The 144,179-nt window shown below is 33.2% G+C and overlaps 1 protein-coding gene, 2 long non-coding RNA genes and 2 pseudogenes across 5 annotated transcripts; 4 read left to right on the plus strand and 1 right to left on the minus strand.

The window, feature by feature from the left end:
• The first annotated feature begins 15,580 nt into the window (after positions 1-15,580).
• LOC144546190 (protein ACCELERATED CELL DEATH 6-like) lies at positions 15,581-16,353 on the plus strand. Its single transcript, XM_078294713.1, has 2 exons — positions 15,581-16,232; positions 16,310-16,353. Exons 1-2 carry the CDS (start codon positions 15,581-15,583, stop codon positions 16,351-16,353), a joined length of 696 nt encoding a protein of 231 aa, XP_078150839.1.
• A 98-nt stretch (positions 16,354-16,451) lies between these two features.
• LOC144546062 (uncharacterized) lies at positions 16,452-120,873 on the minus strand. Its single transcript, XR_013508694.1, has 3 exons — positions 120,828-120,873; positions 84,300-84,359; positions 16,452-16,521 (listed from the first exon to the last, which is right to left on the minus strand). It is a non-coding gene; the product is annotated as an uncharacterized LOC144546062 (long non-coding RNA).
• Positions 50,101-53,214, plus strand: LOC144546088 (filament-like plant protein 7; annotated as a pseudogene). The gene is made up of 6 exons (XR_013508708.1): positions 50,101-50,132; positions 50,393-50,701; positions 50,882-51,813; positions 51,846-52,256; positions 52,383-52,449; positions 52,707-53,214. The product of XR_013508708.1 is annotated as a filament-like plant protein 7 (transcript).
• LOC144546089 (uncharacterized) lies at positions 115,849-117,445 on the plus strand (annotated as a pseudogene).
• A 20,506-nt stretch (positions 120,874-141,379) lies between the features above and the next one.
• LOC144546397 (uncharacterized) lies at positions 141,380-144,158 on the plus strand. Of its 2 annotated transcripts, XR_013508763.1 has the most exons (3): positions 141,380-141,627; positions 141,994-142,260; positions 143,144-144,158. It is a non-coding gene; the product is annotated as an uncharacterized LOC144546397 (long non-coding RNA). The 2 variants fall into 2 exon arrangements; XR_013508762.1 differs by lacking the exon at positions 141,380-141,627 and having other exon boundaries at positions 141,663-142,260.
• Positions 144,159-144,179: the final 21 nt, after the last annotated feature.

Genomic DNA, 144,179 nt, shown 5'->3' on the forward strand with positions numbered 1-144,179 from the left:
TGTAGAAGTTGTTTTATCATGTATTGCTTGCTAAATATTAGTAGCTGGATTATTATTTCGGTGTTTATGTAAGGTTGTAAGTTCAAAATTCAAATTCAACACTTTTAGAAATTAAAATTTGAAAAAGTAAAACTATTATTCTCTTAGAAAGAATTAGGTGCTAGTGAGATATATAGATATAGAAACAATACTCTCAAATAGGGGTGGAAAAATATCTCGTAGTTTGTGGTTGATTGTGACTCGTATCTAACTCGTTCACTAACACCTTGTTTGTTACTACATCGAGCTGTCAATGAGCCAGTTCGTCACTAGCTCAGTCCAGAATTAACGAGTTCAAGTTGAAGCTTAGCTCATGAGCTAGCTCGGTTAGGGATCAATTTGTGTGCATTTTATACTATCTAGGTCGGTCCAACTCGGTCCAAAAAGTTTATAGAATTTATTTTCTTCTTAAAACATAGTACAGTGAGACCCAACGATCTAGCTCGGTCCAGCTCGTGACGATTTCAAATTGAGATTTTAGTTGGGACCTCTAAAGTCAGCGCTCATGACTTGAACGAGCCAACTCGTGACGAGTTCAAGCTGAGCCCAGCTTGTAACAAGCCAGCTCGTTACCACCCTAACTCTTAAAGGATAAATTTCTATGGAGTGGAAAGTTCATTTCATGTTGGGCAGCACAAACGATGAGCATCACCAAAATAAAGCAACATGCATTTGTCAATTTAGGTATATAAAAGGGTAGTAAGGGATATCATGTCCATTTGTCCCTTACAACAAGGGTTGCATCAACCTCAATGAAAGAGAGAGAATATGATATGAATCTAGATTGACTTGCATCAACCTCAATGAATGCTATCAAGTCAAATTGATGTGTATATTGTTGCTAAAAAAACTTGTCCCATATATGACCTTGCATCAACCTCAATCAAACACAAATATCATATCACCTTGCTCATATCAACCTCAATTAATCACAATATATATATATCATTGCTAAAAACGTGTCTCCCGCCTATTTTTTTTTTCTTTTTTAAAGAAAATATGGAGGTTTAGCTTTTAAAATTGGAATATTTATAAGAAAAATTGAACTCTACTCTCCGAGTTCTAACAATATCAAGTTCTCAGCTCTGGTCGGTTCCACTCGACTCAGATCCCTCCCCTCTCCCTCATTCTCTTCTCCGTTCAAGGAGGTAGAGACAAGAGGGGTGGATATCATTGTGTTGGGGGTAAAAATTCAAAGAGCAGAGGTGTGGAGCTAGTGAGAGGTGGTGGCTAGGTAGATCTAGGGTTTGAGATGTTTTATTTTTGTTTCTTCTGCACTATTTTTGAAAATCCCTTTTAGATGTCCACCCACCCAAAGATTAGAACTCCGTCTTTGTGGAAGAAACCAAGCATTCACATGGAGGGAATAATTCTAGTATATTATAAAGTCAACTCAAAGCAGGTCTGAGGTGTATTCATTTTATTTTGTTTAATCAATTCAGCTGCTCTCTTGATATAGTCTACTAATTAATTTAAACTTCAAAGGTGCACTGCCCAAAGCTGTTCATTTGTATCTCATTCATTAGTCAAATTGAATGGCAGATCTCAAGATCTACTCACTTTATTTGTTTAATTCAGTTGATTTAATCGAGTTCAGATCTCAAATCTGCACCAAGCTAGCTGTTAATGTGTACTAAACAATAATAGGAAATGACTAACTGAGTTCTTCTATTTATAAATAATCTTATGAATTAACCTACTTTATAATTTTCTTAACTCTTCAAACAGTTTAATTTTTCCTTTATATGTTTAATTCTCTACAAAACTACAATTGCTTGTTGTTCCCTCAAGCAATTCAATGAGTTTATCTTTTGTTGGATAGTATAATTTTAGTGTTAGATTTGTTTTTATTTATATTTTTACTCTTTTATCCTATATTAAATTTTATTGTTTTATCCTATATTAAATTGCCTACTGTACATAGTATAATTAATCATCAGATTTAATAAAATTTATACCAAATTTTGTTGTCCCAATTAGGATGAATAAATCCGAAATTTACAACAATTAATTTGATCTCAATTCATCCTTACTTTATACCAACTTGTTCTCAATAATTCAAATTAATTTTTGGTGATATATACGTATTCCAAAAACTTTTTTTTTTGTTAACAAATTTCACAACCATTTCTCAATCCCCTAAATTTTATTTTATATATATCTTCAAAATCAAACAACATTTATGAACTTTCACATTATATGCATAGTTTGGGCCGAGCTTTTCATAACTTGCTGAACTAAACATATCAAATAAAACCAGAGCTAAAGATCTTATTTTTGAACCCAAATTATAAATAGTACATCTTCATATGGTGCACTGCCTAAAGCTATTTGTATTTAATTCATTAGTCAAGCTCAATGGCAGATCTCGAGATCTACTCCCTTCATTTGTTTAATTCAGTTAATTTAATCGAGTTCAAATCACAACTCTGCACCAAGCTAGCTGTTAATGTATAAATATTAATCTTATGAATTAACCAACTTTATAATTCTCTTAACTCTTGAAACAGATTAATTTTCATAATGCCGAAGAACTATTGACTTTGCCACATCTAGATCCCATAATTGCGCTGCCCGTATTAATTTGAATTTTTTTTTAAATATTAAAGTACACTTGGGTTTCATGCATGACGTTTTCAATTGGTGATCGCATTCCCACGTCTTATTTAAGTTTTGATATCATGCACTAAGTTTAAACTAGATGCACATTTACTAAAAAGAACTTCTAAAAAAAATTCTATGGTGTCTCTTATAATAAATATAAAACCTAATGAATACTGCATGTCGAAATATAAATCTTTGCATCCACAACACTTTGGTAATAAGGTTAATTGTAACAACTCAAAGAGAATTTGTTCTGCATTACCAATCAATAGTTTGATTTTATATATATATAAATTAAATTTTTTTTTTTTTTTAAATTTTCGCAGAGGCTGCAAAGTTGTGAGGCGGAATCAAAATCTCGACTTTTGAATAACCAATATTCTTCAGATTTTTTTTTTTAACCAACCGTGTTATACCTCCCCTTTTAAAATTAAATGTAATAAAAAATTTAAAAAGCGAAATGCCACAACAAGACTCTAAATATAAAAGTCAGACAAAAGTATGTCCTTATCTTTGGGCAAATGATATGTCTTTTATATGAACCATTAGTGTATTTGAAAATTAATTAAAAGACCAAAATATGATTTGCTCAGTTTTGAGTGGTATTTTTCCTCAGTCTAAGTGGTATTTTTGCTCAGTTTTCGAGCTAAATTTGAAACTTTTTTGAAAACTTGTCAAAATCACTAAAAAGGCGGAACTGCAGAAATATGATTTCATTCAAATAGTCCCGTAATGTGAAACATAATCCAAAATTAGACAACCTGAAATCTGTTCCGATAGAATCCGATTGGTTTGAGTGGCACCTTCACTGAATTAGAATAAATAGCATAGTAGGAATTATCGGCCGATACCGATCCGGATCGGCCGATACGAATCGGTATCGGCCTACCCCGATTCGATCCTGAGCCGATCCTCACATAGCAAATCATAAAGAAAAAAAAAATACCCCGATCCTTAGCAAATATCAATCCGATATCCCGATCCCGTATCGGTATCGGCCGGGACCGATCCCGATCCCGATACCAATAATTCCTATTATGATAAATAGTTAATATATAGCGAGTCTTGTGATATAGATCAGATCCGTGGAGTGGCAATTGCGTTCCAAAAGTTAGCAGCACAGATGTAGGTTTGATGATGTAAAACCATATTATTTATTAGATATCTCCTACACATAGTTCAAAAAATCGGCCGATTCCGAGTCAAATCGGCCGATTCAACTCGGAATCGGATGGGACCAGGCCGATTTTTGCCCGATTCTCGGATTTGTGTGATTTTTTCAAAAAAATCGTATGAACAATGACGGAATCGGCCGATTTTTCGATTTTCCTACCGAGTTACACCGATTCAAGCCGATTTAAAGAACAATCTCACTCACCTGTGCTGGGCGGAGGAGAAAGAGAAAATCGGGTCTTCGCCCCTGTGTTTGCGCGGACGGGAGAGAAGGGCGATAGAAGAGAGAAAGGGGCTTCACCCCTGTGTTTGCACGAACGGGAGAGAAGGGAAGAGAGAAAGATAGGATCTGGGGAGGGAGGGGGGGGGGGGGGGGGGGGGGGGCTCCATTGTCAGTGGTCAGTGAGGGGGATAAAAGAGAGGAATGGAGGAAATTTGAAATGGATCCGAAATTTTTATTCATTTGAGTTAAATCCCTTTTGATATGAACTCACTTAATTTGTTTTATAATTCATTACGGTTATAAAAATTTCGATCCAAACTCATATAAAAATTTACAATTAATTTGCACGAATAATTCACATTTTTATCTTTCAAATTTTAAAATTCAATTTAATATATTCATATATGATAATTAGAATAATTATATTCCCAATAATCTAACAAAACTTGTAAATAAATTTTCAGATTTCGAATTTTCTCATAATCCAGATAATACAATATCAATTAGTATATATGTATATATACATATAATCATCAACTCACATTTTTATAATTCCTAAATAAATAAAATTTGCAATTTATATATAAAATTATTCATACAAAACTTGTATATTTATTCTACTAATTACAAACTTATTTATTTATTTCTTTACACGAATCATTTTATTTTAATTTCAAATTCTCATTTTATTTATATAATTTCATAAATTATTTATATCTCAAAATTTTCAATTTATATTTTAAATTAATAATATAAGTTCTAAACAATCATTGGATTAATTAGTAAAAGCTTTATTTGAGTGAAAAATTTTAAATTTATCATGATTAATATTTATTTAAAATTTTGGGATATAACAATTTGAGTGTAATATTGTCTTAATTAACATAGTTTTTTTAAGAAATTATTTTTATCAATTTTTTCTTACTTTTTGGCTACAAAACAAGGCTTCTGCCAAAAATACCCGAGTTACTGATCCGATTCTTCCGATTCCGATTTTTTGAACCATCCTCCTACATATATAATTTGTACCATATGTTCGGAAATAATGTATTCAAGGACCAGAATTGATTTCTACCTGATATATATAATTACGGATTTTTACTGAACGTAAGCGTAATTTTATAACATGTCTCTATGCAGTGATATTTTCTTCAACCAATTTTAACAAATAAATGAAGATTTTTACTGTAAAGTGTCTAAAAGACAAAAATGTCATTTAATAAATTGCAGAATTATGGGCCTAGCTACGATTCCTAAAAATCTAGATTCGCCACACCTGATTGCTTTGGAACAAGTATTTATTTATTATTATTATTATTTTTTACTTTCTTCTTGCTTAGAAAGGTCTCTTTTAATAACGAAAATGAGTATTCTCCCGGTAACCTATTTCTCCTCCCGCTCAGATTATCCAACTTCTTCAATGAAAAGAGGACAACGAATCATATATGACATGAATAATATTTTTTGCCTGAATAAATGATTATCTTTTGTTTGTAAGTTGTGTACAGCTAGATAACGTGTGAGAACGTGCGAGAAAGTTTGTTAACTTGCGAGATATATAAATCCATTTTATCTTCTCAAGATCAATACACAAATTAAGGCTGCCAACCAAGCAAGAAAGAAATCATGAGCAATTCAGCTCGCTCTACTTCCTCTTCACCTAGCTCAGCTTCCCCTTCCAGCCCACCTGTTATCCCAGTGGACACTCAACTACCACAAAGCATGAGCAATTCATCTCTATCAGCTTTCTGTTCAGCTAGCTTAGCTTCCTCTTCCAGCCCACCTATTATCCCAATGGACCCACGACTACGACAGTTCCTCAACGCATGCAACAAAGGTGATTTCGGCCTCTGCAACCACTTGGTTATTGCTGACCCTGATATCCTGCTCTCTACCACTCCTCACAATAACAACTGCCTTCACATTACCGCAATGCTTGGACATGACGAGTTTGCAAGGGAGGCCTGGTCCCGAGCCCCTTCCCTCTTCTCCGGCACCAACATTGATGGAGAGACCCCACTGATAGCTGCTCTGATGGCAGCTAACCTTTCGTTGGCTTCTGATATCATCACTGCTGCATCACAGTATATGCAGCATGACGATTTGGAGGAAGGAAGCCCATTCAACCACATGCTCTTGAAGGCCGATAGGCGCAAAGAAAACGCATTGCATCATGCCATGCACAATGGCTTCCAAGATTTCGCACTACAGCTCCTGGACGTAGAGCCAGAACTGTCAGAGCAAGTTACCAATACCGGGGAATCGCCCATGTATATGGCGGCCCGCAGAGGATATTCTAGAGTTATAGAGCGATTGCTACAGATCCCATCTTCGGCAGTTTTTGGCCCGCATAATGAATCGGCTATGCATGCTGCTGTGAGATTCGATCACCCAGGTTCATTACTTATATACCCAATTCTGTGAATTTTATTTTTCATAGTAATTAGATACTTCATATGCAACCTTACATTCTGTTGTGGTTAGTCTTATGTATGTATTTCAGTTGAGGAAACATATTTTTTTTGGCTTTTGACTGGCAAATTTGACTCGGAATATTTGTTCTAATTATCTCAAGTCTATAGTCACAAGTCAAAACTAAAAAGTACTCATTTCGTTTTGTGAAATTAACATAGAAGGCAAATTCGGCTGAGTCAGACCGGAATCGGACCATTCGGAGAGGAATTGGACCAGACCGAGCCGAATTTTGTATGAATTTATGGTGAGAGTGAATTTTAGAGGAATACCGAGTAGGAAGACAGGTATCAGAGAGACTTCGATTGGGGAAAGAAGAAAGACAAAAAATAAATAAGAAACTGGGTTGGGGAAATGGGGAGAAGAAAGAAAGAAGAAGGGAACTTTTTAACTAAAACGTTTGAGTGAACTTGGTGCATAAGCCTATCCATTTTCTTTTGTTTAGATATACTATCGGTTATTGGCTCACCGTGAACTCTGATATAATATTTGTTTAGATATTTTACAAATTTACTTTTTCTTTCAAATAGTAAATTTTATTTTTTTGCCGAATTATTTAAATGTCAGTATTTCTTAAATATTTTGTGTTTTCTATGTTACATTTAATTTAAAATTAACTCTACGATGTATTTGCATTTTTGTATTATATTATATTAGTGGATTATTTGAATGTAGTTTTTTTCTCAATATAAATTATTGACAAATTTTTTTTTTTTATCATTTTTTTTCTATTTTTCTTTAAGACAAACAATTTTTTGGCAAAATAAATCTGATTTAGTCGATTCTGATTGTAAGGTCGAATAATCCATTCTGATTTTTACTTCTATGTCGCTCTTGCCATCCTAGAAAGTTTTGCATCCGTTATTGTTGCTCCATGCATTTGAACCACTTACATCTCATAGATTTTAGGCAGTCTTAGTAAATGTTCTAATTTTATCGTGACATGTATTGTCAGGTATAGTTCAGCAACTGTTGGTAGGACAGTCCCAACTAGCATACCATAAAGACAAAAATGGAGCCAATCCGATGGGCAGAGCTGTACTTGAAAACAAACTCATGTTGGTCAAGATATTCTTGGAATATGATCCTAATTTGGCATATATTAAGCATGAACCAACCGGAAATACTCCATTTCTTAAGGCAGTGGTAAACGGCTATCTGCCAATTGCGAAAGAGATCATGAGCACTTGCCCTGATTCTGTGTATACTCCCGACAAAAATGGATTCAATGCACTCCATGACGCTATTTATTTTGAGAATCCACATTTAGTTGACTACATACTCACAACACCCCAGCTTCATAGGTTTATTAACCAAGCCAACATTGATGGCGAGCTTCCCCTGCATGAAGCTGCTCGCAAGTGCGACCCGAAGATCCTTCGTTCTTTACTAACCCATGCAGGACAGGATTATACTGCTGTTAATGTTTACAACAATCATGCTGTCAATGAAGTCTATGCGAAGACCTCCTTATGGAAGACTTTGAAGTGGGTAAGTTATTTAATTTTCATTGCTCTTACACACAACACTTATTTAATTTTATACAATTCATTAATTCCATACAGTTTTAGTAGAACTTGGGTGTTCCTAAGTTCACCAAGTCCTTTTGTGGACTCAATTCTAAAATCTATTGTATTGGTTTCAAATGACGAATTCAAATCATTGAAATCTTTCTATCTTATGAGTTATGCATCTACATGTAAAAGGTTTTAAATTTTAAAATAATTTTGTATAGAATAAAGTGGTCAAAAGATGTTCAAAAAAAGAATGCATTAAAATTAATTTATAAACCTTCTAATCTTAACCACTTGACTTTATATTAAAATAATTTGAAACTTTAAAATTTTCACATATAGACGAATCACTTGTACGGTAGAAGGATTTTAATGATTTGGATTTGTCGTTTGAAGTCAATGCCCTTGGTTTTAGAGTTGAGTTCACAAAGGGCTTTGTGAACTTAGAAACACCCTAGTTCTACTCAATTTTTTTTTATATAAGGTCAAGAGAGATCATGTATATATTTTACCTATTTTTATTTGCTGTCACAGAATGAGTCGTTCACATTGTTATCAAATGTAATTCCCTCCGCATGGAATTACGAAATAAGAGATAATGCAAAAAAGACGATCCAGAAGCAAGCAAGAGAGAAGGTCCAGAAACTTACAACAAAGTACACTTCCAACACATCTTTGGTCGCTGCACTCCTTGCTACTATCACTTTTTCTGCTGCTTTTACATTACCAGGAGGATTCAGTTCTGATTCCTCTGATGCCGGACAACCCCTTTTTGCAAGGAAAGCAGCTTTTCAGGTGTTCCTCATCTCTGACACCGTAGCCATGTGTTCTTCTCTTGCCGTCGCATTTCTCTGCATTTTAGCGACATGGGAGGACTTGGATTTCCTACTCAATTACAGGAAAACAACAAGGGCACTAATGTGGTGTGCCTATGGGGCTACTGCAATTGCTTTTGGTACCGGTTTGTTCACAGTGATAGCCCCCAAAAACTTGTGGCTTGCAATTCTTATATTAGTACTCTGCACGATCCTTCCACTCATCTCCAAGATCATCGGTGAATGGCCTCTATTAATGCTCCGCTACAGGCTTCGTGGTAATTTTCGAAAAGAACTCGTTCCAAATATTTAGAAAGGTGCAAAATACTAGGAACTTTGTTTTTTTTTGTACCGCATCTTTGAACTTTGAATTCCAATGCTATGGTTTCAATTTGAATTTAGTAATTATTTTTCCTGACAAAGGTTGTTTCTCCTTCTCTTCTCCTACTCCCTCTCATCTCATAATTTATCTCTTCCCTGTAATCTCCACTTCTGTGCTCCATTTGTAATCTCTCTTTTTTATTACAAATACTAATTTTCATTTTTCTCTTCTATCTCCTTCTTAATACTGATTTCATTTTTAATACTCATAATTTTGTACTTAATTTTTAGAATCGAGTAGAAAATAAGTAAATTGATTATTGAAAGGTTAATTACTTATCATCTGTACATGTACAATAACGACTACAGTTCATATAAAACAGAGCACAGTTAAGTAAGCGATATAGTTTTTCAAAAGCATCACCTTTGACTAATGCCTTGCACAGTTAAGTACTAAAAGTCTCCAAAAGCGTGGAAAATATAATCAAGGCCCAATCAAGTTATTACTAATTCAAGAAAGCGACTCCATTAGGGGTGTTCAAATGGTTTGGTTTATTTGGTTTTGAACCGAAGCGGAGAATTTTGGTTTAAATGGTTCAGTTGTTCAGTTTAAATGGTTCGGTTCGATTGATTTTATGAAGTAATTCGGTTTAAATGGTTCGGTTCGGTTTTAATTTCGCAAAACCGAAAAAACCGAACCGACCGGTTATATAATAATTCAAATATTATTTTGGTTCTTTTATTTATTTTGGGGTTAAAAATCAAGAATAAATATTGATCTAGAACTTTGGATATTTTAGAACATCAATATATTTGTATAAAATTGAACCATGTGTGTAATGGTATCTTAATTTTCATTTCTATGAAATTATGAATGTATTGGCTGCTGTAATGAGTTTTGATTTTCTGAGATTGAATTCCTCTACTCGGTTCAACCGAACAAACCGAAGTTTAGTTTGGTTTTATCGGTTTGGTTTGGCATTTTAATTCTGTTGGTTCGGTTAGGTTTTAATCAGTTCGGTTTTAATTCGGTTTGACAAATTTAGTTTGGTTTAAATCGAACCGACCGTTTGAACACCCCTAGACTCCATATATCATATGTTTGGATTACCAAGCCTACATTTAATTTCTCAGAGCCCATGAACTCAAGTTACCTGGGCTATTCATTGGATATGGCTTACTCGTGAAAAGTTTATTCCAAGGTTTATTTTATGGTGTTTCTTTTTTGAAAAAAAATATATAAAACTAATCAATATTAAATGTACAATCAATTATTGTCATTTTTCTTTTATTATTGTAAATGCACTATCAAAGGATATATATATATATATATATATGATGGTGGGGATTTTCAAAAAATAAAAAAAAATACAAAGGGAGCAACATAAAAGGCAATAATTTAGATTAATACTTAATTTTGTTGTGTATCACACTATAATGTTCATTGGGTCACTAGTTTAATCAGGGGACGGTTTAATTAGTCAGATTATATCGCTGATTGTTTTATCATTTAAAAAAAATGATCCAAGTTATTTGGATAAGTACGATACAATCAATTTATAAAAAAAATGCAATATCGTTGTTATTTCTGGAAAGACTAGCAATGTGTACCATTGTAACAAATTCGAATTTGTTATTAATTTTATAAGATTTAAAAGGTCAGGTTTAGGATATAATTTATGACTAGCTGCGTGATTCAAACCGAGGACCCCTTGAATAAGGACTAAGACAACTACCACCACACCATGTTACATTTAATTTGTTGCTATAGTACATAACTAAATATAAATATAAGTGTTTAAACAATTATATATTGAAGAGGAATAATGCTTGTATTACATTGTATTACATTGTATTAATGGATTATTTGATTGTAATCATTTGTTTAAATAGAAATTGTTGATAAATTATATTTTTTTAGTATAAAACAAGTTTCTAACAGAAAAAGTCCGAGTTTCTGATTCGATTTGGCCAATTTCGATCGATTTACTCAATTCTGATTCCAATTTTTCCTTTATGGGTGATATAATTTCAATATTAAAAAGAGGAAAGTTGGTCTTAGAGCTCGGTTGAGGAAACAAAAACATAAAAGGTTCAAAGATAAAATAATATTTTATTGTGCCTATTAAAATCACCTTTTTCATATTGTTTTCAAATTAGAAAGGTAGGTATTCCACCCTTTATTTTTATTTTTTTTCTCTCTTATCACTTGTGGTAGTTCGTGTGGCTGGTGTAGTAGTTGTCAAAAATGGTGCAACTGCATCAATGTTGCGGTCCGACTAAGCTATCCTTATTGGACTGCACAAATGATGCGGTTTCATCTGTTTGTCGAACAACCACAGGTACCCTTCCGTTTCAAGCAATAGATGATTTTTTTTAATTTAAAAAAAATCCTGGATTAAATTGATTTGAATTTTAATCGGACAGTAGAACAAGTTAATATGTTTGGAAAAACCCAATCATTCATATCTTTCTCTAATTGATTTTCTTAAGCACACCTTATAATTCAGATTGATAGATACAATTCATACTTAATCATATTATAATTTATAATCCATACATAACTTTGATATACTCCATAATGCTACTAGACAATTATTTTGTACCCATTAAATCTATTTTTTTTTAAATTTAAATCAAATTTACATAAAAGTATGATTTTACGAACTTTTATGATTAACCTCAACATATTCTAACCGTCCAATTAATTTAGTTCTATTTATGATGATGTCAATCCTAACACATTCAGGGGCGAATGCAATATTTCTGCTAGAGGGAGGGGAGGGAGGTAAGAATCGAGTTCAAACTCATTAACTAATTGAGTATATATATAAAAAAAAATTAACGTAACAAAAAAAAAAACAAAAATAATATACTCTTACATAATAAAAAAAATTCAAAATTCAAGAGGGAGCAAAGTGGTATCAGACCCGTATTTTTCTACTGAATTTCAAAATTCAAGAGGAAAGAGAGGAGCAAGTGAGCAACTATTTCCGTGGTCCTCTTTGGATCCGCCCCTGAACACAAATACGTTGTCCTTGGTCATAATACTTAGAGGAATGTAACTACCATTTTGAAAATTTCGTCCATTAAAGCCCAATATGGCCTTAATTCTAGGTGCCACCAATGAAAAAAAAAATATCAAACGGGGTGTGGAGGCCAATGCCAACCATGTTATACTATTTCAACATGTCTAGTATCTGTATCATGCTGAAATTGTTATTATCTTTTGTTTGAAAATAATGATTTTTCATTCTCCAGATTCCATTTGCATAATAACCCAAACAAAATGCACAATCATAGGTTGCAATTACATATCATAGGGTAGACTCCATGAAATCCGTACCAGTCCCTGAACACTTATGGACCGGCACATATTAAAAAAAAAAAAAAAAAAAAAACGACAGAGAAAATTATTTTTTACATAAATTAATAAAATGGAAGAGAGAAAATGAAAAAAATAAATCAAATTTTTAATTAGTAGAAAAGTCCGTAGGAATTCTACCAATCCTAATAATTCAAAAATTTGAATCAGTATAATTCCTACCTGATGAGCTCTTTTTATTTTTGTCTCTTCCATTTTATTAATTTCAATAGAAAATAATTCTCAAAAGAAAAAAGCATTCAAAATCCCTAAATACTCCTGGGTCCACACATATTAAAACAAAAAGGAAAAAGTACTCAAAGGCCTCAGCTTAATTAACCTATTCAATTAAAAAAAAAAAAGCATTCAAAGACCTCAGCTTAACCTAAACAAAAGGGAAATAATGATCGAGCCCACTGTCAATCTCATTCAAGTTCAATATTCTTAACTTGTCGAGTTTTATAAATCTTTTTTTTATATCTTTCAAGAGTTATAAAAGTGTAAAAAGCACAAAAGCAAAAAGAACAAAAGAAGCAACAAAGCAACAAGATCCAAGTTGAATGGAACCGCTAACGTGATGACCTTCCATCTTTTACCGAGTTATTGATAAATAGTATCTAGTTTTGCACTACTGATGCATAAAAAAACTGAAATGTAGCTAGATTTTGATAAAGAAAACAACCAACTTTGTACAAAGGATAATTACACCCTCAGATCTTTGCTCATAGGTTTGTACAAACCGTTGGATCAGACATGAAGTAAGTTGGTACAATCGGATTATCTAGGGGAAGCCGACAACACAGCACTTGCGATAATGTTGATCCCCCATTGGATCAGACTTTAAAGATATGATATCTATATGCTCATATCAACTGCCTATATATATTCCTTGTTGCACTAAATTAACTCTATTTTTCATTTTAGCCCGCAATATATTTATTACATTTTGGTTTAATCCAAATTCAACAGTCACTATTTTGAGTAATATATACGAGGGACAAAGTATCCACTCTACAATTGAGCAAATTCACTTTTAAGAAGTATTCAAGAAATAAAAATTTCAAAAGATAGTGATTTTAAGTCTTAATATGAGTTAGCTAGTCTCGTTATTTCATATATTATATAACACCATAAAAAGCACAATTCCAATCAAAATCAGCAAAATTTAATTAGAATATGTAAAACTTATTGAGAAATTCGTAAAGATTGTTGACATATTCATGACAATTAGAATCAAAATAGCATTCTCAGCTATTTATAGAGCTATTAGATCTAAACACACTAGTCTATCTATCTCGCTCTTAGAACAAACCTTTGAGTTTTTAATTGCTATATTTTATGTTTGTTCGGTTGAACTCATATAGAATATTAATTAATCACAAAAATAACCATGTTTTGTTAAAAATTTTAGTTTTTTTAAAAGATGAATTTAAAAATTTTGTTTGGTCAGGTTTAAACGGTTTTGAACTGAACAAAGCTATATACATTATGAAGTAATTTTTAATTTTTTTTTAAATTTTTTGATTTGGACTGGTGATGGGGTTTAAAAAATTTAGTCAATTCTAATCGGGTTTAAAATATCTAAACTGAATCCAACTGTACTATTAAACTGGTTTTAAAAAATAAACCGAACCGATCCATTTTACTAGAAAAACAGTACCTTTTTAAACCAAACTCTTTCAGTGTGATTTAAAACCGATTAAACCGGACTAGATGAAATGAACACCCCTACATCAACTTCTTTTTATCTGTAGCATTTTAAAAAATATTGTCATCTATGATATCATTTCTGAAACGCTGACAATGACATCAATAATTTATTATACAATTTACATCACGGAAAAACTGTGACTTCAATTTATTATATCACTCTTTGGTTAATGTTATTAAATATGGATGCTTCAAAAAATGTAGCATTTTTTTTATAATTTAAAATCGTGCTGACAAAATAACTACAACAATGTAAACAATATAGATATCAATTATTTAAATTATTTTTATAATAGTAATATGGTTTCTTACCTTATGATTTATGTAGACTACAATTCTACAAATACCCATATATTGGATAGCATGATCTTATCTTTGTAGTATTAATGTTCCCTACAAATTAATTCTCCATTACAAAGTAAAAAATATTAAAGAATAAGCATGAGTAGGCACGCACTTCACTCTAAAATTAAAGTTACAATCAAACCTCAATAAATGATATATTGTCAATTCAGAAATATTTTGTATATCATGCTAAAAATGGAAACCAATCCTTAGAATTAATGACAAATAATCAAATATTATCTATTGTCTATTTCACTAGATATGATTGATATCCTTCAATTTATTCTTTCCTTCTTTTGAGTAGATATAGATCTTTTAAAGGATTCGGCTCGATCCCCAAGTTATGCTGGAACCGAGTGTAATCTTAACAAAATTTAATCATTTCGAAATTATTTTCGTGATTCAATTAATTACTCCTGCTGCACAATCTTGAATGGGTTGCGATTACATATCAAAGGGTACCAGTGTCTAATTAAACACTCCTAGACCCACACATATATTTTGGGGCTAAAAGCCCATAGGCCGACACATATTAAAACAAAAAAAGATAAAGCATTCAAAGGCCTCAGCTTAATCTAAACAACTTCAAAAAGGAAAAGCATTCAATGGCCTCAGCTTAACCTAAGCAATTTAAAAAAGAAAAAGTATTCAAAGACCTGGGCTTAACCTAAACAAATTAATAAAGAAAAGCATTCAATTTAAAAAAGCAAAAGTATTCAAAGACCTCAGCTTAAACTAAACAAAACCGAAGTAATGATTGAGCTCACTGGCAATCTCATGCGAGTTCAATATTCTTAACTTGTCGAGTTGTATAAATCTTTATTTCATATCTTTCACTGGGAAGTACTCTATTTAAGGCAACTAAGCAAACAAGCAACCCAACCATCAGCTATTAAGTCCAAAGTAGTTTCTTAACTTGTCGAGATAATTATATAAATCCATCATATTTTCTCAAAATCAATACCCAAATTAAGGCGACTAACTAAGCAAGAAAGAAAGCATGAGCAATTCAGGTACCTTAGCTTCCTCTTCCAGCCCACCTGTTATCCCAATGGCCCCACGACTACGACAGTTCTTTAAGGCATGCAACAAAGGTGATTTTGGCCTCTGCAGCCACTTGATTATTGCCGACCCAGATATCCTGCTTTCTACCACTCCTCACAAAAACAACTGCCTTCACATTGCCGCAATGCTCGGCCATGACGAGTTTGCAAAGGAGGTCTGGTCCAGAGCCCCTTCCCTCTTCTCCGGCACCAACGATGATGGCGAGACCCCACTGATAGCTGCTCTGATGGCAGGTAACCTTTCGTTGGCTTCTGACATCATCACTGCTGCATCACGGTATATGCAGCATAATGATTTGGAGGAAGGAAGGCCATTCAACCGCATGCTCTTGAAGGTCGATAGGCGCAACAAAAATGTGTTGCATCATGCCTTGAGGAATGGCTTTGAAAGTTTGGCACTGCAGCTATTGGAGATAGAGCCACGATTGTCAGAGCAAGTTACCAATACTGGCGAATCACCCATGTATATGGCAGCCCGCAGAGGATATTCTACAGTTATAGAGCGATTGCTACAAATCCCATCTTCGGCAGTTTTTGGCCCAAATGATGACTCAGCTATGCATGCTGCAGTGAGATTCGAGCACCCAGGTTCATTACTTATAAGCCCAATCTGTGCATGTTGTTTTTCACATTCTGTTGTAGTTGGTTTTATGTATGTATTTCAGTTGAGAAAACTATTATTTTGGCTTTTGAACTAACCCAATTTTAATAGAAATATTTGTTCAAATTATCTCAAGTCTACAGTCATAAGTCAAAACTAAATAGTACTCATTTCGTTTTGTGAAATTAACATAGAAGGGAAATTCAACCGAGCTGATTTTGTACCAATTTATGTTGAGAGTGAATTTTAGGGGAAAACCGAGTTGAACAGTAGTGACTCAGCCGAATCAGAGGAGTCTTAACCTATATAAGTACGAATTTTCTACTTTTAGATTGATTCTCTTATAGCTAGGACTGGAGAGTAGGAAGACAGGTATCAGAAAGACAAAAAATAAATTAGAAACTGGGTCGGCGAATTGGGGAGAAGAAAGAAAGCAGAAGGGAAAATTTTAACTAAAACATTTGGGTGGACTTGGTGCATAAGCCTATACATTTTCTTTTGTTTAGATATACTATCGGTTATTGGCTCACCGTGAACTCTGATATAATATTTGTTTAGATATTTTTTAAATTACTTTTTCTTTGATATAGTGAAATTTATGTTTGTGCCGAATTTTTTAAATGTCACTATTTCTTAAATATTTTGTGTTATCTATGGTTCTTTTAATTTAAAATTAACCCTATGATGTATTTGCATTTTTGTATTATATTATATTAGTGGATTATTTGAATGTAGTTATTTGTCTCAATATAAATTATTGACAAATTATTTTTTTATTATTTTTTTTATTTTTCTTTAAGACAAACAAGTTTTTGGCAAAATAAATCTGATTTAGTCGATTCCGATTGTAAGGTCAAATAATCGATTCTGATTTTTACTTCTACGGAAATTAAGAACTTTGTGGACCAACTCTTTAGAGTCCTAAATCCACTTCACCCGTTGTCTCACCTCATCTCCCATCAACTCCTGAAGCCTTGGAGCGAGCCAATATTGCCATCGCCCCCAGAAAGTTTTGCATCCGTTATCATTGCTCCATGCATTTGAACCACTTACATCTCATTATTTTAGGCGGTCTTAGTAAATGTTCTAATTTTATCATGGCATGTATTGTCAGGTATAGTTAAGCAACTGTTGGAAGGACAATTCCAACTAGCATACCATAAAGACGAAGTTGGAAACAATCCGCTGCACATAGCTGTACGTGATAACAAACTCATGTTGGTGAGAATATTCTTAGAATATGACCCTAATTTGGCATATACTAAGATCCGTATAAACGGATTTACTCCATTTCTTGCGGCAATGGCATATGGCTTTCTGTCGATTGCAAAAGAGATAATGAACACTTGCCCTGACTCTATTTATACTCCTGACAAGCTTGGGCATAGTGCACTCCATTTGGCTATTTTTCTAGAAAACCCAAATTCAGTCGACTACATACTAAGCACACCCCAGCTTCATAGGTTAATTAACCAAGCCGAAAATAGTGGTGTGCATCCCCTACATTCTGCTGCTTTCAAGTGCGACCCGAAGCTCCTTCGTTCTTTACTAACCCAAGCAGGACAGGATTATACTGCTGTTAATAATCAGGCCAATACTGCACTTAACAAGGTTATTCAACAGACCGACTTATGGAAGACTTTGAAGTGGGTAAGTTATTTAATTTTCATTGCTCTTACACACAACACTTACTTAAATTTAGTATTAATTTTATGCAATTCGTTAATTCCAATCATGATGTAGCTAGTTATTTTTTATATAAGGTCAAGAAAGATCATGCATACATTTTACCTATTTTTTATTTGCTACCACAGAATGAGTCGTTCACATTGTTGTCAAGTGTAATTCCCTCCGCATGGAATTACGTAATAAAAGATAGAGTAGAATTAAAGATCAAGCAGCAAGCAATTATGGAGGTCAAAAACCTTACCCAAAAGTACACTTCTAACACATCTTTGGTTGCTGCCCTTCTCGCTACTATCACTTTTGCTGCTGCTTTTACATTGCCAGGAGGGTTCAGTTCTGATTCCTCTGATGCCGGACAACCTCTTTTTGCAAGGAAAGCAGCTTTCCAGGTGTTCCTCATCTCTGACACCATAGCAATGTGTTCCTCCCTTGCAGTCGCATTTCTCTGCATTTTTGCGACATGGGAGGACTTGGATTTCCTGCTCAATTATCGGAAAACAACGAGGGCACTAATGTGGTGTGCCTATGGGGCTACTGCAATTGCTTTTGGTACCGGTTTGTTCACAGTAATAGCCCCCAAAAACTTATGGCTTGCAATTCTTATATTAGTACTCTGTATGATCCTTCCACTCATCTCCAAGATCATCGGTGAATGGCCTCTATTAATGCTTCGCTACAGGCTTCGTGGTAATTTTCGAAAAGAACTTGTTCCAAATATTTAAAAAGGTGCAAAATACTAGGAACTTTGTTTTTTTTTTTCTACCGCATCTTTGAACTTTGAATTCCAATGCTATGGTTTCAATTTGAATTTAGTAATTATTTTTCCTGACAAAGGTTGTTTCTCCTTCTCTTCTCCTACTTTGTCTAATAATTTCTCAGTCGTTTGTAATCCCCAGTTGTACGCTGCACTTGTAATCTCTCCTATTTTGAATAGTACTTATTTTATTTTTTAATAAACATAATTTTCTACTTAATGCTTAGATTCGGCATAAAATAAATAAATTGATGAGTCAAATGTTACGTACTAATAATCTTTTGTACAATAACAACTACAGTTCATATAAAATAGAACATAATTAAGTGAGCGATAGTTTTGTAGTGCAATTTTTTGTTTAGCTATTTCTACCTTATAGTATATTTGCATAAAAAAAAAAAGCATCACCTTGCCTAATGCCTTAACTTGAACAAGAAGTCTCCAAAAGCGTACAAAATATAAATCAAGGCCCAATATGACCACAATTGAGGCCTTCACCAATTGTGGAGGCCCAACTAGTTATTACTATATCAAGAAAGCAGCTCGATCACTTGTAAATACGCAGAGTATTCGGTACAAAGATGCCCATTATATTTGTTGCTTACAACAATGGTTGCATCAACTTCAATGAAAGAGAGAGAGAGAGAGTGAATATGATATGAACCTAGATTGACATGCATCGACCTCAATGAATGCTACCAAGTCAAATTGATGTGTATATCGTTGCTAAAAAACGTGTCCCATATCACCTTGCATCAACCTTGCATCATATCACCTTGCTTATATCAACCTCAATTAATCAGAATATATATATATATATATATATATATATATATATCATTGCTAAAAACGTGTCTCCCGCCTATTTTTTTTTTCTTTTTTAAAGAAAATATGGAGGTTTAGCATTTAAAATTTTAATATTTTTAAAAAATATATATATTTAGGTTCCGAACATGTGGTCTTCACACGGAGAATATTTATGAAATACCAGCTCTTGGAGATGTAAATTTTTATGATATTTATTATTTTTTTTTTTTTGTAATTAATCCTAATTACTTCTTCTTATGTCTAATAACTTGTCATTCTCTAAATAAGTAAACTAGCCTTGATTTATATAGAAGGGAAAATTAGGAGAGTGCTCATGAGAGAACCCATGTATGAGAGCTTCGAGCTATGCTCTCTTTTTTTTTCCTTTATATGTTTAGTTATCTACAAAACTACAATTGCCTATTGTTCCCTCAAGCAATTCAATGAGTCTATCTTTTGTTGGATAGTATAATTTTAGTGTTAGATTTGTTTTTGTTTAATTTTATTCTTTTAATCTATATATTGTACTTTGTACAAAGTTTAACCATCAGATTTTATTGTTAAATTTATATAAAATTATGTTGTCCCAATTAAATTGAGTTCGCATGAATAAGTCCTGAATTTATAAAAAAATGATACCAATTCATGCTTAATTAATTTATGCAAAAAAAATCTGATGCTGTATCGGATTAGCTATTGGTGGATCTAATAAATTTAACAACCATTTCTCAATCCCATAAATTTCATTTTATATATATCTTGATTTGATTGGATTCAAAGTTTCTCTTTTCAAAATTAAACAGCATTTATGAACTTTCACATTACATGTGACCCTACTTATTTATAGAAATTAATCCGACTTTTAGCATCATGTCTAGTAGGTCGTATAGTTTGGGCCGGGCTTTTCATACCTTGTTGAACTAAACATATATATCAAATACAACCAGAGATAAAGACCTTATCTTTGAACCCAAATTATAAATCGTATATTTCATGAAGTATAATGAGCAAGGTTAAATTTTTTTTTTTTTTTTTTACTTCAGTCATACTTCATATTTTTAATTTTATTTTCAAAATTTCAACGGTCAATCAGAACTACTCAACATAATTTTTATATTAAAACGTACATAGAAACCAAAGTTTATATTTTTTTTTAGGATTTCTTTACTGATTTTTGTAATATATACAAAATCATTATTTTTGAATAGTCCAGAATCTTCTTATTTTGTACTTATCTGAATAACATAAGGCTCCAAGCATAGTTTTCAAAATAGACAAATATACAATAATCAAGTGTGTTTTGTAATTCAAGTCTTGACACTAACCAGACCAATATCTCCATGAATGGTACCTACAAAACTTCATCCGACATGAATGAAGTGCTGCGCTTACCCCAAATATATGAGCGCATACATGACCATCATTTTTTCAGTTCCAAGTGCTATACATGCAAAGCTTACAAGATTACATAGCTCAAATACAACAATTTCATGATTCAAGTCATGATATGTACCATACATGCAATTTGTGCAATAGGAGGACTTTGTATAAGCTCATAATTTAAGTTGTTTATGCATGACATGCAACTCAAATATATCAGTCTCTCTCATGCAATATAACACGCCACGTATCATGCAATATCAGAACTAAAGAAAGGATTCATTTAGACAATTTCAAAAGCTCCAATTAATAAATAGCAAGCACACAAAATCAGCAAAAAGCACAAACAAATTGAGTAAACATGACACCCGCACATTACATCATGTGCTACAAATATAGTGTGTTACATGTGTAAAGCTTCCCTAATGTACATATCCCCTGTGATCGGCTACTATGGGGGTGTTACTTCTATGTTATTTAAATTTCACCACAATTAATTTTTAACAACCTTATATTTTCAGTCACACACACAATTCATCTATATTATAATTAACAATGTTCAATCAAACCTTGATGAACCATACCGAGATCGGGTTTTGGATTGACACTTCAAAATTCATTATTTCTATCACATAATATAATTTCATGTTATCACTGAACACGTCAAATCATGCTATTTCTTAGTATATAAGCAATTATGTTCATGCACTCTTTTAATTCACTAGAGGAATATAAATGAATTATAATCCAATTATAACTAATGTTTCAAGACATATGCTTAACATCAAGTCATACTTATTTTCAGAATATATGATCATGCTTCACATGCAACGTTATGCCTTCCTGGTATGCTATAGCTCTAGAAAATGCGACAAGTGAATATATGCAATTGATGCCATGTATCTCAAAACCACATCAAGAATTTAACTACATGTAACTAGTAATTGAGCAAACCAACAAGCAAATGACAAGTAGACAACAAAATCAGCGGATACAACAAACAATAATATATATGTTGGAAGAATCTAAGAATAACTCGAAACCCACACCTATTAACGATGGCACAACGTGGTTCAAAGTCGAGTCCGCTGCTCATAATCAAGCCTATAGAGTTATTTAAGAGCAGCCATGCATAGAACTGCAAGAAAACAATCGAGAAACTTTCTTCACCTCCATGCCTTTCTCGTCACCCTCGCATAGGACTGCTGATCGACACGTACCCCTCCTTTCTTCTATCTTTTCCTCATTCCTTTGTTCACCATTTTTCTCATTTTGAGCAGAAAATAAGTAAATTGATTGGTGAAAGGTTTAAGAACTTATCGTCAGTGTACATGCAATATTAAGCATCTTTGAGGTTTCTTTTAGTATTTATAATTATTATATTTTATTTCATGTTAAAAATATATATCAAGATATTTATAGCTCTTTTTAATAAACTGTGAACAGACATAATTTAGAAGTGGGATTAAATATTGTACCCGACTTAAAATTGAAATATCAATCGATGAACTATTACCAGGGTTTACCATCTTTGCAAGGGAATATGAGAACACATGAAGAAAGAATCACATCACCTAATGCCTTGAACTACAAGTCTCCAAAAGAGTGAAAAAACAAAAATTAAAGCCCAATATTCCCTCAATTGTGGCCTCCACCAATGAACAAAAAAAAATTCTTAGACAGGGTGTGAAGGCCCAGATATCTTTTGTTTGAAAATAATGATATTTCCTTCCTCCATATTCGATTTGCATGATAACCCAAACAAAATGCACAATCTTGCATGGGTTGCAATTACATATCAAAGGGTAGATTGCATGGATTCCGTACCAGATTCACTGGTACCAGTCCCCAAACACTCCTGGACCCACACATATTAAAAAAGAAAAGAAAAAGCATTAAAAGGCCTCAGCTTAACCCAAACAATTTAAAAAGGAAAAAGCATTTGAAGGCCTCAGCTTAACCTATACAATTTAAAAAAGAAAAATTATTCAAAGACCTCAGCTTAACCTATATATACAAAAAGGAAGTAATGATTGAGCCCACTGTCAATCTCATGCGAGTTCAATATTCTTAACTTGTCGAGTTGTATAAATCTTTATTTTCGTTATTCAATCTCATGCGAGTTCAAAAAGGAAGTAATGGGGTCAACTTTCGAATTCAATTAATTAAGAAAATTAATCTTTGGGAAGTTAAAAAACTTCAAATTATTTTTGTGATCCAATTAATTGCTCCTGCTGAAAAAAATTGCAGTTTTAATTTCAATGTTGTGGTTTGAATTTAAAGGTTGGAAAATTTCTTATAATTTTCAAGTAATGAACAAATTCGCATGGCTCTTAAAATTCTATCAATCAACTTTAGTTGTGATACTGACTTTACGCAGTTACAAATTAACAGAAATGTGTAGGTTGAATAAATTACAAACAAACAAATAGTTACATTTTTTATTATTATTTTTCTATGTGGTTCCCAAACAGCTCCATTCTATACTTATCTTTTGTTATTATCTTCTGTTTGAAAATAATGATTTTTCATTCCTCCAGATTCGATTTGCGTGATAACCCAAACAAAAGAGTAGACTGCAATTCCATTTCAAGGGATACCAGTCTCTAAACACTCCTTGACCCACACATATCTTTAATTTTTGGACCAACACATATTAAAACAAAAAAGATAAAGCATTATTCAAAGGCCTCAGCTTAACCTAAACAATTTAAAATAGAAAGCATTCAATTTAAAAAGGAAAAAAAATTAAATTTAAAAAAGAAAAAGTATTCAAAGACCTCAATTTATAAAAGAAAGAAACATTCAATTTAAAAAAGAAAAAGTATTCAAAGACCTCGGCTTAACCTAAACAAATTAAAAAAAGAAAAGCATTCAATTTAAAAAGCAAAAGCATTCAAAGACCTCAGCTTAACCTAAACAAAATGGAAGTAATGATTGAGCCCACTGTCAATCTCATGCGAGTTCAATATTCTTAACTTTGTCGAGTTGTATAAATCTTTATTTTACATCTTTCACTGGGAAGTATCCTATTTAAGGCAACTAAGCAAACAAGCAAGCAACCATCAGCTATTCAGCCAAAGTTGTTTCTTAACTTGTCCAGTTAATTATATAAATCCATCTTATTTTCTCAAAAGCAATACCCAATTTAAGGCGACTAACTAAGCAAGAAAGAAAACATGAGAAATTCAGTTACCTTAGCTTCCTCTTCCAGCCCACCTGTTATCCCAATGGTCCCACAACTACGGCAGCTCTTCAAGGCATGCAACAATGGTGATTTTGGCCTCTGCAACCACTTGATTATCGCCGACCCAGATATCCTGCTTTCTATAACTCCTCTCAAAAACAACTGCCTTCACATTGCTGCCATGCTCGGCCATCACGAGTTTGCAAAGGAGGTCTGGTCCAGAGCCCCTTCCCTATTCTCTGGCACCAATGTTGATGGCGAGACCCCATTGATAGCTGCTCTCATGGCGGCTAACCTTTCGTTGGCTTCTGACATCATCACAGCTGCATCACAGTATATGAAGCATGACGATTTGGAGAAAGGGAGACTGTTGAACTGCATGCTCTTGAAGGCCGATAGGTGCAAAGAAAATGTACTGCATCATGCCATGCGAAATGGCTTCGAAAATTTTCCTCTGCAGCTATTGGAGATATAGCCATAATTGTCAGAGCAAGTTACCAACGTTGGAGAGTCGCCCATGTATATGGCTGCCTGCAGAGGATATTCAGCAATTGATGAATCAGCTATGCATGCTGCTGTGAAATACGACTACCCAGGTTCATTACTTATAAACCCATGCAATTTTGTGAATGTTATTTTTCACACTAATTAGAGACTTTATATGCAACTGTACATTCTGTTGTAGTCTTATGTATGTATTTCAGTGGAGAAAACATTTTTTTTGGCTTTTGACTGTCAAATTGACTCGAAATATTTGTTCTAATTATCTCAAGTCTATAGTCATAAGTCAAACTCAAAACTTCTCATTTCGTTTTGTGAAATTAAGAACGTTGTGAACCACACCTGCGAGCCCACCACTAACTTTTCCTTCCAACTCCCACTCCAACTCTATATGTCGCTCTTGCCTGTACTTTAGAGTCCTAAATCCACTTCACCCGTTGTCTTACCTCATCTCCCATCCACTACTCAAGCCTTGGAGCGAGCCAATATTGCCATGGCTCCAGAAAGTCTTGGAGCCATTATGGTTGCTCCCTCCATGCATTTGAACCACATCTCCTAGATTTTAGTTTGTCATAGTAAATATTGTAATTTAATCGTGACATATACTGTCAGGTATAGTTAAGCAGCTAGCTGTTGGAAGGACGGCCCCAACTAGCATACCATATGGACAAACGTGGAAACAGCCCACTGTAAGTCCTTTTATAGACTCGATTCTAAAATCTATCGGATTGACTTCAAACGACGAATTTAAATCATTAAAATCCTTCTATTTTATGAGTGATGCATCTACATGTAAAAGATTTTAAATTTTAAATTAATTACGTATAGAGTCAAGTGGTTAAAAGATGTCTAAAAAATGAATGCATTAAAATTAATTTATAAACCTTATAATTTTGACCAGTTGACTTTATACTAAAATAATTCAAAACTTTAAAATTTTCACATGTAGATAAATTACTTGTATGATAAAAGAATTTCAACAGTTTGGATTCATCGTTTGAAGCCAATTCCATTGGTTTTAGAGTTGAGTTCACAAAGGGCTTGGTGAACTTAGGAACACCCTAGTTCTACTTAATTTTTTTATATAAGGTCAACAAAGATTATGTATATATTTTACCTATTTTTATTTGCTGTCACAGAATGAGTCGTTCACATTGTTATCAAATGTAATTCCCTCGGCAAGGAATTACGAAATAAGAGACAAGGCAAAAAGGACGATCCAGAAGGAAGCAATAGAGAAGGTGCAGTCACTTACAACAAAGTACATTTCCAACACATCTTTGGTCACTGCCCTCCTTGCTACTGTCACTTTTGCTGCTGCTTTTACATTGCCAGGAGGATTCAGTTCTGATTCATCTGATGCCAGACAACCCCTTTTTGCAAGGAAAGTAGCTTTTCAGGTGTTCCTCATTTCTGACACCATAGCCATGTGTTCTTCCCTTGCAGTCGCATTTCTCTGCATTTTGACGACATGGGAGGACTTGGATTTCCTACTCAATTACAGGAAAACAACGAGGGCACTAATGTGGTGTGCCTATGGGGCTACTGCAATTGCTTTTGGTACCGGTTTGTTCACAGTGATAGCCCCCAAAAACTTGTGGCTTGCAATTCTTATACTAGTACTCTGCACCATTCTTCCACTCCTCTCCAAGATCATCGGTGATTGGCCCCTATTAATGCTTCGCTACAGGGTTGGTAGTCTTTTTCGAAAAGACCTAGTTCCAAATATTTAAAAAAGGGCAAAATATTGGGAACTTTGTTTTTTCTAACGCATCTTTGAACTTTGAATTACAATGCTATGGTTTCAATTGAATGTACTAATTACTTTCCTGATAAGGCAACTCACCTTCTCTTCTATCTCCTCCTCCCTCTCATGTCATAATTTATCTCTTCCTTGTAATCTTCACTTCTGTGCTCCACTATTATGCTCCACTTGTAATCTCTCTTTTTTATTACAAACACTAATTTTAAGTTTTCTCTTCTATCTCCTTCTTAATACTAATTTTAATTTATCTCCTTCTTAATACTGATTTCATTTTATAAAACGGAGCACAGTTAAGTAAGTAATACAGTTTTTCAGTGTAATTTTTAGTTTAGCTAGCTATGTATTAAGAATTTAAGGCTTATTTTAGTATTTGTGATATGATTATATTTTTATATCATATTAGGTGAAATGGTTATTGCTATAACACTACTGAAATTTACTTAGCTCTTATATATTTAGAAACTCGCTGCAATATATTGGGAACCGCCATATTAAAAGTGGTATTAGATATTGTACCTAGTTACACTTGAAAAATCAATTGACAACTATTACCATTTACCAGGGTTTCAATATGAGAAATTTATTGCACCGACACCTCTTCCTATTTCTACCAGATAACATCTTTGAATAAAGAATATAAGAGCACAAGGATAAAAGCCGATATTTATTTTCATATCCAACATTAACTAAAAAATATGAAATATATTCAGCAAAACTGGGTATTTTTATAAATGACCAGACCGGCCAATTTTTGGCCGATTGGAATAAAAATACATACCGGACAAGTTTTTGGCCGGTCAGGTACTTTTTTTTAAAATATGAACCATATATTATTATTTTATAAACCTTCAAATTGAGCAAGTAATTTTTGATGGTGTGGGTGGTTCGAGCTGATGCTTTAATAGAAGAGTTCCTTGGTTCGAATCGGGTGTAGGCAATTTTTTTTTTTTCAAATGAGGACTCCAGTACAAATGTCCCAAATTAATTATTGCTAGAAGCGGAACTTGAACCTTTTGTCAACAAGTGTTGGATATATGGTTCTCAATTTTGTCAACAACTATCCTTTTGTGTTGGACAATATATCTATTGCTATAATACAAGTGTTGGATTAGATAAACTAAAATAACAACACGATTAGTATAATTATTATATAATTAGTTATTAATTAGTATATTTTCTTATAAATAGTTTTTAGTTAATATAATTAGTTATTAATTGGTATATTTTTATAAATAGTTATTAATTAATATAATTAATCAATTATTTGGTATAGTTAGTTATAAATTAGTATACCAATTTATAACTAATTATACTTTTTTAGATAACTAAAATAATACTAATTAGTATACTAGTTAGTATACTAATTTTTTTATATAAATATACTAATTAGTATACTAATATTTTAGTTTATCTTAGACAATTAGTATAATTAGTTATATTACTAATTACACTAAATAATTGACTAATTATACTAATTTTGGTAAAATTATACTAATTAATAACTAATTATAAGAATTAATAACTATTCTAAAAAAAAATATACTAATTAATAACTAATTATAAAATAATAATACTAATAACTATTCTAAAAAAAAATATACTAATTAATAACTAATTATAAAATAATAATACTAATCGTGTTGTTATTTTAGTTTATCTAATCCAATAGTTGTATTATAGCAATAGATATATATTCTAACACAAAAGGATAGCTAGTGTCGGGATCGTTGAAACATTGTTGAGAATTATATATTCCGCGTTGGAGTCTCGCTTCTAGCAATAATTAATTTTGGACATTTGTATTGGAGTCATCATTTGAAAAAATAAATTTGCCTGCACTAGAAGTCGAATCAGGGACCTCTTTTAGTGAGGCATAAGCTCCAACCATACTCACACCATCAATAATTACTTGTTCTATTTGAAGGTTTATAAAATAAAAATATATAGTTGAATATTTAAAAAAAAAAATACTTGACCGGTCATTTTTTTTAATGTTGGATATTAAAACAAAATATATCGGGGATAAAAGCATCATCTTTGAATAATGAGTCTGGCTAGTATAATATCAGTGTCATTTCAGTCCATATAACACCAACTCCAAAACCTATCGAATCGGTTTGAAACGGTGAATCTGAACCGTTCAAACCGATGTACTTCATTAGTTGTGCGTTACATGCAAAAATTTTAATTTTACGAATTTATTTAGTATCAAACGGTCAAATGTGTGAGTTTTTAAGTTAATTTTAATACATTCATTTTTCAACATTTTACCATTTGATTTGATACTAAAATAACCCTAAAATATAAAAAAAAATTGCATATAAATGCATCACTCATAAAATAAATCGGTTTTAACAGTTTGAATTAGTTATTTGAAGTATATTCAATTAATTTTAAAATTAACGTCATATGACATTAATGACATACTAGCCGGACTCTTGAACAATGCCTTATTTGTACTAGAAGTCTCCAAAAGCGTGGAAAATATAATCAAGGCCCAATATGACCACGATTGTTGGCTCTACCAATGAAAATAACCTTAGATGGGCTTGAAGGCCCAACCAAGTTATTAATAATTCAAGCAAGCGACTCCATATATCATATGTTTACTATTATTTGTGGAGCCTTATCGTATGTTTCCAAAAGCATTCCCTGTTTCTTGCCCATCCTTGTATTGGGCTTCATTGTCTTAGTCTGGATTTCAAGGATTGTGCATATGTGTTTGGCAAGACTACTGCTGCTTGACCTAGCTCACTGGCAGCTAAGAAATATATATGTGTTAAAAAAAAGGCCTCGTTGAATCAAGCCCAATACACAAACAAGGCTTATAATTACCAGGCCTACATTTAATTTCTCAGAGCCCAGGAACTCAAGTTACCTGGGCTCTTCATTGGATAATGTTTACTCGTGAAAAGTTTATTGCAAGGTCTATTTTATGGTGTTTCTTTTTTGAAATGTACTATCAATTATTGTGATTTTTATTTTATTATTGGAAATGCACTATCAACGGCTATATATATATGATGGTGGGGATTTTTAAAAAATAAAAGAATTACAAAGGGAGCAACATAAAAGGCAATAAATTAGATTAATATTTAATTTTGTTGTGTATCACACTATAATGTTCATTGGGCCACTAGTTTAATCAGGGGACGGTTTAATTAGTCAGATTATATGGCTGATTCTTTTATCATTTTAAAAAATGATCCAAGTTATTTGGATAAGTATGTTACAATCAATTTATAAAATAAAAATGCAATATCGTTGTTATTTCTGGATAGACTAGCAATGTGTACCATATAGTAACAAATTCGAACTTGTTATTAATTTTATAAGATTTAAAAGGTCGTGTTTAGGATATAATTTATAAATAGTTAGTTTGTAAAATATAAACAATATTATAAAATACTAATCCTTTTCCAAAGTAAAACAAAAATGTTCATAAATTGTGTGAATAATACGAGTCTAATTTATGTATTATGCGCATAAAATTCTTAAAATTAACGATTAATATAGATGTTATACACAAGCCTGTATAATTAGGAATGGAGGAGGGTTCAAATGTCTCCATCATGCCTCCATTTCTTTAAAATTTAATAATTCAAAATTTAAAACTTAAAAGTCAAAATAAAACCGTTAGATATGATCTACATCATTTTATCTATGCACATGTAAAAAATTATGACATTTCAATTTTATTTGGATTGTCATCAAGTGCTTGTAAAAAATATACTAATGTGGATAATTTCTAGACGTTGATTTTTGAACTTATTGATTCACATAAAATCAAAATTGAAATGTGATAATTTTTATAAGCACATAGAGAAAATAACATAGATCACATCTAACGGTTTTATTTTAACTTTTAAGTTTTAAATTTTGAGTTATTAAAGTTTTAAAACATAGAGGTATGGTGGAGGCACAAAAAATAGAGGCATTTGAACCCTCTTTTTTCTTACCTACGTACATACAATATATATTGAATATTAAACTCATATATTGTTATGAGTAAATGAATATATTCAAAGTAAGTTTAAACCAATACAACATTTACATTAATTATACCATCTATGTATTCTAAAATTAATTCATGGCATCTATATATAGAAGCATTTTAGCGCAAAATTAAAAATACACTTTGCGTACTATTGAAATAGTATGTAAGGAAAACATTGCTTGTTACCAAGGTTTTAAATAGCGTGTTATAGAGCCGCTATAGCATTTTCGAACTATTAAAGCTATGGCGTTATTGGCAACTTGACGCTATAGTGCGCTATAGCGCTATGGCAGTGCTATATGACAATAGCGTCATTTTTTTTAACGATCCTGCTATTTAAACATTTATAATTTGTAGAAGTTTTACCATGTATTGCTTGCTTAATATTAGTAGGTGGATTATTATTTCGGTGATTATGTACTGATTATGTAGTGACGCGATAAATTCAACTCTTTTAGAAATTGAAATTTGAAAAAGTAAAACTATTATTCTCTTAGAAAGAAATAGTTTCAAGTGGAAAAATATCTCGTTGTCCGTGGCTCAATCTTGACTCGTATTTGACTCATTCGCTAACAGCTTGTTTGTTACTGCATCGAGCTGTTAACGAGCCAGTTCGTCACTAGCTCAGTCCAGAATTAATGAGTTCAAACTGAAGCCTAGCTCGTGAGCTAGCTCTGTTAGGGATCAATTTGTGTGCATTTTATATTGTCTACTTCGATCCAACTTGGTCTAAAAAGTTTGTAGAATTTATTTTCTTCTTAAAATTAACAAGGTCCAGTCAGACCCAGCGAGCTAGCTCAGTCCAGCTCGTGATGATTTCAAACTGAGATTTCAGTTTGGATCCCTAAAGTCAGCTTGCTCATGACTTAGACGAGCTAGCTCGTGATGAGTTCAAGCTGAGCCTCTAGCTTGTGACAAGCCAACTCGTTGCGACCCCCTACTCTTATAGGATAAATTTCTATCGAGTGGAAAGTTCATTTCATGTTGGGCAGCACAAACGATGCCAGAGAGCATCACCAAAATAAAGCAACATGCATTTGTCTATTAAGGTATGTGAAAGGGTGAGAATGAGGGATATCATGTGCATTTGACATTTGTCCCTTACAACAAGTGTTGCATCAACCTCAATGAAAGAGAGAGAGAGAGATCGAATATGATATGAAGCTAGATTGACTTGCATCAACCTCAATGAATGCTACCAAGTCAAATTGATGTGTATATCGTTGCTAAAAAAACATGTCCCATGCATATCACCGTGCATCAACCTAAATCAAACACAAATATCTTATCACGTTGCTTATATCAACCTCAATTAATCAGAATATATATCATTGCTACAAACGTGTTTTCCGTCTATTTCGTTTTCTTTTTTAAAATAAATATGGAGGTTTAGCTTTTAAAATTTTAATATTTATATAAAAATTATATATTCAGGTTTCCAACATGTAATCTTCATACGGAGAATATTTATCAAATATTGTTTCTTGGAGATGAAAATTTTGATGTATGTTTATTATTTATTTTTTGCAATTAATCCTAATTACTTCTTCTTATGTCTAATAACTTGTCATTCTCTAAATAAGTAGAATAGCCTTGATTAATATAGAAGGGAAAATTAGGAGAGAGCTCATGAAAAACCCATGTATGAGAGCTTCTAGCTATGCTTTTTCTTCCTTTTTAATTATGTTTAATTTTGTACAAAACTACATTTGCTTATTGTTCCCTGAATCAATTTCAATGAGTCTATCTTTTGATGCATAGTATAATTTTAATTAGTGTTAGATTTGTTTTTATTTATTTTTATTCTTTTACTCGATATTAAAATTTGTACAAAGTCTAACCATCAGATTTTGTTGTCCCAATTAAATTGAGTTGGGGTGAGTAAATTCAGAATTTACAAAAATTAATTTGATACCAATTCATCCTTAATTTAATTATGCCAACTTGTTCTCAATAATTCAAATTAATTTTTGGTGATATACGTATTCCATAAACATGTTTTCATTAACAAATTTAACAACTATAAGCTGGCCAATACAAATTTAAAATCAATTTCTCAATCCCCTAGATTTCATTTTATATATATCTTGATTTGATTGGATCCAAAGTTTCTCTCTTCAAAATCAAACAGCATTTATGAACTTTCACATTACATGTGACCCTACATATTTATATATAGAATTAGGTCGTATAGTTTGGGCCGGGCTTTTCATACCTTGTTCAACTAAACATATCAAATTATAAACCCAAATTATAAATATTATATTTCATGGATTATACTAAGTAAGGTTAAAATGTTTTATTTCTTTTTGTTTCAATCATACTTTACATTTCTAATTATATTTATGAAATTTCAAAAGTCAATTCGAACTAGTGATCAATACAAATTTTATATTAAAATATACATAGGAATCAAATTTTATGTTTTTATTACAATATCTTTACGGAATTTGGGAATATATACAAAATTTCTTATTTCGTACTTATCTAAAAAAAATATTAAAAGAATTATAACAAACATTTATAACATAAGGAGATCTCCCGTAATTTAAAATGGAGAAATAATATTCGAGGTAATTGTGCAGCAAGAGGAATATAAAGCCACTTAAATTACAATTAAACAACGAACCACTGATAGGAAGAACAAAAGTATTGAGGGTAAAATAGTAAATTAAAAAAAACAAAGTGAGAGTAAATGGGCGGCCAGAGCGAAATGAGAAAACGAGCAGAACATGCGAGAGAACTTTCTTATTTGGGCTCGTTGGGCCTTTGTGGGCTTACTGAATTTACTTTGATTTATCAATTTTCAAGCCGTGAGTGAGTTTAAAGAATAATTGACGGATATGGGCTTAATAAATGAACTTTGATTCATCAAATTTTCTGTTTTGAAGACTATAACAAATGCCTCAATTCTACCAAAAAAATCTAAAATGTTTGATCTGCATTAAGATCCGTGCCAATATGAGTGTTGAATCAAAATCTAGATCACCTCCAGTTTTAGTGTTTTACCCCCCCTTTTTCGCTCTTTGTCCCACCTCTTCCCGGTCAGACCACACAAATTGCTCCTCTCGAGATGACACCTCTCGCCCCCTTTGTCCCCCCTCACATGCTACTTGACATTGTTTCTCTATCTTTGCTCGAGGTGGCTTCATAGAAGGAAAAATCGGCCGTTCCGGACCAGAATCAACCTGTACCGATTCGATTTCAGATCGACTTAAACAGTAGGTGATTATTTCATCCAATTTCGTCTGAAACTGTTTTATTGTGCCTATTAAAACATAGAAGGTTCAAAGATAAAATAATATTTTATTGTGCCTATTAAAATCACCTTTTTCATATTGTTTTCAAATTAGAAAGGTAGGTAATTGTGCGGTTCCACCATTTTTTTTTTTTCCTCTTATCACTTGTAGTTCGTGTGGCTGGTGTAGTAGTTGTCAAAAATGATACTATCCTTATTGGACTGCACAAATGATGCGGTTTCATCTGTTTGTCGAACAACCACAGGTACCCTTCCGTTTCAAGCAAAAATGATTTTTTTTAATTTAAAAAAAAATCCTGGAATTCATATCACCTCAGGTTACTCAAATTTTGAGTTTAGATCTGGCACAAATATTAAGAGAGATTCATAAACTCTACCTCGGATTAAATTGATTTGAATTTTAATCGGACACTAGAACGAGTTAATATGTTTGGAAAAACCCAATCATTCATATCTTTCTCTAATTGATTTTCTTAATTAAGCACACCTTATAATTCAGATTGATAGATACAATTCATAATTAATCATATTATAATTTATAATCCGTACATAACTTTGATATACTCCATAATTCTACTAGACAATTATTTTGTACCCATTAAATCTCTTTTTTTTTTTAAATTTAAATCAAATTTACATAAAAGTATGATTTGACGAACTTTTATGATTAACCTCAACATATTCTAACCGTCCAATTAATTTAGTTCTATTTATGATGATGTCAATCCTAACACATTCAGGGGCGAATGCAATATTTCTGCTAGAGGGAGGGGAGGGGGGTAAGAATCGAGTTCAAACTCATTAACTAATTGAGTAGATAAAAAAAAAAAATTAACGTAACAAAAAAAAACAAAAATAATATACTCTTACATAATAAAAAATAATAAAATAACATCAATATACATATTAAAAAAACAAAAATGTTGGTCCGGACCTGTAAATTTCTATAAAAACAACAAAAATTTCTCATTAACAATGCTTTTGAATTGATATGGCGGGTTTTCAATCTAGAGAGAAGCAAAGTGGTATCAGACTCGTATTTTTCTACTGAATTTCAAAATTCAAGAGGGAAGAGGGGGGCAAGTGAGCAACTATCTCCGTGGTTCTCTTTGGATCCGCCCCTGAACACAAATACGTTGTCCTTGGTCATAATACTTAGAGGAATGTAACTATCATTTTGAAAATTTCGTCCATTAAAGCCCAATATGGCCTTAATTCTATGTGCCACCAATGAAAAAAAACATATCAAACGGGGTGTGGAGGCCAATGCCAACCATGTTATACTATTTCAACATGTCTAGTATCTGTATCATGCTGAAATTGTTATTATCTTTTGTTTGAAAATAATGATTTTTCTTTCTCCAGATTCCATTTGCATAATAACCCAAACAAAATGCACAATCATAGGTTGCAATTACATATCATAGGGTAGACTGCATGAAATCCGTACCAGTGCCTAAACACTTCTGGACCGACACATATTAAAAAAAAAAAAAAGACAGAGAGAATAATTTTTTACATAAATTAATAAAATGGAAGAGAGAAAATGGAAAAAATACATCAAATTTTTAATTAGTAGAAAAATCGGTAGGAATTCTACCGATACTAATAATTCAAAAAATTGAATCAGTATAATTCCTACCTGATGTGCTTTTTTTTATTTTTGTCTCTTACATTTTATTAATTTCTATAGAAAATAATTCTCAAAAGAAAAAAGCATTCAAAATCCCTAAACACTCCAGGGTCCACACATATTAAAACAAAAAAGAAAAGCACTCAAAGGCCTCAGCTTAACCTATTCAATTAAAAAAAAAAAAAAAATTCAAACACCTCAGCTTAACCTAAACAAAAGGGAAATAATGATCGAGCCCACTGTCAATCTCATTCAAGTACGTTCAATATTCTTAACTTGTCGAGTTTTATAAATCTTTTTTTATAAAAGTGTAAAAAGCAGAAAAGCAAAAAGAACAAAAGAAGCAACAAAGCAACAAGATCCAAGTTGAATGGAACCGCTAACGTGATGACCTTCCATCTTTTACCGAGTTATTGATAAATAGTATCTAGTTTTGCACTACTGATGCATAAAAAAACTGAAATGTAGCTAGATTTTGATAAAGAAAACAACCAACTTTGTACAAAGGATAATTACACCCTCAGATCTTTGCTCATAGGTTTGTACAAACCGTTGGATCAGACATGAAGTAAGTTGGTACAATCGGATTATCTAGGGGAAGCCGACAACACAGCACTTGCGATAATGTTGATCCCCCATTGGATCAGACTTTAAAGATATGATATCTATATGCTCATATCAACTGCCTATATATATTCCTTGTTGCACTAAATTAACTCTATTTTTCATTTTAGCCCGCAATATATTTATTACATTTTGGTTTAATCCAAATTCAACAGTCACTATTTTGAGTAATATATACGAGGGACAAAGTATCCACTCTACAATTGAGCAAATTCACTTTTAAGAAGTATTCAAGAAATAAAAATTTCAAAAGATAGTGATTTTAAGTCTTAATATGAGTTAGCTAGTCTCGTTATTTCATATATTATATAACACCATAAAAAGCACAATTCCAATCAAAATCAGCAAAATTTAATTAGAATATGTAAAACTTATTGAGAAATTCGTAAAGATTGTTGACATATTCATGACAATTAGAATCAAAATAGCATTCTCAGCTATTTATAGAGCTATTAGATCTAAACACACTAGTCTATCTATCTCGCTCTTAGAACAAACCTTTGAGTTTTTAATTGCTATATTTTATGTTTGTTCGGTTGAACTCATATAGAATATTAATTAATCACAAAAATAACCATGTTTTGTTAAAAATTTTAGTTTTTTTAAAAGATGAATTTAAAAATTTTGTTTGGTCAGGTTTAAACGGTTTTGAACTGAACAAAGCTATATACATTATGAAGTAATTTTTAATTTTTTTTAAAATTTTTTGATTTGGACTGGTGATGGGGTTTAAAAAATTTAGTCAATTCTAATCGGGTTTAAAATATCTAAACTGAATCCAACTGTACTATTAAACTGGTTTTAAAAAATAAACCGAACCGATCCATTTTACTAGAAAAACAGTACCTTTTTAAACCAAACTCTTTCAGTGTGATTTAAAACCGATTAAACCGGACTAGATGAAATGAACACCCCTACATCAACTTCTTTTTATCTGTAGCATTTTAAAAAATATTGTCATCTATGATATCATTTCTGAAACGCTGACAATGACATCAATAATTTATTATACAATTTACATCACGGAAAAACTGTGACTTCAATTTATTATATCACTCTTTGGTTAATGTTATTAAATATGGATGCTTCAAAAAATGTAGCATTTTTTTTATAATTTAAAATCGTGCTGACAAAATAACTACAACAATGTAAACAATATAGATATCAATTATTTAAATTATTTTTATAATAGTAATATGGTTTCTTACCTTATTATTTATGTAGACTACAATTCTACAAATACCCATATATTGTGTAGCATGATCTTATCTTTGTAGTATTAATGTTCCTACAAATTAATTCTTCATTACAAAGTAAAAAATATTAAAGAATAAGCATGCATGTATAGCACGCACTTCACTCTAAAATTAAAGTTACAATCAAACCTCAATAAATGATATATTGTCACTATCATTAGACTCTAGTCTTCATAACAATACTTCTTCATAACATAAAAGGAAATGTTTAAATAAATTGTAAAATTTTATGAAGATCTTTCGATCTCGACAACTTTGTTTTTTATCTCTAGATTTTAAATTTTAACGAACAAATTAGCTGAGGATATTAACTATTGAGCATGGTTATGATTTCAATCATATTTAATGAAGATTTATTGATTCGGACAAACTTTGCCCCACCTCTGTAATTCTCCGGACCAACTTTGTCCTCCTCTGAAATTCTCTGGATCAACTTTGCCCCCGACTGGAATTCTAATTTATAATTAGATTTAAAATTAGGTGGTAAAAATTAAAATAATTTCGAAGGGGTGCTCTCCTATCTTCTTTTGATTAGGTATTGCATTCTTATTGATAATTAAAATTAGAAGTGAAAGCATTGGAAATTAGAAGTTAGAGCATTGTTTTCTATTTAGTATCCTATTAGCTAATTAGTTTAGATTCAGCTGGCTCTTTAAATCTGATTTTTGATTGGTAGAAAGATCGGTAGAAATTTTACTGATCCTAATAATTCAAAAGTTTGAATCATTATAATTCAAAAATAATTCTCAAAAAAAAAAACATTCAAAAGCCCTAAACAAAAAAGATTCAAAAGCCCTAAACAAAAAAAAACATTCAAAAGTTTGAATCACATATTTCTATTTCTATCTCTTCCATTTTATTAATTTCTATAGAAAATAATTCTCAAAAAAAAAAACATTCAAAAGCCCTAAACACTCTTGGGTCCACACATATTAAAACAAAAAAGAAAAAGCACTCAAAGGCCTCAGCTTAACCTAAACAATTAAAATAAAAACATTCAAAGACCACTGTCAATCTCATGCAAGTTCAATATTCTTAACTTCTCGAGTTGTATAAATCTTTTTTTTTTTATATCTTTCAAGAGTTATAAAAGTGTAAAAAGCACAAAGTAAAAAGAAAAAAAAAAGAAGCAATATGATCCAAGTTGACAAAGTATCAACTCTACAATAATTGAGCAAATTCACTTTTAAGAGGTATTCAAGAAATAAAAAATTCAAAATATAGTGATTTAAGTCTTATTATGAGTTAGCTTGTCTTGTTATTTCATATATTATATAACATGATAGAAAGCACAATTCCAATCAAAATCAGCAAAATTTAATTAGAATATGTTAAATTTCTTCAGAAATTCGTAACGGTTGTTGACATATTCATGACAATTAGAATCAAAATATTTAAAATACCATGTCATGCTCAGCTATTTGTAAAGCTATTAAAGATCTAAACACACTAGCCGATCTATCTCGTTCTTAGAAAAGGCCTTTGAGTTTATTATTTAGTTTCACATAATTAATTACACCATGCCGCCTAGTGTGAGTTGTGTATCACCATGGTCGTTGCTCATTTGTCTTATTAGAGAACGCTAATTCTAAATTATTTAGTGTGGGGAAGATATTGAACTCTATGCAGGAAGCAAATTAATTAATTATATTATATTTGTGTAGTAATATTATAGAGAAGAAATTGTCAAATAACTTTGGTTCAATAAATTATTATTTTGAATGTCAAAATTGTTAATATATTATTTTTTGTTATTCTAATTTTTAAATTCATATCCAAATGATAGTATTTTTCGCATGTATTAAGAAAAATTGAATCATCAATTGCAATGCTATCTAAACATTATTAATTTCCTGATGATAATATATAGTTGCATCAGCAATACAGATATAATTGATACTATCATAATTATTTATGGCATCAAGTATCCATAAAAATAGATGTCAGAGCTTTCGTAGTATGAGTTTGATGAAAATTATTATAATAGTTTTAAATGTATTCCTTGATTTGTCGTCTTATGATATCTTTGTACTTTGTAAATGAGCTTGGAAAATTTGAATAAACTTTTGATTTAGTTAAATTAGGGGTCAACTATTCAATTAAATTAAATAAGGAAATTTTTTTTGGAAGTAAAAAAAAATAAAAAATACTTCCCAAATATTTTTCGTGATCCAATTCCTCCTGTTGCAAAAATTTGAAGTTTGAATTTCAATGCTGTGGTTTGAATTTGAAGGTAGAACAAACATGGTTCTTAAAATTCTACCAACTTATTTACTTTTGATACTTGGTCACCTACGTACGCAGCTACAAACAGAAATGAATCATAGGTTGAATAAATTACATACAAATAGTTACTATTTAGTTGTCGTTGTGTTATAACATTTATTTATTTTTGTTTATTATTTTTTTATGTGGTGGCCAAACAGCCATTACATATAGACCGGCACATATATCAGCATTATTCTATACTTAATGCTTAGATTTGTGGTTTCTTTTAGTATTTATAATAATTATGTTTAATATCATGTTAAAAATATATATCGAGATAATCATTATGTGAAATGGTTTTTGCCATAATAATCTTATTTATAGCTCAAACTTTGAACCGCCATAATTTAGAAGTGGGATTAATTAAATATTTATAGCTCTTTTAATAAACTTACAATTGAAATATCAATTGATGAACTATGACCAGGGTCTACCATTTTTGCAAGGGAATATGAGAGCACATGCCGAAAGCATCAGTCTCATCCAAGTTCAATAATATTCTTAACTTGTCGAGTCGTATAAATCTTTTTTTTTTTTTTTTATATATCTTTAAGAGGTATAGACGTGTAAAAAGCACAAAAGTAAAAAGAAAAAAAGAAGCAACAAAGCAACAAGTTCCAATTTGAATGGACCTGATAATAACGTGATGAACTTCCATCTTTTACCGAGTTATTGATAAATATATAATATCTAGTTTAATTTGTAACGTACTACTGATACATAAAGAACTGAAATGTAGCTAGATTCGGATAAAGAAAACAACCAATTTTGTACAGACGATAAATACACCGTCAGATCTTTTCTCATAGATTTGTACAAACCGTTGGATCAGACTTTTCTCATAGGTTTCTCATAGGTTTGTACAATCAAGCACGTGACGACAACACAGCATGTGCGATAATGTTGATTCCCCGTTGGATCAGACTTTAAAGATATGATATCAATATATGCTCATATATATCAACTTCCTACATTCCTTTGTTGCACTATATTAACTCTATTTTTCATTTTAGCCCACAATATATTTATTATATTTTGTTTAGTCCAAGTTCAACAGTAACTACTTTGAGTAATATATACAAGGGGCAAAGTATCCACTCTAGAATTGAGCAAATTCACTTTTAAAAAGTATTCATGAAATAAAAATTTCAAAATATAGTGATTTATAGTCTTAATATGAGTTAGTCTCGTTATTTCATTATAAAACATGAGAGACAGCACAATTTCAATCAAAATCAGCAAAATTTAATCAGAATATGATAAACTTCTTGAGAAATTCGCAACGATTGTTGGAATATTCATGACGATTAGAATCAAAATATTTAAAATAACATGTCTTTAACAGGATAGCGGGTCTGAGGTTGGAATTTGATAAGAATGTGTGTTCTGGAAGTTGGGAAATTGCCTATGTGATGGGATTCCAACTATGTGAATATGGTGTGACTTGTTATATGGATAACCTAGACCGACATGCTATTGTCAGTTAAATATGTGTGCATAATTTGATGTATATTTGTGTGGATTAATCCAACCTGCTTGAATGGTTGTTAAAATAAGCCAATTATAGAGTAGCGCATCGTTAAATAACCGGTTATTGAGCTTTGTAGCTGACTCTGTTTTGTTATTTTCTTTTCTTTTCTTTTGCGACGTAGGTTAACAGGTCAAGGAAAATTGCGATGATGATATTATAGTCACACTCTGGATTGTCAAAATTTGAGGTGTGACATATGGTCTCAGAGCATTCGTTCCTCGGACTGTGTTTGGATTCAAAATTTCATTTGTTATTTATATTCAATCTGAATAGTTTGAGAAATTCTGTTTGATTATCCATTTCAAAACATCTATTATTTGTATACCATTTGATTATTATCGGCTTTTTATATTCGTTGTTTATATATGACTCTAGCAGAATAAATATGATATTATAAATATTTTTAGAGGTGGAAATACGTAATTTTCATGTTTTTGCAATTGAGGGGTATATAAATTCCCCCTTGTAAACTAATGTACACTAATGGAATAAGCGCAATTTATTTTCCCATAAATAAAACGCAGTAGTTGTTCACCCTTTTGTTATTATAAGTATTTTTTGCAAATTTCATTTTGTAATTGAAAAAATACATGCCTATTTGAAGAGCGCATTTAATTACTTACACTCTAAAATTAATCATCTACATAAGATAAAACGTGTTTGGAAGTAAATAAAAAACCGAAGATGTTTTATTGCTATGTAGAAAATTATGAAAAAAATTGTTTAGGACGGGATACTAATTAATTCTTCTTTTAATTTTGCAAAAAGAACCCTACTTAAAGGGTATATATCCAAATATAAGTTATGTTGATCATGTGATAAATTTATGGAACTCCAGAACACAAGCATTATTCTAAAATTGTTCTAACAACCTCCAATTAATTGCAAATGGATGTGTCCATTACTTTTTGAAGTGGATGAATCATATATTTATTATTAAATAGAGTCAAAAAATTATACCGATTAATTTTACCGATCCAAACTAGTTTTGAATCAGTGAGTCGGTTGCTATACAAAAAAGTCTCATTGGTTCAAATGTCGGTTGCTATACCTTCCTTGTTGCTTTCAAGTCCATATTTCCCTTTAAGGTATGCATGTAATGATTGTGCCCACTGTCAATCTCATGCGAGTCAATATTCTTAACTTGTCAAGTTGTATAAATCTTTATTTTATATCTTTCACTGGGAAGTACTCTATTTAAGGCAACTAAGCAAACAAGCAACCATCAGCTATTCAGCCAAAGTGGTTTCTTAACTTGTCGAGTTAATTATATAAATCTATCTTATTTTCTCAAGATCAATACCCAAATTAAGGCGACTAACTAAGCAATCAAGAAAGCATGAGCGATTCCGATAGCTCAGCTTCCTCTCCCAACCCACCTGTCATCCCAATAGACCCACGACTACTACGACAGCTCCTCAATTCATGCTTTCTCCTCATTAATGCATGCTCTGAAAGAATGATCAATTCAGCTACCATAGCTTCCTCTTCCAGCCCACCTGTTATCCCAATGGACCCACAACGACTACAACAGCTTCTCAATGCATGCTTTCTCCTCATTATTGCATGCTCTCAAAGAATGACCAATTCAGCTACCATAGCTTCCTCTTCCAGCCCACCTGTTATCCCAATAGACCCACAACTACTACGACAGCTCCTCAAGGCATGCTCTGAAGGTGATGTCAGCCTCTGCATCAACCTGTTTGATACCAACCCTGATATCCTTCTCTCTACCACTCCGCACAAAAACAATTGCCTTCACATTTCCGCCATGCTCGGCCATCACGAGTTTGCAAGGGAGGCCTGGTCCCGACACCCTAACCTCTTCTCCGGCACCAACATTGATGGTGAGACCCCACTGATAGCTGCTCTGATGGCACCTAACCCTTCATTGGCTTCTGACATCATCACTGCTGCATCACAGTATATGCCGCATAATGATTTGGAGGAAGGAAGGCCATTCAACCGCATGCTCTTGAAGGCTGATAGGCGCAACGAAAATGCGTTGCATCATGCCATGAGAAATGGCTTTGAAAATTTGGCACTGCAGCTATTGGAGATAGAGCCACGATTGTCCGAGCAAGTTAACAATACTGGCGAATCACCCATGTATATGGCAGCCCGCAGAGGATATTCTAGAGTTATAGAGCGATTGGTACAAATCCCATCTTCTGCAGTTTTTGGCCCAGATAATGAATCAGCTATGCATGCTGCAGTGAGATTCGATCACCCAGGTTCATTACTTATAAGTCCAATCTGTGCATGTTGTTTTTCACATTCTGTTGTAGTACTTAAGTCTTATGTATGTATTTATTTTGGCTTTTGAACTAACCCAATGGGGAAATGGGGAGAAGAAAGAAAGCAGAAGGGAACTTTTTAACTAAAACGTTTGAGTGAACTTGGTGCATAAGCACTATGCACTATACATTTTATTTTGTTTAGATATACTATCGGTTATTGGTTCACCGTGAACTCTGATATAATATTTGTTTAGATATTTTATAAAATTACTTTTTCTTTGAAGGAGTGAAATTTATTTTTAAGCCGAATTATTTAAAAGTTACTATATCTTAAATATTTTGTGTTTTCTATGTCTCTTTTAATTTAAAATTAACTCTATGATGTATTTGAATTTTTTTATTATATTATATTAGTGGATTATTTGAGTACTGCTATTTATTAGAATTTAAATTATTGACAAATTCTTTCTTATCATTTTTTTCTATTTGTCTTTAAGATAAATGTTCTAATTTTATCGTGACATGTATTGTCAGATATAGTTAAGCAACTGTTGGAAGGACGGTCCCAACTAGCATACCGTGAAGACAAACATAGAATCAATCCGATGCACAGAGCTGTACTTGAAAACAAACTCATGTCGGTCAAGATATTCTTAGAATATGATCCTAATTTAGCATATATTGAGTATGAACCAACACGAAATACTCCATTTAATACGGCAGTGGAACATGGCTATCTGCCAATTGCCAAAGAGATCATGAGCACTTGCCCTGATTCTGTGTATACTCCCGACGAAAAAGGGGATAGTGCTCTCCACAATGCTATTTTCTTTAAGAAACCACATTCAATTGACAACATACTAAGAACACCGCAGCTGCATAGGTTTATTAACCAAACCAACAATAATGGCGATCTTCCCCTTCATCGAGCTGCTGACGAGTGCGACCCAAAGCTCCTTCGTTCTTTACTAACCCATGCAGGACAGGATTATACTGCTGTTAATGTTAAGAACAAGCATGCAGTTGACATAGTCAATGGAAAGAAAAACTTATGGAAGACTTTGAAGTGGGTAAGTTATTTAAATTTTCATTGCTCTTACACACAATACTTATTTAATTTTATACAATTCGTTAATTCCATACAGTTTTAGTAGAACTTGGGTGTTCCTAAGTTTACCAAGTTCTTTTGTGGACTCAATTATAAAATCTATCATATTGGCTTCAAACGACAAATCCAAGTCATTGAAATAATTCTATTAGAAGGATTTCAACGGTTTGGATTCGTCGTTTGAAGCCAATTCCACTAGCTTTAGAGTTGAGTTCACAAAGGATTGGTGAACTTAGAAACACCTACTCAATTTTTATTTTTATTTTATATAAGGTCAAGAAAGATTATGTATATATTTTATCGTATTTTTATTTGCTGTCACAGAATGAGTCGTTCACGTTGTTATCAAATGTAATTCCCTCCGGATGGAATTACGTAATAAGAGATAATACAAAAATGAAGATCCAGATGCAAGCAAGAGAGAAGGTCCAGTCACTTACAAGAAAGTACACTTCTAACACATCTTTGGTGGCTGCCCTCCTTGCTACTATCACTTTTGCTGCTGCTTTTACATTGCCAGGCGGATTCAGTTCTGATTCCTCTAATGCCGGACAACCCCTTTTTGCAAGGAAAGCAGCTTTTCAGGTGTTCCTCATCTCTGACACCATAGCCATGTGTTCTTCCCTTGCAGTCGCATTTCTCTGCATTTTGGCCACATGGGAGGACTTGGATTTCCTACTCAATTACAGGAAAACAACAAGGGCACTAATGTGGTGTGCCTATGGGGCTACTGCAATTGCTTTTGGTACCGGTTTGTTCACAGTGATAGCCCCCAAAAACTTATGGCTTGCAATTCCTATACTAGTACTCTGCACCATTCTTCCACTCCTCTCCAAGATCATCGGTGAATGGCCCCTATTAATGCTTCGCTACAGGCTTGGTGGTCTTTTTCAAAAAGATCTAGTTCCAAATATTTAAAAAAGTGCAAAATATTGGGAACTTTTTTTTTTTCTACAGTATCTTTGAACTTTGAATTACAATGCTATTGGTTTCAATTGAATGTACTAATTGTTTGTCCTGACAATGGTTGGTTCACCTTCTCTTCACCTACTGCCTCTCATCTCATAATTTATCTCTTCCTTGTAATCTCCACTAGTGTGCTCCATTTGTAATCTCTCTTTTTTATTACAAATACTAATTTTCATTTTTATCTTCTATCTCCTTCTGAATACTGATTGCATTTTTAATACTCATAATTGTTTTACTTAATGCTTAGAATCGAGCAGAAAATAAATAAATTGATTTGTGAAAGGTTAATTACTTATCATATGTACATGTACAATAACGACTACAGTTCATATAAAACAGAGCACAGTTAAGCGATATAGTTTTTCAGTGCAATTTTTAGTTTAACTAGCTATGTATTAAGAATTTATGGCTTATTTTAGTATTTCTGATGTGATTATATTTTTATATCATATTAAAAATAAGTATCAAGATAATCATTAGGTGAAATGGTTTTTGCTATAACACTGCAATTTACTTAGCTCTTATATATTTAGAAACTCGCTGCAATATATTGGTAACCGCCATATTACAATTGGTATTAGATATTGTACCTAGTTACACTTGAAAAATCAATTGACAACTATTACCATTTACCAGGGTTTCAATATGAGAAATTTATTACACCGACAACTCTTGCTATTTCTACCAGATAACATCTTTGCATAAAGAATATAATAGCACAAGGATAAAAGCCGATATTTATTTTCATATCCAACATTAAATAAAAAATACTGGACATTTTTAAAAATGACCAGACTCACAATTGTGGGCTACATCAATGAAAAGAATCTCAGATGGGCTTGGAGGCCTAACCAAGTTATTACTAATTTAAGAAAGCGACTCCATATATCATATGTTTACTATTATTTGTGGAGCCTTATCATATGTATTCAAGGATTGGCATATATATGTGTTTGGCAAGACAACTGCTGCTTGACCTAGCTCACTGGCAGCTAAGAAATATATTTGTTAAAAAAATGCCTCGTTGAATGAAGCCCAATACACAAACAATCTTATAATTATCAAGCCTACATTTAATTTCTCAGAGCCCATGAACTCAAGTTACCTGGGCTATTCTATTATAACAATCTCCCCATGTTATAGCCTGGATATGTGCTTTCCCATTGGATAAGGTTTTCTCGTGAAAAGTTTATTGCAAGGGTTATTTTATATGGTGTTTCTTTTTTGAAAAAGAGAAAAGGTAACGTCCCCTGGGCTACAGTCTCCCGAAAATCCTTATGTATAAAAGTCTTCTCTTTTTAGCTTAGTTCTGACGTGCTTTCAACTGCCACAACTGCCATAATTTCAAGTACAATATGTATGTTTACATGATAATATGTATATGTTTATAGGATAATATGTGTATGTTTACAGGATAATATGTGTATGTTCACATGATACTATGTGTATGTTCACAGAAGGTGGTTCCCAACAGCTGTCACACGTTTTCAACAGCTGTCACGCGTTTTTAACAGCTGTCACGCATTTTTAACAGCTTTCATGCATTTTTATGTTGACAGGATTTGTTGAATTAGTTTACAGGATTTAGTATTGATGTTTACAGAATTAGTTGAAAATATTCGGAAATTTTTGGGGGACTGGAGTTGGGGGACTGTTAGCTGCTTCCTTTGAAAAGTTGGGGGACTTTGGCTTTTAATGAGTTTGGTCATCTAAATTACAGAGGCAAAGGGCAGGGGAGCTAGAGAAGTCGATACAGGACTTGAACGAACAACTATCAACCTGTCATGATGAGTTACAAGACTTAAATGTTAATGCTTGCTGAGGTTCTGTCTTCATTGCACATTATACACTCCTCCTTATTTAGTCCTTTGTGTTTCACCTTCCATAATGTTCTATAATATTTATGATATGGGCTCCATCCATCAATTAACCATATGACAATGATGTCGACCCACGGTGTTTTCTATACACCACCCAACATGGAATTGAACCCATCCAACTTTTTAGGTCCAAAATAAAGGTCCAGCACTTCAATTTGACAGATTAAACAAGTAAAACAAAATTAGATTTAAATTAATAAGGGATTGCAACATCCGTGATGGTAGTCAAACATATGGTAGAACAATATAAAAGGAACGAAGGGTCCAGACGTTGATGTCCCATCCAACATCCCTCAAGAAAACAAAACAAAACATCAAATTAATTAGTAATTGATTAGACAACTGTCCAAGCTAGAATGTGAATGGATTCGAGGAACGTCTAAAATATTAAGCAATAATAAAAAAAGAATTTAGGTCATGATGGAACAATAATAATTAATAATAAAAACAAAATAGTTCGGGTCGTCCTTGTGTGCTACTTGTAGTGATTAGCTAGATAATTGATGGCTAGTAGGATTGCCTTCTAATCAAATCATAATAAGCAAAATAATACGAAAAGGAAGACGGAAACTCATAAAAAAAATTGAGAAGTGCCCATTTTACCCATCATAAAAAATAAAAATTATGTAACGTTTTAGAAAAATACCAGTCTTCTAATTTGACTGTTTTCGAGGACAAATGGGTTATTGTAATAGATTATTTAGCAAATCAACAGGTCAACAGTTATCTTTCATCATATTTAATATTTTTTTTGTAATTTTAATTTTTTTATTGTAATAGATTCAGAAAAGTTCCTAAAAAATATGAAACGATTATTGCCAAATTTAGATTGAAGAACTAATGTTGGAAAAACAACGTGACCATGCAGTATCTTGAGCGTTTCTTCGTGTCATTTTGTGCCTGTTTCATGTTGTGTTGTGTCTATTTTTACTGAGAACTTGTCACGACATGTGACACACAAGTCACGACACATAATTAGCACACGTACCGCTACGTGCCACAGCTAACTCGAAGGATTGTTAATTAATTGCAAATGTTGTTTTGATCGTATGTCAACATAGAATGAAGAGTAAGGCTTGGGTGCTATGGATAGCATAAGGCCATCCGTGCTACGGCTTCAAAAATCTATCGTATGAACTTGAAACTTCAATTTAAATATCTCAATAATAAATTGGTTATATAATGAGCTTGTAGAATACCGAATTTTTACTATTTTTGAGATATTTTTACAATTTTTATGATTTATGAAAGATGGCAAAACATGACTTAAAAATAAAAGAAAATTGTCAATATTTTTAGGCTATTGTTTGCCATTTCTTTTTATAAATAATAAAAAATAGTATAAATTGGTATTCTACAAGTTTATTATATCACTAATTTACTGAGCTACATAAATCGAAATTTAAAATGTATACAATAAGTTTTTAAAACCGTAGCATAGATGACCTTATACTATTCATAGCATCTAAGCCTTACTCTAGAATGAAGGATTGGCATCAACAACTACTTATAAGTTGAGAGACCAACGACTCACCACATCCACTCGTCAAAAAGAGAAAAAATAAAAGGGTAGAAGCTAGGTGAAACAAACATTGATTAATGTACAGTCAGAGTCTAATATGCACTCGTCAAGTACTCCCATTGCAATTTCGTCCCCAGAGTAAAACAAAATTATATTTAAATTAATTAATAAGGGGTTGCAACTAGGGGTGATTAATGAGCGAGTATGAGCGAGTTAGGGTATACTCATGCTCGCTCATTAAGTAAATGAGCGAGTTATTAATGAGCGAGTTTAAATGAGCGGATAAATGAGCGAGTTGTAGATGAGCGAGCTTTTAATGAGCGAGTTATGAGCGGCTCACGAGTTATGACTTATGACTCATAACATAATTATATAATGTGCTCACGCATAACAAAATTTGTTAAAAGTCATCATAACAAAATCCAACAAATTTTCATAATTCATTTAAATGAGCGAGTTGTTATGACTATTACTTGTTTTGGACTTTAGGTGGAGGTTTTGGTTCTGCTGATTTACAAAAAAAAATGAATATGAAACTATGAATATTAGTATATTACACATGATTAAATGTTACATTATGCTCATTATATTACACAAGATTAAATATGAAACTATGCTCACTATCTATCAATCTTAATGAGGCAAGCTTGATGTTACACATAATTACATAGGATTAAATGTGGCAGGGATTAGATGTGGCAAATTCTTAATGAGCGAGTTGTGACATGCTCATGCTCGCTCATTAAGTAAATGAGCGAGTTGTTAATGAGCGAGTTTAAATGAGCGGATAAATGAGCGAATTTAGGCGAGCTTTTAATGAGCGAGTTATGAGCGGCTCACGAGTTATGAGCGATTTACTCACCCCTAGTTGCAACTTCCGGGAAGTAACCATATATATATATATGTAGAGTAAAGCTAGCGTGTGACATGCTCACCAAGAAAGTTTGGTGAGCATAACTCCAAAAGTATATCAGATCGACGTCAAATGCCAAATCCAAACCGTTGAAATCCATGTACTTCATGAGTGATGCATATACATGCAAAATTTTGAAAGTTTCGAGTTTATTTGCTACACGGTCAAGTGGTCAAAGAAATAATAAAAATTGAATATATAAAATAACTTATAATAAAATGTTCATTTCTTTGACCACTTGACCGTGTAGCAAATAAACTCGAAACTTTCAAAATTTTGCATATATATGCATCACTCATGAAGTACATGGATTTCAACGGTTTGGATTTGGCATTTGACGTCGATCCGATATACTTTTGGAGTTATGCTCACCAAACTTTCTTGGTGAGCATGTCACACGCTAGCTTTACTCTATATATGTATATATATATATAAAGAGGAGTAAGGCTTGGGTGCTATGGATAGCATAGAGGCCTCTATGCTACGGCTCAATATTCGAGTTTTCAAAATCCAAACGGTCGATCCGAACCGTTCATCTTATTCTCCATATTAATATCTGCTTGGAGACCAGCAAAACAAGCTAAGGTGGCTGAAGAAGTCATTTCAGGTATTTGAAACTTTCAATTTGGTCCAGCAAAAGTATGAAATAGTATGTACCGGCCATTTGGGTACCAAATGTGCTTCTCTTTAGCCACTTGATAATTGACTTTATGGGAGTTAACAGGGTAAAACTTTGGATTATCAGTGGTTAAATGTGTTAAATTTTTTACTTGATTTGCATTATTCAAACTAGGACGAGAGAATATTTAGTGGTAACCTTATGTTATTTTAATGCTTTTTTTTAATTACTAAAGTTGTCTTATATAGGCTGGGAGAAAACTGAAGCAGAAGCAGAATATTTTAAAAATCAACTCAACAATACACTAACCGAAAAGGAAACCCTAGAAGAAACCATAAGGAATTTGGAGGGAACCCTAAATGATTTCATGCAAAAACTAGAAGTGTCGAAGAAAGATTATGAACAGGCAGTATTAGAAGGGGCAAGAAAAATAACCATTGAGCAAGGCAAAGTTCGGGCCATGCAAGAAACCATATCTGAGAAGAATAACAAGATTGCCACTCTTGCTGCTGAGATCAACCGCCTTCTTAAAACCATAGTAGGAAAAATCGGTATCGGTATCGGGATCGGTCCCGGCCGATACCGATACGGGATCGGAGGATCGGATCGGAATCGGCTCAGGATCAGCTCAGAATCGGGTTTTTTTTTTTTTTTTTCTTTATGATTTGCTATGTGAGGATTGGCTCAGGATCGGATCGGGGCCGGCCGATACCGATACGGATCGGCCGTATCGGATCGGTATCGGCCGATTTTGCCTACTATGCTTAAAACCCTAGAGGAAGTAAACGAATCGAGAATGCACTTCGAGTCGAGCTTGAATGAAGCCAAGGCAAAAATCGATTCGCTTGAGAGATCCAACTCATCTCTCCAGTATGAACTTTGCATGGTTCAAAAGGAGGTTGAAATTAGAACTCAATAGAGAGAGTTTGATCATAAATCAGCAAATGCAGCTCAAAAGCAAAACCTAGAGTGTCAAAAAGATCGCTAAATTAGAATCCGAATGTCAGAGATTACGTGTCTTGGTTAAGAAACGGCTTCCCGGGCCTGCCGCTCTGGCAAAAATGAAAACCGAGGTCGAAACATTAGGGTTCCAAAGTAACAATAGTACCAATAACAAAACTAATCATACTAATAGGTTACTTCTTGAGAGGTTAAATGCAATAGAAGAAGAGAACAAGGTTTTGAAGGAGACTCTTTCATGTGCAAGGAATCCTCGTGCACATGCAAATTATAGGGCTTCAAGCATGGATGTGAAGGTTGAAGAAGACAACATGAGTTGTGCCGAGTCGGGCTCATGGGCCTCTGCTTTGGTAGCAGAGTTAGATAATTTCAAGGCCCAAAAGCCCAAGAGTGTTGCATCTTGTAAGAGCCCCACAGTCATGTCAGAACTAAGCTTGATGGATGATTTTGTTGAAATGGAAAAATTAGCACTAGAGGATACCAAATCATGTGTAACAACAAAAGAAGTGGAAACCAAACCCGATAAAGAAATTGTCGATAAGGCACTTACGCAAGTTGTTGAATTTCTCGAAGGGATAATTGAAAAGTCAGTTGAACAGAAGTACATTGCCCGTGCTTTTCTATGGGAAAGCAAGGGGTTGAAGGGTGTTTTGCTAAATTTTATCCTTGTTTGTAATGATTTTATTAATGGGAGGGCCAAAGTGGAAAATTTTCTCAACAACTTGTTTTGTAATCTTGTAGTGAGTTTGGGGTTAGTTTGGATTGGGTTGTAAATCATTGTTTCTCTCTACAAGATGTGTCGGAGATGAGAGAGGCCATTGTAAAGGATTTCGGGGTAACCGAACCTAATAGTTGGAATGGTCTTGAAAATTTACTAAACAGCCCCTGTAAAATGACAAATCACAATAGGGTCTTCTCTGAAAATGATGTGGAGAAATGTGAGTTAACAAATGAAAACCCTGTTGAGAAAGAGTTGGAGGAAAAGGAGAAAATTGATACTGATGGTGAATTAATTGAAAGTGCTTCTAATTCAAAAGAAAATGTGAAGGAGTCGCGGGAATTAAAGGTGTTATTTGATGAAGAAAAGGTTTTAAATGGAGTTGAAATTCAAAAGGAGGCAAAGTCTACAGAAGCAACTTCATCTTTAGAATGGTAATTTTTTATTAATCTTGTAGTTACCAAATATTTTATTTTAAGCATTTATCTGTTATTTTCATTCCAAATACATATTTGTCTTTTCTATTATTGATTATGATTGTTATTATTAAACTGTTACAGTGACAGTACTCTGGAGGAAAGTTTGAAAGACATTATGAGCCGAGAAGATGAGAAGCATGTAAATATAGTAAGTTGATCTGACCAAAATAAAATTTAGGACATATTTGGGCCAATTTTGAATGCTTCTTTAAGTCTCAATTTGATTCAGTTCTTGTCAGAAAACCTCAAGCTATAACCATTAATAGCGTAGAGAATTTTTTTAAAAATATTCTGAGACCTGGCTTATCCTTTGCTGGTGGTAATGTTTCAATATTCATTGGCAGTTTGGTACTGTGCAAATGCTGTCTTTCAAAGCCTTTTTAAGTTTACGAATTGTATATTCAGGATTGGGAGATTTCTTCAGCATCAGAGAAACTTGCCGAGTGCCAGGAGACCATCGTCAGTATCGGCCAACAATTGAAACTCCTCACATCACCTAACGAGGCAGGAATTGATACTCCTGTTAGCAATGAAGAAATAATACCAGAAACTGGTAATAATCCGAAACAAGCAGCAGTTCGCAGGAACTTAGAAGCAGAATTCAATTCAGTTGACCCACCACATAAAGCACAACTGGGAACACTTGCACTTGTTCCGAAGAGGCAACCGGAGGGAACGAATTTGCTTAGAAAGCTGCTCATGAGGAGGAAGAGAGAGAGCTTTAAGAAATTGGCTATGCCTGTTGGTGCTTAATTAGTTGTTTTACTTAATTTAGTATGTTGGGTTTTTTCATAAATGATAGAGTGGATGTATTAATTAGTTAGAGTTGGGTTGCTTGTGAATAGTTTGAATAATGTGGCCAATGCTTGTTACTGGATACTTTTCTCTGTTAATGAATTTCAACTTGTGTGAATGTTTATTTAAAAAAAAGAGTAAAATCACATTTTTCAACAAGTATGTAATTCAACTGAGTAGAATAGATCAAATGTTTTTTTTTTTTTACGTAATCATAATTAAGTGCCAATATACAAACTAGAAAGAAGTAACACTATATTAATTAATATGTTTAATTATTAGTTGGATCAAATATAAGTTGGAATTGTTAGATGATATGTTGAAATATTACCAATAATGTTAATTAGAAAGGCACAAAGAGAGAAAGGAGTATATTGGTCTTTTTTTATTAATTAATATTGTTTGGTTAATTTAAGTGTCATATTTTATTAGTTTATTGTTTTTGAGTAAATATGTGGGTTTCTATAATTTTGAAGGGTAAATATGATATTTCAAACTTTTGAGGGGGATTAATATTGAAGTTTTTGAGGGGATACATGAAATTCCCTCTAAATATAAAATACTGAGGCCTTAAATAAATTTTAATTTGTTATGTACATTTAATTTATCTGTCAAAATATCAAAGCCCAGATCCTGTTCAGTCCAATTTAGGCCCATATCAAATTCAATTCAGAAAAAGCCCAATCTTTCAAACTGAGCTTCGACCTTTTCGTTACATTGTATGCATTTTGTTTGTTGCATTGAAAAATAAATGACACTCATTATATTTTGACATTGTAATATTGTATGCATTTTGTTCTCTTTTCGAATTATTTTTAATCTTTTTTCATTCTCAACTCAGGTACACAATTTAATTTAATTATCAAAAACTTTATTTTGTGTTCTAGAAACATTATTATCTAAGTAAAGCAATTATAATCATCAACAATCATGCAAGTATATATATATATAGAGAGAGAGAGAGAGATGGGCTATGGTGCATTGCAATGCATAGGCCATGGTGTGAATTGGACCATAAATCACCGATTCAAAGTCCAAATGACCGATCCAAACCGTTCATCTTGTTCTCCATATTAATATGTGCTTGGAGACCAAATTTTATATTTTTTGGAATTTTTTTACTATTTATTAAGCCACTTTGAAAATCGCTGATCCAATGGTGGCTTCTGATTTTACTGTTCCAAACAGTCACCGTTGGATCAGCGATTTTCAAAGTGGCTTAATAAATAGTAAAAAAATTCCAAAAAATGTAAAATTTGGTCTCCAAGCACATATTAATATGGAGAACAAGATGAACGGTTTGGATCAGTCATTTGGACTTTGAATCGGTGATTTATGGTCCAATGCACACCATGGCCTATGCATTGCAATGCACCATAGCCCATCTCTCTCTCTCTCTCTCTCTATATATATATATATGAGTTAGGCTGGGGTGCTATGGATAGCATAGTGGCCTCTATGCTACGGCTCAATATTCGAGTTTTCAAAATCCAAACGGTCGATCCGAACCGTTCATCTTATTCTCCATATTAATATCTGCTTGGAGACCAAATTTTATAATTTTCTGATTTTTTTTACTATTTATTAAGCCACTTTGAAAATCGCTAATCCAACGGTTTTACTGTTTTGTGCAGCCACCGTTGGATCAACAATTTTGTAAAATACTTAATAAATAGTAAAAAAATTCAGAAAAATGTAAAATTTGGACTCCAAGCAAATATTAATATGGAGAATAAGATGAACGGTTCGGATCAACCGTTTGGATTTTGAAAACTCGAATATTGAGCCGTAGCATAGAGGCCACTATGCTATCCATAGCACCCCAGCCTAACTCTATATATATATATATATATATATTTTTACCAAAACTAGATACACTAATTAGTTCAAACAAATTCATGTGAATTAATTGTAATGGTTGATACCATGTTTTTGGACTTAAAACAATTCTTGGTGTGTTTATCTTGAACACATGCATCACATGAACCCTCAGTTTCTAATCTCTGTGTTGGTAAACCACAAACTAGGTCTAATTTTTATCAACTTTAATAGAATCAAATGATACATGACCTAGTCTATGATACCATAACTAAGAACTGATTGTTATAGCACTCAAGCAGATATCACCAGAGTCAAAGTGAGTAAGATATAAATAATACACATTTTGTTTCTCTTCCCCTTACCCGTGTATACTAAGGCGTTGTCCAACGCTTTTAAAGTGAGTAAGATGGGTTCTTTTTGTATTATTATCAGACCGGTAGATCAACATGTGTGGAGTGTGGTCTTCAGAGTAGAGTGGAAAAAATGGCACGGCGGAGCTAGCTCCATCACAGAACGATACGGTTATGGCACGGAACAGCACGGTATGTGTGATTGTTCCGTGTCGTGACTCGCATGTCTCGTACCATGACCATTCGCGTGCCATAACCAGCTTTTGAAAATTTGGTACGGCACGACACGTCATGTGAAAGATCCAGGCACGACACGTCATGTGAAAGATCCAGTCACAGCATGTAATCACGGGAGTCACGTGTAATTAGAACCGTTAGGTCTTAATCAAATGATGAATCTTGAATAAACTAACTTAAATTGAATAAACTAATTTAAATTATGAAAAAAATAGTTAAACGTGAAAAACGTAATCAGTTAGGTTTGGACAAAGTACGCGAGCTGTGACCACCTCTCAACATTTTGATTACGGCACGGTACGGCATGAAATCAAAATCACGACGTGTTAATTACGGCACAGCACGACACAACACATTTTTTCCACTCTAGCTGAGAGCTCAAGGGGTCAAACAAGACTGTCAAATCTTATTTGGGATGTCAAATGGGCGGCCAGGCAATAAGAACAAAGTGGGAAATGAGAAAACGACCAGCACATGAGAGAGAGAACCTTCTTATTTGGGCTCGTTGGACCTTTTTGGGCTTAATGGATTTACTTTGATTCATCAATTTTTCTGTTTTTTCTAGACTATAACAAATACCCCAATCCTTTATAAATCTCTCAATCCTGCCTCAATATCTAAATTGTTTGATCTGCTCTACGATCCGTGCGAATGTGAGAGTTGGATCAGAGCCTGTATCACCTCCAGTTTTAGCGATTTACCCCCTCTTGCGCTCTTTCTCTCGTCTCCTCTCGGCCCCGACCACACCAAATTACCTCTCTCGAGCTGCCTCCACACATGCTGCTTAATATATATATTTTTTTTTTGAGACAGACACATGCTGCTTAATATTATTTCTGTATCTTTGCTTATATAAGGTGGCATAATTTCAATATTAAAAGGGGTAAAGTTGGTCTTAGTGCTCGGATGAAGAAACAAAAATATAGAAGACTCAAAATGAATAGCATCAATTCAATAGAGTTAAAGTATGGTATTATGTTGCTGTGCCAATAGAAGGTTTGGTGAGTTATTGAAATCCATCTACTTTATAAGTGAGGCATGTGTATACAAATGTTTTGAAACTTTCGAATTTATTTGGTTTGGTGAGTACAACTCCAAAATTCTATCGCATTGGCTTCAAACGACAAATTCAAACAGTTAAAATTCACCTACTTCATGATTAATGCATGTACATACATATAAATTTAAATAGCTTGAATTTGTTGTCTGAAACTAATCTGATAGAGTTTTCGAGTAATGTTCACCAATTAAACCCTCTTTAATGAGCACAACACACTCTAACTTTGCTCCATAATTACACATATCCATAAAATTACTCATCTTTATTATCTTGAGCAGTTTTTATTTTTTTTGAGAGAAGCTAGCTTAGAGCAGTTAGCTAGTGAAAGGTGTTTACATGAAAGGTTGCGTTTTCATTGGTACGTAACAAGGTTTTAAATAATATTTATCTAAGAAATATCTTTTGATTTAATTGTATAGAAAATACTCTTCGTTTAAAAAGTAGTTTGTTTGAAATTCAAACGAGGATCAGTCTCCTATGAATATTAATTAGTTGGGTAACTTCATCTCTAACTTTAACTAATATATATTTATATATATAGACACTAGTGGAAAAACTGGAATTAGGATCGGCCTATCTGGATCGGCTATATGAAACAACCAATCCTAATACCAATCTGGATCGGTTTTCTTAAAAAAATTGATTCTAAAAACTATTTAGATCGGGTTTTATGGTCAACCGATCCTAATTTATGAACTACTAGGATCGGTTGTTTGTTAGAACCGATCTGGATACTATCATGATCGGTTTTTATAGACAACCGATCATAATAGTTCATTAATTAGGATCGGTTGTTTCTCAAAACCGATCCTCATAGTATCAGTATTGGTTCTATTAAACAACCGATCCTAATAGTTCATTAATTAGAATCGGTTATTTATAACAACCGATCCTGATACTATTGGAATCAGTGTTTTATAAAAACCGATCCTAATTAATGCTAATTAGGATTGGTTTTTTTATAAATAAGACTTGAATTGCATTGAGAATGTGGGTTGCATGGCATATGCATAGATGACATAAAGACATGAGTTGAACCACAAATTTTCCATGATATACTTGCATGCATGATACATCGTTTTATATGAACCATGCACTTGTTATAAATGCAACATGGTACAAAGCAACTTAGCTAAAGCGTGAGTTTGATTTAAATGAACCTTAGCATGATATGGATGCATAGTAATTTTCACAAATGCATGACATGAATGCATAAATTTGCATGTGAGGCATATTTTATTGTTTGAATCTAAGAATGACTTGATTGAAGTACTTGGCATGCTTGAATTAACTTGTTTGAATTATATTATGCATTATATTTATTAGTTGAGTCAAAATGATGCATGCATGAGCATATTTTTATGAAGCATATTTTGAAACTAAAACATGACATGATTCGGAAAAGAATGATTCGTAACATGATATTGGGAACTGTGTTAAAGAACCAAATGTCTAAAACCTTACGATCATGTAGGCGCTGAACTTGTAGCGCATAACAGAAATTGCATAGGCACCATATTCGGGGTAAGCGTGTAATTTTTGTTATGTAGGCGCTAAACTTGTAGCGCATAACATAAATTGCATAGGCACCATATTCGTGGTAGCGCATGACTCGGTTATGTAGGCGCTGAACTTATAGCGCATAACTTTAGTCATGTAGGCGCCCTATTCGGGGTAAGCGCATAATTTCAGGTTATGGCCATAACAAAAATTGTGTAGGCGCCATATTCGTGGTAGCGCATGATCGGAGTCCTGTATGAGTCTTGACGGTCATGTAGGTGCTGAACTTGTAGCGCATGACCGGGGTCATGTAGGCGCTGTACTTGTAGCGCATGACCGAGTATTGTTAAACCAAAATGGTTACCTAATATAATGATATTTTATTCTATAATGGATATTTGCATGTTTGACATGATACATAAGCATTGCATTTTTGGGAACTAATGTTCATGTTAGAGATTTGAGATAAATGTATGAGTTTAGGTGAGAACACTGGCATGATTAATTGTGAATAAAACATGATTAAGCAATAGGATTACACAACTAAATTAGATTGAACTTTTTAAATCTATTGCACATGAGCGTTGCATGTCATAATATTTATTTTGCTTGATTGTTATTGATATAAATTGTTTCTATAGCTTGTTGATTTTCTTTCACGGTATTTGAGCATTTCTTAAAGTGAGCTTATATCTTTGTTCCTTGATTGTTTGTAGTTGGTAACTTAGATTCTTTGATTTTTTGATTCTTATATTATAATTGTAGCCTATATTTTTGGTGTTCGGTGTTGTTTTTGGTTTCAGTTGGTCGGATCTATGGATAACTCGACTGGAATTGAATACCGCACTGGGAGATTTTCAATCTCTCACATTTTTCCATTTCGGTGGGTTCCAGGTACAAAGCGTAAGACACAAAAATAAGATGTTGAACTAGAACACGTACCGCGGGACATGCCACAAAGTTTTTACAGGTATCGTGGCTCTTGTCTATGTCATTGGTAGTATATGTATATATTTATGAGATTGTGCATGATAATAAAATCGCCTTGCATTGACAGCGCGGCGGGTTGTCAGCCCTGTTGTCGGGGTGTGACAGAATTGTTAGATTATATGTTGAAATATTACCAATAATGTTAATTAGAAAGGCACAAAGAGAGAGAGGAGAGAACGGAGGGGGTATATTGGTCTTTTTTTATTAATTAATATTGTTTGGTTAATTTAAGTGTTAAATTATTTTATTGTTTTTGAGTAAATATGTGGGTTTCTATAATTTTGAAGAGTAAATATGATATTTTAAACTTTTGAGGGAGAATAATATTGAAGTTTTTGAGGGGATACATAAATTCCCTCTAAATATAAAATACGGAGGCCTTAAATAAATTTTAATTTGTTATGTACATTTAATTTATTTGTCAAAATGTCAAAGCCCGGATCCTGTTCAGTCCAATTTAGGTCAATATCAAATTCAATTCAGAAAAAAGCCCAATTTTTCAAACAGAGCTTTGACCCCTTCGTTCCACTGTATGCATTTTGTTTGTTGCATTGAAAAATAAATGACACTCAATATATTTTGACATTGTAATATTGTATGCATTTTGTTCTCTTGTCGAATTATTTTTAATCTTTTTTCATTCTCAACTCGGGTACACAATTTAATGAGGTTATCAAAAGGTTCATTCTTGTATACTAGAAATATTGCCAAGTAAAACAATTATAATCATCTACAATCATGCTAGTACAAATTTCTTTTTGATTAAAACTAGGTATGCTAATTGATGCAAACAAATCCATGTGAATAAATTATAATGGTTGATCAGTATCATTTGGACTTGAAAACAATTCTTGATGTGTTTATCTTGAACACATGCATGACATGATCTTCAATTTCTAATCTATGTGTTGGTAAACCACGAACTAGCTAGATCTAACTTTTACCAACTTTAATAGAATCAATAGATACATGACCTAGTCTATGATGCCATAACTAAGAACATGTTGTTATAGCAGATATCATGAGAGTTAATGTGAGTAAGATATAAATAATACACATTTAGTTTTCTCCTACTCGTGTATACTAAGGTTGTGATCCACAAACGCAGCGCAAAGAGGAACGAGAAGGAAGAGCTCGAGCGCGGTTTCTCTCACTACAATGAAACCTACACTCCGTTTTGGGGTTACGAATTTTGAAACTTTGTACCGCACCTTTCCCTCGCCACAGTAGCGCGTTCCTCTCCTTCTCTCTCCGATTACCTTCTTCTGGAGCGGGTGAGTGACATGGGCAGTCCGCGTTCCTCTCCTCATCCCATTCGTTTTCGTTCCTTTCCTTTAATAAAGAGGTTTCTACCCCTCTTTGGAGCACAGCCTAAGGCGTTATCCAAGGCTTTCAAAGTGAGTAAGATGGGTTCTTTTTGTATTATTATCAGACCGGTAGATCAACATGTGTGGAGTGTGATGCAAGGAGAGGTGGAAGCTGCTGAGAGCTCAAGGGGTCAAACAAGGACTGTCGAATCTTATTTGAGAAAAAAAAAAGGAAAATTAAAATCTCAGGTGAAGAAGTGCGAGGAAGTGTGTAAAAAGATGAAAGATCTATTGGGAATCAAGAATGTCTAAAAAGGTACAGTAAGGGCAAAGTGGTCAATACCTGGTTGGTTACGGCCAGGATCTAAGGTTGGTGATTGAGTTGGTATGGGCAAAGACTGACAGGTGGACCCCAGCTTGGGTTTTGAAGGCTTGAAGTTCCTTCCCATTTGCCTGCAGCCTTGCCTTGTAGGCCTATTTCCAAGAAATAAAATAACTAGTGCTAGTAGAAAGTCACATGTAGATCAACATGCATTAACATCTGTTTAATACCTGTACTAGTTCTGTTAAATTATTTTGTTTAATGTCATTAATTAGCTAGAAATTAGCTAGTTCAATTTAATTAAAATCACTCAGTATTCATGTTTGAATAATATCACATTTGAGGGCTATTGTCAATATATATTCCTTCTCCTGTGTTTGAAATTAATTTAATCAGATAACATACAAAGCATGAGAAAAGTCTTTTTAACATCTTCTATCTTGTTTATAATCTCAGTTTAATATCTATTATATACCCAATTTTATTTATTTATTTATTTATGCAATTTCCGTGTTTTCAGCACTAACTTTTTAATTTTCAAAATGTTTGGTACTCACCATCCCACCTTTATAAGAAAATTTCTGAATTTTGAATTTTTGTGTCCGTCTGTGTTGGCAGAAATCTGCATTAGTCACTACAGTTGGAATTTTTATAATTAACCTATGAAGCCTTGAGTTAAACAGGAATCAAACTTGTTTGAAGCTAACAGAAATTGGTACCAGCCATGCACCTTGACTTATAATAAAAATTTGTACCAGTCATATTGAGTCCAGATTTTAATTCCATAACTCTGTACCAGTGTAGAATATTTTCAACAATTATAAGCAAATATAGATATATCAAAGCATAAAAATACAACATATACTGTGGAGAACAAGAATTCATTTCAATGACTTCCTTTAATCCTATTTTGTATCTTGCATCCTTCGCAACAGTTTCAAAACCCCAACAACATTTCAAGTACCATTACTGCATTGACTGGTATATACCAGAAAGACAGCAAAATAATTATTGTGTTATCTGTGTTATCTATTTTAAATTATTTAATTTTTGAGTTAGAAAATAAAATGTTTTTTTTTTTGGTTTCATTCTCACAACAAATAATGAAAGACATAAGCATCATACAGAACTTTAAAATGTCCATAACAAAATAATGAAAAAGTTGTATACACTCATTAAAATACAGATCAAGCAAACCAATCCAGAAATAGCAAAGCTCATTTAGAAATCATATTAATTGCCTTCTCAATTTCGCCCTATCTTTCAAATCTCCTTTCGAATTTACTTTGTTATTTGGGCTCAATGGGAGAGATCAGAGAGAACATTGTTTTTTGGGTTCGTTGGGCCTTTTTGGGCTTAATGAATTTGCTTTGATTTATCAATTTTGAAGCTGTACCAATGAGTTTAAAGAATAATTAACGAACATGGGCGTAATAAATTTTTTTTTTTGTAACAAAAGTGGATAACCCCCACTTGTTTCATATAAAACAGTATTCATTACAAAATACAATGAGTTAAAGAGACCCATTGCACAAGATAAAACCAAAATACAGATCACCAAAATAGAAAGCTACTACTTAGAAAGTTTAGCAGGGAGCATATTACAAAACAAAGGGGATTAGTACTAAGTTCCAACATATACTAGGATAGTGCAGAATCTGAAGATGCAGAGATACAGTCCATATATGATTCATCAGAAGATGGAGAGACACGGTCTGGATTGATTGGAGAATCAGACTCCATTCTGGATATTAGGTAGTCGGAGAGATCCAGTTCCCTTGACCCATGTTTTGTGTCCCTTGGATCTTGAGAAGTCTGCTCTCCTGGATCTTGAGAAGTCTGAAACCAGCAAAATTGTCAGACTGCCTCCCTGATTCAAATTATAAACATCCATTGGCATAATTAAGGTCAATTTGAAGTAAGTTTCATCATTTCTAGCTTTGCACTAGTAAGATGCTAAAGAAATTATAGTAGTGCCTACATTGGTAAGGGGAGGGATTGGTGAATTTTCAAAACAAACTCTATTTCTGACTAGCCAGATAGACCAAAGAGTGGCTGCTCTAACTAATTCAACTAGTAATTTGTCTTTAAGGGAGATACAACTATCTGAAATCCACAAATCATCTAAGTTGTTACAATTAAAATAAAAACCATTATGTTGGACAATCCAAGACCATATGACATTAGCAAAAGGGCATGTAATAAACAAATGAGTAGTGGATTCTACATCACCGCAGAATAGACAGGCAGTGTCTCCTTGCCAACCTCTATGTGCTAAGTTTATTTTTGTGGGTGTAATAAATTTAATTTGATTCATCAATTTTTTTTGTTTTGTAGACTATAACAAATGCCCGAATCCTGCCTCAATATCTGCACAGTTTGATCCGCATTAAGATCCATGCTAATGTGAGTGTTGAATCAGAAACTGGATCGCCTCCAGTTTTAGTGTTTTATCCCCTCTCTTTCGCTCTTTCTCTCGTCTCCTCTCGGCCCCGACCTCACAAAAATTACCCCTCTCGAGCTATCACCTCTCGCCCCTTCTTTTCTCCCTCACGTGCTACTTAACATAGTTTCTTTATCTTTGCTTAAGGTGGCATATATAACTTTAACATAAAAAGGAGCAAAGTTAGTCTTAGAGCGAGCTAGCTTGGATCAAGAATAAAAAACATAGAAGGTTAAGAGATAGATAGCGTTAATTCAATAGAGTTCAAGTATGATATTATTTTGGCGTGCCATCTCATTTTAATCTGCAAAATTACAAAAGAAAAATGTATTGTTAGATTTAAATTGTTTGAACAAATTTTTTAACGTTGAAATTGTACAAAATAAACAATGTATCAACCTCAAGCATTGCGAGCAGCTCTAGGCTCTAGCCAATCTTTCCAATATTTCTCAGTTGATCTGGTGTTCTCTTCTCCTCCCTTCCAGTATGTCCATATATACATTGGGATTCTGTTGTGTCGTCTCATATCCACAATAATTAGCTTATATTCTTGTAGTATATACAAACTACAAATCTAATTGAATATATAAACTAGAAATCTCATGATTATGTGAGTTACAATTTAAAGCTTGGTTGTTCCGCAGCTCTGGGTGCTTTAAAATTCATGCTGCACAAATTCACGAGATGCGGAACAACCAAGCTTTAAATTGCAACTCACATTTAAGTTCTATTTTAACTGGAATTTGTTCTAGTATATTGGAAGTCAATTCAAGGTAGATCTGAGGTGCATTAATTTTTTTTTTTCTGTTTAATTAAATCAGTTGCCCAACTGCTTGATCATTGTATTAATTTGCGAAAGAAAGCAAGCATTCACATGGTGGGCCCAACTGCTCATTTGTATTTAATTTATTAGTCAAACTCAATTAATGGCAGATCTAGAGATCTACCCAGTTCATTTGTTTAATTATGAGCATTCATATATTATTTGAGTTAAGATCACACATGACTGAGTTGATGTATGGGGAAATAATCTTAGATCCACTTCTTACGAATTAACCTATAGTTATTTTAGATCTTGTAAAATGTTTTTTAATGCAAAAATAAGAACTATTGACTTTGTCACATCTAAAAAAATAAAATTATTCACACATGTATTATGCATGATGCTTTCACAAAGTTATCACTTTCTCACATCGTATTAAGTATGGTTCTAAAAATTAAAATTGGAATCAGATAGTAGACCATAAAATCGGAATCGGATGAATTAATACGAATCGGCTGAATCCAATTGGAAAATATGATTTTTTTTTTTAAAAAATAGGAAAGAAAATATAAAAGGCCTTTGTTGATTGAAAGCAATTAATGGGTGTAAAGTGTGTTGATATATACTTGATAGTATAGAAAAGAGATAATATTAACAAATTGGCAACTACTTGCCAAGTCTTGAATATTTTAGTCTATGCATCAGAGCAGGCCACCCTTGTCTATTTAGGTGCAAGTGAGATATATAGATATAGAAACAATACTCTCAAATAGGGGTGGAAAAATATCTCGTAGTCTGTGGTTGATTGTGACTCGTATCTAACTCGTTCACTAACAGCTTGTTTGTCACTGCATCGAGCTGTCAATGAGCCAGTTCGTCACTAGCTCGGTCCATAATTAACGAGTTCAAGTTGAAGCCTAGCTCGGTTAGGGATCAATTTGTGAATTTGTATAAATTTGTGTGCATTTTATACTATCTAATTTGGTCCAACTCAGTCCAAAAAGTTTATAGAATTTTTTTTTTTCTTAAAACATAGTACAGTCAGACCCAACGAGCTAGCTCTATCCAGCTCGTGACAATTTCAAATTGAGATTTCAGTTGGGACCTCTAAAGTCAGCGCTCATGACTTGAATGAGCCAACTCGTGACGAGTTCAAGCTGAACCCAGCTTGTAACAAGCCAGCTCCTTACCACCCTAACTCTTAAAGGATAAATTTCTATGGAGTGGAAAGTTCATTTCATGCTGGGTAGCACAAACGATGAGCATCACCAAAATAAAGCAACATGCATTTGTCAATTTAGGTATATAAAAGGGTAGTAAGGAATATCATGTCCATTTGTCCCTTACAACAAGGGTTGCATCAACCTCAATGAAAGAGAGAGAATATGATATGAAGCTAGATTGACTTGCATCAACCTCAATGAATGCTATCAAGTCAAATTGATGTGTATATTGTTGCTAAAAAACGTGTCCCATATATCACCTTGCATCAACCTCAATCAAACACAAATATCATATCACCTTGCTCATATCAACCTCAATTAATCACAATATATATATATCATTGCTAAAAACGTGTCTCCCGCCTATTTTTTTTTCTTTTTTTAAAGAAAATATGGAGGTTTAGCTTTTAAAATTGGAATATTTATAAGAAAAATTGAACTCTACTCTCCGAGTTCTGACAATATCAAGTTCTCAGCTCCAGTCGGTTCCACTCGACTCAGATCCCTCCCCTCTCCCTCATTCTCTTCTCCGTTCAAGGAGGTAGAGACAAGAGGGGTGGATATCATTGTGTTGGGGGGTAAAAATTCGTCTCTTCTCCGTTCAAGGAGGTAGAGACAAGACGGGTGGATATCATTGTGTTGGGGGTAAAAATTCGAAGAGGAGAGGTGTGGAGCTAGTGAGAGGTTGTGGCTAGGTAGATCTAGGGTTTGAGATTTTTTATTTTTGTTTCTTCTGCACTATTTTTGAAAATCCCTTTTAGATGTCCGCCCACTCAAAGATTAGAACTCCGTCTTTGGAAGAAACCAAGCATTCACATGGAGGGAATAATTCTAGTATATTATAAAGTCAACTCAATGCAGGTCTGAGGTGTATTCATTTTATAATTTTGTTTCATCAATTCAGTTGCTCTCTTGATATAGTCTACTAATTAATTTATACTTCATAGGTGCACTGCCCAAAGCTGTTCATTTGTATCTAATTCATTAGTCAAATTCAATGGCAGATCTCCAGATCTACTCACTTTATTTGTTTAATTCAGTTGATTTAATCGAGTTCAGATCTCAAATCTGCACCAAGCTAGCTGTTAATGTGTACTAAACAATAGGAAATGACTGAGTTCTTCGATGTATAAATAATCTTATGAATTAACCTACTTTATAATTCTCTTAACTCTTCAAACAGTTTAATTTTCGTAATGCCGAAGAACTATTGACTTAGCCACATCTAGATCCCATAATTGCGCTGCCCTTATTTGATTTTTTATTTTTTTTGTTAAATATTCACGTACAGTTGGGTTTCATTCATGATGCTTTCAAATGGTTATCGCATTCCCACGTCTTATTTAAGTTATGATATCATGCACTAAGTTTACACTCTATGCTTATTTACTAAAAAAAAAAAAAACTTATAATTTTTTTTCTATGGTTTTCTCTTATAATAAATCAATTTAAAATTTTTCTATAGTGTTCTCTTATAATAAATAAATTTAATCATACTGCATGTAGTATTCACTACTGTGTATTTAAAAGATAAATTAGGTGTTTTCTTGTATTTTGTAATTTGGTATTAAGGTTAATTGTAACAACTCAAAGAGAATTTGTTCGGGATTGTGACTATTTTATCATTTTACCAAATCATTAGTTTGATTTTATATGTATAAAAAAATATTATCAAATTTTAAGAAGCGAAATGCCACAACTCGGTAAGTTAGAGAAAAGTGAGGTCTTATCTTTATGCAAATTAAAGACATATCATTTATATGGATCATTAGTGTGTCTGAAAATTAATTATGTAAAAAATTATCCACAAAATAGTTATTTATATAAAGGAAATCTTAACAATGCATATCACATTTAACAGTGTAGATCCCACTAACAGCTCTAGTTATTTAGAATTTCTAAATGAAATTTTGAAGTCTTGCTTTTTTGTGTATATCAAAAGTACTTATTGTGCTTTTTGTTTTCTACCAATTCCAACTAATAAATGAAGATTTTTACTGTAAGGTACCTAAATGACAAATTTCATATAATAAATTAATAGAATTTTGTTCCTACAATAGAAATCTGGATTCGCCATTACTTATTGCTTTGAAACAAGACAGTTTTGTTTTTACAATTTTTTAGGAAGCTAAACTTTTTGTTATAATTAGTACAATCAGTCCAATATATACCTCATCCCGCTTAGATTATCCAACAAGCAAGGCGACAACCTTTTTCTGTAATATTATATTTTTTTCCTTGATAATAGGACAACGAATAACAAACAACATAAATTATATATTTTTTTCCTTGTCATCTGTTTGTAACATGTGTACAGCTAGCGTGAGAACGTAAAAGAATTTTCTTATGAACTCGCCCAGTTATTTATTTTTTGTAATTAATCCTAATTACTTCTTCTTATGTCTAATAACTTGTCATTCTATAAATAAGTAGAATAGACTTGATTAATATAGAAGGGAAAATTAGGAGAGAGCTCATGAGAGAACCATGTATGAGCGCTTCGAGCTATGCTTTAATTTTTTTCCTTTATTTGTTTAACTCAGTTAATTTAATCGAGTTCAAATCACAACTCTGCACCAAGCTAGCTGTTAATGTATAAATATTAATCTTATGAATTAACCAACTTTATAATTCTCTTAACTCTTGAAACAGATTAATTTTCATAATGCCGAAGAACTATTAACTTTGCCACATCTAGATCCCATAATTGCGCTGCCCGTATTTGAATTTTTTTTTAAATATTCACGTACACTTGGGTTTCATGCATGACGTTTTCAATTGGTTATTGCATTCCCACGTCTTATTTAAGTTTTGATATCATGCACTAAGTTTAAACTAGATGCACATTTACTAAAAAGAACTTCTAAAAAAAATTCTATGGTGTCTCTTATAATAAATATAAAACCTAATGAATACTGCATGTCGAAATATAAATCTTTGCATCCACAACACTTTGGTAATAAGGTTAATTGTAACAACTCAAAGAGAATTTGTTCTGCATTACGAATCAATAGTTTGATTTTATATATATATAAATTAAATATTATTTTTTTTTTTTGAAAATTTTCGCAGAGGCTGCAAAGTTGTGAGGCGGAATCAAAATCTCGACTTTTGAATAACCAATATTCTTCAGATTTTTTTTTTAACCAACCGTGTTATACCTCCCCTTTTAAAATTAAATGTAATAAAAAATTTAAAAAGCGAAATGCCACAACAAGACTCTAAATATAAAAGTCAGACAAAAGTATGTCCTTATCTTTGGGCAAATGATATGTCTTTTATATGAACCATTAGTGTATTTGAAAATTAATTAAAAGACCAAAATATGATTTGCTCAGTTTTGAGTGGTATTTTTCCTCAGTCTAAGTGGTATTTTTGCTCAGTTTTCGAGCTAAATTTGAAACTTTTTTCAAAACTTGTCAAAATCACTAAAAAGAAATATGATTTCATTCAAATAGTCCCGTAATGTGAAACATAATCCAAAATTAGACAACCTGAAATCCGTTCCGATAGAATCCGATTGGTTTGAGTGGCACCTTCACTGAATTAGAATAAATAGCATAGTAGGAATTATCGGCCGATACCGATCCGGATCGGCCGATACGAATCGGTATCGGCCTACCCCGATCCTGAGCAAATATCAATCCGATATCCCGATCCCGATCCCGATACCAATAATTCCTATTATGATAAATAGTTAATATATAGCGAGTCTTGTGATATAGATCAGATCCGTGGAGTGGCACCTGCGTTCCAAAAGTTAGCAGCACAGATGTAGGTTTGATGATGTAAAACCATATTATTTATTAGATATCTCCTACACATAGTTCAAAAAATCGGCCGATTCCGAGTCAAATCGGCCGATTCAACTCGGAATCGGATGGGACCAGGCCGATTTTTGCCCGATTCTCGGATTTGTGTGATTTTTTCAAAAAAATCGTATGAACAATGACGGAATCGGCCGATTTTCCGATTTTCCTGCCGAGTTACACCGATTCAAGCCGATTTAAAGAACAATCTCACTCACCTGTGCCGATTCAAGGCGGAGGAGAAAGAGAAAATCGGGTCTTCGCCCCTGTGTTTGCGCGGACGGGAGAGAAGGGCGATAGAAGAGAGAAAGGGGCTTCACCCCTGTGTTTGCACGAACGGGAGAGAAGGGAAGAGAGAAAGATAGGATCTGGGGAGGGAGGGGGGGGGGGGGGGGGGGCTCCATTGTCAGTGAGGGGGGTAAAAGAGAGGAACGGAGGAAATTTGAAATGGATCCGAAATTTTTATTCATTTGAGTTAAATCCCTTTTGATATGAACTCACTTAATTTGTTTTATAATTCATTACGGTTATAAAAATTTCGATCCAAACTCTTATAAAAATTTACAATTAATTTGCACGAATAATTCACATTTTTATCTTTCAAATTTTAAAATTCAATTTAATATATTCATATATGATAATTAGAATAATTATATTCCCAATAATCTAACAAAACTTGTAAATAAATTTTCAGATTTCGAATTTTCTCAGAATCCAGATAATACAATATCAATTAGTATATATGTATATATACATATAATCATCAACTCACATTTTTATAATTCCTAAATAAATAAAATTTGCAATTTATATATAAAATTATTCATACAAAACTTGTATATTTATTCTACTAATTACAAACTTATTTATTTATTTCTTTACACGAATCATTTTATTTTAATTTCAAATTCTCATTTTATTTATATAATTTCATAAATTATTTATATCTCAAAATTTTCAATTTATATTTTAAATTAATAATATAAGTTCTAAACAATCATTGGATTAATTAGTAAAAGCTTTATTTGAGTGAAAAATTTTAAATTTATCATGATTAATATTTATTTAAAATTTTGGGATATAACAATTTGAGTGTAATATTGTCTTAATTAACATAGTTTTTTTAAGAAATTATTTTTATCAATTTTTTCTTACTTTTTGGCTACAAAACAAGGCTTCTGCCAAAAATACCCGAGTTACTGATCCGATTCTTCCGATTCCGATTTTTTGAACCATGCTCCTACATATATAATTTGTACCATATGTTCGGAAATAATGTATTCAAGGACCAGAATTGATTTCTACCTGATATATATAATTACGGATTTTTACTGAACGTAAGCGTAATTTTATAACATGTCTCTATGTAGTGATATATAGCTACGATTCCTAAAAATCTAGATTCGCCACACCTGATTGCTTTGGAACAAGTATTTATTTATTATTATTATTATTATTTACTTTCTTCTTGCTTAGAAAGGTGTCTCTTTTAATAACGAAAATGAGTATTCTCCCGGTAACCTATTTCTCCTCCCGCTCAGATTATCCAACTTCTTCAATGAAAAGAGGACAACGAATCATATATGACATGAATAATATTTTTTTCCTGAATAAATGATTATCTTTTGTTTGTAAGTTGTGTACAGCTAGATAACGTGTGAGAACGTGCGAGAAAGTTTGTTAACTTGCGAGATATATAAATCCATTTTATCTTCTCAAGATCAATACACAAATTAAGGCTGCCAACCAAGCAAGAAAGAAATCATGAGCAATTCAGCTCGCTCTACTTCCTCTTCACCTAGCTCAGCTTCCCCTTCCAGCCCACCTGTTATCCCAGTGGACACTCAACTACCACAAAGCATGAGCAATTCATCTCTATCAGCTTTCTGTTCAGCTAGCTTAGCTTCCTCTTCCAGCCCACCTATTATCCCAATGGACCCACGACTACGACAGTTCCTCAACGCATGCAACAAAGGTGATTTCGGCCTCTGCAACCACTTGGTTATTGCTGACCCTGATATCCTGCTCTCTACCACTCCTCACAATAACAACTGCCTTCACATTACCGCAATGCTTGGACATGACGAGTTTGCAAGGGAGGCCTGGTCCCGAGCCCCTTCCCTCTTCTCCGGCACCAACATTGATGGAGAGACCCCACTGATAGCTGCTCTGATGGCAGCTAACCTTTCGTTGGCTTCTGATATCATCACTGCTGCATCACAGTATATGCAGCATGACGATTTGGAGGAAGGAAGGCCATTCAACGACATGCTCTTGAAGGCCGATAGGCGCAAAGAAAACGCATTGCATCATGCCATGCACAATGGCTTCCAAGATTTCGCACTACAGCTCTTGGACGTAGAGCCAGAATTGTCAGAGCAAGTTACCAATACTGGGGAATCGCCCATGTATATGGCGGCCTGCAGAGGATATTCTAGAGTTATAGAGCGATTGCTACAGATCCCATCTTCGGCAGTTTTTGGCCCGCATAATAAATCGGCTATGCATGCTGCTGTGAGATTCGATCACCCAGGTTCATTACTTATATACCCAATTCTGTGAATTTTATTTTTCATAGTAATTAGATACTTCATATGCAACCTTACATTCTGTTGTGGTTAGTCTTATGTATGTATTTCAGTTGAGGAAACATTTTTTTTTTGGCTTTTGACTGGAAAATTTGACGCGGAATATTTGTTCTTATTATCTCAAGTCTATAGTCACAAGTCAAAACTAAAAAGTACTCATTTCGTTTTGTGAAATTAACATAGAAGGCAAATTCGGCTGAGTCAGACCGGAATCGGACCATTCGGAGAGGAATTGGACCAGACCGAGCCGAATTTTGTATGAATTTATGGTGAGAGTGAAATTTAGAGGAATACCGAGTAGGAAGACAGGTATCAAAGAGACTTCGATTGGGGAAAGAAGAAAGACAAAAAATAAATAAGAAACTGGGTTGGGGAAATGGGGAGAAGAAAGAAAGAAGAAGGGAACTTTTTAACTAAAACGTTTGAGTGAACTTGGTGCATAAGCCTATCCATTTTCTTTTGTTTAGATATACTATCGGTTATTGGCTCACCGTGAACTCTGATATAATATTTGTTTAGATATTTTACAAATTTACTTTTTCTTTCAAATAGTAAAATTTATTTTTTTGCCGAATTATTTAAATGTCAGTATTTCTTAAATATTTTGTGTTTTCTATGTTACATTTAATTTAAAATTAACTCTACGATGTATTTGCATTTTTGTATTATATTATATTAGTGGATTATTTGAATGTAGTTTTTGTCTCAATATAAATTATTGACAAATTATTTTTTTTATCATTTTTTTTCTATTTTTCTTTAAGACAAACAATTTTTTGGCAAAATAAATCTGATTTAGTCGATTCTGATTGTAAGGTCGAATAATCCATTCTGATTTTTACTTCTATGTCGCTCTTGCCATCCTAGAAAGTTTTGCATCCGCTATTGTTGCTCCATGCATTTGAACCACTTACATCTCATAGATTTTAGGCAGTCTTAGTAAATGTTCTAATTTTATCGTGACATGTATTGTCAGGTATACTTAAGCAACTGTTGGTAGGACAGTCCGAACTAGCATACCATAAAGACAAAGATGGAAACAATCCGATGCACAGAGCTGTACTTGAAAACAAACTCATGTTGGTCAAGATATTCTTAGAATATGATCCTAATTTGGCATATATTAAGCATGAACCAACCGGAAATACTCCATTTATTTCGGCAGTGGAAAAAGGCTATCTGCCAATTGCGAAAGAGATCATGAGCACTTGCCCTGATTCTGTGTATACTCCCGACAAAAATGGATTCAGTGCACTCCATGACGCTATTTATTTTGAGAAACCACATTTAGTTGACTACATACTCCGAACAACCCAGCTTCATAGGTTTATTAACCAAGCCAGAAATAATGGCGAGCTTCCCCTGCATGCAGCTGCTCGCAAGTGCGACCCGAAGATCCTTCGTTCTTTACTAACCCATACAGGACAGGATTATACTGCTGTTAATGTTTCCAATTCTAATGCAGTTGACGTAGTCTATGCACAGAAAGACTCATGGAAGACTTTGAAGTGGGTAAGTTATTTAATTTCCATTTCTCTTACACGCAACACTTATTTAATTTTATACAATTCATTAATTCCATACAGTTTTAGTAGAACTTGGGTGTTCCTAAGTTCACGAAGTCTTTTTCTGGACTCAATTCTAAAAACTATCGGATTGGCTTCAAACGACGAATCAAAATCACTGAAATCCTTCTATCTTATGAGTGATGCATTTACATGTAAAAGATTTTAAATTTTAAATTAATTTTGTATAGAGTCAAGTGGTCAAAAGATGTCCAAAAAATAAATGCATTAAAATTAATTTATAAAACTTCTAATTTGGACCACTTGACTTTATACTAAAATAATTCAAAACTTTAAAATTTTCACATGTAGATGAATCACTTGTACGGTAGAAAGATTTTAACGGTTTAGATTCGTCGTTTGAAGTCAATTCCATTAGCTTTAGAGTTGAGTTCACAAAGGATTGGTGAACTTAGAAACACCTACTCAATTTTTATTTTTATTTTATATAAGGTCAAGAAAGATTATGTATATATTTTACGTATTTTTATTTGCTGTCGCAGAATGAGTCGTTCACATTGTTATCAAATGTAATTCCCTCCTCATGGAATTATGTAATAAGAGATAATGCAAAAAGGACGATCAAGAAGGAAGCAATAGAGAAGGTCCAGTCACTTACAACAAAGTACACTTCCAACACATCTTTGGTTGCTGCCCTCCTTGCTACTATCACTTTTGCTGCTGCTTTTACATTGCCAGGAGGATTCAGTCCTGATTCCTCTGATGCCGGACAACCCCTTTTTGCAAGGAAAGCAGCTTTTCAGGTGTTCCTCATCTCTGACACCATAGCCATGTGTTCTTCCCTTGCAGTCGCATTTCTCTGCATTTTGGCGACATGGGAGGACTTGGATTTCCTGCTCAATTATAGGAAAACAACGAGGGCACTAATGTGGTGTGCCTATGGGGCTACTGCAATTGCTTTTGGTACCGGTTTGTTCACAGTAATAGCCCCCAAAAACATGTGGCTTGCAATTCTTATACTAGTACTCTGCACCATTCTTCCAATCCTCTCAAAGATCATCAGTGATTGGCCCCTATTAATGCTTCGCTACAGGCTTGGTGGTCTTTTTCAAAAAGACCTAGTTCCAAATATTTAAAGAAGTGCAAAATATTGGGAACTTTGTTTTTTCTATCGCATCTTTGTAACTTTGAATTACAATGTTATGATTTCAATTGAATGTACTAATTATTTGTCCTGACAATGGTTGGTTCACCATATCTTCTCCTACTCCCTCTCATGTCATAATTTATCTCTTCCTTGTAATCTCCACTTCTGTGCTCCACTTGTAATCTTTCTTTCTTATTACAAATACTAATTTTCATTTTTCTCTTCTATCTCCTTCTTAATACCGATTTCATTTTTAATACTCATAATTTTGTACTTAATGCTTAGAATTGAGTAGAAAATAAGTAAATTGATTAGTGAAAGGTTAACTACTAATCATCTGTCCATGTACAATAACGACTACAGTTCACATAAAACAGAGCACAGTTAAGTAAGCGATATAGTTTTTCAGTGCAATTTTTAGTTTAGCTAGCTATGTATTAAGAATTTAAGGCTTATTTTAGCATTTGTGATATGATTATATTTTTATATCATATTAAAAATAAGTATCGAGATAATCATTAGGTGAAATGGTTTTTGCTATAACACTACAATTTACTTAGCTCTTATATATTAAGAAACTCGCTGCAATATATTGGGAACCGCCACATATTAGTTGTATTAGATATTGTAACTAATTTTGGTACAAATTATACTAGTTAAAAACTAATTATATTAATTAATAACTATTTATAAAAAATATACTAATTAATAACTAATTATAAAATAATTATACTAATCGTGTGGTTATTAATTTAGTTTATCTATTCTAATACTTGTATTATAGCAATAGATATATATTCTAACACAAAAGGATAGCTAGTGTAGTGGTAGTTGACAAAGTTGAGAAACACATATTCCGGGTTCAAGTCTCGCTTCTAGTAATAATTAATTTTGAACATTTGTATTGGAGTCATCATTTGAAAACAAAAAAAAATTGCATGCATCAGAATTCGAATCAGGGATAAGCTCCAACCATACTCTTCTAGTGAGGCATAAGCTCCAACCATACTCACATCATCAAGAATTACTTATTCTATTTAAAGGTTTTAAAATAAGAATATATATGTTAAGAAAAGGCCTCGTTGAATGAAGCCCAATACAAAAACAAGGCTTATAGGTACCAAACCTACATTTAATTTCTCAGAGGTCATGAACTCGAGTTACCTGGGCTATTCTATTATAACAATCTCCCCATGCTCTAGCCCGGATATGTGCTTTCCCATCGGATAAGGTTTACTCGGGAAAAGTTTAATATTGCAAGGTTTATTTTATGGTGTTTCTGTTTTGAAAAAAAATATATATATAACTAATGAATATAAATGTACTATCAATTACTGTCATTTTTCTTTTATTATTGTAATTGCACTATCAACAGCTATATATATATATATATATAGAGTTAGGCTGGGTGCTATGGATAGCATAGTGGCCTCTATGCTACGGCTCAATATTCGAGTTTTCAAAATCCAAACGGTCGATCCGAACCGTTCATCTTATTCTCCATATTAATATCTGCTTGGAGACCAAATTTTATAATTTTCTGAATTTTTTTACTATTTATTAAGCCACTTTGAAAATCGCTAATCCAACGGTTTTACTGTTTTGTGCAGCCACCGTTGGATCAACAATTTTGTAAAATACTTAATAAATAGTAAAAAAAATCACAAAAATGTAAAATTTGGTCTCCAAGCAGATATTAATATGGAGAATAAGATGAACGGTTCGGATCGACCGTTTGGATTTTGAAAACTCGAATATTGAGCCGTAGCATAGAAGCCTCTATGCTATCCATAGCACCCCAGCCTAACTCTATATATATATATATGATGGTGGGGATTTTCAAAAAAAAAAAATACAAAAGGAGCAACATAAAAGGCAATAATTTATATTAATATTTAATTTTGTTGTGTATCACTTTATAATGTTCATTGGATCACTAGTTTAATCAGGGGACGGTTTAATTAGTCAGATTATATCGCGGATTATTTTATCCTTTTAAAAATGATCCAAGTTATTTGGATAGCAATTTGTACCACAGTAACATATTCGAATTTGTTATTAATTTTATAAGATTTAAAAGATCGTGTTTAGGATATAATTTATAAATAGTTATTTTGTAATAATAAACAATATTATAAAATACTGATCCTTTTTACAAAGTAAAACAAAAATGTTCATAAATTATGTGAATAATACTAGTCTAATTTATGTATATATTATGCATAAAATTCTTAAAATTATCGACTAATATATATGTTATAAACAAGCTTGTATAATTAGGTTTTTTTTTTTTTTTAACCTACATACAAAATATATTGAATATCTGAGATTAGAACTAGGATGTTCTTAAGCTCACCAAGGTGTTTGGTGAGCTTAACTCCAAAATCTATTAGATTAGCGACAAACAATAACGCATCAGCATTTTAATTGAAAAGAAAATAAAATGCATCCTTAAGAATGCATTGAAGAAATACAAACGGTTGATGGCAATTAATCAATAATAATTGGTCATTAATATCTTAATGAATCACATTTGATCAAAAGGAAATTGAACAGAAACGTATATCAAAATAAAATGAATAATAAAGAGGTCTATCTGACAGGCGCATCTTAGATAAAAAGTTTCAGTTTATTCCCTCAAATTTTTATATATATATTTTTTTGATGGTTGGCAAAAAATATGCCAACAAATGCATTGATAAAGAAAAAGTTTTTATATACAAAGCCCTAAAGTTACTCTTATTCTGCTAATATAATAATTACAAGAATACTACCGTGATATCTCAATAATTACACAAAACTTGCCCAAAGGATAATTTCCATAGCCGTATCATCAATTAGACCATGCACTAATTTCCTTTTGTTAGAGAATAGCCTTCTATTTCTCTCTCGCCATAGGGCAAATTTATATATATTAAAAATAGAGATTTTAGAAAAATTATTAAAGAGAGAATTTTGAATTTTTAGAACTCAAGTTCCAACAATAACGACACGTGTGTCCGTTATAAAAAATATATATATTTTCTAGTAAATTTGAATTGCTGTGTATGCCATATATGTATCTGCAATTCATGAAACTTTCAAACTATTAATTAAGATAATAGCCCGACCTATATATAGAAATTTCTCCAGTGATTTAAATATACTGACGAAATCTATTTTATAGATTTCGGATTAAAAATTATGTTTGGTTTCGCATTTTTTTAATGAGGTTAATAAATTTTTATTTCTAGTCATATGATGAGTTGCTCGAGAATCCAATATCGATCAAGATTTTTTTGAAAAAAAGGATAAATCAAAACTAGAATGGGAGGGGTACATATCAATCAGAACTCCTATAATAGCACCTTGAAATAAAGGGGACTGAATGGTGTATCTGTCCAGAGACGATCTCAGCCTTTCATTCACCAGATCCAACGATTCTAAACCATTATGTTAAATATGAGATATTATGCATGTATTTTATGTATCTGTTTGTGTACAAGTCTGAAATTAATTATATATCAACCTGCAACATACAAAGCCACACGGATTTTTCTTTCTCCCTCAGTCTCTGGCAGGAAAACGGATCCACTTCTCTCTTTCTCCATCTTCATCTCCTCTCTCTTTCCTTTTCTCTCCTCGTCTCCTCAGTCGGTGGCTTTTCTTCCCTCAATCGCCTACGCTTCCTCTTTATCTCTTGGAGACAAATTGAGGTGCTTTCCGTAATCCCATCTCTGCCTTCTCTGACCTAAGTTACTAACCCTAACCTAATCCCCACCAGCGAGACAGCGAAGTGACCAGCCCCCCAGACGCGCCGCGCACGGTGCTCTCCGCGATCCGCATCTTCGGCCTCCGTCTCCTTGGCCCTAGGTTTTTGAGTCGCTCAACACTCTACCTGTTAGGTTTTTTTTTTTTTTTTTTGCTTGTGTGCCTCGGTGTCGCTTGTGTTCGTGGATTGGAAGCACGACCAGGAGGTGATGTCGCAGGGCAGCACCACGGCCTTGGTACCTGTCTCAACCCACTTTAGGGTATGCGGTGAGCCAATTTTTCCTTAAAAAAATGTATAGAGAAGATATGTAAAATCACAAATTGCAGGGTCCTATATGTAAAACAAGAAATTCCAATTTGTGTTTGTGATTTACAACTGTAATTGTTTTCTTTTAGGTTCTTGTAAGAAAGGGGAAGAATCAATATTCATGGATTGGGTTTTCTAGAATAATATTCATGGATTGGGTTTTCTAGAATTCCAAAAGCCCTGCAAGATCTCGTCTGTGTCTATTTTCCTTTTCCATTAAAAAAATAAGGTAAAATATAATGTATTGTATATAGTTTTTGAGATTAAAACGAGATCTTCGTTGGTGCCTGCTTGTGCCAAGCCTAACTATTAATGTATTCTATTTGTAAACCCAGCTGCATAGTTTATCTCAGTTTCCCTTATCAAGCCTCAATTAGCATTCAGTTGCATAATGAGACCTAAGTTACACCCTAATTCTTCTGATTTAAGCATATATACTCTCAATTTATGCTCAATTCTGGTATTAGGCAATGCTGTTGCAGATCATATATCTATGTCAAAAATGGATACCTCCAAAGCGATTAGGAACTTGTGATAATTGTACATAGACAAACTCAAGTTTATAATGTTTTTCAGAGCAAGCCTTTTGAGTGAATGCTGACTTTTCCTTGGCACGGCCTATCTGCAGGTGTTATCTTCAGTGTGGTGATATCGACTCTGGACTTGGGGTTTTTGAGGAGTACACCATCTCAAGGCCCCCAACTATTGAGTTACATGTGGTGAGTTTTGATTATTTCTTTATTTATTTTATTTATTTATTTGTTCTAATCAGCCTTCTTTCAAAATTGCAAGGGAAAGGATGCCTAGATATTCCCTTCCCCAGATTCCCACAACGTGTGGGAGCTTTCGGCACTAGGTACATCCTTATTTATTTGTTTTGCTTTTGCATTTCCTTTTTAAAGGCTTGAGTCTGCAGAATAGCTCTAGACTCCTTATTAGATATCCCATAATAATTACCACATACTCTAATTAGAGTTAACTACATGTGGTTTTATTCATTTAAAATGTCACTTCAGTTTTTTTATGGAGTGCTTGCATAAGAAGAAGCTTGTGTCATATATTACATCTGTTGTTGTCATTTCATTTGTTTTTTAGTACAAATTCTATTTATACAGTTTCTTTTTGCATGAAACTACATGATAAGGGGCCTTTATACTTCCTGCTAAAATAACTTCTTCGGTAGGATGCTTACAGTATCTTACTAATGTAGAAGTACTATGTATAAACTTGGAACATTGCTGACTTGCAGCAAAGCATGACTTTTGAGTCATCAGGAGAGCACAACTTAAACCTGATCTGACACAACATGTTGATTTGGTTGTACCTTAGGTTGGATTTTGATTGCAACTCTTTATTACTTATTTCATTCTGTTGCGTGATACTGTAGACATTTGTGGAGGGAGCCATGGTTGGTTACACTGAGAGAGGGATGCATCTTGCTCTAAAATTTATGATAATTTTGTCTTGTTTTGCGTTGTTTACTTTTATAAATCTTTTCTTAAAAAGACATTATTTCTGGTGTCTCCTCTTGTTTCTTTAGTTTTGGCATGTTTTTTATTTTTAAGAATAAGAGCCAATTGAGCTCTCAAAGCAACCTCAATTAAGCGACTGGAGATGTGAAAGATCAACTATTTCAAGATATGTAAATAACAAAACTGAACTGCTACCAAAAGGTTTTGACTTGCTTATTTCCTTTTTGCATTGATTATACCCATGTATGTGTAGACTGGTGGATATGTAATTGCAAATTACATATGGTTATGTTGCAAAGTCGTAAAATAGTGCCACCACTTCCTGGAGTTGAGGCTTACCACAGGGGTTTGAAGGTACTATTTCTTTTTGGTTTACTAAAATGTATGATAGATTACTCTACTGAAATTTTTAAATTTACATGTCTGTTTATTAGTATAGGCAGTTTTCCTTTAGGAACTGGGTTTGAAAATTTAGGATTTTGCAATTATACCTTCATTGTTGCTGAGCCTATGTGCTTTGGAAAAATATAATTAATTGTTACTATCTCTATTGAAAAGAACTTGTGACTTAGTTATTAATCGAGATAAAAGAAATTGCAATCTAATCCCCTCCTTCCCCCAACCCCAAAATTCTATTCCTTTTTGTTTACTATCAAAGAATTGATAATTGCAAGTGTGAATCTTTAGAATAATTCAATCAAAAAAATTTCATTGAAATTATTCTTTTTCCCTGACAAATATGCAATTCCAATTTGGAGCAGTTTTGCTTGTGGTGGATTAAATAACATTGTGAAAATCATGTTAGATTAACATAGGATCTATCACTTCTTCCTGCTGGTCACCTATTTGACTTATCCAATAAAGAAAAAGAAATGTTTTTAATTGGATTCTCTCTAAGACTAATACAAACATTCCTTAGCACATACTGTGTTTTTTTGTGTATTAAAAATCTTGATGGTACCTTGATTTTAAGAAGAGGGAGTTCTTGTAAGTTTGTCATACTGTAGATGTTGTTACTATTGCATTTTTTCTTATTTATATGTATCACCTCCTTGTGTTCTTGATTATAATGCAGTGAAGGAAAATACCAGCAGATGATCCCCGACTCTTAGTGGTCCAGCACACTTTAGAAGACCTACAATCTAGGTTCGGACCAAGAAGAAACAATGCTTTTACAGGCCCAAATACTTCTAAATAGACCTATTTCATTCCTTCTTTTCAAATTTTAGGTCTTTCCTTCCTGGAATCTCCTCTGATGCTTATATGGCATGAGGCAGCTTTGACTGGTCTTACACACTGCACTATTTATAATTCCTTTATCTCGAAGGTGTTGAGAATAAGGATATCAGAGTGCAGCTTATACACTTGCAACAAATCCAAGGATAACTTTTAAATGAATTAGGGAATCTTTTATATTTACAATCAAACATGTGTATCCCAAAATGAATGTAAAGCTTACGGTCATTTGAATGCAAACAAAAAAAAATTACGAATGTTTATTCTCTCCTTATTTATTTATGTAATTACATTTAATATTTATTTATCTAATTCATTTGTTAAATTTAATCATAACATTGTGTCACGATCAACACAAGGAAAGAAGAAAAAACAAGAGATAATTAACAAAGCACCTATAACAATATAAATTTCACATAAATATAATTAAATTTAACAAATATCCATCTGTACAAAACTTCATATCTAAAAAAATCAATGTTCTAAATAGCGCGCTATAGTGATACAATAGTGGTGCTATAGCGTTTTTGGACCTTTAATGCTAAGCTATGAAATAAAAGTGTGCTATTTTAGCTACGACTGCTATAGCGGTAATAGCGGTCCCCTATTTACGCTACACGCTATGCACTATAGCGAATGTTATGCTACATAGGTTTTTATTTAAAAGCCCAAACTGAAAATTTATTTCAATGATCAATGTTTTTCAAGATTCATATTACTTTTGTTTTTTAAATAAAAAAAGATAGATAGCTTATTCCATAATGCTTAGGGTTTTTTTAATAGAAAATGATATATAGTTTATGCCATGATTCTTAAGTTATTTTGAATAGAAAAAGATAGTTTATGATATTATTAGGGATATTTCAAATAGCAATTTGAACTTTGTACTGGTTCAATATAAATATTCTAATTTATTAGAGATATTTCAAATAATGTTGTTAATTAGTGGAAATATAAATATATTTTTTTAAACAAAAAACGCTATGTAAAATAACTTTTGCTATAGCTACGCTTCGCGGTAGCTTTTTTTTTAGCCTTTTCACGGTGACGTGATAATCGCTATTTAGAACCTTGAATAAAAGTGATCAAAACACATTTTTTAATTCCCATGGCAACGCGTGTTGGCACTTACTAGTTTGCAATAGAAATCATATCTACAAAAATGGGAGAGTATCCGCGACTGATACTGTCGGTATACCCTCGCAGATACTATTGTCGCTAATAGAAAAATCACCTTTCTGTCGGTATACCCTCGCAGATAATCAATTTTATCATCGTAGAATTTTATCCTCGCTGATACTCTCCCATTTTATCCCGTCAATTTTATCCTCGTAGATAGTATATATATACCGGAGGTCTTTTGATTTTCTTGCTTGTTAGCATTACAAAGAGTTGTTGTAATAGTTGCCGCATTAGATCCGCGGACTCTAGCCTCACCAAATCCGTGGACTCTATGACTCAAAGAGAGAATATGATGAATTAGAAAATGTTATTTTATTCTTGAACCATTCTGTTACAGCCTATTTATATCTAAAGAGAAAGAAAAGTAACGTATGACTATTTCTAATCCTAATGGGTGACTATACAATGGTAATATATATTCTAAATATGAATAAAAAGGTGGAGGTATTTATTGCTCCTTTTATATATTTCTAAAAATAACAAATGATATAAATCCCTTAACGGGTCTGAGGTTAATTGAATCCTAATCATCATTATTCTAGACACTATGAATTTTGTTGGGGGTGTATAGAACACATGGTGGACCCAAGTCAAGTCAACTGGATCTGAATCCATGAATTCTGTTGGGGGGTGTAAAGAACAAATGGTGTGCCCAAGTCAAGTCTACTCGATCTGAATCCATGAATTATATGTTTGATATGGATGGACCCATTTGATCAATAAGGAGCAGTGTGCATGGACCCACGTGATCAATAGCATATTAATATGGTAGGTGAAATATGTACAAGGGACTAAATAAGGAGCAGTGAGGATGGACCCACGTGATCAATGGCACATGAATATGGTAGGTGAAATACGTACAAGAGACTAAATAAGGAGCAGTGTGTCATGAGCAATGAAGACGGAACCTCAGCAAGCCAGCATATATTAAAATTAAATCCAACATGATATCCTCCAGCCTGCCCACCAGCTGATTACTTGATTCTAGCCAACCCTGATATCCTTCTCTCTACCACTAGCTTCCTCTTCAGCTACCTTAGCTTCCTCTTCAGCTAGCTCAGTTTGCTATTCCAGCCCACCTGTTATCCCAATGGACCCACGACTACTACGACAGCTCCTAAAGGCATGCTCTGAATGTGATGTCAGCCTCTGCATCAACTTGATTGATGCCAACCCTGATATCCTTCTCTCTACCACTCCTCACAAAAACAACTGCCTTCACATTGCTACCATGCTCGGCCATCACAAGTTTGCAAGGGAGGCCTGGTCCCGAGCCCCTTCCCTCTTCTCCGGCACCAACATTGATGGTGAGACCCCACTGATAGCTGCTCTGATGGCGGCTAACCTTTCTTTGGCTTCTGACATCATCACTGCTGCACCACAGTATATGCAGCATGATGATTTGGATGAAGGGGGGCTGTTGAACTGCATGCTCTTGAAGGCCGATAGGCGCAAAGAAAACACATTGCATCATGCCATGCGCAATGACTTTGAAGATTTCGCAGTACAGCTCTTGGACATAGAGCCAAAACTGTCAGAGCAAGTTACCAGCACTGGAGAGTCGCCCATGTATATGGCTGCTCGCAGAGGATATTCTAGAGTTATAAAGCGATTGCTGCAAATCCTATCTTCGGTAAATTCTAGCCCAAGAACAGAGTCAGATTTGCCTGCTGCAGTGAGATTAGACCACACAGGTTCATTACTTGTAAGTTGTAACCTTAATTCTGTGCATGTTATTTTTCATCCTAATTGAGACTCCTTTTTCATCCTAATTGTAGAGCAATTGCAAGAAATCCCATCTTTGGCGGTTTTTGGCCCAGGAGATGAATCAGCTATGCATGCTGCTGTGAGATTCGACCACCCAGGTTCATTACTTATAAGCTCAATTCTGTGAATGTTATTTTTGACACTAATTAGATACTTCCTATGCAACTGTTCACTCTGTTGTAGTTAAGTCTTATGTATGTATCTCAGTTGAGAAAAATATTATTTTGGCTTTTGAACTGACCCAATTTTAATCGAAATATTTGTTCAAATTATCTCAAGTCTACAGTCATAAGTCAATTCTCAAAAGTCAAAAGTACACATTTCGTTTTGTGAAATTAACATAGAAGGCAATTCGGCTGAGTCAGACCGGAATCGCACTTTTCAGAGAGGAATTGGACCAGACCGAGCCGATTTTGTACCAATTTATGTTGAGAGTGAATTTTAGGGAAAAACCGAGTTGAAACTATATGAGACCGAATTTTCCTCTATTTTCTTCTAGTGACTCGGCAAAACCAAAGGAGTCTTTTAGACTGATTCTCCCATCCACTGCTCATCCCTTGGAGCGAGCCAATATTGCCATCGCCCCAGAAAGTTTTGCATCCGTTATCGTTGCTCCATGCATTTGAAGAACTTACATCTCATAGATTATAGGCTGTCTTAGTAAATGTTCTATTTTTATCGTGACATGTATTGTCAGGTATAGTTAAGCAACTGTTGGAAGGACAGTCCCAACTAGCATACCATAAAGACAAAGATGGATACAATCCGATGCACAGAGCTGTACTTGATACCAAACCCAAGTTGGTCAAGATATTCTTAGAATATGATCCTAATTTGGCATATATTAAGCACGAACCAACCGGAAATACTCCATTTACTATGGCAGTGACACACGGCTCTGTGTTGATTGCAAAAGAGATAATGAACACTTGCCCTGACTCTATTTATACTCCGTTAAATAGTGGGGACAGTGCACTCCATATGGCTATTGGTCATGAAAAACCAGATTCAGTCAACTACATACTAAGCACACCCCAGCTTCGTAGGTTTATTAACCAAGCAAATAACAACGGCGAGCTTCCCCTACATTTTGCTGCTGATAACTGCGACCCGAAGCTCCTTCGTTCTATACTAAACCAACCAGGACAGGATTATACTGCTCTTACTTTTATAAACCATACTGCAGTTAGCCTAGTCTATGCACAGACCGGCTTATGGAAGACTTTGAATTGGGTAAGTTATTTAATTTTCATTGCTCTTACACACAACACTTCCTTAAATTTAGTATTAATTTTATGGAATTCGTTAATTCCAATCATGATGTAGCAAGTTTTTTTTTTAATATAAAGTCAAGAAAGATCATGCATATATTTTACCTATTTTTTATTTGGTATCACAGAATGAGTCGTTCACATTGTTGTCAAATATAATTCCCTCCTCATGGAATTACCTAGTAAGAGATCAAGTAAAACAGACAATCAAGCAACAAGCAATTGAGGAGGTCAAAGAACTTGCCCAAAACTACACTTCCAAGACATCTTTGGTCGCTGCCCTTCTCGCTACTATCACTTTTGCTGCTGCTTTTACATTGCCAGGAGGATTCAGTTCTGATTCCTCTGATGCCGGACAACCCCTTTTTGCAAGGAAAGCAGCTTTTCAGGTGTTCCTCATCTCTGACACCATAGCCATGTGTTCTTCCCTTGCAGTCGCATTTCTCTGCATTTTGGCGACATGGGAGGACTTGGATTTCCTGCTCAATTATAGGAAAACAACGAGAGCACTAATGTGGTCTGCATATGGGGCTACTCCAATTGCTTTTGGTACCGGTTTGTTCACAGTGATAGCCCCCAAAAACTTATGGCTTGCAATTCTTATACTAGTACTCTGCACCATTCTTCCACTCCTCTCCAAGATCATCGGTGAATGGCCCCTATTAAAGCTTCGCTATAGGCTTCGTGGTTTTTTTCAAAAAGACCTAGTTCCAAATATTTAAAAAAGTGCAAAATATTGGGAACTTTGTTTTTTCTATCGCATCTTTGAACTTTGAATTACAATGCTATGGTTTCAATTGAATGTACTAATTATTTTTGCTAACACTGCAATTTACTTAGCTCTTATATATTTTGAAACTCGCTGCAATATATTAGAAGTGGTATTAGATATTGTACATGAATTGACAACTATTACCATTTACCAGGGTTTCAATATGAGAAATTTATTACACCGACAACTCTTGCTATTTCTACCAGATAACATCTTTGCATAAAGAATATAATAGCACAAGGATAAAAGCCGATATTTATTTTCATATCCAACATTAAATAAAAAATACTGGACATTTTTAAAAATGCCCAGACTCACAATTGTGGGCTACATCAATGAAAAGAATCTCAGATGGGCTTCGAGGCCTAACGAAGTTATTACTAATTTAAGAAAGCGACTCCATATATCATATGTTTACTATTATTTGTGGAGCCTTATCATATGTATTCAAGGATTGGCATATATATGTGTTTGGCAAGACAACTGCTGCTTGACCTAGCTCACTGGCAGCTAAGAAATATATTTGTTAAAAATATGCCTCGTTGAATGAAGCCCAATACACAAACAATCTTATAATTATCAAGCCTACATTTAATTTCTCAGAGCCCATGAACTCAAGTTACCTGGTCTATTCTATTATAACAATCTCCCCACGCTATAGCCTGGATATGTGCTTTCCCATTGGATAAGGTTTTCTCGTGAAAAGTTTATTGCAAGGGTTATTTTATATGGTGTTTCTTTTTTGAAAAAAATAATATAAAAATTAATGAATATTAAATGTACTATCAATTATTGTGATTGTTCTTTTATTATTGTAAATGCACTATCAACGGCTATATATATATGATGGTGGGGATTTTCAAAAAATAAAAAAATTACAAAGGGAGCCACATAAAAGGCAATAATTTAGAATAATATTTGATTTTGTTGTGTATCACACTATAATGTTCATTGGGTCACTAGTTTAATCAGGGGACGGTTTAATTAGTCATATTATATGGCTGATTCTTTTATCATTTTATAAAATGATCCAAGTTATTTGGATAAGTATGTTACAATCAATTTATAAAAAATAAATGCAATATCGTTGTTATTTCTGGATAGACTAGCAATGTGTACCATAGTAACAAAGTCGAATTTGTTATTAATTTTATAAGATTTAAAAGGTCGCGTTTAGGATATAATTTACAAATATATAGTTATTTTGTAAAATATAAACAATATTATAAAATACTGAAGCTTTTACAAAGTAAAACAAAAATATTCATAAATTGTGTGAATAATACGATCGAGTCTAATTTATGTATTATGCATAAAATTCTTAAAATTAACGACTAATATAGATGTTATACACAAGCATGTATAATTAGGAAATTTTTTTTTTACCTACATACAAAATATATTCAATATTAAACTCATATATTGTAATGAGTAAATTAATATATTCAAACTAAGTTTAAACCAATACAACATTTACATTATAGCATCTATGTATTCTAAAAATAATTCATGGCATCTATATATAGAAGCTTTTTAGCGCAAAATTAAAAATGCACTTTGCATACTATTAAAATAATATGTAAGGAAAAAATTACTTGTTACCAAGGTTCTAAATAGCGCGTTATAGAGCCACTATAGCGTTTTCGGACCATAAAACTTATGACGCTATTGGCGACTTGACGCTTAGCTTCCACTTCCAGCCCACCTGTTATCCCAATGGACACTCAACTACGAGAAAGCACGAGCAATTCTGCTCGCTCAACTTCCTCATCAGGTAGCTCAGCTTCCTCTTCCAGCCCACCTATTATCCCAATGGACCCACGACTGCGACAGTTCCTCAACGCATGCAACAAAGGTGATTTCGGCCTCTGCAACCACTTGGTTATTGCTGACCCTGATATCCTGCTCTATACCACTCCTCACAAAAACAATTGCCTTCACATTGCCACCATGCTTGGCCATGACGAGTTTGCAAAGAAGGTCTGGTCCAGAGCCCCTTCCCTCTTCTCCGGCACCAACATTGATGGAGAGACCCCACTGATAGCTGCTCTGATGACAGCTAAGCTTTTGTTGGCTTCTAACATCATCACAGCTGCATAATAGTATATGCTGCATAATGATTTGGAGGAAGCAAGGCCATTCAACCGCATGCTCTTGAAGGCCGATAGCCGCAAAGAAAACGCATTGCATCATGCCATGCGCAATGGGTTTGAAGATTTCGCACTACAGCTCTTGGACATAGAGCCAGAACTGTCAGAGCAAGTTACCAATACTGGCGAATCGCCCATGTATATGGCGGCCCGCAGAGCATATTCTATGTTGGAAGTTGATTCAAAATTAACACATCTAATTTAGATGGCTGCCGAAGTTAGTGGGTTTGAATTTCTCCAAAATTAGAAGTCTGTATTTGTCATGTGTTCTAGAGTTAGTATTTCTATGTTTAGTTGAGTTAGTGGAGAATATGGTTTCCTTATTTACACTAGGCAGAAATAGCATGTAGTGGGGTTAGTGGATTCCTTATTTAGAATAATGTTTAGCTATAAATTCAGCATGTTGTAATCGAATTTAATTAAGCAATAGAAGTTAATTTCAGCAGCAAATTTCTTCTCTTTGTTTCATTGTATCCTTCCGAAATTTCCAACAAATTGGTATCAGAGCCAAAGGTTAGAGATCAGGGCAGATCCGACCATGGCAGAAAACATGAGCGTTTCGAATCCGTTGATTCCGCTGTTCAAGGGAGACAACTACGAGTTCTGGAGCATCAAGATACGAACTTTGCTCAAGTCACAAGGTCTATGGGAATTGGTGGAGACGGGAGCATCGACCGCAGATCCCACACCAACAGAAACAGCAAAGCGAGATGCGAAGGCGCTATTCTTCATCCAACAAGCAGTGCATGACACCATCTTCTCGAAAATTGCAGTAGCCACCAACGCAAAGGAGGCGTGGACAACCCTGAAAACAGCATTTCAAGGGAGTACTCGAGTCATGGCAATAAAGCTTCAAGGCCTACGCAGGGACTTCGAAACATTGCAGATGAACAAGGAGGAATCCATGCAGATTTTCCTATCAAGAGTAGAAGGGGTGGTCAACCAAATTCGAGCATTTGGAGACACCATGGAAGAGAAGACGATGGTGGCGAAAGTGTTAAGGAGCCTAACACCCAAGTTTGATCATGTAGTTGCAGCAATCGAAGAATCCAAAGATCTAGCAACCTACACCTTTGATGAACTCATGGGATCACTGCAGACTCATGAAGCAAGGATGTCAAAAGCAGAAGATAAAGGCGATGACAAGGCATTCTACATGCAGGGGGAGACGTCAAGAAACAGAGGCAGAGGCAATTTCAGCAGAGGAAGAGGAAGAGGCAGAAGCAACACTGCTGAAAATAGTCAATCATATGATGAATCCAAGAAGGACATCCAGTGCTATTATTGCAACAAGTTTGGGCACTATCAATCTGAGTGCCATGAAGCCAAGAAGAACATCCAATGCTACTACTGCAATAAGTTTGGGCACTACCAATCCGAGTGCTACAAGAAACAAAGGGAGGAGAATCAAGCAAGCTATGCTGTAAAAGAAAATGAGCAACCGGCACTCTTCATGGCATACACCAAGAGCAAGATTGATGCAAGCAACAATGGCACAGTAGCAGTGCACACAAGAGATAATGGTGGCAGCAGTCCAGAAAGTAGCAAAATCATGGTGAGTAGAAATATTTTGTTTGATGAAAAAGCCCTCAAGGTGGAGAATGTAGGGCTCATTCGTCAGAGGCCATTGAAGCTGGTGTACAACCATGATATACGGCTGTTTCAGATTTCAGAAAAATGTAGTTTCAAAGTGTTGAGAGATATTGTGACGAAGATGTTTCCTTCATTAAAATCTGTGCTGATCAAGTACAAGGATTATGATGGGGATCTGGTTACCATTACTGATACACAAGTGTTGAGGATGGCAGAATCATGTTTCGACCAGCCTGTACAGATGGAGGCAGAGAAAGAAGAAAAGAGACTTTCCTTGATGAGACTACATATTGTAGAAGTCAATCCTGAGCAAGAGCCAACAATCACAGAGGAGGAAACTGAAGTACCCAAAGAGGCCACAGCTAGAACAGATGTTAACATGCAAGATTCGAAACCTGAAGCAGAATCTGATGAGAAGCATGTGCAGATGGAAACCGAGACCAAAGTGGAGTCTAAGAAGAAAGTAAAGAAGACCAATGTGTCAGTGCAAGAAATGATATATGGTGCATTGCCAGCTGAGGAGGCAAAGACAAGAAAGAAGGAGAAAGAAAAGGAGAAGCAATTGAAGAAGATGCTAGAGGGCAAGCTTCTAACTAGGAAACAAAAGGAGGAGCAGAAAAATTTGGAAGCTATGAGACTGCAGTTCCTTGCACAAAGTGCTGAGGGTTTGGGCAGTATAAGTTCTGGTACAACTGAGGTTAAAGAGAGGTTGAAATATGAGATAAAGAAGCAAAAGCCCAAGGTGGTTGAAGAGGAGGTCATGGAGGCTGATAATGTTGTGGAAGAATCCACAGTGTTTGATGAATCAGCCGAGTCACAATCTCAAGTAGCTGCTATCAAAGAGGCTAAGGAGCAGATAGAAGAGGTGAAACCGACATGGGAGGATGACAGTTGGGATACGAAGATCTGGAATGATGACTTAGAAGATGAAGATGATGTTGAAGCTTGGAGTAACCTATTTTGAATCAAGGGGGAGTGTTGGAAGTTGATTCAAAATTAACACATCTAATTTAGATGGCTGCCGAAGTTAGTGGGTTTGAATTTCTCCAAAATTAGAAGTCTGTATTTGTCATGTAGTGGAGTTAGTATCTATGTATAAATTCACTTTGCATACTATTAAACCAATACAACATTTACATTATAGCATCTATGTATTCTAAAAATAATTCATGGCATCTATATATAAAAGCATTTTAGCGCAAAATTAAAAATTCACTTTGCATACTATTAAAATAGTATGTAAGGAAAACATTGCTTGTTATGAAGGTTCTAAATAGCGCGTTATAGAACCGCTAGCATTTTTGAACTATAAAAGCTATGGCACTATTGGCGACTTGATGATATAGCTCTATAACAGTGCTATATGACAATAGCGTCATTTTTTTTAACCATTACATTATGACGCGATAAATGCTATTTAAACATTTGCTTGTTACAATTTGTAGAAGTTGTTTTATCATGTATTGCTTGCTAAATATTAGTAGCTGGATTATTATTTCGGTGTTTATGTAAGGTTGTAAGTTCAAAATTCAAATTCAACACTTTTAGAAATTAAAATTTGAAAAAGTAAAACTATTATTCTCTTAGAAAGAATTAGGTGCTAGTGAGATATATAGATATAGAAACAATACTCTCAAATAGGGGTGGAAAAATATCTCGTAGTTTGTGGTTGATTGTGACTCGTATCTAACTCGTTCACTAACACCTTGTTTGTTACTACATCGAGCTGTCAATGAGCCAGTTCGTCACTAGCTCAGTCCAGAATTAACGAGTTCAAGTTGAAGCTTAGCTCATGAGCTAGCTCGGTTAGGGATCAATTTGTGTGCATTTTATACTATCTAGGTCGGTCCAACTCGGTCCAAAAAGTTTATAGAATTTATTTTCTTCTTAAAACATAGTACAGTGAGACCCAACGATCTAGCTCGGTCCAGCTCGTGACGATTTCAAATTGAGATTTTAGTTGGGACCTCTAAAGTCAGCGCTCATGACTTGAACGAGCCAACTCGTGACGAGTTCAAGCTGAGCCCAGCTTGTAACAAGCCAGCTCGTTACCACCCTAACTCTTAAAGGATAAATTTCTATGGAGTGGAAAGTTCATTTCATGTTGGGCAGCACAAACGATGAGCATCACCAAAATAAAGCAACATGCATTTGTCAATTTAGGTATATAAAAGGGTAGTAAGGGATATCATGTCCATTTGTCCCTTACAACAAGGGTTGCATCAACCTCAATGAAAGAGAGAGAATATGATATGAATCTAGATTGACTTGCATCAACCTCAATGAATGCTATCAAGTCAAATTGATGTGTATATTGTTGCTAAAAAACTTGTCCCATATATCACCTTGCATCAACCTCAATCAAACACAAATATCATATCACCTTGCTCATATCAACCTCAATTAATCACAATATATATATATCATTGCTAAAAACGTGTCTCCCGCCTATTTTTTTTTTCTTTTTTAAAGAAAATATGGAGGTTTAGCTTTTAAAATTGGAATATTTATAAGAAAAATTGAACTCTACTCTCCGAGTTCTAACAATATCAAGTTCTCAGCTCTGGTCGGTTCCACTCGACTCAGATCCCTCCCCTCTCCCTCATTCTCTTCTCCGTTCAAGGAGGTAGAGACAAGAGGGGTGGATATCATTGTGTTGGGGGTAAAAATTCAAAGAGCAGAGGTGTGGAGCTAGTGAGAGGTGGTGGCTAGGTAGATCTAGGGTTTGAGATGTTTTATTTTTGTTTCTTCTGCACTATTTTTGAAAATCCCTTTTAGATGTCCACCCACCCAAAGATTAGAACTCCGTCTTTGTGGAAGAAACCAAGCATTCACATGGAGGGAATAATTCTAGTATATTATAAAGTCAACTCAAAGCAGGTCTGAGGTGTATTCATTTTATTTTGTTTAATCAATTCAGCTGCTCTCTTGATATAGTCTACTAATTAATTTAAACTTCAAAGGTGCACTGCCCAAAGCTGTTCATTTGTATCTCATTCATTAGTCAAATTGAATGGCAGATCTCAAGATCTACTCACTTTATTTGTTTAATTCAGTTGATTTAATCGAGTTCAGATCTCAAATCTGCACCAAGCTAGCTGTTAATGTGTACTAAACAATAATAGGAAATGACTAACTGAGTTCTTCTATTTATAAATAATCTTATGAATTAACCTACTTTATAATTTTCTTAACTCTTCAAACAGTTTAATTTTTCCTTTATATGTTTAATTCTCTACAAAACTACAATTGCTTGTTGTTCCCTCAAGCAATTCAATGAGTTTATCTTTTGTTGGATAGTATAATTTTAGTGTTAGATTTGTTTTTATTTATATTTTTACTCTTTTATCCTATATTAAATTTTATTGTTTTATCCTATATTAAATTGCCTACTGTACATAGTATAATTAATCATCAGATTTAATAAAATTTATACCAAATTTTGTTGTCCCAATTAGGATGAATAAATCCGAAATTTACAACAATTAATTTGATCTCAATTCATCCTTACTTTATACCAACTTGTTCTCAATAATTCAAATTAATTTTTGGTGATATATACGTATTCCAAAAACTTTTTTTTTTGTTAACAAATTTCACAACCATTTCTCAATCCCCTAAATTTTATTTTATATATATCTTCAAAATCAAACAACATTTATGAACTTTCACATTATATGCATAGTTTGGGCCGAGCTTTTCATAACTTGCTGAACTAAACATATCAAATAAAACCAGAGCTAAAGATCTTATTTTTGAACCCAAATTATAAATAGTACATCTTCATATGGTGCACTGCCTAAAGCTGCTCATTTGTATTTAATTCATTAGTCAAGCTCAATGGCAGATCTCGAGATCTACTCCCTTCATTTGTTTAATTCAGTTAATTTAATCGAGTTCAAATCACAACTCTGCACCAAGCTAGCTGTTAATGTATAAATATTAATCTTATGAATTAACCAACTTTATAATTCTCTTAACTCTTGAAACAGATTAATTTTCATAATGCCGAAGAACTATTGACTTTGCCACATCTAGATCCCATAATTGCGCTGCCCGTATTAATTTGAATTTTTTTTTAAATATTAAAGTACACTTGGGTTTCATGCATGACGTTTTCAATTGGTGATCGCATTCCCACGTCTTATTTAAGTTTTGATATCATGCACTAAGTTTAAACTAGATGCACATTTACTAAAAAGAACTTCTAAAAAAAATTCTATGGTGTCTCTTATAATAAATATAAAACCTAATGAATACTGCATGTCGAAATATAAATCTTTGCATCCACAACACTTTGGTAATAAGGTTAATTGTAACAACTCAAAGAGAATTTGTTCTGCATTACCAATCAATAGTTTGATTTTATATATATATAAATTAATTTTTTTTTTTTTTTTTTTTAAATTTTGGCAGAGGCTGCAAAGTTGTGAGGCGGAATCAAAATCTCGACTTTTGAATAACCAATATTCTTCAGATTTTTTTTTTTAACCAACCGTGTTATACCTCCCCTTTTAAAATTAAATGTAATAAAAAATTTAAAAAGCGAAATGCCACAACAAGACTCTAAATATAAAAGTCAGACAAAAGTATGTCCTTATCTTTGGGCAAATGATATGTCTTTTATATGAACCATTAGTGTATTTGAAAATTAATTAAAAGACCAAAATATGATTTGCTCAGTTTTGAGTGGTATTTTTCCTCAGTCTAAGTGGTATTTTTGCTCAGTTTTCGAGCTAAATTTGAAACTTTTTTGAAAACTTGTCAAAATCACTAAAAAGGCGGAACTGCAGAAATATGATTTCATTCAAATAGTCCCGTAATGTGAAACATAATCCAAAATTAGACAACCTGAAATCCGTTCCGATAGAATCCGATTGGTTTGAGTGGCACCTTCACTGAATTAGAATAAATAGCATAGTAGGAATTATCGGCCGATACCGATCCGGATCGGCCGATACGAATCGGTATCGGCCTACCCCGATTCGATCCTGAGCCGATCCTCACATAGCAAATCATAAAGAAAAAAAAAATACCCCGATCCTTAGCAAATATCAATCCGATATCCCGATCCCGTATCGGTATCGGCCGGGACCGATCCCGATCCCGATACCAATAATTCCTATTATGATAAATAGTTAATATATAGCGAGTCTTGTGATATAGATCAGATCCGTGGAGTGGCACCTGCGTTCCAAAAGTTAGCAGCACAGATGTAGGTTTGATGATGTAAAACCATATTATTTATTAGATATCTCCTACACATAGTTCAAAAAATCGGCCGATTCCGAGTCAAATCGGCCGATTCAACTCGGAATCGGATGGGACCAGGCCGATTTTTGCCCGATTCTCGGATTTGTGTGATTTTTTCAAAAAAATCGTATGAACAATGACGGAATCGGCCGATTTTTCGATTTTCCTGCCGAGTTACACCGATTCAAGCCGATTTAAAGAACAATCTCACTCACCTGTGCTGGGCGGAGGAGAAAGAGAAAATCGGGTCTTCGCCCCTGTGTTTGCGCGGACGGGAGAGAAGGGCGATAGAAGAGAGAAAGGGGCTTCACCCCTGTGTTTGCACGAACGGGAGAGAAGGGAAGAGAGAAAGATAGGATCTGGGGAGGGAGGGGGGGGGGGGGGGGGGGGGGCTCCATTGTCAGTGGTCAGTGAGGGGGATAAAAGAGAGGAATGGAGGAAATTTGAAATGGATCCGAAATTTTTATTCATTTGAGTTAAATCCCTTTTGATATGAACTCACTTAATTTGTTTTATAATTCATTACGGTTATAAAAATTTCGATCCAAACTCATATAAAAATTTACAATTAATTTGCACGAATAATTCACATTTTTATCTTTCAAATTTTAAAATTCAATTTAATATATTCATATATGATAATTAGAATAATTATATTCCCAATAATCTAACAAAACTTGTAAATAAATTTTCAGATTTCGAATTTTCTCATAATCCAGATAATACAATATCAATTAGTATATATGTATATATACATATAATCATCAACTCACATTTTTATAATTCCTAAATAAATAAAATTTGCAATTTATATATAAAATTATTCATACAAAACTTGTATATTTATTCTACTAATTACAAACTTATTTATTTATTTCTTTACACGAATCATTTTATTTTAATTTCAAATTCTCATTTTATTTATATAATTTCATAAATTATTTATATCTCAAAATTTTCAATTTATATTTTAAATTAATAATATAAGTTCTAAACAATCATTGGATTAATTAGTAAAAGCTTTATTTGAGTGAAAAATTTTAAATTTATCATGATTAATATTTATTTAAAATTTTGGGATATAACAATTTGAGTGTAATATTGTCTTAATTAACATAGTTTTTTTAAGAAATTATTTTTATCAATTTTTTCTTACTTTTTGGCTACAAAACAAGGCTTCTGCCAAAAATACCCGAGTTACTGATCCGATTCTTCCGATTCCGATTTTTTGAACCATGCTCCTACATATATAATTTGTACCATATGTTCGGAAATAATGTATTCAAGGACCAGAATTGATTTCTACCTGATATATATAATTACGGATTTTTACTGAACGTAAGCGTAATTTTATAACATGTCTCTATGTAGTGATATATAGCTACGATTCCTAAAAATCTAGATTCGCCACACCTGATTGCTTTGGAACAAGTATTTATTTATTATTATTATTATTATTTACTTTCTTCTTGCTTAGAAAGGTGTCTCTTTTAATAACGAAAATGAGTATTCTCCCGGTAACCTATTTCTCCTCCCGCTCAGATTATCCAACTTCTTCAATGAAAAGAGGACAACGAATCATATATGACATGAATAATATTTTTTTCCTGAATAAATGATTATCTTTTGTTTGTAAGTTGTGTACAGCTAGATAACGTGTGAGAACGTGCGAGAAAGTTTGTTAACTTGCGAGATATATAAATCCATTTTATCTTCTCAAGATCAATACACAAATTAAGGCTGCCAACCAAGCAAGAAAGAAATCATGAGCAATTCAGCTCGCTCTACTTCCTCTTCACCTAGCTCAGCTTCCCCTTCCAGCCCACCTGTTATCCCAGTGGACACTCAACTACCACAAAGCATGAGCAATTCATCTCTATCAGCTTTCTGTTCAGCTAGCTTAGCTTCCTCTTCCAGCCCACCTATTATCCCAATGGACCCACGACTACGACAGTTCCTCAACGCATGCAACAAAGGTGATTTCGGCCTCTGCAACCACTTGGTTATTGCTGACCCTGATATCCTGCTCTCTACCACTCCTCACAATAACAACTGCCTTCACATTACCGCAATGCTTGGCCATGACGAGTTTGCAAGGGAGGCCTGGTCCCGAGCCCCTTCCCTCTTCTCCGGCACCAACATTGATGGAGAGACCCCACTGATAGCTGCTCTGATGGCAGCTAACCTTTCGTTGGCTTCTGATATCATCACTGCTGCATCACAGTATATGCAGCATGACGATTTGGAGGAAGGAAGCCCATTCAACCACATGCTCTTGAAGGCCGATAGGCGCAAAGAAAACGCATTGCATCATGCCATGCACAATGGCTTCCAAGATTTCGCACTACAGCTCCTGGACGTAGAGCCAGAACTGTCAGAGCAAGTTACCAATACCGGGGAATCGCCCATGTATATGGCGGCCCGCAGAGGATATTCTAGAGTTATAGAGCGATTGCTACAGATCCCATCTTCGGCAGTTTTTGGCCCGCATAATGAATCGGCTATGCATGCTGCTGTGAGATTCGATCACCCAGGTTCATTACTTATATACCCAATTCTGTGAATTTTATTTTTCATAGTAATTAGATACTTCATATGCAACCTTACATTCTGTTGTGGTTAGTCTTATGTATGTATTTCAGTTGAGGAAACATTTTTTTTTTGGCTTTTGACTGGCAAATTTGACTCGGAATATTTGTTCTAATTATCTCAAGTCTATAGTCACAAGTCAAAACTAAAAAGTACTCATTTCGTTTTGTGAAATTAACATAGAAGGCAAATTCGGCTGAGTCAGACCGGAATCGGACCATTCGGAGAGGAATTGGACCAGACCGAGCCGAATTTTGTATGAATTTATGGTGAGAGTGAATTTTAGAGGAATACCGAGTGGGAAGACAGGTATCAGAGAGACTTCGATTGGGGAAAGAAGAAAGACAAAAAATAAATAAGAAACTGGGTTGGGGAAATGGGGAGAAGAAAGAAAGAAGAAGGGAACTTTTTAACTAAAACGTTTGAGTGAACTTGGTGCATAAGCCTATACATTTTCTTTTGTTTAGATATACTATCGGTTATTGGCTCACCGTGAAATCTGATATAATATTTGTTTAGATATTTTTTTAAATTACTTTTTCTTTGAAATAGTGAAATTTATTTTTGTGCCGAATTATTTAAATGTTACTATTTCTTAAATATTTTGTGTTTTCTATGTTTCTTTTAATTTAAAATTAACTCTATGATGTATTTGCATTTTTGTATTATATTATATTAGTGGATTATTTGAATGTATTTATTTGTCTCAATATAAATTATTGACAATTTTTTTTTATCATTTTTTTTTCTTTTTTTCTTTAAGACAAACAAGTTTCTGGCAAAAATAATCTGATTTAGTCGATTCCGATTATAAGGTCAAATAATCGATTCTAATTTTTACTTCTATGTCGCTCTTGCCATCCTAGAAAGTTTTGCATCCGTTATTGTTGCTCCATGCATTTGAACCACTTACATCTCATAGATTTTAGGCAGTCTTAATAAATGTTCTAATTTTATCGTGACATGTATTGTCAGGTATAGTTCAGCAACTGTTGGTAGGACAGTCCCAACTAGCATACCATAAAGACAAAAATGGAGCCAATCCGATGGGCAGAGCTGTACTTGAAAACAAACTCATGTTGGTCAAGATATTCTTGGAATATGATCCTAATTTGGCATATATTAAGCATGAACCAACCGGAAATACTCCATTTCTTAAGGCAGTGGTAAACGGCTATCTGCCAATTGCGAAAGAGATCATGAGCACTTGCCCTGATTCTGTGTATACTCCCGACAAAAATGGATTCAATGCACTCCATGACGCTATTTATTTTGAGAATCCACATTTAGTTGACTACATACTCACAACACCCCAGCTTCATAGGTTTATTAACCAAGCCAACAATGATGGCGAGCTTCCCCTGCATGAAGCTGCTCGCAAGTGCGACCCGAAGATCCTTCGTTCTTTACTAACCCATGCAGGACAGGATTATACTGCTGTTAATGTTTACAACAATCATGCTGTCAATGAAGTCTATGCGAAGACCTCCTTATGGAAGACTTTGAAGTGGGTAAGTTATTTAATTTTCATTGCTCTTACACACAACACTTATTTAATTTTATACAATTCATTAATTCCATACAGTTTTAGTAGAACTTGGGTGTTCCTAAGTTCACCAAGTCCTTTTGTGGACTCAATTCTAAAATCTATTGTATTGGTTTCAAATGACGAATTCAAATCATTGAAATCTTTCTATCTTATGAGTTATGCATCTACATGTAAAAGGTTTTAAATTTTAAAATAATTTTGTATAGAATAAAGTGGTCAAAAGATGTCCAAAAAATGAATGCATTAAAATTAATTTATAAACCTTCTAATCTTAACCACTTGACTTTATATTAAAATAATTTGAAACTTTAAAATTTTCACATATAGATGAATCACTTGTACGGTAGAAGGATTTTAATGATTTGGATTTGTCGTTTGAAGTCAATTCCCTTGGTTTTAGAGTTGAGTTCACAAAGGGCTTTGTGAACTTAGAAACACCCTAGTTCTACTCAATTTTTTTTTATATAAGGTCAAGAGAGATCATGTATATATTTTACCTATTTTTATTTGCTGTCACAGAATGAGTCGTTCACATTGTTATCAAATGTAATTCCCTCCGCATGGAATTACGAAATAAGAGATAATGCAAAAAAGACGATCCAGAAGCAAGCAAGAGAGAAGGTCCAGAAACTTACAACAAAGTACACTTCCAACACATCTTTGGTCGCTGCACTCCTTGCTACTATCACTTTTGCTGCTGCTTTTACATTACCAGGAGGATTCAGTTCTGATTCCTCTGATGCCGGACAACCCCTTTATGCAAGGAAAGCAGCTTTTCAGGTGTTCCTCATCTCTGACACCGTAGCCATGTGTTCTTCTCTTGCCATCGCATTTCTCTGCATTTTAGCGACATGGGAGGACTTGGATTTCCTACTCAATTACAGGAAAACAACAAGGGCACTAATGTGGTGTGCCTATGGGGCTACTGCAATTGCTTTTGGTACCGGTTTGTTCACAGTGATAGCCCCCAAAAACTTGTGGCTTGCAATTCTTATATTAGTACTCTGCACGATCCTTCCACTCATCTCCAAGATCATCGGTGAATGGCCTCTATTAATGCTCCGCTACAGGCTTCGTGGTAATTTTCGAAAAGAACTCGTTCCAAATATTTAGAAAGGTGCAAAATACTAGGATCTTTGTTTTTTTTTGTACCGCATCTTTGAACTTTGAATTCCAATGCTATGGTTTCAATTTGAATTTAGTAATTATTTTTCCTGACAAAGGTTGTTTCTCCTTCTCTTCTCCTACTCCCTCTCATCTCATAATTTATCTCTTCCCTGTAATCTCCACTTCTGTGCTCCATTTGTAATCTCTCTTTTTTATTACAAATACTAATTTTCATTTTTCTCTTCTATCTCCTTCTTAATACTGATTTCATTTTTAATACTCATAATTTTGTACTTAATTTTTAGAATCGAGTAGAAAATAAGTAAATTGATTATTGAAAGGTTAATTACTTATCATCTGTACATGTACAATAACGACTACAGTTCATATAAAACAGAGCACAGTTAAGTAAGCGATATAGTTTTTCAAAAGCATCACCTTTGACTAATGCCTTGCACAGTTAAGTACTAAAAGTCTCCAAAAGCGTGGAAAATATAATCAAGGCCCAATCAAGTTATTACTAATTCAAGAAAGCGACTCCATTAGGGGTGTTCAAATGGTTTGGTTTATTTGGTTTTGAACCGAAGCGGAGAATTTTGGTTTAAATGGTTCAGTTGTTCAGTTTAAATGGTTCGGTTCGATTGATTTTATGAAGTAATTCGGTTTAAATGGTTCGGTTCGGTTTTAATTTCGCAAAACCGAAAAAACCGAACCGACCGGTTATATAATAATTCAAATATTATTTTGGTTCTTTTATTTATTTTGGGGTTAAAAATCAAGAATAAATATTGATCTAGAACTTTGGATATTTTAGAACATCAATATATTTGTATAAAATTGAACCATGTGTGTAATGGTATCTTAATTTTCATTTCTATGAAATTATGAATGTATTGGCTGCTGTAATGAGTTTTGATTTTCTGAGATTGAATTCCTCTACTCGGTTCAACCGAACAAACCGAAGTTTAGTTTGGTTTTATCGGTTTGGTTTGGCATTTTAATTCTGTTGGTTCGGTTAGGTTTTAATCAGTTCGGTTTTAATTCGGTTTGACAAATTTAGTTTGGTTTAAATCGAACCGACCGTTTGAACACCCCTAGACTCCATATATCATATGTTTGGATTACCAAGCCTACATTTAATTTCTCAGAGCCCATGAACTCAAGTTACCTGGGCTATTCATTGGATATGGCTTACTCGTGAAAAGTTTATTCCAAGGTTTATTTTATGGTGTTTCTTTTTTGAAAAAAAATATATAAAACTAATCAATATTAAATGTACAATCAATTATTGTCATTTTTCTTTTATTATTGTAAATGCACTATCAAAGGATATATATATATATATATATATGATGGTGGGGATTTTCAAAAAATAAAAAAAAATACAAAGGGAGCAACATAAAAGGCAATAATTTAGATTAATACTTAATTTTGTTGTGTATCACACTATAATGTTCATTGGGTCACTAGTTTAATCAGGGGACGGTTTAATTAGTCAGATTATATCGCTGATTGTTTTATCATTTAAAAAAAATGATCCAAGTTATTTGGATAAGTACGATACAATCAATTTATAAAAAAAATGCAATATCGTTGTTATTTCTGGAAAGACTAGCAATGTGTACCATTGTAACAAATTCGAATTTGTTATTAATTTTATAAGATTTAAAAGGTCAGGTTTAGGATATAATTTATGACTAGCTGCGTGATTCAAACCGAGGACCCCTTGAATAAGGACTAAGACAACTACCACCACACCATGTTACATTTAATTTGTTGCTATAGTACATAACTAAATATAAATATAAGTGTTTAAACAATTATATATTGAAGAGGAATAATGCTTGTATTACATTGTATTACATTGTATTAATGGATTATTTGATTGTAATCATTTGTTTAAATAGAAATTGTTGATAAATTATATTTTTTTAGTATAAAACAAGTTTCTAACAGAAAAAGTCCGAGTTTCTGATTCGATTTGGCCAATTTCGATCGATTTACTCAATTCTGATTCCAATTTTTCCTTTATGGGTGATATAATTTCAATATTAAAAAGAGGAAAGTTGGTCTTAGAGCTCGGTTGAGGAAACAAAAACATAAAAGGTTCAAAGATAAAATAATATTTTATTGTGCCTATTAAAATCACCTTTTTCATATTGTTTTCAAATTAGAAAGGTAGGTATTCCACCATTTATTTTTATTTTTTTTCTCTCTTATCACTTGTGGTAGTTCGTGTGGCTGGTGTAGTAGTTGTCAAAAATGGTGCAACTGCATCAATGTTGCGGTCCGACTAAGCTATCCTTATTGGACTGCACAAATGATGCGGTTTCATCTGTTTGTCGAACAACCACAGGTACCCTTCCGTTTCAAGCAATAGATGATTTTTTTTAATTTAAAAAAAATCCTGGATTAAATTGATTTGAATTTTAATCGGACAGTAGAACAAGTTAATATGTTTGGAAAAACCCAATCATTCATATCTTTCTCTAATTGATTTTCTTAAGCACACCTTATAATTCAGATTGATAGATACAATTCATACTTAATCATATTATAATTTATAATCCATACATAACTTTGATATACTCCATAATGCTACTAGACAATTATTTTGTACCCATTAAATCTATTTTTTTTTAAATTTAAATCAAATTTACATAAAAGTATGATTTTACGAACTTTTATGATTAACCTCAACATATTCTAACCGTCCAATTAATTTAGTTCTATTTATGATGATGTCAATCCTAACACATTCAGGGGCGAATGCAATATTTCTGCTAGAGGGAGGGGAGGGAGGTAAGAATCGAGTTCAAACTCATTAACTAATTGAGTATATATATAAAAAAAAATTAACGTAACAAAAAAAAAAAACAAAAATAATATACTCTTACATAATAAAAAAAATTCAAAATTCAAGAGGGAGCAAAGTGGTATCAGACCCGTATTTTTCTACTGAATTTCAAAATTCAAGAGGAAAGAGAGGAGCAAGTGAGCAACTATTTCCGTGGTCCTCTTTGGATCCGCCCCTGAACACAAATACGTTGTCCTTGGTCATAATACTTAGAGGAATGTAACTACCATTTTGAAAATTTCGTCCATTAAAGCCCAATATGGCCTTAATTCTAGGTGCCACCAATGAAAAAAAAAATATCAAACGGGGTGTGGAGGCCAATGCCAACCATGTTATACTATTTCAACATGTCTAGTATCTGTATCATGCTGAAATTGTTATTATCTTTTGTTTGAAAATAATGATTTTTCATTCTCCAGATTCCATTTGCATAATAACCCAAACAAAATGCACAATCATAGGTTGCAATTACATATCATAGGGTAGACTCCATGAAATCCGTACCAGTCCCTGAACACTTATGGACCGGCACATATTAAAAAAAAAAAAAAAAAAAACGACAGAGAAAATTATTTTTTACATAAATTAATAAAATGGAAGAGAGAAAATGAAAAAAATAAATCAAATTTTTAATTAGTAGAAAAGTCCGTAGGAATTCTACCAATCCTAATAATTCAAAAATTTGAATCAGTATAATTCCTACCTGATGAGCTCTTTTTATTTTTGTCTCTTCCATTTTATTAATTTCAATAGAAAATAATTCTCAAAAGAAAAAAGCATTCAAAATCCCTAAATACTCCTGGGTCCACACATATTAAAACAAAAAGGAAAAAGTACTCAAAGGCCTCAGCTTAATTAACCTATTCAATTAAAAAAAAAAAAGCATTCAAAGACCTCAGCTTAACCTAAACAAAAGGGAAATAATGATCGAGCCCACTGTCAATCTCATTCAAGTTCAATATTCTTAACTTGTCGAGTTTTATAAATCTTTTTTTTATATCTTTCAAGAGTTATAAAAGTGTAAAAAGCAGAAAAGCAAAAAGAACAAAAGAAGCAACAAAGCAACAAGATCCAAGTTGAATGGAACCGCTAACGTGATGACCTTCCATCTTTTACCGAGTTATTGATAAATAGTATCTAGTTTTGCACTACTGATGCATAAAAAAACTGAAATGTAGCTAGATTTTGATAAAGAAAACAACCAACTTTGTACAAAGGATAATTACACCCTCAGATCTTTGCTCATAGGTTTGTACAAACCGTTGGATCAGACATGAAGTAAGTTGGTACAATCGGATTATCTAGGGGAAGCCGACAACACAGCACTTGCGATAATGTTGATCCCCCATTGGATCAGACTTTAAAGATATGATATCTATATGCTCATATCAACTGCCTATATATATTCCTTGTTGCACTAAATTAACTCTATTTTTCATTTTAGCCCGCAATATATTTATTACATTTTGGTTTAATCCAAATTCAACAGTCACTATTTTGAGTAATATATACGAGGGACAAAGTATCCACTCTACAATTGAGCAAATTCACTTTTAAGAAGTATTCAAGAAATAAAAATTTCAAAAGATAGTGATTTTAAGTCTTAATATGAGTTAGCTAGTCTCGTTATTTCATATATTATATAACACCATAAAAAGCACAATTCCAATCAAAATCAGCAAAATTTAATTAGAATATGTAAAACTTATTGAGAAATTCGTAAAGATTGTTGACATATTCATGACAATTAGAATCAAAATAGCATTCTCAGCTATTTATAGAGCTATTAGATCTAAACACACTAGTCTATCTATCTCGCTCTTAGAACAAACCTTTGAGTTTTTAATTGCTATATTTTATGTTTGTTCGGTTGAACTCATATAGAATATTAATTAATCACAAAAATAACCATGTTTTGTTAAAAATTTTAGTTTTTTTAAAAGATGAATTTAAAAATTTTGTTTGGTCAGGTTTAAACGGTTTTGAACTGAACAAAGCTATATACATTATGAAGTAATTTTTAATTTTTTTTTAAATTTTTTGATTTGGACTGGTGATGGGGTTTAAAAAATTTAGTCAATTCTAATCGGGTTTAAAATATCTAAACTGAATCCAACTGTACTATTAAACTGGTTTTAAAAAATAAACCGAACCGATCCATTTTACTAGAAAAACAGTACCTTTTTAAACCAAACTCTTTCAGTGTGATTTAAAACCGATTAAACCGGACTAGATGAAATGAACACCCCTACATCAACTTCTTTTTATCTGTAGCATTTTAAAAAATATTGTCATCTATGATATCATTTTTGAAACGCTGACAATGACATCAATAATTTATTATACAATTTACATCACGGAAAAACTGTGACTTCAATTTATTATATCACTCTTTGGTTAATGTTATTAAATATGGATGCTTCAAAAAATGTAGCATTTTTTTTATAATTTAAAATCGTGCTGACAAAATAACTACAACAATGTAAACAATATAGATATCAATTATTTAAATTATTTTTATAATAGTAATATGGTTTCTTACCTTATGATTTATGTAGACTACAATTCTACAAATACCCATATATTGGATAGCATGATCTTATCTTTGTAGTATTAATGTTCCCTACAAATTAATTCTCCATTACAAAGTAAAAAATATTAAAGAATAAGCATGAGTAGGCACGCACTTCACTCTAAAATTAAAGTTACAATCAAACCTCAATAAATGATATATTGTCAATTCAGAAATATTTTGTATATCATGCTAAAAATGGAAACCAATCCTTAGAATTAATGACAAATAATCAAATATTATCTATTGTCTATTTCACTAGATATGATTGATATCCTTCAATTTATTCTTTCCTTCTTTTGAGTAGATATAGATCTTTTAAAGGATTCGGCTCGATCCCCAAGTTATGCTGGAACCGAGTGTAATCTTAACAAAATTTAATCATTTCGAAATTATTTTCGTGATTCAATTAATTACTCCTGCTGCACAATCTTGAATGGGTTGCGATTACATATCAAAGGGTACCAGTGTCTAATTAAACACTCCTAGACCCACACATATATTTTGGGGCTAAAAGCCCATAGGCCGACACATATTAAAACAAAAAAAGATAAAGCATTCAAAGGCCTCAGCTTAATCTAAACAACTTCAAAAAGGAAAAGCATTCAATGGCCTCAGCTTAACCTAAGCAATTTAAAAAAGAAAAAGTATTCAAAGACCTGGGCTTAACCTAAACAAATTAATAAAGAAAAGCATTCAATTTAAAAAAGCAAAAGTATTCAAAGACCTCAGCTTAAACTAAACAAAACCGAAGTAATGATTGAGCTCACTGGCAATCTCATGCGAGTTCAATATTCTTAACTTGTCGAGTTGTATAAATCTTTATTTCATATCTTTCACTGGGAAGTACTCTATTTAAGGCAACTAAGCAAACAAGCAACCCAACCATCAGCTATTAAGTCCAAAGTAGTTTCTTAACTTGTCGAGATAATTATATAAATCCATCATATTTTCTCAAAATCAATACCCAAATTAAGGCGACTAACTAAGCAAGAAAGAAAGCATGAGCAATTCAGGTACCTTAGCTTCCTCTTCCAGCCCACCTGTTATCCCAATGGCCCCACGACTACGACAGTTCTTTAAGGCATGCAACAAAGGTGATTTTGGCCTCTGCAGCCACTTGATTATTGCCGACCCAGATATCCTGCTTTCTACCACTCCTCACAAAAACAACTGCCTTCACATTGCCGCAATGCTCGGCCATGACGAGTTTGCAAAGGAGGTCTGGTCCAGAGCCCCTTCCCTCTTCTCCGGCACCAACGATGATGGCGAGACCCCACTGATAGCTGCTCTGATGGCAGGTAACCTTTCGTTGGCTTCTGACATCATCACTGCTGCATCACGGTATATGCAGCATAATGATTTGGAGGAAGGAAGGCCATTCAACCGCATGCTCTTGAAGGTCGATAGGCGCAACAAAAATGTGTTGCATCATGCCTTGAGGAATGGCTTTGAAAGTTTGGCACTGCAGCTATTGGAGATAGAGCCACGATTGTCAGAGCAAGTTACCAATACTGGCGAATCACCCATGTATATGGCAGCCCGCAGAGGATATTCTACAGTTATAGAGCGATTGCTACAAATCCCATCTTCGGCAGTTTTTGGCCCAAATGATGACTCAGCTATGCATGCTGCAGTGAGATTCGAGCACCCAGGTTCATTACTTATAAGCCCAATCTGTGCATGTTGTTTTTCACATTCTGTTGTAGTTGGTTTTATGTATGTATTTCAGTTGAGAAAACTATTATTTTGGCTTTTGAACTAACCCAATTTTAATAGAAATATTTGTTCAAATTATCTCAAGTCTACAGTCATAAGTCAAAACTAAATAGTACTCATTTCGTTTTGTGAAATTAACATAGAAGGGAAATTCAACCGAGCTGATTTTGTACCAATTTATGTTGAGAGTGAATTTTAGGGGAAAACCGAGTTGAACAGTAGTGACTCAGCCGAATCAGAGGAGTCTTAACCTATATAAGTACGAATTTTCTACTTTTAGATTGATTCTCTTATAGCTAGGACTGGAGAGTAGGAAGACAGGTATCAGAAAGACAAAAAATAAATTAGAAACTGGGTCGGCGAATTGGGGAGAAGAAAGAAAGCAGAAGGGAAAATTTTAACTAAAACATTTGGGTGGACTTGGTGCATAAGCCTATACATTTTCTTTTGTTTAGATATACTATCGGTTATTGGCTCACCGTGAACTCTGATATAATATTTGTTTAGATATTTTTTAAATTACTTTTTCTTTGATATAGTGAAATTTATGTTTGTGCCGAATTTTTTAAATGTCACTATTTCTTAAATATTTTGTGTTATCTATGGTTCTTTTAATTTAAAATTAACCCTATGATGTATTTGCATTTTTGTATTATATTATATTAGTGGATTATTTGAATGTAGTTATTTGTCTCAATATAAATTATTGACAAATTATTTTTTTATTATTTTTTTTATTTTTCTTTAAGACAAACAAGTTTTTGGCAAAATAAATCTGATTTAGTCGATTCCGATTGTAAGGTCAAATAATCGATTCTGATTTTTACTTCTACGGAAATTAAGAACTTTGTGGACCAACTCTTTAGAGTCCTAAATCCACTTCACCCGTTGTCTCACCTCATCTCCCATCAACTCCTGAAGCCTTGGAGCGAGCCAATATTGCCATCGCCCCCAGAAAGTTTTGCATCCGTTATCATTGCTCCATGCATTTGAACCACTTACATCTCATTATTTTAGGCGGTCTTAGTAAATGTTCTAATTTTATCATGGCATGTATTGTCAGGTATAGTTAAGCAACTGTTGGAAGGACAATTCCAACTAGCATACCATAAAGACGAAGTTGGAAACAATCCGCTGCACATAGCTGTACGTGATAACAAACTCATGTTGGTGAGAATATTCTTAGAATATGACCCTAATTTGGCATATACTAAGATCCGTATAAACGGATTTACTCCATTTCTTGCGGCAATGGCATATGGCTTTCTGTCGATTGCAAAAGAGATAATGAACACTTGCCCTGACTCTATTTATACTCCTGACAAGCTTGGGCATAGTGCACTCCATTTGGCTATTTTTCTAGAAAACCCAAATTCAGTCGACTACATACTAAGCACACCCCAGCTTCATAGGTTAATTAATTAACCAAGCCGAAAATAGTGGTGTGCATCCCCTACATTCTGCTGCTTTCAAGTGCGACCCGAAGCTCCTTCGTTCTTTACTAACCCAAGCAGGACAGGATTATACTGCTGTTAATAATCAGGCCAATACTGCACTTAACAAGGTTATTCAACAGACCGACTTATGGAAGACTTTGAAGTGGGTAAGTTATTTAATTTTCATTTTTCTTATACAAAACACTTACTTAAATTTAGTGTTAATTTTATGCAATTTGTTAATTCCAATCATGATGTAGCTAGTTTTTTTTTTTTAATATAAGGTCAAGAAAGATCATGCATACATTTTACCTATCTTTTATTTGCTATCACAGAATGAGTCGTTCACATTGTTGTCAAGTGTAATTCCCTCCTCATGGAATTATGTAATAAAAAATAGAGTAGAACAAAAGATCAAGCAGCAAGCAATTAAGGAGGTCAAAAACCTTACCCAAAAGTACACTTCTAACACATCTTTGGTCGCTGCCCTTCTCGCTACTATCACTTTTGCTGCTGCTTTTACATTGCCAGGAGGATTCAGCTCTGATTCCTCTGATGCCGGACAACCCCTTTTTGCAAGGAAAGCAGCTTTTCAGGTGTTCCTTATCTCTGACACCATAGCCATGTGTTCCTCCCTTGCAGTCGCATTTCTCTGCATTTTGGCGATATGGGAGGACTTGGATTTCCTGCTCAATTATCGGAAAACAACGAGGGCACTAATGTGGTGTGCCTATGGGGCTACTGCAATTGCTTTTGGTACCGGTTTGTTCACAGTGATAGCCCCCAAAAACTTGTGGCTTGCAATTCTTATATTAGTTCTCTGCACGATCCTTCCATTCATCTCCAAGATCATCGGTGAATGGCCTCTATTAATGCTTCGCTACAGGCTTCGTGGTAATTTTCGAAAAGAACTCGTTCCAAATATTTAAAAAGGTGCAAAATATGAGGAACTTTGTTTTTTTCTACCGCATTTTTGAACTTTGAATTCCAATGCTATGGTTTCAATTTGAATTTAGTAATTATTTTTCCTGACAAAGGTTGTTTCTCCTTCTCTTCTCCTACTTTGTCTAATAATTTCTCTGTCGTTTCTAATCCCCAGTTGTACGCTGCACTTGTAATATATCTGTTTTATTTTTAATACTAATTTCATTTTTCTCTTCTACATCCTTTTGAATAGTACTTATTTTATTTTTTTAATAAACATAATTTTCTACTTAATGCTTAGATTCGGCATAAAATAAATAAATTGATGAGTCAAATGTTACGTACTAATCATCTTGTGTACAATAACAACTACAGTTCATATAAAATAGAACATAATTAAGTGAGCGATAGTTTTGAAGTGCAATTTTTTGTTTAGCTATTTCTACCTTATAGTTTATTTGCATAAAAATAAAAATAAAAACATCACCTTGCCTAATGCCTTGACTTGAACAAGAAGTCTCCAAAAGCATACAAAATATAAATCAAGGCCCAATATGACCACAATTGTGGCCTCCACCAATTGTGGAGGCCCAACTAGTTATTACTATATCAAGAAAGCAGCTCGATCACTTGTAAATACGCAGAGTATTCGGTACACAGATGCCAATTATATTTGTCGCTTACATCAATGGTTGCATCAACTTCAATGAAAGAGAGAGAGAGAGAGAGAGAGAATATGATATGAAGCTAGATTGACATGCATCGACCTCAATGAATGCTACCGAGTCAAATTGATGTGTATATCGTTGCTAAAAACGTATACCATATCACCTTGCATCAACCTCAATGAAACACAAATATCAGATCACCTTGCTTATACCAACCTCAATTAATCAGAATATATATATATATATATATATATATATATATAGGACTTGGCTACGGTGCTATGGGTAGCTAAGAGGCCTCCCGTGCTACGGCTCAATATTCGACTTTTCAAAATCCTAACGGTCGATCCGAACCGTTCATCTTGTTTTTCATATTAATATGTGCTTGGAGACCAAATTTTACATTTTTTGGAAATTGTTTACTATTTTTTTAGATTTATTGAATATCGCTGTTTTTTATGGTTCAGATTTGTCTGAAAAACAGCGATTTTCAATAAATCTAAAAAAATAGTAAACAATTTTCAAAAAATGTAAAATTTGGTCTCCAAGCACATATTAATATGAAGAACAAGATGAACGGTTCGGATCGACCGTTAGAATTTTGAAAAGTCGAATATTGAGCCGTAGCACGGGAGGCCTCTTAGCTACCCATAGCACCGTAGCCAAGTCCATATATATATATATATATATATATATGTATATGTATGTATGTATATATATATATCATTGCTAAAAACGTGTCTCACACCTATTTTTTTTCTTTTTTAAAGAAAATATGGAGGTTTAGCATTTAAAAATTGGGAAAATTTCCAGTGTACCCATGTAAAAACTTAAAATAGCCAATATCCCCATCATAATAGCATAATATCCAGAATCTCCATCAAAACTTTACATTATTTCTTTTATCCCCTTTCATCTATTTAACTATTTATTTAATTATTTTAAATATTTGATTGACAAATATACCCCTTTCTCCCACAGCTGCTACTCTCAGTCTCTCCTGCCCTCACCTCCCAGTACTTCTCCCGCCCTCTCTTCTCAGTCTCTCATTTAACCCTTAATGCACTAAGCCCCTCTCCTCTATCTATGAGTACCATTAATCACTAAGCCCCTCTCCTCTTGCTATCAGCACCATGCATGAAATATATCAACGCCCTCTCATATCAGCATCAATTCTCTCCCTGTTCCTTTTATCTCTGGCGAGAATAACTGTATACGCAGTAACGCAAATGCAAATATCTTATTGGCAAGTACCTTAATCTGAAGATAACTCCTATTTATTAACTTGTTTCTCAATTTCTCATTTGCAACTCTTCTAATTCTAAGGTATAACGCAATAAAAATAAAAATTTCCTTTCACATAGATTTGACATGGGCTTGTGCTTCTAGTTTTTTGATAGCATGATCGATCTCTCACATGCACAAGATTATTCTATACAACACCTTATACTGTTACAGACATTTAATTCACCTTGTTTCGAAATCAATATGAACTCATTGTACAAATCAACAATTAAGCATAAAAAATTCAGATTACGGCAAGCAATTATGTAAAACCAATTTTTTTTTAGTAAAAGTAAGAGTCATGTGCCCTATTTGATTGCATATAGGATTCAAGTTATAGAGTGTAGTAACTTACATGGATAAAAAATAAAATAAAATAAAAAATAAATAAATAAAGGCTCACAACAATTGAGCTAGTTACCAGTATACATAAATGACAACTATTCTACTGGTAACTAATCAAAAGAAGTCCAAACAAATAATGAAAAAAGAAAAGAAAAGTATATCTGGGATGCCTACGGCACATTGTTGTGTGCTTGGTTGATGTATCTCATTTGTGAGTGAACTTCTTCTATAATTTCCTCCAACTGTTTGTCAGTATCTTTGAAAATCAATTGAACTCGTTGTAAAATATACACAGACATTAGTAACAAATATGTAGCAAATACAGATGGATAAGATAATATAATTACGATTAGAATAAATTAATACCTAACTAGAGATAATTGGATATTTTCACACAAATATTAGAACATATTGAATGTGAATCATTGTCACATCCATAAAACAGAATTGTTTTATTCAATGAACTTTAACTCATGGCAACCATGCCATTTTAAGCTAAAACTATACAAAGATAATGTAATTAACTGTCAATAAAACAAAACAACAAATTTAAAAGTCATCCACATTGGATTACAACACTTCTTATCATATAACTTTGCGTGTAAGATTTATATTTAAAACCATGTTATGAGATGCTAGCATTTAGTACTATATTCCTTATTGAACCAAATTCGTTAATGACTGGTACATACCAGTTTCTCATCGAACTAGTTTCTTACCAAGAAGTGCAAGAAGCCTTCCAGCAGTTAACACAAAAATCCAATTCTAAATCCTTTTCAAGTAAATATTTGACCAAAAACTTGTTGAAGAGCTTTAATTATGTAGAAAATCCAGGGCAAATCTTACAAATCAAACTAGAATTTAGACAACAGAAAATAATGAAAGACCCGGTTAACTGTCCAACTGGTAGCAGTTCGATACTGGTAGAATGTTACCAGTTCAGCACTAAGAAAAATATACGTGCACAATTACACCCACACTTCGCATTTCTTAGCACCATCATTGTCATTTGCCACACCAGCTTAATGTTTTTTTTCTTATGATAAGCCCATAAGCGTTTAAATTACTTAAAATAAAAAACATTTGATTACATCAGATCTTACAGCAAAATAATAGAAAACACCTAACATGAAAAGTTCATCTTAAATTACATAATCATCATAAAGAAAACTAATTTAAACTGAAATAAGTGCGGCCAATCTCCATTTCAATATTTAAGCCATCAGTGATGGTATTGGTACAGACCATTATCAGTAAAATCCTTTTGAGCAGCAAGTCCAGATGTTCGTGCCCAATTTGTCAGTCAATGGGGTGTCTGTAGCGCTTCTCGTGGCACATGTCGGATCTTCAGCCGGCTCCGATTGGCTTGGTATATTTACGCACACCTCACCTCTCCATGAAAGTATATCCTCTGGTTGTTGTTTCATTACTTCTTGTTCAGGTACCCTGCCATCAGAGCACAACTCTCTTGTAATCCTTTAAAAATCTTTAATACAAATATTAAATTAAAAAAATAAACATGTACCACAACTCTCTTGCAATCCATCAAAAATCACAAGGAAGAAGTCGGGGGAGAGGAGAGGAGGGAGGGCCTGTCGCTGAGAGGTTGAGGGAGAGGTAAAGGGTGTGACACTTTGACATAGGTTTCACTGGGAGAGGGGGTCCCGAGACGGGTGGGCATGGCAAAAGTTCGATACTTGTGGGAGAAAGTCGTCTTGGAGAGATAGGAGAGATAGGGAAAGGGTAAATTTGTCAATTAAATAATTAAAATAATTAAATAAATAGTTAAATAGATGAAAGGGGATAAAAGAAATAATGTAAAGTTTTGATGGGGATTTTGGATATTATGCTATTATGATGGGGATATTGGCTATTTTAAGTTTTTGTATGGGCACACTGGGAATTTTCCCTTAAAAATTTAATATTTTTAAAAAATATATATATTTAGGTTTCGAACATGTGGTTTTCACGCGGAGAATATTTATCAAATACCAGCTCTTGGAGATGTAAATTTTTATGATATTTATGATTTTATTTTTTGTAATTAATCCTAATTACTTCTTCTTATGTCTAATAACTTGTCATTCTCTAAATAAGTAAAATAGCCTTGATTTATATAGAAGGGGAAATTAGGAGAGTGCTCATGAGAGAACCCATGTATGAGAGCTTCGAGCTATGCTCTTTTTTTTTTCCTTTATATGTTTAATTATCTACAAAACTACAATTGCCTATTGTTCCCTCAAGCAATTCAATGACTCTATCTTTTGTTGGATAGTATAATTTTAGTGTTAGATTTGTTTTTGTTTAATTTTATTCTTTTACTCTATATATTGTACTTTGTACAAAGTTTAACCATCAGATGTTATTGTTAAATTTATATAAAATTATGTTGTCCCAATTAAATTGAGTTCGCATGAATAAGTCCTGAATTTATAAAAAAAATGATACCAATTCATGCTTAATTAATTTATGCAAAAAAAATCTGATGCTGTATCGGATTAGCTATTGGTGGATCTAATAAATTTAACAACCATCTCTCAATCCCATAAATTTCATTTTATATATATCTTGATTTGATTGGATTCAAAGTTTCTCTTTTCAAAATTAAGCAGCATTTATGAACTTTCACATTACATGTGACCCTACTTATTTATAGAAATTAATCCGACTTTTAGCATCATGTCTAGTAGGTCGTATAGTTTGGGCCGGGCTTTTCATACCTTGTTGAACTAAACATATATATCAAATACAACCAGAGATAAAGACCTTATCTTTGAACCCAAATTATAAATCGTATATTTCATGGAGTATAATGAGCAAGGTTAAAATGTTTGATTTTTTTTTTTTTTACTTCAATCATACTTCATATTTTTAATTTTATTTTCAAAATTTCAACGGTCAATCAAAACTACTCAACATAATTTTTATATTAAAATGAACATAGAAACCAAAGTTTATATTTTTTTTAGGATTTCTTTACTGATTTTTGTAATATATACAAAATCATTATTTTTGAATAGTCCAGAATCTTCTTATTTCGTACTTATCTGAATAACATAAGGCTCCAAGTATAGTTTTCAAAATACACAAATATACAATAATCAAGTGTGTTTTGTAATTCAAGTCTTGACACTAACCAGACCAATATCTCCATGAATGGTACCTAGAAAACTTCATCCGACATGAATGAAGTTCTGCGCTTACCCCAAATATATGAGCGCATACATGACCATCATTTTTTCAGTTCCAAGTGCTATACATGCAAAGCTTACAAGATTACATAGCTCAAATACAACAATTTCATGATTCGAGTCATGATATGTACCATACATGCAATTTGTGCAATAGGAGGACTTTGTATAAGCTCATAATTTAAGTTGTTTATGCATGACATGCAACTCAAATATATCAGTCTCTCTCATGCAATATAACACGCCACGTATCATGCAATATCAGAACTAAAGAAAGGATTCTTTTAGACAATTTCAAAAGCTCCAATTAATAAATAGCAAGCACACAAAATCAGCAAAAAGCACAAACAAATTGAGTAAATATGACACCCGCACATTACATCATGTGCTACAATTTGTATATTTGTATAATGCTTTCTATTTTGTAGTACTGCACATGGCTAAGTTAAATTAACTACATTATAATGCATGCTTTGAGTGGTTGATTTGGTACATTAAAACTAATAAATTGGTATATTTTCGAATTCCTCTTATGAATTAGTGAGATAGACATTTTAAATCTGTCATATATAAATTTGCACCGATAATCTGTCATATGTAAATAGTGAGCACAATCATGCTCAAAGGAAGTGTTTGAATTTAATGAGTGAAAGACGGAGCATCGAAACAATCATGGTGAGACAAAGTGTTAGCGAAGGGATGAATTATCGAGTGCAGTTAGACGCCTCTGTACATGTTTGTCGATTTCTCACAAAACAAGGTTTGGCATTCCGCGGACATGACGAGTCTGAAAGCTCTCACCGTAAAGGTAACTTCCTTCATCTTTTGAGGTATACGGGAGATCGTAACCCACAAATTGATAAGGTGATTCTGGAAAATGCTCCCAAAAACCGAAAGTTGACATGTTCTGATACCCAAAAGGAGATAGTTAATTGTGCCGCAGAGGAGACGATATTGGAGATACTTGTAGAGTTGGGCAATGAATTGTTTTCTGTCTTGATTGATGAGTCGAGAGATGTTTCGGTCAAAGAGCAAATGGCAATTGTGATTCAGTTTGTAAACAAAAAAGGTTCCATTGTTGAGCGGTTTCTTGGTATCGTTCATGTTCCTGATACTAGAGCGGTGTCTTTGAAGGATGCACTTCAAGGGTTATTTGTTAAGAATGGTCTAACTTTGTCTAGATTACGTGGTCAGGGTTACGATGGAGCTAGTAATATGAACGGAGAGTTCAATGGTCTCAAAACATTGATCATGAAGGAGAACGAATCCGCTTACTATGTGCATTGTTGGGCTCATCAACTTCAACTAACTCTTGTTCATGTTGCCAAGCATCATCACAAGATTGGCTTGTTTTTTCAAATGATTTCTCAAGTTGTCAATGTTGCGAGTGCATCTTGTAAAAGGCGTGATCATCTCATGAGAGCTTCATTACTCATCACGCATGATCTATCGCAAGCGTTGCAACGAAAAGAGCAAGATTTGGTGAATGCTATGCGATTGGTGAATTTTGCTAAAATTCGCTTGCAAGGTATGAGGGATGGTGGTTGGGAAACATTATTCAAAGAAGTGTGTGTATTTTGTGTGAAGCACGATATAGACATACCAAATATGGAGGATAAGTATGCCGGTAAGCCAAAGAGACAAGCAACGAACACAACTAATTTGCATTATTATCGTGTTGAACTGTTTTATACGGTTATTGATATGCAATTGCAGGAGCTTAATGACAGATTCACAGAAACTAATACCGAGCTACTTATTTGTGTGTCATGCTTAGACCCGAGTAACTCTTTTTCATCATTTAATAAAGATAGGTTGGTTCAATTAGCTCGATTCTATCCCTCTGATTTCAACCAATATGAACTTGTTGTCCTAGATGGTCAATTGGAGAATTATCGCATGGATATGCGAAGTGATGATGATTTTTTGGAGTTAAAGGGCATAGTTGAACTTTCTAAAAAAATGGTGGAAAAGAGGAGGCACAATGTTTATCCATTAGTTTACAAATTAGTGAAATTAGCATAGATATTGCCGGTAGCTACGGCTAGTGTTGAAAGGGTATTTTCGGCGATGAATTATGTGAAAAACCGAGTAAGGAATTCAATGGGAGATCAATTCTTGAATGATTGTTTGGTTACTTACGTTGAGAGTGAGTTATTTGATGAGGTAGTTGATGAACGGATTATGCAACGATGGCAAAATATGAGTAATCGTAGAGGAAAGCTCCCTCCATTGACTTGATTTTGTAGCGTTAATATATTTCATCTTTTTTTGATATATAAAAGAATATTTGTTATAAACTTTTGACTTAGTTGAAACCTTTGATGTTCATTTATGTTAAATTTTTTTTTTTACAATTATTTTATAGTTTTTCTTGCCTACCTTAGATTGAATTCCTAGACTCGCCACTGGCTACAAATATAGTGTGCTACATGTGTAAACCTTCCCTAATGTACATACCGCTGTGATCGGCTACTATGGGGGTGTTACTTCTATGTTATTTAAATTTCACCACAATTAATTTTTAACAACCTTATATTTTCAGTCACACACACAATTCACTTATATTATAATTAACCATGTTCAATCAAACCTTGATGAACCATACCGAGATCGGGTTTTGGATTGACACTTCAAAATTCATCATTTCTATCACATAATATAATTTCATGTTATCACTGAACACGTCAAATCATGCTATTTCTTAGTATATAAACAATTATGTTCATGCACTCTTTTAATTCACTAGAGGAATATAAATTAATTATAATCCAATTATAACTAATGTTTCAAGACATATGCTTAACATCAAGTCATACTTATTTTCAGAATATATGATCATGCTTCACATGCAACGTTATGCCTTCCTTTTAAAAATATTAAGCATCTTTGAGGTTTCTTTGAGGTTTCTTTTAGTATTTATAATTATTATATTTTATTTCATGTTAAAAATATATATCGAGATATTTATAGCTCTTTTTAATAAACTGTGAACAGACATAATTTAGAAGTGGGATTAAATATTGTACCCGACTTAAAATTGAAATATCAATCGATGAACTATTACCAGGGTTTACCATCTTTGCAAGGGAATATGAGAGCACATGCAGAAAGCATCACATCACCTAATGCCTTCAACTACAAGTCTCCAAAAGAGTGAAAAAACAAAAATTAAAGCCCAATATGCCCTCAATTGTGGCCTCCGCCAATGAAAAAAAAATATTCTCAGACAGGGTGTGGAGGCCCAGATTCACTGGTACCCGTCCCCAAACAATCCTGGACCCACACATATTAAAACAAAAAAGAAAAAGCATTCAAAGGCCTCAGCTTAACCCAAACAATTTAAAAAAGAAAACATTTAAAGGCCTCAGCTTAGCCTATACTATTTAAAAAAGACCTCAGCTTAACCTAAACAATTTAAAAAAGAAAAAGCATTCAAAGACCTCAGCTTTACCTAAACAAAAAGTAAGTAATGATTGATCCCACTGTCAATCTCATGCGAGTTCAAAAAGGAAGTCATGGGGTCGACTTTCGAATTCAATTAATTAAGAAAATTAATCTTTTGGAAGTTAAAAAACTTCTAATTATTTTCGTGATCCAATTAATTCCTCCTGCTGCAAAACATTTGTAGTTTTAATTTCAATGTTGTGGTTTGAATTTAAAGGTTAGAAAAATTCTTATAATTTTCAAGCAACGAACAAATTAATATGGTTCTTAAAATTCTAGCAATCATCTTATTTACTTGTGATACTTGACCTACGCAGCTACAAATTAACAGAAATGTGTAGGTTGAATAAATTACATACATACAAATAGTTACATTTTTTTTTTGTTTTTTTATTATTTTTCTATGTGGTGGCTAAACAGCGCCATTACATATATAATTGTATACTTATCTTTTGTTTGAGAATAATGATTTTTCATTTCTCCAGATTTGATTTGGATAACCCAAATAAAATGCACAATCTTGGATGGGTTGCAATTACATATCAAAGGGTACCAGTCTCTAAACACACCTAGACCCACACATATTTTTTTGGCCTAAAAACCCATAGGCACTGGATCGACACATAATAAAACAAAAAAGATAAAGCATTCAAAGGCCTCAGCTTAACCTAAGCAATTTAAAAAAAGAAAAGGCATCCAATTTAAGAAAGAAAAAGTATTCAAAGAGACAGAGACCTCGGTTTAACCTCAACAAATTAAAAAAGAAAAGCATTCAATTTAAAAAAGCAGAAGCATTCATTTGCTTTATGCTCAAATGTTTTGAGCAGAATTGCTTTTCTTACTTAGTTACATATCTTTTGTAACTCCAAAATGATTAATGAAACAAGGGCTAGACCCTTTTTTCTTTGTCAAAAAAAAAAGAAGAAGCAGAAGCTGCATTCAAAGACCTCAGCTTAACCTAAACAAAAAGGGAAGTAATGATTGAGCCCACTGGCAATCTCATGCGAGTTCAATATTCTTAACTTGTCGAGTTGTATAAATCTTTATTTTATATCTTTCACTGGGAAGTACTCTATTTAAGGCAACTAAGCAAACAAGCAACCAACCATCAGCTATTCAGCCCAAAGTGGTTTCTTAACTTGTCGAGATAATTATATAAATCCATCTTATTTTCCCAAAATCAATACCCAAATTAAGGCGACTAACTAAGCAAGAAAGAAAGCATGAGCAATTCAGCTAGCTTAGCTTCCTCTTCCAGCCCACCTGTTATCCCAATGGTCCCACGACTACGACAGCTCTTCAAGGCATGCAACAAAGCTGATTTTGGCCTCTGCAACCACTTGATTATTGCCGATCCTGATATCCTGCTCTCTACCACTCCTCACAAAAACAACTGCCTTCACATTGCCGCAATGCTCGGCCATGACGAGTTTGCAAAGGAGGCCTGGTCCAGAGCCCCTTCCCTCTTCTCTGGCACCAACATTAATGGCGAGACCCCACTGATAGCTGCTCTGATGGCAGCTAACCTTTCATTGGCTTCTGACATGATCACTGCTGCATCACAGTATATGCAGCATGACGATTTGGAGGATGGAAGGCCGTTCAACCATATGCTCTTGAAGGCCGATAGGCGCAAAGAAAATGTACTGCATCATGCCATGCGGAATGGCTTCGAAAATTTTGCACTGCAGCTATTGGAGATAGAGCCACGATTGTCAGAGCAACTTACAAACACTGGAGAGTCGCCCATGTATATGGCGGCCCGCAGAGGATATTCTAGAGTTATTGAGCGATTGCTACAAATCCAATCTTCGGCAGTTTTTGGCCCAGATAATGAATCAGCTATGCATGCTGCAGTGAGATTCGATCACCCAGGTTCATTACTTATAAGCCCAATATGTGCATGTTATTTTTCACATTTTGTTGTAGTTAGTCTTATGTATGTATTTCAGTTGAGAAAACTATTATTTTGGCTTCTGAACTAACGCAATTTTAATCAAAATATTTGTTCAAATTATCTCAAGTCTACAGTTATAAGTCAAAACTAATAAAAAGTACTCATTTCGTTTTGTGAAATTAACATAGAAGGCAAATTCGGCTGAGTTAGACCGGAATCGGACTATTCGGAGAGGAATCGGACCAGACCAAGCCGATTTGTACCAATTTATGCTGAGAGTGAATTTTAGAGAAAAACCGAGTTGAACAGTAGTGACTCGGCCGAATCAAAGGAGTCTTAACCTATATGAGACCAAATTTTCTACTTTCAGACTGATTCTCTCATAGCTAGGATTGGGGAGTAGGAAGACAGGTATCAGAGAGACTTCGATTGGGGAAAGAAGAAAGACCAAAAATAAAGAAGAAACTGGGTCGGGGAAATGGGGAGAAGAAAGACCAAAAATAAATAAGAAGGGCACTTTTTATCTAAAATGGAGCATAAGCCTATACATTTTCTTTTGTCTAGATATACTATCGGTTATTGGCTCACCGTGAACTCTGATATAATATTTGTTTAGATATTTTTTTAAATTACTTTTTCTTTGAAATTGTGAAATTTATTTTTGTGCCGAATTATTTAAAAGTTACTATTTCTTACATATTTTGTGTTTTCTATGTTTCTTTTAATTTAAAATTAACTCTATTTTGTATTTGCATTTTTGTATTATATTATATTAGTGGATTATTTGATTGTAGTTATTTGTCTCAATATAAATTACTGACAAATTATTTTTTTTATCATTTTTTTCTATTTTTCTTTAAGACAAACAATTTTTCGGCAAAATAAATCTGATTTAGTCGATTCCGATTGTAAGGTCAAATAATCGATTCTGATTTTTACTTCTATGTCGCTCTTGCCATCGCCCTAGAAAGTTTTGCATCCGTTATTGTTGCTCCATGAATTTGAACCACTTACATCTCATAGATTTTAGGCAGTCTTAGTAAATGTTCTAATTTTATCGTGACATATATTGTCAGGTATAGTTAAGCAACTGTTGGAAGGACAGTCCCAACTAGCATACCATAAAGACAAAAAAGGAAACAATCCGATGCACAGAGCTGTACTTGAAAACAAACTCATGTTGGTCAAGATATTCTTAGAATATGATCCTAATTTAGCATATATTGAGCATGAACCAACTGGAAATACTCCATTTATTACGGCATTGATAAGCGGCTATCTGCCAATTGCAAAGGAGATCATGAGCACTTGCCCTGATTCTGTGTATACTCCCGACAAAAATGGATACAATGCACTCCATGAAGCTATTTTCTTTGATCAACCACATTTAGTTAACTACATACTCAGAACAACCCAGCTTCATAGGGTTATTAACCAAGCCAAAAATGATGGTGAGCTTCCCCTGCATGTAGCTGCTCGCAAGTGCGACCCGAAGATCCTTCGTTCTTTACTAACCCATGCAGGACAGGATTATACTGCTGTTAATGTCAAGAACAATCATGCAGTTAACATAGTCTATGCAAAGACCGCCTTATGGAAGACTTTGAAGTGGGTAAGTTATTCACTTATTTAATTTTATACAATTCGTTAATTCCACACAATTTTAGTAGAACTTAGGTGTTCCTAAGTTCACCAAGTCTTTTTGTGGATTCAATTCTAAAATCTATCGGATTAGCTTCAAATGACAAATTCAAATTATTGAAATCCTTTTATCTTATGAGTGATGCATCTACATGTAAAAGATTTTAAATTTTAAATTAATTATGTATAGAGTCAAGTGGTCAAAAGATGTCCAAAAAATGAATGCATTAAAATTAATTTATAAACCTTCTAATTTTGACCACTTGACTTTATACTAAAATAATTCAAAACTTTAAAATTTTCACATATAGATGAATCACTTGTACAGTAGAAGGATTTCAATGGTTTGAATTCGTCATATAAAACCAATTCCAGTGGTTTTAGAGTTGAGTTCACAAAGGGCTTGGTGAACTTAGGAACACCCTAGTTCTTCTCAGTTTTATTAAATAAGGTCAAGAAAGATTATGTATATATTTTACCTATTTTTATTTGCTATCACAGAATGAGTCGTTCACATTGTTATCAAATGTAATTCCCTCCGCATGGAATTACGACATAAGAGATAATGCAAAAAGGACGATCCAGAAGGAAGCAATAGAGAAGGTCCAGTCACTTACAAAAAAGTACACTTCCAACACATCTTTGGTCGCTGCCCTCCTTGCTACTATCACTTTTGCTGCTGCTTTTACATTACCAGGAGGATTCAGTTTTGATTCCTCTGATGCCGGACAACCCCTTTTTGCAAGGAAAGCAGCTTTCCAGGTGTTCCTCATCTCTGACACCATAGCAATGTGTTCTTCCCTTGCAGTCGCATTTCTCTGCATTTTGGCGACATGGGAGGACTTGGATTTCCTGCTCAATTATCGGAAAACAACGAGGGCACTAATGTGGTGTGCCTATGGGGCTACTGCAATTGCTTTTGGTACCGGTTTGTTCACAGTGATATCTCCCAAAAACAAGTGGCTTGCAATTCTTATACTAGTACTCTGCACCATTCTTCCACTCCTCTCCAAGATCATCAGTGAATGGCCCCTATTAATGCTTCGCTACAGGCTTGGTGGTCTTTTTAAAAAAGACCTAGTTCCATTTATTTAAAAATGTGCAAAATATTGGGAACTTTGTTTTTTCTATCGCATCTTTGAACTTTGAATTACAATGTTATGGTTTCAATTGAATGTACTAATTATTTGTCCTGACAATGGTTGGTTCACCTTCTCTTCTCATACTCCCTCTCATCTCATAATTTATCTCTTCCTTGTAATCTCCACTTGTGTGCTCCACTCGTAATCTCACTTTTTTATTACTAATACTAATTTCATTTTTCTCTTCTATCTCCTTCTTAATACTGATTTCATTTTTAGTACTCATAATTTTGTACTTAATGCTTAGAATCCAGCAGAAAATAAGTAAATTGATTATATTATTGAAAGGTTAACTACTTATCATCTATACATGTACAATAACGACTACAGTTCATATAAAACAGAGCACAGTTAAGTAAGCGATATAGTTTTTCAGTGCAATTTTTAGTTTGGCTAGCTATGTATTAAGAATTTAAGGCTTATTTTAGTATTTGTGATATCATTATACTTTTATATCATATTAAAAATAAGTATCGAGATAATCATTAGGTGAAATGGTTTTTGCTATAACACTGCAATTTACTTTGCTCTTATATATTTAGAAGAGAAAAGGTTCCCTCCACGAATCTTTGTTCACGGTCTGTCCACAACGTTATCTACTCCCGGTTCAACTGTCTTCGACTACCTCCGGTCCCCACCTATTTAAACATGTCATCGCACGATGGACGAAACTTCCATTTTTTGAATTTCATTTCCATTTTCGATCTGATTTGCTTCGCATCTGGCGATTTCCTTCCGCTTCCGTCACAATTTCTTTCTTCTTTCGGATTTCTCTTCCCTAGTTCGTCGCGAGTTCATTCAAATTATTTAAGCATGATCGCAACGGAACCTTCAGGAGTGGATTTCGATCGGATAGAAGTTGTCAGGGTTGAAGAACATGGCGAAATTTAAGTCTAGTGAGTTATTTCTTTATTTCTGTTGAATTTATTGTTTGATTTGATGCAGTAACGGATCTAGCATTGTTTTGAACTTTTATTTGAATTTGTTGTTTGATTTGATGCAGTAAGGGATCTCGTAATTATTTCTTTATTTCTGTTGAATTTCGATATGGAGGAGATATGAGGAGATGATCTGAGAGAGGCGACATGGATAAGAGATGATAGAGAGGCGATATGGAGTATTGATCTGTTAATTTTACAATATTTTCCCTGTTAATTTTACAGTATTCATCTTGTGATTTTACAGTATTCATCTTGAGAAAATATGGAGGAAATACATAATAGAGAGGCGAAGTGGAGTAGTGATCTTGTCATTTTACAATATTCACCCGTTAATTTTACAGTATTCATCTTGTAATTTTACAGTATTCATCTTGTGAAAATCTGGAGGAAAGAGATGATAGAGAGGCGATATGGAGTATTGATCTTGTCATTTTACAGTATTCACCCTGTTAATTTTACAGTATTCATCTTGTGATTTTATAGTATTCATCTTGTGAACAGTTACTAATGTTTAACAATGTGGTTGTGAATATTTGATGTATTGATGATTTATAGTTTGCATCTATTAGTTTTACTGTTTACATCTTTTAAATTTATATTATTGAATTTTGCAATGCGTTTATCTCAGTTTTATAGTTTGCATTTGTTATTTTTATAATTTACATTTGGAAATTTTACAGTATTGAAATTTTATAGTTTACATTTTTATGTTTTACAGTATGTGTAGTTTTAATTTATAGGATATAGATGCATATAAAAATATTAATAATTGAAGAAAAAAATTATGAATTTTTTTTCAAAAAAATTAAAATTAATTTTAATATCAAAAAATAAAATTTGATTCAAAAAAATTAATTTTGATGCCAAAAATTTAATTTTCTATAATTTCCGGAATTATTTTGAAAAAACTGCAAGTTTGAGATGTGGTTCAATTTTAAAATGTTCTAGAAGGTTTTAAAACTGTCATTAACTGTAAGTTAGAGAAGTATATCAAGAGGTTCTGCATCAAGTACAGTTAGTTTGGCAAGTTGTGCAAGATGTAAGTACACAAAGTGGTCTCGCTGAATGTTAGAAATTTAAAGTGTATTTTTTGTAAGATTTGTTATACAAGTTACAGCATTTAATTAGTAATTTTACAGGATTGGCGTAAGTCAAATGATAGTTTTTCTGTGGATAAACTGTGGACAATTAGACGCTTCCTATTTAGAAACTCGCTGCAATATATTGGGAACCGCCATATTAGAAGTGGTATTAGATATTGTACCTAGTTACACTTGAAAAATCATTTGACAGTTATTACCATTTCTCAGGGTTTCAATATGAGAAATTTATTACACCGGCAAATCTTCCTGTTTCTACCAGATAACATATTTGCATAAAGAATATAAGAGCACAAGGATAAAGGACGATATTTATTTTAATATCCATCATTAAATAAAAAATATCAAATATATTATGCAAAACTGGGTATTTTAAAAATGGGATGTGATATGAGTACCCGCACTCTCATCTCCCCATTATCCCTCCAATTTTATTTGTTCAATTTCATCCACATTTCTCATGATCTATAAGGAATTTTGCAAATCTAAAATCACGAACGTCTTCTACGCAATTTTATCTTTCAAATGAGATCCATGATGACGTACTTTCGAGCTCGTCATCACACAAGTATTTATACCTCGTCATTTAAGTATTTATACCTAGTATTTTTCACATGTGACACTGCTGACATTTAAAAGTATTAATATCAAGTATTACAAGTATTTATACCTATGGACGGAAGTATTTATACCTATGTGGTCAACTATTTTTGTTAGAAAAAAGGTTGATGCAGGGACGATTAGGGAAATGTGATGCGGAGATGCGGGGTCCACGATTAGGGATAAAATACTTACAGGTATAGGTATAAATACTTGCACAATGAGGTATAAATACTTGCACAATGAGGTATAAATATTTGTGTGACGATGAATTCGAAAGTACGTCATTATGGATCTCATTTGAAAGATAAAATTGCGTAGAATACGTTCATGGTTTTAGATTCACAAAATTCCTCATAGAACGTGAGAAATGTGAAAGATATTGAAAAAAACAAAAAAACCCACTTCTAAAAACGTGTATGATTCTTCTCCCATGTAGTTTGAGTAGTCTCTTTATATAGTTATATCAAGTTAGACATACAAGTATTAATATCTTAATTTGCAAGTATTAATTTATTATCTTCCAAGTATTTATACCCATGATTTTAATTAACTTGGAAGATCACAGTGTTGTGAATAAATTTAATTAAACTAGTTAGTTTATGGAAAGTTAAAATCAGTTTAAGAGATGGGGGTACAATGCGGGTACTGGAGTGTGGGATTGAAATAATTATTCTCTAAAAATTCCTAGACCTGCCATTTTTTGGCCGGTTGGAATAAAAATACGAACCGAACATGTTTTTGGCCGGTCAAGACTTTTTTTTTTTTAAATATTCAGCCATATATTATTATTTTTTAAACCTTCAAATAAAACAAGTAATTCTTGATGGTGTGTGTGATTGGAGCTTATGCTTTAATAGAAGAGGTCCTTGGTTCGAATCGTGTGTAGGCAATTTTTTTGTTTTCAAATGAGGACTCTAATACAAATGTCCAAAATTAATTATTGCTAGAAGCGGGACTCAAACCCGGGATATATGGTTCTCAATTTTGCCAACAACTATCCTTTTGTGTTGGAGTATATATCTATTGCTATAATACAAGTGTTGGATTAGATAAACTAAAATAACAACACGATTAGTATAATTACTTTATAATTAGTAATTAATTAGTATATTTTTTTATAAATAGTTATTAATTAATATTTTTTAAATAGTTATTAATTAATATATTTATTTATTAATTAGTAAAATTTGTACCAAAATTAGTATAATTAGTCAATTATTTGGTAGACTTAGTTATAAATTACTATACCAATTTATAACTAAATATACTTTTTTTAGATAACTAAAATAATACTAATTAGTATACTAACTTTTTTAGATAAATATACTAATTAGTATCCTAACATTTTAGTTTATCTTAAAAAATTAGTATATTTACTTATATAACTAATTATACTAAATAATTGACTAATTATACTAATTATACTAATTTTGGTACAAATTATACTAATTAATAACTATTTATAAAAAAAATATAGTAATTAATAACTAATTATAAAATAATTATACTAATCGTGTTGTTATTTTAGTTTATCTAATCCAATACTTGGATTATAGTAATAGATATATATTCTAACACAAAAGGATAGCTAGAGTAGTGGTAGTTGACAAAGTTGAGAACCATATGTTACTCGTTCGAGTCCCGTTTTTAGCAATAATTAATTTTGGACATTTTGTATTGGAGTCATCATTTGAAAACAAAAAAAATTGCACCTGAAAATTCGAATGAGGGACCTCTTTTAGTGAGGCATAAGCTCCAACCATACTCACACCATCAAAAATTACTTGTTCTATTTTAAAGTTTATAAAATAAGAATTTATAATTGAATATTTTAAAAAAAATACTTGACCGGTCATTTTACTTAATGTTCGATATTAAAAGAAATATATATATATATATATATATATATTGGGCATGAAAGAATCACCTTTGACTAATGCCTTGTACTAGAAGTCTCCAAAAGCGTGGAAAATATAATCAAGGCCCAATATGACCACAATTGTGGGCTCTACCAATGAAAATAACCTCAGATGGGCTTGGAGGCCCAACCAAGTTATTAATAATTCAAGCAAGCGACTCCATATATCATATGTTTCCAAAAGCATTCCCTGTTTCTTGCCCATCCTTGTATTGGGCTTCATTGTCTTAGTCTAGATTTCAAGGATTGGGCATATGTGTTTGGCAAGACTACTGCTGCTTGACCTAGCTCACTGGCAACCGAAAAAGGCCTCGTTGAATGAAGCCCAATACACAAACAAGGCTTATAATTACCAGGCCTACATTTAATTTCTCAGAGCCCATGAACTCAAGTTACCTGGGCTATTCATTGGATAATGTTTACTCGTGAAAAGTTTATTGCAAGGTCTATTTTATGGTGTTTCTTTTTTGAAAAAAATAATAATATATAAAACTAATGAATATTAAATGTACTATCAATTATTGTGATTTTTATTTTATTATTGGAAATGCACTATCAACGACTATATATATATATATGATGGTGGGGATTTTTAAAAAATAAAAGAATTACAAAGGGAGCAACATAAAAGGCAATAAATTAGATTAATATTTAATTTTGTTGTGTATCACACTATAATGTTCATTGGGCCACTAGTTTAATCAGGGGACGGTTTAATTAGTCAGATTATATGGCTGATTCTTTTATCATTTTAGAAAATGATCCAAGTTATTTGGATAAGTATCTTACAATCAATTTATAAAAAATAAATGCAATATCGTTGTTATTTCTGGATAGACTAGCAATGTGTACCATATAGTAACAAATTCGAACTTGTTATTAATTTTATAAGATTTAAAAGGTCGTGTTTAGGATATAATTTATAAATAGTTAGTTTGTAAAATATAAACAATATTATAAAATACTAATCCTTTTCCAAAGTAAAACAAAAATGTTCATAAATTGTGAGAATAATACGAGTCTAATTTATGTATTATGCGCATAAAATTCTTAAAATTAACGATTAATATAGATGTTATACACAAGCCTGTATAATTAGGAATGGAGGAGGGTTCAAATGCCTCCATCATGCCTCCATTTCTTTAAAATTTAATAATTCAAAATTTCAAACTTAAAAGTCAAAATAAAACCGTTAGATATGATCTACATCATTTTATATATGCACATGTAAAAAATTATGACATTTCAATTTTATTTGGATTGTCATCAAGTGCTTGTAAAAAATGTACTAATGTGGGTAATTTCTAGACGTTGATTTTTGAACTTATTGATTCACATAAAATCAAAATTGAAATGTGATAATTTTTTATAAGCACATAGAGAAAATAACATAGATCACATCTAACAGTTTTATTTTAACTTTTAAGTTTTAAATTTTGAGTTATTAAAGTTTTAAAACATAGAGGTATGGTGGAGGCACAAAAAATAGAGGCATTTGAACCCTCTTTTTTCTTACCTACATACAAAATATATTGAATATTAAACTCATATATTGTAATGAGTAAATGAATATATTCAAAGTAAGTTTAAACCAATACAACATTTACATTAATTATACCATCTATGTATTCTAAAATTAATTCATGGCATCTATATATAGAAGCATTTTAGCGCAAAATTAAAAATACACTTTGCGTACTATTGAAATAGTATGCAAGGAAAACATTGCTTGTTACCAAGGTTTTAAATAGCGTGCTATAGAGCCGCTATAGCATTTTCGAACTATTAAAGCTATGGCGTTATTGGCAACTTGACGCTATAGTGCGCTATAGCGCTATGGCGGTGCTATATGACAATAGCTTCATTTTTTTTAACCATTCTGCTATGACGCAATAAATGTTATTTAAACATTTATAATTTGTAGAAGTTTTACCATGTATTGCTTGCTTAATATTAGTAGGTGGATTATTATTTCGGTGATTATGTAGTGATTATGTAGTGACGCGATAAATTCAACTCTTTTAGAAATTGAAATTTGAAAAAGTAAAACTATTATATATTCTCTTAGAAAGAAATAGTTTCAAGTGAGATATATAGATATAGAACCATACTCTCAAGTAGGGGTGGCAAAATATCTCGTTGTCCGTGGCTCAATCTTGACTCGTATTTGACTCATTCGATAACAGCTTGTTTGTTACTGCATCGAGCTGTTAATGAGTCAGTTCGTCACTAGCTCAGTCCAGAATTAACGAGTTCAAACTGAAGCCTAGCTCGTGAGCTAGCTCTGTTAGGGATTAATTTGTGTACATTTTATACTGTCTAGTTCGATCCAACTTGGTCTAAAAAGTTTGTAGAATTTATTTTCTTCTTAAAACAAGGTCCAGTCAGACCCAGCGAGCTAGCTCAGTCCAACTCGTGATGATTTCAAACTGAGATTTAAGTTTGGATCCCTAAAGTTAGCTTGCTCATAACATAGACGAGCTACCTCGTGATGAGTTCAAGCTGAGCCTAGCTTGTGACAAGCCAGCTCGTTGCAACCCCCTACTCTTATAGGATAAATTTCTATGGAGTGGAAAGTTCATTTCATGTTGGGCAGCACAAACGATGCCAGAGAACATCACCAAAATAAAGCAACATGCATTTGTCCATTAAGGTATGTGAAAGGGTGAGAATGAGGGATATCATGTCCATTTGACAACAAGGGTTGCATCAACCTCAATGAAAGAGAGAGAGAGAGATCGAATATGATATGAAGCTATAGATTGACTTGCATCAACCTCAATGAATGCTACCAAGTCAAATTGATGTGTATATCGTTGCTAAAAAACGTGTCCCATATCACCTTGCATCAACCTTGCATCATATCACCTTGCTTATATCAACCTCAATTAATCAGAATATATATCATTGCTAAAAACGTGTTTCCCGTCTATTTTGTTTTCTTTTTTAAAATAAATATGGAGGTTTAGCTTTTAAAATTTTAATATTTATAAAAAATTATATATATATTCAGGTTTCCGGCCAACATGTGATCTTCACACGGAGAATATATATTTATCAAATATTGTTTCTTCTAGATACAAATTTTGATGTATGTTTATTATTTATTTTTTGCAATTAATCCTAATTACTTCTTCTTATGTGTAATAACTTGTCATTCTCTAAATAAGTAGAATAGCCTTGATTAATATAGAAGGGAAAATTAGGAGAGAGCTCATCATGAGAAACCCCATGTATGAGAGCTTCTAGCTATGTTTTTTTTTTTTTTTCCTTTTTAATTATGTTTAATTTGGTACAAAACTACATTTGCTGATTGTTCCCTGAAGCAATTTCAATGAGTGTATCATTTGACGAATAGTATAATTAATTTTAGTGTTAGATTTGTTTTTATTTGTTATTATTCTTTTACTCTATATTAAATTTTGTACAAAGTCTAACCATCAGATTTTGTTGTCCCAATTAAAGTGAGTTGGGATGAGTAAATTCATAATTTACAAAAATGAATTTGATACCAATTCATCCTTAATTTAATTATATCAACTTGTTCTCAATAATTCAAATTAATTTTTGGTGATATACGTATTCCATAAACATTTTGTTATTAAGAAATTTAACAACTATAAGCTGCCCAATACAAATTTAAAATCAATTTCTCAATCCCCTAGATTTCATTTTATATATATCTTGATTTGATTGGATCTGAAGTTTCTCTCTTCAAAATCAAACAACATTTATGAACTTTCACATTACATGTGACCCTACTTTCACATTTCTCTCTTGATTTGATTGAGCCGGGGTTTTCATACCTTGTTGAACTAAACATATCAAATATAACCAGAACTAAAGACCTTATCTTTGATCCCAAATTATAAATAGTATATTTCGTGGACTATAATGAGTAAGGTTAAAATGATTTATTTCTTTTTGTTTCAATCATACTTTATATTTCTAATTTTATTTATGAAATTTCAACAGTCAATTCGAACTTGTCAATACAATTTTTATATTAAAATATACATAAGAATCAAATTTTATGTTTTTATTACAATATCTTTACGGAGTTTTGGAATATATACAAAATTTCTTATTTTGTACTTATCTGAAAAAAAAATTAAAAGAATTATAACATACATTTATAACATAAGGCTCCAAGTATAGTTTTCAAATACACAAATATACAATAATCAAGTGTGTTTTGTAATTCAAGTTTTGACACTAAACAGACCAACATGCAATATCTCCATGTCCGTTAAAAATAATGAAAAAAAATGACTTCCCATAAACAGGGAACAAGTTCACACTCCACTGGAGATCTCCCGCAATTTAAAATGGAGAAACAATATTCCAGGTAAAGGGGGGATTTCATGTATACCCTTCAAAAAGTTATGTAGAAGTTAAATGATAAATAAGATAAATTTAAGTTTTTGGAGGTAAATAAAAAAAAACGAAGATGTTTTATTGTTATGTAGAAAATTATGAAAAAAATTGTTTAGGACGGGAAACTAATTGCTTCTTTTAATTTTGTAAAAATAACCCTACTTAAAATATGCAAATATAAGTTATGTTCGTCATTAGTGTAGATAAATTTATGGATCAGATCATTCATCACTTATTAAAAAAATATTATATGAGCGTGGCGGCCGATTGTGGAATTCCAGAACACAAGCATTATTCTAAAATTGTTCTAACAACCTCCAATTATATTGCAAATGGATGTATCCATTACTTTTTGAAGTGCATGAATCTAGGGGGGGGCAACGAATCAAACCGAATCGAACTTATCCTAGTTTGAGTTTGATTTGAATAAGATTGGAACCGAACTGGGCTTGATTTGTTTCGAATCGAATTAATTGCGAACTACACATTTTTCGAATTGAAATCAAATCGAATTACGAACTAAAATTGTTTTTAGCAGCCCTTATTATACTGGTAGTTTATACTTTAATTTTCTTCTTGCCCGACAAAATTCACACGACTTCCTTTTACCTTTCATGAATTCACACTAATAGATTATGGGCTAGTTCAATATTTCCTTACCTTTTACGCTACTTGATTGATTAAAATCACGGAATGGACCTAGTCAAATGAAACTTATTTCATTGTTAATTTGTTATGCTGCTGAAATATTTTTCCTATTATAAGTTACCGTTATATTAACAATTTAATTTGAGCTGTGATATAAGTTTGGTTCCAGCATTATTAAAATTAATGGTTGAATCCATTAGTTGTATTATTTGAGATTCGAACCTAAATAGTTCGTAAATCAATTTCGAACAAATTATACTCAGTTTGAGTATGATTTGAATACGATTCGAACCGAACTAGGTTTGATTTGTTTCAATATGAACTAATATCGAATCGAACCAAACTCAAATCAAACTCAAACCACTCAAATCGAATCACGAACTACGAAATTTTTTGCCACCCCTACATGAATCATCTATTAAATAGAGTGGAAAAAATTGTGTCATGTCATGACTAGCATGCTGTCATTTTTGTTATGTGTGTTACCGTGATCAAGTTAATTTTTCACGGATTGTGTAGTGATCAAAATAATGAAGGATGGTCACAACACATAAATAGTCATGCCACGTTATTCACGTTGTGACCAAGGTGTGTTTTAATTTGCCACGTTAGTTATCTTCAATCATATTTAACTATTTTTTTCATAATGTAAAATTGTTTATTGAGAAAATTTCAGAAAATTTTCTTAAAAAAATATGAAACCATTCTTCGCAATTTTAAAATGAAGAACTAATGTTGAAAAATACATGCCATGCAGTATCTCTCGTGTCTCAGTGTTGTCTTGTTTCGTTTTCTATGTCATTCTATGTCCTAATTCGTATCCTAATTCGTATTGTATCGTGTCTTTTTGTATGCTGATTCGTATTGTTTCGTTTTCTATGTCATTCTATGTTGAAAAATACATGCGATTGCTAGAAATCCCCTCTTCTGCGGACTGTGGCCCAACAGATGAATCTGCTTTGTATGCTGCTGTGAGATTCGAACACAAAGGTTCAATCAACCCAATTCTGTGCATCTTATTTCATCCTAATTAATTAGTGATGGCTTATACAATTGCTTTGTAGTTAAGTTCTAAATTCTAATGTAGTACATCAGATGTGAAAACTAGTACTTTGCGCTTCAAAACTTACCTAATTTGACTCCAAATATTTGTTCAAATTATCTTATAGTCCACCAGATCAGAGTCAGAGGACAAAAAAGTACTCAATTTGTTATGTGAAATTAAGAACTCTATGAAGCACAACACCAACCCCACCACTCACTTCACCTCTTAACTCCCTCACCAACTATATATGTCGCTATTGCCTCAAATCCACGTCTGCCCGTTGTCTCATCTTGTCTCCCAGCCTCTGCTCAGCCACTATTTCCATTGCTACAGATAGTCTTGGAGCCATTATCATTGCTCCCGCCATGCATTTTAACCACTCGCTTCTCATAGATTTTAGGTGGTCTTACTAAATGTTGTAATTTTATCGTGACATTTATTTCAGGTATAGTTAAACAACTGTTGGAAGGACGACCCCAACTAGCATACCATACACAAAAAGATGGATTCAATCCACTACATAGAGCTGTGCTAAACAACAATCTCGAGATGGTGAAGATATTATTAGAATATGATCCTAATTTGGCATATATTAAGAACAAAAAAATTGGTCAAACTCCATTTTTATAGCAATTAACAACAACCATGTGTTGGTTTCAAAAGAGATCATGAGCACTTGCCCTGACTCTATTTATACTCCCGACAATGATGGGAGTAATGCACTCATTAACGCCATCATTCGTGAGAAACAAGATTCCATTGACTACATACTCACAACACCCCAGATGCATAGGTTCATTAACGAACGCAACAAGACGGGCAATCTTCCCCTGCATAAGGCTGCCTTCAAGTGCAACCCGAAGGTCCTTCGTTCTTTACTAACCCATGCAGAACAGGATTATACAGCTGTTAATGTTGACGGGAGTCATGCTGTCAATGAAATCTATAATAAGACATCCTTATGGAAGACATTGAAATGGGTAAGTTAATTCATTTTCCTTTCTCTTATCCACAACACTTATTTAAATTTATTATTAAATTTGTACATATAGCTACTGTTTTTTAATATAATGTCAAGAAAGGTAATGCATATATATATTTTTTTTTTATTTGGTGCCACAGAATGAGTCGTTCACATTGTTGTCAAATGTAATTCCATCCGCATGGAAATACGTAATAAAAGATGTGGCAAAACAGACGATCCAGAACCAAGCAACAAAGGAGGTCAAGTCACTTACAGCAAAGTACATTTCCAACACATCTTTGGTCGCTGTCCTTCTCGCTACTATCACTTTTGCTGCTGCTTTTACATTGCCAGGAGGATTCAGTTCCGATCCCACTGATGCTGGACTACCCATTTTTGCAAGGAAAGCATCTTTTCAGGTGTTCCTCATCTCTGACACCATAGCCATGTGTTCTTCCCTTTCTGTTGCATTTCTCTGCATTTTGGCGACATGGGAGGACTTGGATTTCCTACTCAATTACAAAAAAACAACAAGTGCACTAATGTGGTGTGCCTATGGGGCTACTGCAATTGCTTTTGGTACCGGTTTGTTCACAGTGATAGCCCCCAAAAACTTGTGGCTTGAAATTCTTATACTAGTACTCTGCACCATTCTTCCACTCCTCTCCAAGATCATCGGTGAATGGCCCCTATTAATGCTTCGCTACAGGCTTCGTGGTCTTTTTAGAAAAGACCTAGTTCCAAATATTTAAAAAAGTGCAAAATATTGGGAACTTTGTTTTTTCTATCGCATCTTTGAACTTTGAATTACAATGCTATGGTTTCAATTGAATGTACTAATTATTTTTCCTCACAAGGGCCGGTTCACCTTCTCTTCTCCTAATCCATCTCATCTCATAATTTATCTCTTCCTTGTGATCTCCACTTGTAATCTGTCTTTTTATTTTTTAATTACTAATACTAATTTCATTTTTCTCTTCTATCTCCTTCTTAGAATCGAGCAGAAAATAAGTAAATTGATTAGTGAAAGGTTAACTACTTATCATCTGTGCATGTACAATAATGACTACAGTTCATGTAAAACAAAACACAGTTGAGTAAGCGATATAGTTTTTCAGTACAATTTTTAGTTTTTCTAGCTATGTATTCAGAATTTAAGGCTTATTTTAGTATTTGTTATATGATTATATTTTATGTCATATTAAAAATAAGTATGGAGATAATCATTAGGTGAAATGGTTATTGCTATAACACTGCAATTTACTTAGCTCTTATATATATTTAGAAACTCGCTGCAATATATTGGGAACCGCCATATTAGAAGTAGTATTAGATATTGTACCTAGTTACACTTGAAAAATCAATTGACAACTATTTCCATTTACCCGGCTTTCAATATGAGAAATTTATTACACCGACAACTCTTCCTATTTCTACCAGATAACATCTTTTGCATAATTAAAGAATATAAGAGCACAAGGATAAAAGCCGATATTTATTTTAATGTCCAACATTAAATAAAAAATATCAAATATATATTCAGCAAAACTGGGTTTAAAAATGCAAGTGTTGGATTAGATAAACTAAAATAACAACACGATTAGTATAATTATTTTATAATTAGTTATTAATTAGTATATTTTTATAAGAGGAGGGTTCAAATGCACCTTAACTTCAAAATCTTTTTTCTCCGTTTTCAAAGTCCAAATAGTCAATCCGAACCGTTAGATGCGATCTATATATTAAGATGTGCTTGGAAACCAAATTTTACATTTACTATTTATTAAACTACTTTGAAAATCGCTGATCCAATGGTCCAGAAAATGTAAAATCAGCGATTTTCAAAGTGATTTAATAAATAGTTAAAAAATTCCAAAAAATATAAATTTGGTCTCCAAGCACATATTAATATATAGATCACATCTAACGGTTCGGATTGACTATTCAAATTTTCAAAACGGAGAAAAAAAATTTGAAAGATAAGGTGCATTTGAACCCTACTCTTTTTATAAATAGTTATCAATTAGTATAATTTGTACCAAAATTATAATAATTAGTCAATTATTTGGTATAGTTAGTTATAAATTAGTATACCAATTTATAACTAAATATACTAAGTTTTTTTAGATAACTAACATAATACTAATTAGCTAGTATACTAATTAGTCTACACTAATTACTATACTAATTTTTTTAGATAAATATACTAATTAGTATACGAATATTTTAGTTTATCTTAACAAATTAGTACATTTAGTTTTATAACTAATTATACTAATTTTGGTACAAATTATAAAATAATTATACTAATCGTGTTGTTATTTTAGTTTATCTAATCCAATACTTGTATTATAGCAATAGATATATATTCTAACACAAAAGGATAGCTAGTGTAGTGGTAGTTCACAAAGTTGAGAACCATATATTATGGGTTGGAGTCCCGCAATAATTAATTTTGGATTATCTGTATTGGAGTCATCATTTGAAAACCAAAAAATAAAAAAAATTGCATGCACCAGAATTAGAATCAGGAACCTCTTCTAGTGAGGCATAAGCTCCAACCATACACCATCCAGAATTACTTGTTCTATTTGAAGGTTTATAAAATAAGAATATATAGTTGAATATTTAAAAAAAAAAAAACAATTACTTGACCGGTCATTTCATTTAATGTTGGATATTAAAAACAATATCGGAGATAAAAGCACCACCTTTGACTAATGCCTTGTTCCAGAAGTCTCCAAAAGCGTGGGAAATATAATCAAGGCCCAATATGACCACAATTGTGAACTCCACCAATGAAAATAATCTCAGATGGGCTTGGAGGCCCAACCCAGTTATTACTAATTCAAGAAAGCAAATGCACCCTATCATTTTTCTCCGTTTTCAAAGTCCTAATAGTCAATCCGAACCGTTAGATGCGATCTATATATTAAGATGTGCTTGGAGACCAAATTTTACATTTTTTTGAATTTTTTTACTATTTATTAAGCCACTTTGAAAATCGCTGATCCAATGGTCCAGAAAATGTAAAATCAGCGATTTTCAAAGTGGCTTAATAAATAATAATAAGAATTCCAAAAAATGTAAAATTTGGTCTTCAAGCACATCTTAATATATAGATCGCAACTAACGGTTCGGATTGACTATTCGGACTTTGTAAACGGAGAAAAAAAATTTGAAAGATAGAATGCATTTGGATGCACAAAAATTTGGGTGCATTTGAACCCTCCTCATATATCATATATGTTTACTATGATTTGTGAGGAGGGTTCCAATTTTTTATACCTCATCATACCTCATATTTTATATCTTCATTTTCTTTATATTTAAAGTCTAAATTGTCGATCCGAACCGTTCAACATGATATCCATACTAAAATATGGTTAGGGATGAAATTTTATAATTTTTGAAATTTTTTTACTATTTTTTAAGATGGGTAGAAAATCATTGTTTTTTCAACGGTTCAAAAACAGTGATTTTGTACCTATCTTAAAAAATAGCAAAAAAATTTCAAAAAATATAAAATTTCATCTTCATGCATATTTTAGTATAAATATTTTGTTGAACGGTTCGGATCGACAATTTGGACTTTGAAAATGAAAATATAAAATATGAGGTATGATGAGGTATGAAAAAAATGAGGCATTGGAATCGTCATCATGATTTGTGGAGCCTTATCATATGTTTCCAAAAACATTCCATGTTTCTTTCCCATCTTTGTATTCGGCTTCATTGCCTTAGTCTGGATTTCAAGGATTGGGCATATGTAATTAATTGGCAAGATTTATTCCTAGAGGATGGGCAGTTTGTAAAATTCCCCCTTTTTATTATTTTGGTGTTCAATTACCACTAGTACAAAAAACCCCTTCACCGACCCTTAATCACCGACTCTTTTAAGCAAAGCATCAGTGTTGCTCACACTATACTGACCCTTTTATTAAATAACAGTCAGCGTTGTTATTCAACACTGACGCTTTATAAACAGTCAGTGTTGGTTATCAACACTGACTGTTTTTCAAAAAAGAGTCAGTGTTGAACACCAACACTGACTGTTTTTCAAGCGTCAGTGTTGATTACCAACTCTGACGCTCTAAAAACAGTCAGTATTGGTACTCAACACTGACTCTTTTTCAAAAGAGTCAGTGTTTGTACTCAACACTGACTCTTTGTAAAGCGTCAGTGTTGAGTAGCAACACTGACTCTTTAAAAACAGTCAGTGTTGGTACTTAACACTGACTCTTTTGAAAAACAGTCAGTGTTGGTACTCAACACTGACTCTTTGTAAAGCGTCAGTGTTGAGTAGCAACACTGACTCTTTAAAAACAGTCAGTGTTGGTACTCAACACTGACTCTTTATAAAATGTCAGTGTTGAGTAGCAATACTGACTCTTTAAAAATAGTCAGTGTTGGTACTCAACACTGACTGTTTATCAAGACAGTCAGTGTTGCGTAGCAACACTGACTGTTGGTAAAGCGTCAGTGTTGGGTAGCAATATCAGCAGATGATGAAATTTATGATTTTTGTACAGCAAATAATATGAATAAATTCCAAAAAAAATATTTCCTACTTTTATACATAACTTGTGACCAAATAATATTTGTAATTATCAATTTCATATAATTTCATCAATATTTGTTCAAACAAATTGAGCTAATAACTGTGGACCGTTCATTTTCTTATGAATAATCAACGGGTGATCTGCAATCAAATAATTCCTAATTTATTTTAAAATGATCATGTTAGTACCAGGAACCTTAAAAACAAAAAAAATAATTGGAGTTCCAACAATTGTAAGCTTCGATCCAATGTGTAATGTTTATAGCCTTACGATCTCGTTATATTCTGTCGCTTGGATGGATGTGTAAATGAACATCAAATTAGATAGCATTACATGCATGTTGCATATATGAATTTTGCATAAATTAAGGTGGGTTGTTCTAAATTCAATTTAATTCTAACTTCAAATTTTGCATAAAATTATTCTAATGTTGTGTATATATTTATTGCAGAAAAAATTGGATTCACCTCAAAGGGAAGCCAACAGTTGAAATTATGTCAAACACAAGCAAAACAGAGAGCATGCTAAAAGAATTACCATTCAAATTGGATTCACCCCAAATGTCGTCCGTGGGTCGATTGGAACCGTTTAAATTACTAGTACAATTGTTTAATTATTTAATTGTTTAAATTGTTTAAATTGATTAAGTAGTATGATCTTTCGTATAACATACTAAAGGAATTATATTAACATGAAATTTTGACTTTAATTATTAAGCTTTTTATCGTATACAATATGGTTTTTATTTTACATAATAAATTTGTATTTATAAATCTGTCTAAATTTGGAAGATATTTAACAATTATGTATATTTTTCATATTTTTGTTTGTTTCATTTTCCATTCTAATTTATATTTTTTCCTTAATTATTTTTTTTCAAATATAATAATTAAAAATATACTATTTTGGCTTGAACATTTCATTGAACACATGTAATACATTAAGTTACTTGAGAGGATATGGACTCCCACCCACAATCTCAAAAATGGACACCTCCTTTGAAATCAAGACTATTCATCTCCTATCAAACGGATATAAATTTACAAATCTAAATTTAGGTAATAATTGTAAAGAAAATAGTATGAAAAGAATTAAAAATAAATATTTTATACTCTTTTTACATCTTATATGTCAAATAATGCTTATAAATGTCAATTTTATATAATTTTATCGTTATTTGTCTCTTGAAATTGAGCCAATAATTTCATATCGTTCATTTTTACGTAATCAATCAACGGTTGATGTGCAATGAAATGAAATTTTATTTTCATTTACCTATCAATCAAGAGGATGAAATATTGAAACATCGAAGCACTATAAACACTTCTAGTTGGATTGAAGCTTAGACATGATCGAACTTCGAAAAATTTATTTTGGTTATGTTTAATATTTTTTATCTCATAAACTTTTGCAAAGAATATATCTCTTAAATAAAATTCAATCTATATAATATAATCCTATATATACAAAATTATTTTGCAAACTTTTTTATTTTTCTTCCTTGCAAATTTTTTAACTTTCTGCCAAAAAAAATCACCGACGGTTTTCAAAAAAACAGTCAGTGTTGGTGTTCAACACTGACTTTTTTTTGAAAAACCGTCAGTGTTGATAATCAATACTGACTGTTTTTCAAAAAACAGTTAGTGTTAACACTAACACTGACTATTTTCGAAAACAGTCAGTATTGCTCTAAACACTGACTGTTTTTCAAAAAACAGTCAGTGTTGCTCTTAACACTGACCCTTTTATCTAAAACCGTCAGTGTTGCTCTCAACAGTGACCCTTTTTTTTAAAACCGTCGGTGATTTTTTTTTGCAGATGCCGCTGAAATTTTCGTTCCCAGTTATATGTTTCGATTTTAGCCGCGAAAAACTTCATTTCCCCTTCTAAATTTCATTTCCCTCTTCTTTGCGATAAACGCTCTCCGTCTCTCTCGCTCTCTTCAGACCTTCTAGCCGCCAGACCTCACCCTTTTCGCCCAGCCCTAAATCCTCTCTTGCTCTCCGCCTCAGCTTCCCTCCGCCTCAGCTTCCCTCCGCTTCAGCTTCCCTGTGCTCTCCGCCTAAGCTTCAGCTTCAGCTCTCTGCCCCGAGCACAAACCCTACCCCGAGCACATGAGTACTAAGCACGCAGTTGTGCTCTTCAACAGATATTCAGCTTCTCAAGGTAATTAATTTCATTAATTTGGTGCGATTTCCCATTTTGCCCTTTGGATACTGGTACTGGTTTCATTGGGTCCTATATACTGGTACTGGACTTTACAAACACAATGCCTTTTCTTGCATAATCCATCTATAAGAGTGTTAAAGGTCACGACATCAGGTTCATACTGGTACTGGTTTCATGTCATGTAGATAATCCATTGCCTTCTCAATTTCAACTTTCTTGTACAGCCCATTTATAAGAGTGTTATAGGTTTATGACGTTAGGCTCAAACCCTTTACAAATCATGTCAAGTAGAAATCTCAAGGCTTATCAATTTGACTTTACTTGCGTATTCCATCTATAAGCAGTGAGTTCAATTGTGTACAGCTATAAGCATGGTTCTCGGGTTTTGCCGCAATGCTTAACGAGTCTCAAGCACAAATTCTTTCAGAGGTCGTTGTGATTTTGAGAAACTCGGTGCGTGGTTGTCTCTCGGTTGAAATACGGGTGCTTGAAGCGCTGTCCTCTTGGTGCTTCTGAATTCTTCTGTTGTCTCGGTGTGATGGTGAATTTGCTAGTTGATGGCCGTGACGCGAGGTACTTCTTTGGTACCGGCCACTTTCCATCTCCCTCACTAATGCCTTGCTATTTCGGGTAATTTCTTCAAACCCGACTCTAAATTATCAATCTTGTGTCTTGACTGAGTGCTTTGAATTGTTATGATTGGCCTCGAGGGTTGTTGATTTTCCCGGAGGCAACTGGTTGGGTTGTTTTTCCATGAGACATACACTACTGTGCTTGATTCTTCCCTTCTCTGTTGATGATTGGTGTTGTGCTAATTATCCGAATTGGGCATTCGATACGATAATTGATATAGTGACAGTTTGTGCCTTGTTTCGATTATGATCTGAGCATTGCTATCCTTTTTCCTTGTTGACTGTTACAACCCTTGAGTGCTGCCTTGTGTGAATCGAGTAAAATCAGACGCTTAAGTAAACCTAAATAGAAGTATGAATTGCAAAGTGATGCCAAAATCCAGATGTTTCTGTTCTGACCTGTAGATCTATAACGTACCAATTGCTGGATTTGATTGGGTGGAAATGCAGTGTTAGCTAGTCAGACTTTTTTTTGAGAAACTCGGCAGTTTGGTAGTCAGTCAATCTACTAATTGAACCATACCAGTAACAAGTTTTATCATGCAGTAAAAGTTCCAAGTTGTGCTAGTAAAATTTATCTGTGTTTGGCATGGCTGAGATCTCAGTCGGTTAATACCAGAACTTTTGAATACAGGTCATGCATGTGTTAGTGAGGAAGATTTTTTTCATACCAGTTTGGCCAATTTATCTATAATAATTCCCAAGTATTACTATTAGGCTACTCATTAATACTGACTGGCCAATTTATCATACCAGTTCCATTCTTCATTTTTTTACTAAGTTTGGTCTAGTCAGCATTAAACAATTCGAGATTATTATATACAATTATTATATTCAAACTACAAATTAACATATAATTCTGGTTCATCTGTAAATTACAGATTGGTGCGGCCGCAGCTTATTTCAGAACAAGCTTATTCTTTGCTAAAAGATATTTTATTCTCTTGGTTTCATCAGTCCTCGTCATAACTTGGCTCAATTTGAGGTGCCTTATTTATGATTTCGATACTGGTGCTGATAAAAACAAAAAATAATCTGTGGTTAACATTGTTGGCAGGTACTTCATAATTCTCAAAGTATACATAGCTTAGAAATGTCAAGACTCCTGAATATTTTATTTGCAAATAGGCTGAAAAGGATAATACAATTCATAAGATGTTAAATGCTATTGGCAGATATGTTAATTTGCTAGTTTGGTTGGCTAAACAACCTATTTTCAGTTATTTCACCTCTCTTCCCTTTATCAAGTTTAGGAGTGTTTAACTGATGGTACATGGAGAAGCTTGCTTTTGAATTATAAGTTGATATGTGTTTATCTCTAAACAACCTATTTGCATGTGTAATAATTAATAGGTTCTGGTACAGTTTGCTAGAGGCTGGGATTTGTTTGTTGGCTGTTGATGAAGCGCATTGCATATCCGAGTGGGGCCATGATTTCAGGTTTGTAATTGCACTTTGTAACCTCTATTTTTGAAAGTTTTCATCTCTGACAGACATGGATGCATGAAAGCTTTGTTCGGTCAGGGCATAAAAGAATTGGAATGAAATGCAAGCATTATTAGGGAAAACACAATTGTTCCAGGATTCAGATGAAGCTATTTATGGATATAAGTAGTTTTGGGTTGGTTTTCTTTCCATTGATCAATGTGAGGTTGATTATGTTGAATAGGCCTCGTCAATTGAATGTCATCTCTTCTCGGGTGGTACTATCCTTTATATTAGTTATAGGTTGCAAGAAAGAGAAGCATTTTTTATTTAAGTCAAGTAAATAGATTTTTGATGGCAATTAACTTGGATAAAATTTGGTGTCTTTTGTGTGTTTTGTGGATATATGGCATGTAATTTGGATAACATGTAATTTGATAATTTTTAATGGCAATTAACTTGTTTGGTGTCTTTTGTTTGTGATTGTGGCAT

This window comes from Carex rostrata, chromosome 29, assembly GCF_964058835.1.
Source record: "Carex rostrata chromosome 29, lpCarRost1.2, whole genome shotgun sequence".
Classification (NCBI taxonomy): domain Eukaryota; kingdom Viridiplantae; phylum Streptophyta; class Magnoliopsida; order Poales; family Cyperaceae; genus Carex; species Carex rostrata.

Bases quoted from the DNA above. Each gene is read 5' to 3' on its own strand.
- LOC144546190 (XM_078294713.1), top strand. From the start codon at position 15,581: ATGAGCAATTCAGGTACCTTAGCTTCCTCTTCCAGCCCACCTGTTATC. The intron at 16,233-16,309 runs GTTCATTACTTA...TATGTATTTCAG, and splicing joins AGTGAGATTCGAGCACCCAG to TTGAGAAAACTATTATTTTG.